The sequence below is a fragment of the Prionailurus bengalensis genome, chromosome A3, assembly GCF_016509475.1.
Source record: "Prionailurus bengalensis isolate Pbe53 chromosome A3, Fcat_Pben_1.1_paternal_pri, whole genome shotgun sequence".
Taxonomy (NCBI): Eukaryota; Metazoa; Chordata; class Mammalia; order Carnivora; family Felidae; genus Prionailurus; species Prionailurus bengalensis.
Genome location: NC_057354.1, coordinates 46,358,555 through 46,502,733, shown reverse-complemented (window position 1 = coordinate 46,502,733; position 144,179 = coordinate 46,358,555). Strand labels below are relative to the sequence as shown.

The window sequence follows — 144,179 nt, the reverse complement described above, 5'->3', positions numbered from 1 at the left end:
ACCTCCAAAATTCTCCTTCATTTGAGACCACCTCCTCCTTGAGGCCATCCCTAGCCATTCCAGCCAAGGCCTATACCCCCTATTCATGAACTCCAATAATTTTTTTAGGTTCAGAACCATATGAGTTAATATGCATACTGTGTGTAGGCCCATATTTTTATACAGACATGAAACGGAATGTTGAGTAGGAAATTTTTGTTGCCCCAGAGCTGGTGGCTAGAGAAAACAGGTTCCATATCTGAAGTTGGCCTGCACATCAGAAGCCCCCACATGTCTCACAAGCCATCAGGTCCTCACAAAGAGGTCATCCAGAGGGCTCAGCAAGACCTTCACTGGAAGATCTGGAGAGGGGAATTCAGACACCAGCAAAGTGACTTTGCATCTGGGTGACTCATCTGGTTTGGGTATAGAGTCAGGTCTTCTCAGATAACATGAAAATGTGGTCTGAGAAAGCAGGTGACCTCAAGGTGAGGAGCCAAGTCCTGGGGGACAGGACAGGGGAAGGTGGAATTCAATAAGTATGGACCCTGGGGGTTAAAAATGCTACCAGAATCCTCCCAGAGAAAAATTTCATGGTAAACTTTGGACCCAGAGGGTCATGAAGTATAGAACACAGTCATTCAGACTGCAAGTGAGTGAGACAAATAAGGGTAACCCAAGTTTCTTGGAAAGGGCAGCACTTATATCCCAAGAAATAGAATTCTCACCCATAGAATGGAAGCTTAAAGATGCCAAGGGGAATCTTGGCATCCTTGAAGGGAAAGCACCTTCCATGTCATAGGCAAGGGGCTAGGGAGTATCACAAATGGCATCTCTCGTGATCTTCATTTACTTACTTACTTATTTATAGCACATGAGCAGGGGAGGGGCAGAGGGAGAGAGAGAGAGAATCTTAAGAAGGCTCCAGACCCAGTACTAACCAGACATGGGGCTTGATCCCATGACTCTGAGATCATGACCTGAGCTAAAATCAAGAGTTGGACTGACTGAACCAGCCAGGCACCCCTCTCTTAATCGTCATATCAGTCCTTTTGCAATAAATATTAATGTTCCTATTTTTACAGCCAAAGAAATCAAGGCTCAGGAAAGTTAATTTGTTGAGGGCAGAGTTGGAATTTGAACCCAGATCTGGCCCTGTGTTCCTGAAGCACACTTCAACTCCCAGTTTCTTTTTAGGGGCCTCAAATAATTTCTATTTTAAAAAGTTAAAGTTCAAGCTTGCCTGAATGGCTCAGTCAGTTAAGTAACCCACTTTGGCTCGGGTCATAATCTCATCTTTTGTGAGTCTGAGCCCTTCATAGGGCTCTGTGCTGAAAGCTCAGAACTTGGAGCCTACTTCAGATTCTGTGTCTCCCTCTCTCTCTGCCCCTCCCCAACTCACATTCTGTGTGTGTGTTTCTCTCTCTAAAATAAACATTATTATTTTTTTTAATTTAAAGTTCCAAGTAAAGAATATCCACCGTGGTTCCCATCTTTGTCCAGTTCGCCAGGAGAAACCCTAGGGCTGTGATGCCCTGAATTTCTTAACAGTGCACACTGGTGGTGGGGAGCGTGTCACATTGTCTGCATTTAGGCATGGGAAGGGGACACGGGCCAAGAATAAAGGATACCATGAACAGGAAGATTTGACAGGTCAGCAAATATGTCCAATTGGGTGAGGCCATTATTTATGTTGCCACAGCAACCGCTGTTACCCGATTTAAAAGCAAAGTTTATTGTGAAAATTTCCAAGCATTCAAAAGAAGAATATTCAATAAGCCCCCATATAGATATGACCTAGTTTTCACAGTTACCTAGATGTTTCCACATTTGCCTCATCTGTACTTTTTTATAACCGCTTTTTTTCTTGCTGAACTGTTTTAAATCCTAAGCATGTCATTTCACCCCTCTATACCATAATACACATCTCTAAAATATATGGACATCTTGTTACATAACCATAATGCCATTATCACGTCTAGAATTATTTTTTTAATGTTGATTTATTTTTGAGAGAACCAGAACACGAGTGGGGAGGGGCAGAGAGAGAGGGAGACATAGAATCTGAAGCAGGCTCCAGGCTGCGAGCTGTCAGCACAGAGCCCGTCGCGGGGCTAGAACCCACGGACTTCGAAATCATGACCTGAACCGAAGTTGGACGTTTAACTGACTGAGTTACTGGGGCATCCCCCAAAATTATTATTTTCAAGGCCAAGACTCAGATGAGGCAAGCAAGGCACCAAGGGTGTAAAATTTAAGGAAGCATTGCTTTTGGGACCATGCCATCCATGTACAGTCAACACTTGAGAATGGGTACCCTCCTATCAGCTCTGTATTTGATACTCAGTGCAGAATCTCATTTCTCTTATTGTTTCAAACTTTCTTTTTTATAACTGGTTTGTTTATTTGGGATCCAAAAAGAACCAGAACTTCCTTTGAATTGTTACATGTGTACACCTTTTATTTAGGACAGTCCTCACCCTTTTCTGTTTCCTGCTTTTGATTTATCCAAATACTGTGTCACACTCTTCATTTGTCTGCTTATTCCTTGTTGATATCTTTAAACTTGTTTCTCTATTCCCTGCATTTTCTATAAAGACTGAGATTCATGGTGATATGAATGCATTCAACTTTACATCTATTTATAGAAAATATTTATATCATTTATGGTTTTTTATTGATTGTAATGAAATTGTCCATGATATTGTCTTAGAATTCATGTTCTCTGCATCTATAATTTTGCAATAGATCTTCTCTGTGTTTCTTTATTTTTTTTTTAAGTAAACTCTGCACCCAATGTGGGGCTCAAACTCACAACCCTGAGATCAAGAGTCACATGCTCTACCAACTGAGCCAGCCAGATGCCCCTTGTCTGTGTTTCTTGATCACTATTCTATCTTATTAATATTCCAAATAACCAGCTTTTAATTGTATTGAACCACTCTCCTGGGTTTTTGTTTTACCTATTTTATATTAAGTTATTTTCATTATTTACTTCTTTCTACTCTGCTGCTATTTTACAAACTTATCTAAATCTCAAGTCCTGCCCAGGACTCAATGCATTCAGTCATGGGTATGTCCATTCTGCAGTAGGCCTCCCCCCACCCCTTGGGATACAATGTCTTCTTTCGGTCACTTCCACTTGCCTTCCATCTTTCAAAGATTCATCATTGTTCCAGTTACTATTGCTGCATAAAAAATCATTTCAAACTTGGTTGTTTAAAACAATAACAATTATTTATTTTTCTCAGGAACCTACAATGTGTATCGAATTGAACAGGGACAGGTCATCTCTGTTCTATGTAGTACCAGCTTGGAAGGTACAACTGGGTGCTAGGGGATCTGCTTTTAGATGGCTCATTCACATGGAGGGCAACTTGGTATTGGTTATCAGAGCTGTGGACCAGGGGCCTTGGTTCCTTTGCACAGAGACTTCTCCACCAGCTGCTTGGGCTTCCTCATAACTTGGTGGCTCTGTCAAGACAGCAAAGCAGAAGTATCTGGCATTTTCATGATTTGGTCTCAGACATCACGTGACATGCCTTACACTGTCACTATTGATTGAGTCACAAAAGCCCATTCAGGTTCATCAGAATGAGACTTACACCTCACCACTGGATAGAAGGAATATAAAGATCACACTGTAACAAGAGCATATGGCAAGGAGGGAAAGAGCGTATTATGGAAAGTATATTATGGAGGGAAAGGAGAGGGAGATCTGGAGTATAGAGATCACTGACACAAACATTGTCTTTCTGCCATAAATGATCAGATGCATGGTTTGAACCTGTGCCATCAAGCAGAGAAGGAACAGTAACTGTGCTTACCTACATGGAAGAGGCAATCTTTGTCCATTTTTGGGCTGGTGATCTTCAGTCTGCCCCACACCCATTTTCCACACTTCTCTTGGCTCTGTGTCCTGGGAGGCTGACCTCTATAAGCTACATTATTTGGGCTCCTGTGCCCTCTGGCTTCCAGTTGGGAGATGAGGGAGCAGAAGGAGAAAGGAGTGGGGTATTTATCCCCCTTTCATGCCTTCTCCCATCTCTGGTTAAAGAGAAAATCCAAAGGAAGGGGAAAATAGGAAATAATACACTATTTAGGAATGGCCACAATGAGATTCTATCTACTCTTAAATATCACTATTTTTTAAAACTTCTGGTGTAATAGAGTTGGTACCTAGGTATATCTTTGTCTTTGGTTAGAAGAATTATTTTAGTCTAGATTTAAACATACATTTTACTCTTAACTGATTGAATTGAATTCAAAGAAGAGGGACACATGGAAGCTTACTTTTATTTTTTATTTTTTTAAAGATTATTTATTTTAGAGAGAGCGAGAGAGAGAACCGGAGAGAGGCAGAGAGAGAGGGAGACACAGAATCTGAAGCAGGATCCAGGTTCTGAGCTGCGAGCACAGAGCTCAACGTGAAGCTTAAACCCATGAACCATGAGATCATGACCTGAGCCAAAGTGGGATGCTTAACTGACTGAGCCACCCAGGTGCCCTGGAAACTTATTTTTAAATGTTAACTGGCACTATGCAAAAGATTGTAAAGCAGTGTTGATTTAATGAGGTTTTCAGCTTCCTATGCCTGGTAAGTCTTAAGCCAAAATTTGCAATTTCAATTTTTTTTATATTTGCTATTTGATAAAACAGATGATATGTTGTATTTGATAAAACAGATGATATGTTGTATTTCCAATGACATTTGCTGATATGACAATAATAATAATAATACTGCTGTGAACAACTCTGTATTTCTGACTGCACTTTGGATCATTTCTTAGTATGCATTCCTAGAAGAGGAATGACTGGGGCAAAGGCTATCACCATTTTTCCTGCTCTTGGGTACAGAGCAGAGCCCTTTTCCGGGCTTGTTATAGTAAGTCATACTTTCACCAGCCATTTCATAGCCCCAGTCTCAACACACCCTCAATAGCATCACTGATTCTCAATGTTTTGTAATTTCATAAGCAAAGTGGTATCGCATAGCTGTTTAAATTGGCATTTATTTCATTACAGATGAGTCTGAATCTTTTCACATATTTATTTTTAATTCATATTTATGTTGCAAAGTTATCTTATTCTTGTTCTTCACCTATGTGAATATAAGGCACCTCTTATATTTTTCTCATTGCTGAGATCTCTTGTTAAGATTACAGACTTAGGTGGTGCCTGGATGGCTCATCAGTTGAGTGTCAGACTCTTGATTTCAGCTCAGATCATGATTTCACGGTTCATGAGTCTGAGCCCTGCATAAGGCTTGGGATTCTCTCTCTCCCTCTCTCTCTGCCCCTCCCACACACATGCGCATGTACTCTCTCTCTCTCTCTCAAAAATAAATAAATATTTAAAAAAGATTAGAGATTTAGTTTTAAAATTCAGATTTTATTTTTAAATATACTAATCCTGTTACCTGCAATATTTGCAAATTAGATGTTATATGAACAGTCTTGAAACTTTCAAAGGTGATTTTTTTTCCTGGTTGGCATGTGTAGGTGTGTTTTCATATTAATTTCAATAATGCTACTTTTAATTGTCTCTTTTAGCTGTATCTATACAGGCAATATATTATGAAGAAACAAATTCAAGACCAAAGCAAAGTTTATATGGATGTTTCAGATAAAAGGAACAAAAGGAGAGTGCTGCCTGTTTCAACTGGATCATTGGTACAGGTCTTACCTTAACTTTCCATAAGTAGATATACCTTATTAAAACATCCACTACTTAACTTTGTAATGGTTTTCTAGTTTAATATCGATGCATCTGTGTAGAATGCAAGAAGTTAAATGTTCAAAGTGCTAGTTGAACATAACTCTTCTTCTGATGTCTTTGGGTTCCTGGTAATAATTCCTGTAACAAGTAGTTTCAAATGCATTTAGGATTTGCCTTATTTGGACCATCTGAGACAAGTTTGAGTTAATGTGACTCTTTGCTATAAAAGCTGCTGAAGAATACATTTCCTCCATAATGCAGGGGTCCACGTGGAAAGAGAACATTGTATGTTTGCTTTAGTATATTGCATTAGAAATTCCAAAAACTGATTTTGTTTCAGGGTGATTCATTGTCCCAAGGATTTGGTCTTCAAACTGGTGTTTCCTTCATTTCATTCTTGGAGAACTGCAAGCACACATATTTGTTAATATTGAATGCATGAGTGCCATCACTGCCTTCCTTATAGGATAGGTACATGAATGATATCCCAAAATGACACACAAAAAAGTCTTCTCAAGCATTTTTTTAACTTTAGAATATAATGGTTCTTTATATTAGAAAGCTTGCATTATCGTCACTTAGGAGAAACTAAGTCTTCCAAATGCAGAACATCTTTGCTAAAGATAACGGGAGATCTGTAAAAGAGTTTACAATCAACATGGCACATAGGAGAAGTGTTTTATGGATAACGTTTGTTTTTTACACCAAATATTTATAAATGTATATGACTCAATATATGTAGAGCTTAATTGGCACAGAGACATTCTCCCATGTGACTTTCAATCTGCGCTTGAATCTTCTACCTGGAATCTTTCTTCTTCATTAAGTACTTGATTGTGGTCAGTGATTTTTGAAGTTCCTCGGCACTTTGCTTAAGTTCCATTTCAGACACACCTTGATCAACTTCTGTATCAACTCCGCCCACTTCCCTTAAACAAATGCTTTCTGAAGAAGGCCTCAGTCACATCTCTGCTACAGAGATTGCTGAACATCAAGTCACCTGATATTGGCTCAAGGCTGGACACTACTTGATATATTTTTTATCCAGAAGACTAAGCAATTCTTTTAAGAATTTTAAAGAGGCCAGGCCAGACCAGGCTTCTTATGAAAGCCTAATTGACAGGCAGCTCTCTAATCAGAATGAAATTCCAAATCATCTTTCAACATTTGCCATATGGATAAATACCATTTGGAGTATCTGTGGCTATTTTCTGAATTTCACCTTAATATTCTGTCCATGAGCAGTTTTTTTTTTCCTTTCATTGCACCTTCAACCTACAGCCTACAGCCCCCACCCCTTCTAGTGATCTTTTCCCCCCCCACATTAATAGCAGTGTTTTAGTGATTGATGGTTTTTAAAAAGGACACATAATAGATAGAGGGATAGAGTATAGATGTTATTTTAAGGTCAGGAATCATCTATTACCATGGCTTGAAGAACGCTGACAGATTTTTGTTTTACCCCTGCATAATTTTTTAGGAGAAACCAGGGATAGTAAATATGTAAAGACATGAAAATGATAAACTTCCCTGCAATGACCTTATAACTACAAGTCAATCTATAGACAATTCCAGAATTAAAACATCTTTTGGAGATCTCTATTTCACTCACTACCATCATCATCAAAATCATCAAGATTTGCAAACATGTATGGTGTATTTCCTATGTGTCAGGCCCCGTGATTAGTATTTACATGGATTAAACTACATTCGTGTCCTTTCGGGAAGGTGCTATTACTATGTTCATTTACAGGTAAGTAGAAAGTTAGGCTGTTTGGTGCACTTCTCACAGCTAGGAAGTGGGAGCTGGGGTATAAGGTCAGGCAAATGGATACCTGAGCCCTCGAACTTCATCACTTATACACCATCCTGCTTTCTGTCATGCAGGTTCAGCCAGGAGCCAACCTTTCAATCTCCCGTTCCTCCACTCCTTCTATTCAATTACTCCAGTCCCAGTGATTTGGAGTTGGCTCCTGAGACTTCCCATTCTTGGCTCTCAAGTCTTCATTCTCCCCATGGCTGGGCTTGAACCAGCTTTCATTGACTCTCTCCTCCGTGACTGTGGTCTCTCTGCCTCAGTCTCCTCTCTGCCCAATCAATTCTCTGCATTGGCACAAAGCAAGAAACCAGTAAGTTCAGGTTCCACTAAACAAAAGTAGAGACATGACCATGTTACTGCCCACTGATGGTAAAGTTTCAAAACCTGAGAACAGTGTTCAAAGTTCTTGGTGTTCAGGTTCCTAGCTTGGTCTGCCATGCCCTCCTGAGAGCCTATGGTATAGTAACCTGAGATTCAGCCTGAGATTATAAAATTACCCAGACAAGCTGGGACTTCCCTACTGTGTGCCTTTGCTCAAATTCTTTCCTCTATTTGGAATATCCTTTCCTTTACCCTACTTCTAATCCTTATTTTCTGCCTATGCTTTCTTCAAGGCCCTGCTCAAGCACCATCTCCTTTGCAAAGGCTTCCTGACACCTTGAGTTAGAATACTCACTTTCATTGGACTGTTCATACAAGTCCACACTCCTTTATTCACAGTTCAGAAACTTAAAATGCTCTGAAGACTAAAATTTATTTCTGTGATTTTGAATCAAACTTTTTTGGTGGCCTAACATAATCCAAACTGACATGAGACTATTTATAGTCAGCGTGAAAATTCACATTTCACTTTAGAAATTTAAAAAAATTGAGTATGATTACTGTGTGGCTCCCAAGATCCCAGTGGAGGTGTTATGTAAAATGTGGTATGTGTATTATATTGCCTTAAATTCTGAATTCCATAGTGCCTCTGGTCTCAGAGTTTTGGATAGAGGATTATGGACCTATACCTAGTGCTCACCACAGTATTTGGCGTTAAAGGTACTTGTCACCACCCATCTCACCAGCCACCTAAGGGCAGAGATTATGAATAGGACCAGACACTTATGTGGCTGACATTCACACTCTTCATGTAAGCCATGAGAGACATCAGATATGAGGTCCCTAAACTTTCCAGTATAGTCCCTACATTTCTTCCTTTCTGTTTTTAGGTTGCATAGTTCCCACACCTGTCCAGCACCAGCTCCTTCAATCTGCAGTCTTAATCCCACCCTTTCTTTAGACTTCGTTGCTTTAATTATCCCCTATATTCTCTATATTACCTGTTGACTCTTTTTATTCAATCTACAAGAAAATTCAAGTCTTCCCACTGTTTAAAAACCTTCAGTATCCACCCTGATTAAATAAACAAATAGAGAGCACTTCTTTATAGTAATAAGCAAACTAATAAAGGCAGAAGGAATAAATTTTTTAGAAAAATATCACATTTTGTAATCATCGGAGTAATAATTGATTCAGGCAAAAATCATCAATGGATACTGAAACTAGAAGGTGATTATTAATGAGCAGGATATTTACATAGTCTCAAAGTAACTTTCCACGAACTACAAATTATAGAAGGGAAATAGTTACTTTACAGTGGAGAAATGTAGCAGACAAGTGATCAAAGTTCATATCCCCAACATGGTGACAAAATGGCATCATATGCCTCCTGATATAATGCTCTATGATATTCCTGCAATAAGTAGTAATCTTGATCAAATTTTGAGGAAGCATCATCAAACCCACATTGAGGGACATCCTATAAAATAATCAGTCTGTACTCCTCAAAAAATGTTAATGCCAGGGCGCCTGGGTGGCTCAGTCAGTTGAGCAACCAACTTGATTTCAGCTCAGGTCATGATCCTGGAGTCATGGGATGGTGCCCCGGGTTGGGCTCTTTTCTGAGTGTGGAGTCTGCTTAAGATTCTCAATCTCTCTCTCTTTCTTTCTTACTCTGGCCCTCTTCCCCAACTCATGCTCTCTCTCTCTCTTAAAAAAAAAATTAAATGTTAATGCCATGAAAGACAAAGAAAGTCTTGGAAACTGTTTCAGATTTAAGGAGATCAAAGAGACATAACAACAAAATGAAATATACTATCGTGGTTTGGACCCAGAATGGGGAAAGAATAGCTGTAAAGGATATTTTGGGGACAATTACTGAAATTTGAAAATAGAATGTAGATTAGATAGTGATATTATATCCATGTGAAATTTCTTAATCTGATAACTGTACTGTTTGTAATGGAAAATAATGTCCTTGTTTCTAGAAAATACACAGCGAAGAGCGCCTGGATGGCTCAGTTTAAGTATCCAACTTCGGCTCAGGTCATGATTTCACGGTTCATAAGTTTAAGCCCTAAGTCTGGCTCTGTGCTGACAGCTTGGAGCCTGTAGCCTGCTTCAGATTCTGTGTCTCCCTCTCTCTCTGTCCCTCCTCTGCTTGCACTCTGTCTCTCTCAAAAATAAATAAACATTAAAAGAAACATAAAATTCTCTTTAAAAAAAGAAAATACACAGTGGAATATTTAGATGCAAAGGGGGCATGATATCTGCAACTCACATCATTCATAAACAGAAACTAAGTGAGAGGATGATAAAGCAAAGAGGCAAGATGTTCACAGATGGTGAATGGTGAATCTGAGTGTATGGGAGATCTTAGTATTATTTTTGCAATTTTCATGCAAGTTTGAAATTATATCTGAATATAAAGTCACCAAACTTTTCCTAGATTCTATCTTAACCTAAAGCTAACATCTTATTTCTTCCTCCTGTGATCTCAGCCTTCTCATACCGACTCTAAGTTCTCATTTTGTGTTCACTTAAGTTCCAGTTCCAATTACAGGAAAACGTTGGTTTGTGAGCATAATTAATTCCAGAAACATGCTTGTAATCCAAAGTACTTTTACATCAAAGCAAACTTCAAGAACCGTTGGCACAGTTGGGATCATGTGACATTCAGCATTACATACTACTTGTATTGCGAGACATCGCTCATTTATCAAGTTAAAATTTATTAGAAATGTTTGCTCATCTTGTAGAACACTTGCAGAACAAATTACTTACAATCCAAGGTTTTACTGTACTTCTTTTTACTTCTCATCCATCTTTACCTTCATTGAGCTTTTTAAAAATCCCCCAACTCTTCTGTAAAATTTTAACTTCCTGTGGGTTCCACAATAAAACTCTCTTGTTTTTACTCCACTTTTCTCATCTTTCTGATAATGTTCACTGACTCCTCATCAGGTGGTTTTCCTCCAAAAAATCTTCACCTTTTTTTCCTTCCACTCACCATTCTCTAAGCATCTCATCCATTCCCACTGCTGTCTCCCAAGCAGTTAAATCCAGCCCTGGCTCTCTCCCAAATGCTATAACCACAGTATCAATAGCCTAAGGAAGAGCTTCTCATGTAGGTTCCCAATTTTGCCAAAATTTATCATCTCTCTTCCCTCAAACCTCTTTGGTTTGTCCACATCTCGATCTCTAAAATCCTTAACCACTCAGTCTAGCTTGGAAATGCAAGATTGCTTTAACTCTTCTTCCCCATCTGTACTCTGCCACTCTATTCTCTCCTCTACTCTTGGCCTTTAACAGGGGTTGGGTCCAGCTGCCTAGAAACCTGCTAGGGTGGCTGATATTAATGATACCATCCAGCCTCTTACTAGGCTATGGCCCAAATCCCTTAACATGAGAGTCAAAACCCTTCTCAGTCCAGGGAAACTACCTCTTGGCTCCACCTCTTACCACTCTATGGTGCTCCTCAGGCCCCAGTTACACTCGGCTTCTAGCTGGACACCAAGCACATTGTATCATCTCATTCCTGTATCCATCTTCACATGCTGTTCCTTCCACCCTTTCCTAATCTTCCACCTGATGATCCCACTCATCTCTCAAGACCCAGTTTAAATATCACTCCCCTTACAAAGCCTTTTGTTATCCTTCTTGCCAGATTTAATTGAACCAGATAATTATCTGGGCTCCCATGGCACTTGATTTATCTCCTGTTTTAGTGATATCTACAACTAAAGTATAGCCTAGTTAGAGGTATATATACTTGTCCCCCAAAATGATTCATTTTTTATTTCTAGTAACTCCTAAGCACATGGTAGGCTTTCAACAAATGTTTTTAATGAACTTTCATTTCTGCATGCTGCAATTATGCTAGTTGCCCTGAGACATGTCTAACAAAGTCTGCCAATCTTACTTTGAAAGGCCTTTGTGGTTGCTCAGTTATGGCTCTTCACTCCTTTCTCTATTGCTTGTTTTTGGCTCCATGCATAAGGCCTTGGCTTCTGCTTTGGTCCTCATTTCTGTGCCTCCCTGCTCTGAGAGCTAGTCAGGCATCCTGCACTACCCTAATGTCCCATCTACCTCTTGCCTGTCCTCTTCTCTGGAACCTGAGCTTCTGGGAGAGATAGAATTACACCTTGACTTAGAAGAATGGGTAAAGGTAACCATTCAATCGTCTCAAAGATTTTCACTCTATTCTTTTGTCCCATTCTCAATTCCCTGTCACATGAGCTGTGCTCTGTATTGGGTGACTGTGGGCCAGAAAGACATTGATGTTAAGCTCCTTGTGAGACCTTACAGAGCATCTAATAGCAACCCTTTAACTTACAGATGAGAAAATTAAGACTCAGAGGTGAACAGACTTGTCTAAAGTCTTCTAGGCAGTAGGCAGAAGCCTTCTGAGTTCACTGCTCTTTCCACTCATATTACCTCTGTGAAGAGCAGTTCACATGTCATCACTCATGACTGTGAAACAGTCTCCCTGTAAAAGTTCATTTCATAACCCTAGCTCATCTTATTTAGTACCTGGCAGTCATGTTCCAATTTTTGATTGCTGAATGAATTATAGTTCTCTATGTTTGCCAAGTAGGTTTTTTGTGTATTGTAAATAACGCAGAAGGACAATGTCTCGCATATGGACATTGACTAAATATTGGCCCTTATTTTGTCAGATAATTGTAAAATAATAAGCACCTGGGAAAAAATCAGATATAGTTTTCTATGCCATATTGTCTTCAACAACATTGGATTTGGTTAACAAGGAGGAAAAAAACAAAGTTGAAATGAGAAAAATAAAGAGAGTTGTTTACATCCTGCTTTGTGTGTATGTCCTCAAAGAAGCTGTAATGCAGCACAATTTCAATGATTGTCACAAAATTGGTAGTTCTTAGCAGCACCTATGATTCTCCATTGATCTGATTGTTCCTGAAATTCATTATAAAAGAAAGATAAGGATAATTTTCCTGGGACTATTGTCAACCATTTGTTTGTATAAGCAACAACCATTTTCAGGTTTTTTCTGAGTATAAAAGGACGACAAAGAGAAAGCAATGATTAAGAAAAAAATCCACAGAACATGTTATATTCAAACCTCCCTGTATGTATCTGTATTTGTTCTGTCTTTAGAATTCAAAAATCAAAGAAGGCAAAAAAGTATTTACTTATGATTTCACTTTAATGTAATACTTCTGTAGCTCATGTAAATGTTTTTTCTTCTTCTTATATTTGGCAACAATTAAGTGCTTTTATTTTTTAAAAATCTGAATCTTGTAAACAATACCTGAGCCATTCCCAAAACAAAATGTCTTCCCCAGAATTTAAAAGTATATCCAGTTACAAATAGAAGTTTAATGACACCTAATATGAGTATAATTATATGGCCATTTGTGTGATGATTTGTCTCCCTTTCTCACTCATCAGTAAGTGCCATTAAGCACAGATGTTCTGGTTTGGGGTTCCTCCAGAAATAGGTCCTGAGATGAAGATTTTACTACAAGTGGTTTATTGAAAGGTGAGCCCAGGAAGCACACACTAAGAATGGAGCAGTGAGAGACAAAAGAAGGAAGTCAACAAAGGGTGCACTATTAGGCAGGTAACTTCTGGATGCTTCAGATTTGTCCCCTCCTTGGAGATTTATATACCAACTAACACCCATCTGGCATAACTTGAGGGCTGCTGGGTTAGGAAGGTATTAACCCTCAATATTTCTGTCCTGAGGATAAATAAATCTTCAGCACCAGGACACCAACAATTTTGCTGTAATAGTTTATGGCCATTTTTGATCACCACTGCATCACCTAGCAGAGAATGTGCCCTACAGTGGATGCTCAGTGTTGGAAGGAAGGAAGGAAGGAAGGAAGGAAGGAAGGAAGGAGGGAGGGAGGGAGGGAGGGAAAGGAAGCTGGGAGGGAGCGAGGGAGGGATAAATTGTCCTTCTAAATCCATATCCAGTCTAAGCATCACACTCACTGAAAAGAAAGAAAAGAACACAAAAAAAGAAAAGAACACACAAAAGAAAAATTTTGTTCTTCAGATGATAAGAAAAAATGGGCAAGGTTGCCATTGTGACCAGCAGATCCTCAAAGAAGAATTAAATCAATTCTCAGAACTGATATATCAGTGATGGAAGAAAAAGAGTCATTCTGATGAGAGGGATGATGACCAAGCAAAACCATGAAACCTGAGCTATTAATCTTTGGTGCATCCTTTTCTTCCATTCTACTCCTGATTCCCATACTCTCAAACTGACCAAAGTCCCTGCTTCCACACAGACTCAGCAGCAATCTCTTTCCCACCATGAAAGCTACTCCCATGTTCTGGTCATTCCTCATTCCTCCTCCCATCAAAGCATGCCTATTCTTTTTCTTTTTTTTTTTAACATTTATTTATTTTGAGAAACAGAGAAAGACAGAGCATGAGTGGGGGAGGAGCAGAGAGGGAAACAGAGAATCTGAAGCAGGCCTCAGGCTCTGAGTTCTCAGAACAGAGCCTGACACGGGGCTTGAACCCACAAACCATAAGATCATGGCCTGAGCCAAAGTCGGACGCTCATCTGACTGAGCCACTCAGGCACCCCAAACATGCCTGTTCTATATCCTATAGAATCCCAGCCCCTATCTGAGTTTGGTCATGCCAAATGACACTAATGTGAATGGGTGAGAGAATGTGTATGACCTCTTTCAGAACTACACAGTGCATTGCAACAACCACTTTTGAGAATAAGGCCTTACTCCAAAGTGGTTTCTTTAAATACCACAAACTTATAAAGAAAATTCTTCAAAATAAGACACAAACATTTCATTTGGGAATCATTTTAAACTTATAAAAAGTAGCAAAAATAAAAACAGCACAAGGCATCTCTGTACCCAGATTATTAACTACTATTAACATTTTACCTGATTTGCATTATCATTTCTCTTCTCTTTCTCACTTGCTCTCTCCACATACCTTTTGCTGAACCATGAAGGTTAACATACATCATGGCCTTTTATCCCTAAATAATACATGTGTATTTCCTAAAATTAGGAAATACATGCACACAGGACAGGTGTCAACTTCATGAATTTCATTAGCATAGCACTTTTATCTCATCCGTGTGTAAATTGATTTAATGATTTCTTTCATAGCATTTTTTCCCCTTGTAGTATAGAATCCAGTCTAAGGTTTGGTACTGCATTTAGTTGTCATGTCTCTTTAGCCTCCTTCTATCGGGACATTTCCACACACTTCCTTTGGGCTTTATGACATTGGCATTTTTGAAGAACACAGTGCCCCCTCCAAACTTTAAATAGACCCATGATCCAGCAATCTACCCTAAAGATACAATGGTTAAAGCATGAAATGATGCATGCTATTCACTGCAGCACCATTTGTAATAACAAAATACTGGAAACAACTTAAATTTCCATCAATAGAGGATCAATTGATACATGTACATCCATACAGTGGGGAATCATGCAGTTGTAAAAAAGAATATGAAATGTATCTCTATGTCTACAGAGTAACCTCCAGGATATACTGTTAGGTGATAAAAGCAAAGGAATAATAAGTGTGTATTATATACTCCCATTTATATAGAGAGAATATAAAATGACTATCTTTCATATATAAAATATATATATATGTTATGTGTATATATATATTATATATATACATATGTCTTCATATATAAACACTGGATCTTTTTAATATTATGGAATTATTGCTTACCTTTATGTCTGATTATAATATTGTGGTTATTTTAAAAAATATACCTTAAAAAGGAAGCATTAAAAGATATACTCCTACTAGTAGACCAAGAAATAGGGGGAAAATCTCAGAGATCAAAAATAGAGAAATGGAACATAGATGCAAAACTCCATAAAAATGTATGAAATCAACCATGTTATAAAAAGGAAAATATATTATAATTAAGTAAGATTTATCCCAGTAAAGCAAGACTGACTAAATATTTTTTTAAAAATTATCAATGTAACTTACTACATTCACAGAATAAAGGAGAAAAACAAATATCATTCCAGACATGCCTGGGTAGCTCAATCAGATTTGGGCTCAGGTCATGATCTCATAGTTCATAAGTTTGAGCCCCATATAAAGCTATGTACTGACAGCTCAGAGCCTGAAGCCTGATTCAGATTCTGTCTCCCCCTCTCTCTACTCCACCCCTGCTTGTGCTCTGTTTCTCTCTCTCTCTCTCTCAAAAATGAATAAACATTAAAAAAACAAACATCATTTCAACATATGCAGAAAAAAGCATATGATGAAATTCAACATTTACTTAGGATAAAAATTCTCAGGAACCTAGAAATAGAAGAAAATTTCTTCAAATTGATAAAGGGCATCAGCAAAAATATGTACAACTAATATAATACTTAACAGTGAAAGACTGAGTGCTTTCCCCCTAAGATTGGAAACAAGGCCAGGATGTCTGCTTTCAGCACTTCTATTCAATATTGGGCTAGAGGTCCTAATCTTTGCTGTAAGACAAGAAAAAGAAATAAACTCACAAAGATTGAACAGAATAAGTAAAACTGTCTGCACTTGCAAATGTGAGCATATATGTAAAAATTTCAAACATGTCTACAAAATACTACTAGAACTAGAACTAACTCATGAATTTCACAAAGTCACAGGATACAAGGTTAATATGCAAGTCAACTGTATTTCTATACACTGATGACACTCTAAAAATTAAATGAAAATATATCATTTACAATAGTAAGAAGCTCGTAAAATACTAAGAGATCAATTTAGTTAAGTGTATGTAATATGTATACACTAAAAATCCTCGAAATTAAAGAAGATCTAAATAGTGTTCATAATTGTAAAATTCAGTATTGTCGGGATGACAGTTCTCCACAAATAAATATATAGGTTCAATACAATTCCAATCAAAATTCCAGTTAATTGTTTTGTTGAAATTGAGCATATCTCTTAAATAGCCGCAGTCTCCTTGGAATTTTACACAATCCATCCTGGACTTGTTTCCTCTCATCAGTGATGTGAAATGAAAATTACCACAGTCCAACAAGAATGTGTAATATTTATAATCTGACAATGAAACATCTCAATTCAGATTATTGCTTTATTTTGCATATTTTTAATTTTATAACTTACCTTTAAGTTTTTGCCCATACAGACCTACTGAACTCATACCTGAATTCATCTTGAATAAGGAAAAGAAAATAAGAAAGAAATGATGGTAAAGTTTATAAGAAATGCTGGTTTGCACCCCAAAAAGTTGAAATAGAATTCAAAATATTTGGCTATAAAACCAAAGTTAAATGTAAAAAATATTATATCTTGCCACAATAAAAAAAATGAGATAGAAAAAATTCTACTTGAAATTTCAAAGGCCAATAAATGAAAATAAAGTTATGCCATCACTAGTCTTCCAAACAAATTATTGTAAAATATAATGTAAAAATGTACCAGTTACTTAGATCTAAAACTTAGTAATATAAGAACATAAAAATGGGGATGAGGAGAAAGGAATAAAATCATACCAAATCTTTTACTTAACACAACAGAGTAATATATGGTGTTTCCCTCTTATCTCTGAAGATTATAGAAATAAAGTTTAAAAACGGCTTCTGGAAAACTCAAAGGTAATTATTAGCAGAATTTAAAACAGTATATATGCCTTTTTGATCACTGAAGATGAACAGAAAACACATACTGTGCACATCGAGAACCATCTACAAGAGACCAAAAAAAAGGATAAAAACAAGAAAACACAAGATGACAGAAGCAAGATCAGATATAACAACGATAATTACAGTTAATTATAATAATAGTTAAAATACATTAAAAGACAAATTCTCTGATTCAGTAACAACAGTGTGACACCAAAAGTCTAAAAGGTCGGGTCAGCATCTGTCAGACAGATTCAAAAAATAAAAAAGCAAGAGTACAATATTAATATTAAACAGATTAGAATTTAAGGCAAAACATTAAAATGGGCAAAGAGTATTAGAACAGATAAAAGAGCACAACTCAAAGTGAATTTGTTTCATGAACTGGTACTTTCTAAATACAGTTGCAGCCAAACATACAAAAGTTATATATTTGTATCTTGCACTTGCAAGAATAAATTTATCAAATTTACATGTGAACAGGGGCAGCAAGAAATAGGGTAGGAACAGGGAAGAATCTTTTAGTGAATCTCTTTGTCTTTAGTTGACAAAAGATAATTCTCATAGATCACGTGGTTTGGAAACAGACCCTAAGACAGAGGTTGCATGCAAGAGGTTTACTGGAGTGTCTTCTCAGGAATACCATCGTAAGGGAATGGTGGAAACCAGACTGGCACAAGGAGAACTTGAACTATGTTGCAGTCACAACAAAGGCCTCAGCAGATCTTGGGAAAAGCTCTGGAGCTGTCATGGTCCTTCAAAATATTTCCCCATTGAGGCAAGCGGAGCATAACTTTGTACTCCTGTATCTATCAACCAGTCATTGGCTGCCCCCAGGGAGGGGACTTAATTTGGGACAAGAGAGCTCCCTTCAGCTGAAGACAATTTCTTCAGGTTAGAAATCACCACTCCATCCTAACAAGTTAAAAGCTGCACAGACTGAAAAATCAACTTTTCTTGGATCAATAAGAGAAGGAAGAACACAGGGCAAACTATTGCCCCCAAGGTTGGAAATACAGGTGAATAGACAAAGTTAAGGCTTCCTGGTGCACACATTCATGAGTGGAAGCCACTGTCAGGGCAAAAACACCAGAACTACAATTGGAGAATTGCTGGAGGCCCAATGCAGACAACTCTAAGAGTTAAAAGCTAGAGGTGGGTCCTGTCATAGAGGCTCACAACACTGAGATTTGCCACTGGCAAGTCAACCACATTCCTACAGTAAATATCAGAGAAAAATCCCCTCCTTCTTCCAGGAGGAGCAGGGGGAAAAGAACCATTTTGAAATACACTAGACCATTCTGTTCTTAACAAGGCCTGCCCTCAGGGGAAACTAGTTAACCAGAGTGTAACCTGCTGGGGTATTATCAGAAATGAACTGACCCAAGGAAGGGAAATATTGAACTCAACTCTAGCTGGTTCTAGCCATCCTATCCCAACAAAGTGGGGGGAAAATAAACTCAGAAAACTGAGAAACACCTGTGAAGTTCACAGACAAGAGGCACAGACTCACTAACGGATTGAGACCTAATCATAGGATTATAGAACAATTCTGTCCCCCACACCTCACTACCACATCACTAGGGGCCTATTTACCACAGTTTATTTTAACTAGTACATCATGTCAGGCTATTAAGAATAAATGATAATACACACCAAAAGGCAAAAAAGTACAATTTGAAGAGACAAAGCAGAACTTTACATGGCAGATGTTGGAATGATCAGAGTAGGGATTTAAAACAACTATGATTGGGGTACCAGGGTGGCTCGGTTGCGTAAGTGTCCAACTCTTGATTTTGGCTCAGGTCATGATCTCATGGTTCATAAGATTGAGCCCTGTGTCAGGGTCTGTGCTGACAGCATGGAGCCTGCTTGCGATTCTATTTCCCTCTCTCTCTGCCCCTCCACTGCTTGTATTCTCTCTCTCAATCTCTCTCTCTCTCTCTCTCTCTCTCTCTCTCTCTGACTCTCAAAATAAATAAATAAATCAAATTAAAACAACTGTGATTAAAATGCTAAGGGTTCTAATGGGTACAGCATGCAAGAACAGATGGGCAATGTAAGTAAAGAGATGAAAGGCCTAAAAAAAAAAGGTGCTGAAGATTAAAAAGGAAAACAGTAACAGAAATGAAGAATGTGTTTGATGGCCACAACTGAGGAAAGAATCTCTGAGCCAGAGGATATATCTGTAGAATCCTCAAAAACAAAAATCAAAGAGAACAAAAACTGAAAAAATACAGGACAGAATATGCAAGAACTGTGCGACAACTGCAAAAGGTGCAACATACGCATAATGGGAACACTGGAAGGATAAGAGAGAAAGGAACAGAAGAAATAGTTAAAAGAATAATGACTAAGAATTTCCCCAAATTACTGAAACACTAAAACATAGATCCAGGAAGCTCAGAGAACTGAATAAATGTCAACAAACAAACAAACAAACAAAACAAAACAAACAAAAAACAACCTATAACTTTATCTTTGACTTTCTGCAGTTGATAATCCAGATGAAATGAACCAACTGCTTAAAAGACATAACATGCCAAAACTCACACAGGAAGAAATAAATGATCTGAATGGGCCTATATCTATTAAACAAAATGAATCAATAGTAATCTTCTGAAACAGAAAGTACGAGGCCCAAATGAGCTTAGTGATGCAATATACCAAACATTTATGGAAGAAATTATACCAATTCTCTACAATCTCTTTCAGAGGATAGAAACAGATGGAAAACTTCCTAACTCATTGCATAAGACCAGCATTACCATAACACCAAAAGTAAACAATGCCATTACAAGACAAGAAAAGTACCAGACTAGTATCTCATGGACATGAATGGAAAGATCCTCAACAAAATATTAGCAAACTGAATCCTAAAAAGTATTAAAAGAATTAAAAGAATACATCATGACCAAAAGTGGATTTTTTCCCCAAGTATGCAAGGCTGGTTTAACATTCAATAATCAATTAATGTTTGATTCCATCACATAGACAGACTAAAGAAAGAAAAAAATCACATGAATGTATCAGTAGACGCAGGAAAACCATTTGACAAAATCCAACATCCATTCATGATAAAAACTCTCAGGAAACTAGAAATACAGGGGAATTTTCTCAACTTGATAAAGACTATCTTCCAAAATTCTACAGCCAACATTATACTTAATGATGAAAAACTCAAAGATTTCCCACAAAGATCAGGCACAAGGCAAGGATGTCCCCTCACACCAATCCTTTTCAGCACAATACTGGAGTCCTTGCTAGTGCAACAAGGCAAGAAATGGAAATGACAGATATACCTATTGGAAGGAAGACATAAAACTGTCTTTGTCCACAGACAACATGATTGATTGTCTAGGCAGAAAATTTAAAAAAAAATTTTTATTAAAAAAAAAACTGGAACTAATGGGGACGCCTGAGTGGCTCAGTCAGTAAAGTGTCTGACTTTGGCTCAGGCCATGATCCCACGGTTCGTGAGTTTGAGCCCCATGTTGGGCTCTCTGCTGACAGCTCAGAGCCTGAAGCTTGCTTCAGATTCCATGTCTCCCTCTCTCTGCCCTTCACCTGCTTGCACTCTGTCTCTCTCTCCCTCAAAATAAATAAACATTAGAAAAACATTTTTAAAGAAAAAAACTGGAACTAATAAGTGATTACAGCAAGGTTACAGGATACAAGGTTAATATACAAAAGTCAATTGCTTTCCTATATACCAACAATAAAAAAGTAGACTTGAAATTAAAAACACAATACCATTTACATTAACATCCCCAAAATTGAAATACTTAGATATAAATCTAACAAAACATGTACAAGAGCTATATGAGGAAAACTACAAAACTCTGATGAATGAAATCAAAGAAGAACTAAATAAATGGAGAGATAGTCCATGTTCACAGATAGGAAGACTCAATATTATCAAGACATTAGTTCTTCCCAATTTGATCTATAGATTCAATGCAATCACAATAAAAATTCCAGAACACTATTTTACTTATATCAACAAAGTGATTCTAAGGTTCATATGGAGAGGTAAAAGACACAGAGTACACAAAGTTGGAGGACCAATGATATGCAACTTCAAGATTTACTGTAAAGCTAGTAATCAAGATAGTGTGGCATTTATGTAATAATGGGAAGTTAATAGATTAATGGACGAAATAGAAAGCCAAGAAATAGGCCACCATAGATATAACCAACTGATCTCTGACAAGGGAGCAAAGGCCATAAAATGGAGCAAAAATAGTCTGTTCAACAAATGGTGGCAGAACAACTGGACATCCGTTTGCAAACAAAACAGAAGAATCTAGACACAGACCCCCCACCTTTCACAACAATGAACTCAAGATGGATCACAGACCTAAGTACAAAACACAAAACTATAAAACTCCTAGAGAATAACAAAGGAAAAAACCCAGATGACCTTGGGTATCGTGATGCCTTTTTAGGTCAAAGATATGACCCATAAAAGAAATATTTTATAATCTGGACTTAAATAAAATTGAAAACTTATGCTCCACAAAAGACAATACCAAGACCTCACCAAAGAAGATATGAAAAGATATCATACATCCTATGTCATCAAGGAATGCAAATGAAAACAACAACAAGAGGAGCACCTGGGTGGCTCAGTTGGTTAAGCATCCAACTCTTGATTTCAGCTCAAGTCATGATCTCACAGATTCGAACTCAATCTCACGAGATCGAACCCTGTGTCAAACTCTGTATTGACAGCATAGAGCCTGCTTGGGAGTCTCTCTCTCCCTCTCTCTGCTTCTCTCTCTCTCTCTCTCTTCCCTCTTCTCTCTCTTTCTCTCTACTCAAAACAAAAAATAAAATAAAATAAAATAAAATAAAATAAATAATAGATACACACCTATCAGAATAACTAAAATCCAGAGTACTGAAAACACCAAATACTGGTGAGGATGTGGAGCAATAGGAACTCTCATACATTGCTGGTGAGAATGCAAAATGGCACAACCACTTTGGAAGACAGTTTGGCAGTTTCTTACTTTAAGATCCAGCAACTGTGCTCAAAGGAATACTTACCCAAAGGAGTTGAAAATTATGTCCACACAAGAAACTCCACATGGATGTTAATAAAAGCTTTACTTATAATTGCTCAAACTTGGAAGCAACCAAGATGTCTCTCAGTAGGTGAAAAGATAATAATCCTTTATTTATCCAGACCATGGAATGCTATTCAACACTAAAAAGAAATGAGCTAACAAGCCACAAAAAGACAGAGAGGAAACTTAAATGCATATTACTAAATGAATGAAGTCAACCTGAAAAACCTACATAATGTATTATTCCAACTATACAGCACTTTGGAAAAGGCAAAACTATGAAGACAACAAAAAGGTCAGTGGTTGCCAGGGATGGGAACAAAGGGAGATAAATAGGTAGTGCATAGAGGATTTTTAGGGAAGTAAAAATATTCTGTATGAAAACTTGTCATTTTACATTTGGCCAAAACCATAGAATTTACCACTCAAAGAATGAACCTTAAAGTAAACAATGGACTTTGGATAGCTATGATGTACCAAATGTAGGTTCATCCTCAGTTTAAAAAATGTACTTTTCTGGGGGTGCCTGGCTGGCTCAGCTGGTAGAGCATGCAACTCTTGATCTCTGGGTTGTAAGTTACAGCGCCACATTGGGTGTGGAGATTACTTAAAAATAAAATCTTTTTTAAAAAAAGTACCATTCTGGTGAATAATGTTGATGATGGGGAAGGCTATGTATATGTAGGATCAGGAGGTAGGTGTATGGTAAATCTCCATACCTTTCTCTTAATTTTGTTGTAAACCTAATAAAACTGCTCTTTAAAAAAAAAAGTCTTGGGGCGCCTGGGTGGCGCAGTCGGTTAAGCGTCCGACTTCAGCCAGGTCACGATCTCACGGTCCGTGAGTTTGAGCCCCGCGTCGGGCTCTGGGCTGATGGCTCGGAGCCTGGAGCCTGTTTCCGATTCTGTGTCTCCCTCTCTCTCTCTGCCCCTCCCCCGTTCATGCTCTGTCTCTCTCTGTCCCAAAAATAAATAAACGTTGAAATAAAAAAAAAGTCTTAAAAATTTTTTCAAATAACAAAGCTTACCTTCTTATCTAGCATCCAGGAAACATCTACAAAGTTGATTGAATATTAGGTTACGGAAAACACATAAGTACATTAAAAGCATATTCTTTGGTGATGTTACACTACAAGAAATAATCACAAAAGTTATAAAATAATACAATAGTCAGTAGAAATTTTAAAGTAAAATCCAAAATAATAAAGCTAAAGTCAAATGACAAAAAAAGTTACTATTCTAGCAAACAAAAGATACTTATAAATAAAAAATGGAAGAATGTCTTAACAAAAAAGTGAACAAAAGACATGAACAGGTAACTCAGAAAAATAGACTATTTATGACTAATAAACTTGGGAAATATGTTTGGTTTCACTTAAAATTTTAAATATGAGGGGTGCCTGGGTGGCTCAGTCGGTTGAGCATCCGACTTCAGCTCAGGTCATGATCTCATGGTTTGTGAGTTCGAGCCCCGCGTCGGTCTCTGTGCTGACAGCTCAGAGCCTGGAGCCTGCTTCTGATTCTGCGTCTCCCTCTCTCTCTGTGCCTCCCCTGCTCTCACTCTTTCTCTGTCTCTCAAAATATAAAATAAACCATAAAAAAATATGCATACCAGATGACACAGCAATTCTACTTTTATGAATTTGTCCCATTGTAGAAGTTTATTTTTCCCTTAATAAAACTTACTTGTAGTAAAATTCACCCTTTTTCATGTAGAGTTTTGACAAATGTATACAGTCATACAGAATAGGTCCATTACACCTCACCAAAAAATTCCCTTATTCTATCTCTTTGTAGTCAAACCATTCCCCTAAAATTACTACTGATCTGTTTTCTTTCACTATGGTGTTGCCTTTCCCAGAATGTCATATAATTGAATTATACAGGATATAGCCTTTTGAGGCTGGCTTCTTTCACTTAGTACAGTGCATTTGATATGCATCCATTGTGTTGCATGTGGTATGACTGTACCACAGTTTGTTTATACATTCCCCAGGTGAGAACTGTTTCCAGTTTTTTACAACTTAGTGGGTTTTTTTTTCTTTTATGGATCATGTATACCTAAGAAATCTTTGCCTAACCCAAAGTCACAAAAATTTTCTGTTTTCTTCTTTATACTTTTAGGTATTACATTTATTTACCTTTATTATGTGTTTGATTTTGGTATGAATCAAAGTTCAGGGGCGCCTGTGTGGCGCAGTCGGCTAAGCGTCCGACTTCAGCCAGGTCACGATCTCGCGGTCCGTGAGTTCGAGCCCTGCGTCGGGCTCTGGGCTGAGGGCTCAGAGCCTGGAGCCTGTTTCTGATTCTGTGTCTCCCTCTCTCTCTGCCCCTCCCCCGTTCATGCTCTGTCTCTCTCTGTCCCAAAAATAAATAAACGTTGAAAAAAAAATTAAAAAAAAACAAAAAAAAAAACAAAGTTCACTTTATTACACATGGTTGTTCACTTATTCCATCACCATTTGTTAAAAAGACTAGCCTTTTTACATTCCATCACCTTTGTATTTTTTTTTTAATTAATTGACAGGATATGTGTGGGTTTATGTATGGACTCTATACTGTTCTACTGATCTATGTGTCTGTCTTTTCATGTCGTGATGACTTGTAGCTTTATAGTATGTCTTGAAAACAGGTAATGTTAATTCTTCCAACTTCGGTCTTTTTGCTCTTTTTTTTTTTCAAAATCATCTTGGCTATTCTAGGTCTTTTGCCTTTCCTTATGAAATTTTAGAATCAGCTTCTCAATTTCTATAAAAATTTCTGCTGGTATTTTTATTGAAATTGTGTTGAATCAATTTGGGGAGAAGTAACATCTTACTAGTAACAGTCTTCCAATGAACATGATATATATCTCTCCACTTATTTAGAAATTTGATTTCTTTCATCAATGTTTTATAGTTTTAAGCACACAGATCCTGAGCATATTTTGTTGGATTTCCATTTAACTATTTCTTTTCTGGTTCTATTATAAATGGTACCTTTAAAAATTTTCAATTTCTAATTGCTCATTACAAATATATAGAAATATAATTAATATTTGAACATTGGTCTTGTATCCTATGATCTTGATAAACTCAGTAGTTCTAGTAGCTTTTTTAAAAAACTGAGATAAAATTAACATATACAATTGTATTAGTTTTAGGCGTACAACATGATGATATGTACAAATTGCAAAGTGGTTATCATTAAGTTTAGTTACCATCCATCACCACACATAGTTTCCAGCTTTTTTCCTTGTGATAAGAAATTTTAAGATCTACTCTCTTAGCAACTTTCAAATACGCAACATAGTACACATTAACTGTAGTCATTATGCTGTACATTACCTAGCCCGGACTTATTTATTTTATAACTGGAAGTTTGTACTTTTAGGCCACCTTTACTCATTTCACCCACTCCCACACCCCACTTCTGGTAACCACAAATCTCTTCTCTAAGAGTTTGAGTCTTTTTTTTTTTTTATTCCACACATAAGTGAGATCATATAGTATTTGCCTTTGTCTGACTTATTTCACTTAACACAATGTCCTCAAGATCCATCCATATTGTCATAATGGCAAGAATTCCTTCTATTCATATAGCTGAATTATATATATATATATATATATATATATAGGCAAAAGACATATATATGTGTATATATATGTGTATGTATATATATGTGTGTGTGTGTATATATATATGTATATGTGTGGGTACACACATATACATATATATACACACACATATATATACATACACGTATATATACATATACATATGTGTACATATACATATACATACATATACATATGTGTATATATGTGTGTGTATATATGTGTGTGTATATATATGTATATGTGTGTACCCACACATATACATATATATACACACACACATATATATATACATACACACATATATATATATATATATAGCTAGTGTAAATAGTGCTGCAGTGAACATAGGGCTCCAGATATTTTTTCAAGATAGTGATTTTGTTTCCTTTGGATAAATACCCAGAAGTAGAATACTGGATCATATAATAGCTATATTTTTAATTGTTTGAAGAATATAATGTTTTCCATAGTGATTGTACCAATGTACTTTACCACCAATAGTGTATGAAGGTTCCCTTTTCTCCACATCCTTGTCAACATTTGTTATTTATTGTCTTTTTGATAATATCCATTCTGACAAGTGTGAGGTGATATCTCATGGTGATTTTTTTAATTTGCATTTCCCTGATGATTAATGATGTTGAGCACATTTGAATACAACAGTAGGCCATCTATATCTCTTCTCTGGAAAAATGTCTACCCAGATCCTCTGCCCATTTTTAAATCATATTGTTTGGGATTTTTTTCTGTTGAATTGTATGAGCTCCAGTCCTACTTTTCTGAGAATTTTTATCATGAATGGATATTGAATTTTGTCAAATGCTCTTTCTACATCTATTAAAGAGATCACATGCTTTTTCTTCTTTCATCTGTTGATGCAGTGAATTAATTACACTGACTTATTTTTTAAAAATTGAACTAGGCTGTGTTGTCATGAGGTATTATAAGGATGGAAAAATAAAATTTAAAACTGTCCTTATTCACAGATTGTGTGTGTATAAAGTTAAAAATAGTGTACAAATAAATTAGAATTAGTGTACTTTGCAAATTTGCTGGATTTAAAAGTATTTGTATACAACTATATTTCTATATATAAGCAACAGTCAGAAAATGAAAATTTTTGGTATTCCATACATAATAACATTTAAAATCATTTTACTAGAAATAAATTTAACAAAATATGTGTAAGATCTTTACGCTGTAAGCTATAAAACATTACTGAGATACCTAAACAAATGGAGAGATATACCATGCTTATGAATTGGAAAACCAACATTATAAATGAGTCTTCTTCCAAATTGATCCATTCCAAATACTGTAAAAACCTTAATAGAAACTGACAAAGCGGGGCGCCTGGGTGGCGCAGTCGGTTAAGCATCCGACTTCAGCCAGGTCACCATCTCGCGGTCCGTGAGTTCGAGCCCCGCGTCAGGCTCTGGGCTGATGGCTCAGAGCCTAGAGCCTGCTTCCGATTCTGTGTCTCCCTCTCTCTCTGCCCCTCCCCCGTTCATGCTCTCTCTCTGTCCCAAAAATAAATAAACGTTGAAAAAAAAATTAAAAAAAAAAAGAAACTGACAAAGTGATTCTAATGTAACCATATATGGTGATGGATGGTAACTAGACTTACTGTGGTAATCATTTCACAATGTATACAAATACCAAATCATTATGTAGTACACCTGAAACTAACATAATGTAATATGCCACTTATAAACTTTTAAAAAGTCCCCAAACTATATCAACACCTTTAAACTGGCTCCCCTCTAAACTCTGCTCAGTCATTTATTTTAATCTAAAGGATATTTTTGAGGATTTTTACCTTTAATTCTGTTTCTTCCTGAATTGTTTCTATGTTTTGGGACCTATCAGGTATTCTGTTCACACTGAAGTTTAAAGATGGGTTTTGTGTGTGTGCTATGTTTGTGTGGTGATAAACCATACAATTATGGTATTAATTTCCTACCTGAGAAGATAGACTTGACTCCAGTGTAGGCCTTCCCCATGCTTTGCAACAACTTGTTTCACACTCTCTTGATAAGCTACAAAATGAATGTTCCCATTGGGCTAGGACTGAGACGCAGATGAAAATACACTCTTTGTGCCCTCTTTCCTTGCTTTTCCATTCCAGCATTTCTTTTTGAAGGTAAAATCAAGGGTTTTTTCCCCCTAGAAGGGGAAAGAAGTCACAGAAGTTTTGTGTCATCTGAAGTTTGCGTGTGGTGAGAAGAGGCAGTTGTATTCTCCTTAGTGGTGGCAGTGGTAGTGCTGTTACAGGGCAAATGGCTCAGGGAGCACCAGTTGATGTGGTATCCTGCTATTTTCATTCCCATCTGTCATTGCATAGTAACCAGTTAGTGGAACAGCATAGGAACCCCTGAAACATGCAGTTTCCAGTGGTCTTTTCTTAGGGTTTTAGTCATTCATTTGTATATGCTATCAACATTTAGTAAGTGATTCTAAAATTTATATGAAATGTATAGGGCCAAGAATAGCCAAGATAATTGAAGAAGAGTGAGATAGGAGGACTTAATCAGATATCAAAATTTATTATAAAGTTACAGTAAATAATACAGGGTGGTTTAGTGCTTGGGAAGACAAATGAACTAATGGCACAGAATAGAATCCAGAAAGAGATCACATAATTTAGGCATAAATTAGAACATTAAATAGTAACGTTAGAGGATCATCATATTGTATTAAAGTTTAACCTTTTCTTGGAAGCTATGTCTAATAACATCATGATTATACCCATGTAGCATTATTTCATCATCATATTAGTAGTATGTTTATTTTTATAGGGGATAATATATAGTTATCTTTCAATAATTAATGTGTCGGTATGTTGAATACAATTTTAATAGAAGATTGTTATGTTTACCTTGGTCATGTTATAGTGTAAATTATATCAGGATTGTACAGTACTTGCTGAAACTTTTCTGAGTTCAGAGCTTAGTGATTTATTTTTTTAATGTTTATTTATTTTTGAGAGAGAGAGAGAGAGAGAGAGAGGGAGAGAGAGAGAGAGCAAGCACAAGTGGGGAAGGGGCAGACAGAGAGAGGGAGACAAAGAATCTGAAGCAGGCTCCAGGCTCCGAGCTGTCAGCACAGAGCCCAACGCAGGGCTCAAACTCAGGAACTGGGAGATCATGACCTGAGCCAAAGTCAGACACTTAACTGAGTCACCCAAGAGCCCCCAGAGCTTAGTGATTTGATTCCATTGGACTTAAGAAACAAATCTAATCCATTTTAATGCTGATAGCACAATCCCTTTGCATTTTACTAAAGAGTTTCTGATTTCAAGTACAGGGAGCCAACATCACTCTTTTTATTGGAAAATTATTGCCACTATTTTAGGTAAAATTTGTTCAGCATTTTCCAAGAAAGCTGGACCAAAACCTATTACTTTCCTGTTTTTAATTTTGAGAGTTCTATATTAACAGGTTTTATATTTGCCAAATACATCTAGTAAAGAAATCCCTCAACTCCATGAACTTGATCTCAGTGTGAAATTCATGTTGATCTCCCAGAAATCTCTGGTTTGTAATTCCAACAAGTATAATAACGGAATAAAAAGGATTTATGCAGGAGTGGCTCAGTTGGTTATGCATGTGACTCTTGATTTTGGCTCAGGTCATGATCTCATGGTTCTTGAATCGAGCCCCATGTCAGGGTCTGTGCTGAAAGTGGAGCCTGCTTGGGATTCTCTCTCTCTCCCTCTCTCTCTGCACCCCCTCCCCCGCTCACATGTGTGCACACACTCTCTCTCTCTCAAAAATAAATATGAATGTTTTTAAAAAAAGGATTTATGGCAGTGAAAGGTGTTTGAGTAATACCTTGAAAAAGAAAGAAAATTTTTGTACATACAATAAAAACCTGTGTAGAAAGCATGATCAAAGGATTAAAAACATAGTATAAAAATAAAAGGACAGAATACTAACTCTTTAAAAACAAATAACTACAGGGGCGCCTGGGTGGCTCAGTCGGTTGGGCGTCCGACTTCGGCTCAGGTCACGATCTCGCAGTCCGTGAGTTCGAGCCCCACGTCGGGCTCCATGCTGACGGCTCAGAGCCTGGAGCCTGTTTCCGATTCTGTGTCTCCCTCTCTCTCTGACCCTCCCCCGTTCATGCTCTGTCTCTCTCTGTCTCAGAAATAAATAAACGTTAAAAAAAAAAATTAAAAAAAAAAAACAAATAACTACAAGTGGAATTCATGACTCAAGATCTTGGTGTTTGACAAGCTTTTACAGAAGGCAAAAATTAATTACCTGGCATGGCATTAAGTGGTGAAAAAATAAGTAACATTTGATTCTCCAGTTTTCCCAACCAAATATTCAGGCCCTGAAAATTAGTATTGAGCATGAAACCACATTTATTTCAGAACTAAATAGATTCACAAAGATATATGTAACTAATCTAAATCAAAGAACCCACTGAAATCAAATAACCACTTACACTCTCAACAAAAGCAGGAATATCTAAGAAGTAAATGCTCCACTATGTCTGTTTGTACTATTGAAAGTGGTTACCAAGAAAGACAGAAAATCTGAAAAGCAAGCAGTCAAGGGCAGTAACTGCTGCCTAAAGAGAGAGAGTAAAATTACTGAGAATAATGGAGTGATTTCAGGAGGAAATGAGAAAATCATATATCAATGAATAGAATTTTTACAAAGAAAAATAGCCACAGTTTCTAGATATTCAGCATTCTAGAAATAAATGTATTGCTGACATCTGATTCATAGGACATTAGTAACTAAATCACCAAATAATGGAAAACTCAGGACCGAGGCATTATTAGAGGAGTATAAGATCATGTGTGTCCATGTGGCTGAGGAAATCATTTAAAATCTGTCTCAACATAAATGACTGACCTATCAAGAAGCCTAGGTTAGGTGTGGTGAACACAGACATCATGATTATCTGCAGTTCCTGACACAAATATTTTTATTTTTATTTTTATTTATTAAATTTTTTTAATGTTTATTTCTGAAAGAGTAAGTGGGGGGTGGGGTCAGAGAAAGAGGGAGACACAGAATCTGAAGTAGGCTCTAGGCTCTGAGCTGTCAGCATAGAGACTGATGCAGAACTCGAATTCATGAACTATGAGATCATGACCTGAGCTGAGATCAAGAGTCAGATGCTTAACTGACTGAGCCATCCAGGAACCCCAAATATTTTAATTTTTTGAAGGTGTTTGGTTGGTTTTGGCTATTAGCAACTCCATAAATAAATACCTTTGGTATAAACCAGCATTTTGGGGGGAGTGTAAATTCCTTAATATACTGGTGTCCCCACCTTTCAGGATATATAAATGTTACTGTTCAGTGATTGGTGGTTATACTAAGGAGTCTGACTGCTATGGGCCTGTAAGACACATCCCTGCCTTTGCCCCTCTGCTCCACATTTGGGAGAGCTGATAAAAAAAAAAAAAAAAAAAAAACAAAAAACAAAACAAAACAAAAAAAAAAAAACCTTTGACTCCAAAAGAAGATTCAAACCAAACAAGCTTCTGGCCTCACACAGAAATCCTCTCCCTAGCCCCAGGCCCAGCCCCAACCACATAAGCATGCCAGTCTCCTTTCCTTACTCTCTCAAGCCACTTTGGATCTTCTTGGATGCCTGCACTACTCTCCTCAGAGACCTGTCTTATATTTCGATTAACTTTTCCATACCCTCTTCGTGTGTGTGTGGTGTCATCAGTCTCAACATATGAAACAAATATTGAGAGGGTGTCCATACTGTTTCTCAGAGTGGCTACAACAGTAATTAATAACATATCGCTTACCCAGGTTTCTTTTCCCTTATACAGAAAAATCTAAGCCAATTGGTTAGTGGCCTAAAAATTATAAAGCTGTTATATATTTGGTCAATACTGGAAACAAAACATTTGTTCAACTTAATAACAAGAGAAACATGAGTTCTACCTTTCATTTACTTATGAAACATTTGGGGCAATTGTATTAAAACTGTGTGGATATATCCAATGTCATCAAAGTAGGCTCTTGGCTGCACTCAACTTCTATGGTGCTTATAAGATTCTATTTCACCAAACCGGTGAAGAAGTGACTTCATAGTACCCTTTTTCATTCAGCATGGGAAGTCATCCTACAATAATCCTTCCCTTAACAAAACAAATTCTCCATGTTAAGATTTTTAAAAATTGTTAGGAGCAATAAATACATTTAAATATGTTTATAATCATTGAGTGGGAAAACTGAAAAACCAGAAGCCACAAAGGAAAACACCAACACATTTGACTGCATAAAAATTTTAAATTTCATTTGGCAAAAGACACTAGAATCAAAATTAAAAGAGAAACAAACTGGAGGGAATATCTGCAATATATACACAAGAACAAAGAGTTAATATTTTTACTATATAAAGAAGTCTTACAAATCAATACAGAAAAGATGAACATTACAGTAGAAAAAAATATGAGCAGACAATTCACAGAAAAAAAATCCAAATACTATTCACTACATGAAATGATCCTCAACTCCACTGATAATCAAAGGGATGCTAATGGAAACAATAACATATTATGTTTCCCCTGGTATAGGTTTGGTGTGAGACAGATAAAAAACGATAATAATAAAGCCCAAAGCTGGTGAGAGTGTAGGGAAATGGTGATCCTTATGCTGCTGGCAACATAAATGGTGTTGCTTTCCTAAAGGGTAATGTGTATCAAAACATAAACTCTATTCAGTTCCACTTCTGATATACATATACATAAGTATACATCCTGAGTAAATCATGTTCAGGTAACAAAGATGTACATACATGGATGTTCATGGGGTTGCTATTTGTAGTACCTGAAAATTGAAGCAGCATAAGCACCTGTCAATAAAAATCTGGTGAAGTAAACCATGCTATAACAATCCAATAGAATTTCATGCAGTTGAAAACATGGACAATTCCATCAACATAGGAGTAAATAAAGAAGACTACTGTCTGTGTGGTATCACCCCATGTATGTTTTGAAAAATGCATAAAGAAAAGTGGAAAATGACATACCAAATCTTTAAATGGCTGACTCTGGGAGTTATGCCCTGGAAGAGAAGGCAGGGAAGGCATGACAAAAGGCCCTAGGATCATTTGCACAGATGCCTCCCTAGAAGACTGAAATTTGGAAAGCAAAACAGAATAATGAAGCCTTCAGGTAAAGTCACCTTCGCCTCTGGCCCCAGCTGCCTGCTGCTCCAAGTGTTCTGTCATTAAGGGTGCAGGGAGATGTCTTCCAATTACAGCAGTCCCTACAAGTAAGGCACCATGAACACAATTGGTTTCGGTAGCCAAATCAGGGGGCTTAGAATGCTTTTTCATTTAGCATCACTGAGCTAGCTATTCCTGGCTGCAATGCCCTCAAGAAAAGGGAGATGAAAGGGTCTGTTGTAACACTGGAATGGGGTAGAGTGTGGGAAGGGGGGTGTTACAAATTGCTAAGGAACTCTGGAAACCACCAGGACTGACTTAATGAGCTGTGCCCTGGCCTAGGCAGAGGAGATGGTAAAACAAATCGCTTTATCAGGGAGGGAGGGAAATGGCAATGGCTTGCCTTCTGGGAGCTGTCAGAACATGCTGGGGCAGAGTTCCTTCAGAGGCACACTCTGCAAGTTGTCAATTGAAAGACAGAAGGCCAAGCTTCTGTAAGCAGGAAACACCACAGAATAGTGGAAGCAATCTAATGAGACTCTTAGCAGGTGCAGTGAATATCCCTATCTGTAAACCCATCTGCAACTTTCTGGAATCTTGTGCTCGTCATGTGCATGACACAGAGTGGGAGGTAGGTATGGTCTGGGAGTGACCATGCTTATCCAGTGTCATGACAGAGGAACACTTCCAAGGCTATAGAAAGCCAACCCAATGATAGAGAATAAGAGTCACTGGGGCAAAGAATAGACTAGATCAGAGTTCTCTGGGTCAAGGTAAACAACAACAACAACAACAACAACAACAATAACAACTCCTCTCATTCCTCTCTCTTCCTCAGTCACGGCTATTTCCAGAGTGAGAGACTGATTTAGAGCCCCAACCCCTGGAGACGTAGGGAAGAGCAGAGATTTTAGTGGTTGATATTCCATCTCTTGCTCTCTGTACTCCCACCACCTCCAACAATAGAGACAAAACCTATCTACTGCTAAATATGGGCTTGAAGAGAGAGTACTTGAAAAACAAAATATCTGGTGGAATACAGCTTTTCTCAAAGGAACCAAAGTAGTCTTGCTTTGGATATAGGCAAGGGAGAAGTTGGGGTCCCACCAATCTTGATACACTCGTCAACTCAAACCCAGGACAGACAAGAGGAAGTTAGACAAAAACAAAGAGACTTTCTGCTAAGAGTTCAAAGAAAGAAACGTCTCTACTTTCTTAGTAATATTTTACTCTTGAATACTTTTAATATTGAAACAGATTAGACTCTTAAATACTGAGAACAAACTGAGGTTTGATGGGGGGTGGGGAAGAGGGGAAAGTGGGTGATGGGCATTGAGGAGGGCACCTGTTGGGATGAACACTGGGTGTTGTATGGAAACCAATTTGACAATAAATTATATTTAATATTTAAAAAAAAGAAATAGATTTTATCAAAATTACAAAGTAATTATGGGACCAGACAACCAGGATGGCAAAAAATGGTTTCACTGTGATATCTGAAATAGTTTCACAAGATAGATTTAAACATGTTAACATTTTCATTTCATTATACTGGCAACATAATTAGTTTCAGAATGTAAGTACCAAAGGTGTTGATTCAAATGTAATCTCAGTATTTTAGCTTGGAAATATAAATGTCAATGAGTTACAGTAAGATATTTTTAAAAGTCAAAATGTATACATATATATACATACAAATCTTTGCTTTATACTTTTTTGGCACGTCACAGCTCAGGTAGTGGGATAACAATGGCCGTAAGTGTTAGGTCTTAACCACACTAATGAATTTAAAATTTATAGAATTTTGATCAATGAAATAAAAGTGAGAGCTCAGAAATTTTATATATACACATATATGGTGAATTGATTTTCAACAACAACAAAAAAAGGCAATTCAGCAAATGGTCCTCAAATAATGGAATATCCACTTTTGAAAGGAAAAAAGGGGAAAAGAAAGGAAGGAGAGAGGGATGAAGGGAGAGAAGAAATGATGAAGGAAGGCTGAAAGGAAGAAAAATAAATACATCTGTACTTCCTCACATCCTCACAAAAATGGACTGAAAATGGATCATAGACCTAAAAGTAAAATTTAAAACTTTAAAAGGGCATGATTGAATTTTTTTGGTTAATGGAAATATTCTATATTTTGATTGTGGTGGTGATTACATGACTGTAAGCATTTGTCAAAGCTCAGAGAACTGAACATACAAAAAAGAGTGAAGTTTAATGTTTATAAATGGCAACTTAATTTAATTTTTTTTAATTATGAATGCTAGAAAGGGATCACTTTACATAAAACCTATCAACTCTATTACTAACATCAAATGTGACTTAAGTCAGGATAAAAACCTAAATTTTCTCATCTCTTTAATAAGTATACTGAAGTCAATATAAGTGGTTCCTAGAAAATAAAATGAAAAATAAAATGAGAAAATATATTCATAAATATGCCATGGGTTGATTAGTGGGAAACAAAACCCCAATGAATTGAATAGAGTTCAGAAACCATGAACTGTATACAATTCAGAAACATTGTTATTTCAAAATCATATTTCTTAGCCCTTGAAAACAACTTTTTAAAGACCTGATTTGTTTTTTAACCTCTGGAAACATGAATGTTTCTTCAAAATATAAGAGTAAGATGTAAAACAACCAACCAAGGTCTTTCCCTCTTTATCATTAACAATAAAGCTTTTAGTGCAAAAGCAATACAAAATAGCCATGCCACAAACAAGCACTATATTTTCAGCAAGCATGCTACGTACAGCAGTTTCCCAACAGTGGAGATAAAAATTTTAAGACCTTTTGAGCCCATCTCTTCCCTGAACGTAAGTTCCTGCATAAGGGGAAAGTCACTTCCGGAAACTTGTGCAAAGGCATTTTCTTTCTCCTCTGCTCTACAGGCATACTTGTGAGCAATGTCATGACAGCCCAGCACACATGCAAGTGTGCCCACTGGCATTTCATTTGGAGGCATGGCTGTCAGCAGGGCTGGTAACCCACACACAGCAGCCTGCTACAAGAGGAGTCCAAAGCCTAACCCTTAGATATACACATATTAGATACATGGAATGGGGTTCAGGACACTGTACATCAGCTTCCTCAGAGGCCATGCCATCACCATTACACATGTGTACAAATGGATTTAAACTCTATTTAGACAAAAATTAAAAAATCAGTGGAGGTTTTTCTCCTTTGGGAGGTTAACAGGATACACTGAAAATCAAAGAACCTCCACACTGGAAGCTATATAGTACCACCTCTCATCCAAGATAGTTTTTCCTTTACTGCAAGTACCTGAGGAGTTGTCCCTTAGCTTATGCTTCCATGTACTCACCCATGAAAGCAGGAAAAACTTACTGGCATTCCCAAAATAATTCACAGTTAGAAGTGAATTTTCAGGGGCGCCTTGGGGGCTCAGTCGGTTAAGTGTCCAACTCTTGATTTCAGCTCAGGTTCAGGAGATAAAGCCCCAAGTTGGGCTCTGCACTGACAGTGTGGAAGCCTTCTTGGGATTCTCTCTCTCTCTCTCTCTCTGCCCTTACCCCCTTCAAAATAAATAAACTTAAAAAAAGAAAATAAAATAATTTTTCTAGAAGTTCCTTATATTGAATTAAGACTTGACTACATGGAAATTTTAATTTCCACTAATAGACCTTTTGGTGCCATTGAGAACAAATCCAATCTCTCTTTCATATTATAACTCTCTAAATATTTGAAGGTGGCTTTAATTTTCCATTTAAAAACTTTTATGTCAGCTGGCAATTCGCAGAACAAAAAATAAGTTGTTAAAATAAATATACAAAATTCTACAGTCTAATAAAGTTTACTTTGTGGCTACTAAGTGTTTAGCACACTTCACTTCCAACATGTAAAAAGCTTGGACGTCATCACTCTCCTCTTTACAACAAGCAAAAGCTGAACAAACTGAAAACCAAAGGCTTTTCTTGGACCCATTAGAGAATTGAGGATGCAAGGCTGTCTGCCACCTTGATATCTGGCAAGATAGAAAACCTAGCATGTCACAGCTGAGCTCTGCTTACCTGAAACAGAAATGCTAGAGCCATAAACTGGTAGAGACCCTCAAATGGTAAATTTGATTAACTTCTAGAGGCTGAGGGTAGACTAGTGTAACAGTGAGAATATCTTGGGGCTCAGCCTTGAGGGCATCTACACTTCCTGAGGGGGGAGGGGGAACCAGCTTCTTATGGTAAAAAACCAAGAAAGATTCCCTCAAGACTGTGGCAGGGGAAGGGGAAAAGTGGCATTGTGAAATACACACAGAGAATTCCCCTACAAATGCCCACTCTCCAGTGGGAAGGACTTTACCAGAGACTTCTCCAACCTGGGGAAAGAACATTTCTCCAACTCTAGCCCTCTCTAGCTTTCCTGCCTCACCAAAGATTGTGGGGAGCTAAGAACATTTCTGACAGTCACACTCAGGGACAGAGGTCCACTAAAAGGCTGAGATTTAATAAGATTATAGAGAGGCACCTGGGTGGCTCTGTTGGTTAAGCATCTAACTTTGGCTCAGGTCATGATCTCACGGTTCATGAGTTCAAGCCCCACATCAGGGTCTCTGCTGTCAGCACAGAGCCCTTTTCAGATCCTCTGTCACCCTCTCTCTCTGCCCCACCCCCCTATCAAAAATAAATAAACATTAAGAAAATTAGATTTTTTTTTTACCACCACACCATCAGGGCTCCACTATAAAAGCAGTGGATTATAGCCGAAAGAGCTTCAAGACACAGACTCTATTTAAGAGAGTCCTTAGTTAAGCCCTAAAACAACAGGAGAGACAAAAGCAAGGACACTAGAGAAATTCGAAGCCCCCAGCATCTATAGTTACTGAAAATATTAAACACAGCCCAAATCTTAGCCAGATTAACATTAACATCTTACACTAAAAGCCTATTTAACAATTACTATTGCCCAACACATAATGTTTGACTTTCAACAACAAAAAAACTAAAAGCCATGTTAAAAGGCAAGAAGAAGCACAGTCTGAAGAAACAAAATGAGCATCAGAATCAAACTCAGACATGGCACAGATTTTTTATCAGACAGGGACTTTAGAATAACTGTGATAAATATGTTAAGAGATCTAAGGGAGAAAAATGCACAATAAACGAGAATGCAAGGGTAAGACAAGCATAGAGATGGAAACTCTAAGAATCAAAAGGAAATACTAGAAATCAAAACCACTCAATGGGCTTGAAGAAGTGTCAATAGAAACTTCCCAAACTGAAATATAAAAAGAAAAAAAAAAGAATGAAAAAGACAAAAGTATCTAAGAATTGTTGGACAATTTAAAAATATGTAACATACACATAATTGGAATACCAAAGGGAGAAGACATAAGAGAACACAGTAGAAGAAATACTTGAAATAATAATGGCCAAGAATGTTCCAAAATTAATGGCAGACACAAACTAAAGATCCAGGAAGCTGAAGGAACACCAAGTAAGATAAATACTGAAAAAATCTACACCTAGGCATATAATATTCAAACTGTAGAAAACCAAAGACAAACAGAAAACTGTAGAAAACCAAAGACAAACAGCCAGAAGGGAATAGGGCTAAGGTTGTTATAGAGGAGTAGGGATAAAAAATACAGCACACTACTAATCAGAAACATGTAAGCAAGAAAGAGTGGAGTCAAGTTTATATAATCAGCACTGTGGTAAGTGCTACGAGGAAGAGATGATATTATCTGGAACCAAAGAATAACTAATTGGAGAAAGAAGATTAATATATTAAAAACAGGTAATCTTAACAATTACAGCCAAGTTGGGGAGCCTGGGTGGCTCAGTCGGTTAAGCGTCCGACTTCGGCTCAGGTCATGATCTCGCGGTTCATGGGTTTAAACTCAGAGTCGGGCTCTGTGCTGACAGCTCAGAGTTTGGAGCCTGTTTAGGTTTCTGTGCCTCCCTCTTTCTCTGCCTGTCCCCTGCTTACGCTCTCTCTCTCTCTCTCACAAAAATAAATAAACATTAAAAAAAATTGCAGCCATGTTTAAAAGTGAAAATTCCTTACTCTATTTCTCCTACTTCTGCTCCCTAGGAGTAATTCTGTGTAACTGTTTGGTGTGCCTCCTTCCAAATAATGTTTCAGGCATATAAACAGATTGATGAAGTTGTTGTTTTTTTTTTAATTTTTTTTTTAACATTTATTTATTTTTGAGACAGAGAGAGACAGAGCATGAACGAGGGAGGGGCAGAGAGAGAGGGAGACACAGAATCGGAAGCAGGCTCCAGGCTCTGAGCCATCAGCCCAGAGCCTGACGCGGGGCTCGATCTCATCGACCCAAGATCGTGACCTGAGCTAAAGTCGGAAGCTCAACCGACTGAGCCACCCAGGCGCCCCACAGATTGATGAAGTTTTAAGTGTATATTTAAATACATGATTCTTTTTTTCTTATTTTCTTTCTTTCCCTCTTTTTTTTTTTTTAACAAAATGGGATTATAGTGTATGGTTTTGCAACTCGCAAAATCACGGATATCTGTTCACGGCTATGAATGCAGCTGAATGCTGCCCTCCCCACTCTTTTCAGTGACTACCTGGCATTTTCCTGTTGATGGGAATTCATATTATTTATAATACTACAAATTATGCTACCATAAGGACAGAATATGTGTGAGTGTGTGTGTGTGTGTGTGTGTGTGTGTCCTCGTCCAACATATTCTCATCAATAATGTGCCTTTGTGGTCCTATTTGGAATTCTCCAAATTCTAGATAGAATGTAAATCTTTCTGGAAGAGAGAAATGGCTTTTCATGGCCTTTTTAATTTGGAGGTTTCTAAATACTACTCGGGAATGAGCACCTTTTCAGGTGGTTATTAGTCATTTGTGTTATTTATTTTGTAAATTATCCATTCTCTATTGACTTACTTGTTTGAAGGCACTTTTATAGTGGCAATATTAATCCTTTGTGTATAAGTTGCATGAAAAGGTGCTCAACATCATCAGGAGAATGCAAATCAAACCACACTGAGATATCACCTCACACCTGTTAGAATGGCTATTATCAAAAGACAAGAAATAACAAGTGCTGGCAAGGACATGGAGAAAAGGGAAGCCTTGTGCACTGTTGGAGGAAATGCAAATGGTGCAGCCACTATGGAAAATAGTATGAGGTTCTTCAGAAAATTAAAAATATAATTATTATATGATCCAGCAATTCTACTTCTGGGTATTTACCCAAAGGAAATAAAATCACTATATTGAAAAGATAATTAGTTTTGCATGTTCACTGCCCCATTATTTACAATAGTCAAGACATGGGAACAACCTAAGTGCCCATTAACAGATGAATGGATAAAGGAAATTATATATATTTCCATATATAAACATGTATATATACAATAGAATTTTATTCAGCCATAACAAATAAGGAAATAACACCATTTGCAACAACATGGATGGATTTTGAGGGCATTATGCTAAGTGAAATACTGCATGATCTCACACATGAAGTCTAAAACAAACAAACAAAACCCAAACTCATAGATACAGAGAACAGATTGGTGGTTGCCAAGGGTGGGGGGCATGGGGGAATAAACACAGGTGGTCAAGGGTCCAGTTATAAGATACATAAGTCCTGGGGGTGTAATTTACAGAATAGTGACTATAGTTAACAATACTGTATTATATATTTGAGAGTTGATTAAGATGAGATTAAATGTTCTCATCACAAAAAAAATGTGTAACTATGTGCAGTGGTGTAGGTTAAGTAAACTTATTGTGGTAATCATTTCACAATATATACATATATCAAATCATTATGTTGTATACCCAAAACTAATACAATGTTTTGTGTCAAATATATCTAATTTTTTAAAAAAGAATCCAGCTCTTTCCACATAGTATTCTCCAACAATGACAAAATAACAACAAAGACAATAAATGTAATTGATAAATCTAATTGTGCACTAGGAACTGTAAGTTGGAGTAGGGCATCAGTACAGAGATCAAGAGGGCTGGAGTGGCCATAAGGTCTTTATGGAAGAGAGAATTTAAGCTGGGCCATGATGTGTGAATGGTTATGTGGATTGTTAGGAGGCAGGACTATCCTTGGAATAGCCACAGGATAATAAGACTGGCTGACTACATCCCAAGATGTATTCTGGAAGTAGGATGGCTAGGAAATAGTCATCTACAGAGAGATATTGCTAGTGCTATAAGAACAATGGATTTTCTGAATGTAAAGCTGGGGAATCCAGTCCTTCTTTAAAAGACTGGCTTTTTACTTCCCTTTACCCATAAGACGAACAGAGATTTGAGCTGGTGGTAAGATGTCTGGTAAACTGGAAGAGAAGTGCAGAGCTACTGTACTCTTCTTCTCCCTGCTGAATATTCAGAAAAAGTGGTGGCAGCAACCAGCTTGAGAATCCACCCATCAAAGTTTGAGATCTACTAATCAGAATATCAAGGACTGGGTTTGAACAGTTTTTCAGTTGTGAGGGGTGTGAAGAGGAGATAGAATCAGTATAGGAATCACAGAATGAGCATGAGGTCAAAGGGGAAGCAGTACCAGAAACTAAGGAAGTTTCTCCCAAAGTGACGATAGTCAGCAGCATCAGCCGTAGCACAGAAGTCGAAAAAAAGGTACTGGATAAAATCTGTTGGATTCGACATAAAGTTTTGGTGGCCAGGTTTGTTTTGCCTATTATGCCCCTTCCTCCTCTCAAACACATATTTTGAACCTGATAGTTCTTGTAGTAGCTATTAGAATTGTGGCCGAAGTGGACAAGCACTCTAAGCCAACATTAGAATTAAAGTAGAAATGACTCTGAGAAAGGAACCACAGAACAGGAGGCCCAGAACTGTTACTGGCCATTTCTTGCCACATAGAGGAAACTGATCTACAGTAGGAGAAACACCACCAACATGCAGAAAGATATCGGCAAATGAGTGTGCTAGTGACATTTAAGTTTCTGGTTCCATTTCTGACACCCAGCTGCATGCCTATCCTTCTCTGGCCTATGAAACTAACTCCAGTATCATTCAAATAAATCCCCCTCTTCACATAAGCTACTTCAAGGTAGGTTCCTATAATCTGAATCCAAAAATAGTTGTCAATAATACAATATGGGTTTAAATGCAAATTAGTGGAATGAATTTCTACATGGGGCTATGTATTTTTTTAAACTAAGTTGACAGGTCTACAACTGCTAATGGTGGATAATGGAGATGGCTTCACATGTGGTGACGTGGCAGACATTCACTAAATGTTCATTGACTTAAAATGCCTCTTCAAACATGCTCTTCTTCCTGGAATACCATTTCTACCTTCTAACTCACTGATCTATAAAGTTCATCCCATATATCACTTCAGCCAGGTAATCTTCCTTGATTTTCCACAACCCTTTTCCTCTCCTCAGACTGAGTTAGGGGCTCCTCCTTTGTAATTTCATAGCCCCTTATGCATAACTACCAAAGCACTTTAAAATAAAAAATAAATTGTAAATGTTGCTCACTTATCACTCTCTCTCCTTCACCCTTCCCTGCTCCTACCACAGGACTTCATTGAGCACAGAACCTGTCCTGTCTTCTTCTTTGTTATCTATAGCTTAGCATGTGGTGGGCAATTCTGAAATGTTTATTGGATAAGGGACTGAGTGGATAAAGCACATATTCATGAATGTGTGGAAAAGGGCTAAAAGCCATTCCGTCTCCAGACAAAGATTCTGTAGTTGTTAGTTTAGCAGCCAAACAATACTGGAATAAACTTACTTGCAAAATATTGTTCTAGTTACAGAGGTATCCTTTAGTAGTATACCATTTGTTGTACTGGAGAGTTCCCATCGAGGCTTTTTTAGACATAACCTTCCAGATGTTTCCACCTTGACATAGAACTACCCAAAGGGAAATTATCTGCATAAGAAACTTTTCAGTTTGGTTGATTCCAGGATTATCCAGATATTTTTCTGGAACAGAAAGTTATTTCTTTTGTGCCTGAAGATTCATGTTTTCCCAAAAGAGAAGATAATATTATTCAACACTTTAGCTGTAGGACGTCATGGAAAAGGAGAGATTAATAAGTGAAGGGGAGGTGCTGGAGGATGATAACACTCAGTCCTCAAAGGAATAAATCTTTCCACATGTCCAAATCCATTTCTATACTAATGTTACTTCTCAGTTATCTCCTTTGACATATTGTGGGTTTCTAACTGCTGCAATAAAACATAGTATTTTAGGAAACATGTCCTTTTCTTGTTCTCAGAAAGAAAGCAGAGCAAAAGAAAGCAATAAGGTGAATATTTTATGGAACTGAGAGGTGATTCCATCTATTACTTAAACACATTTAAGTTAACCTTCACATTTTTACACATGAGAAAATTGAGTTCGGAATGGTCAAGTAAAGTTTGCAACCACATTTTACAGTTTGGATTACAGTAGGATTCAACTGAAATCTAATTCCAAAGCATAATCATTTTGTATTATGCCATATACCCCCTCAAAGAAACATAACAAGGAGAAAAATGCAAATATATTAGAGTTGTAAGCTAAAATTTTAAGCTCGAATACTTATTTAAGAGTGGGTATCCCTGGATGTATTTCAGGGGACTTTTCCCTTCACACTTTATATATTTCTTGGCAAATTTTCTTGTTTTTTAAATAAACTGTAGTACTTTAGTAAAAATAACAATAAAGAGATACTAAATTATGTATGTAAAACTAGATTGGTAAAAAAAAATTAATGATTATCTAGTGCTGGTGAGAGATGCAGGGAGAAGGGAGTAAGTACACCATACACTGCTGATAGGTAAACTGAGATGACTTTTTGGAGGGTAATTTCTTTTCTTTAAAAAAAAAAAACTTTTTTAATGTTTACTTTTGAGAGAGAGACAGAGCACTGAGCAGGGGAGGGGCAGAGAGAGACGGAGACACAGAATCCGAATCTGAAGCAGGCTCCAGGCTCTGAGCGGTCAGCACAGAGCCTGATGCGGGGCTCGAACCCATGAACCATGAAATCGTGACCTGAGCCTAAGTTGGACGCTTAACTGACTGAGCCACCCAGGTGGGCAATTACAACACCTGCCAAAATGGTAGGTGTATTATTAGCCTTATCCCCACCTTATAAATGGGCTATATTCTAAAAAGTTCATTAATAAGTCAATTATATAATAAACTTACCTCTGATCCAATTTCACTTCTAGAAATATAGCCTGCAGAAATATTTGTACCGGTACACAAAGATCTGCATGTGTGTTCACTGCAGCACTGTTTGTAATGGAAAGGGGTGGGGAGAGAAGAGAGGAGGAAGAGAGGGAACAGAGAGAGGAGAGGCGAGAAGAGGCTAAACTCATTAACAGGGGCTGATGAAATGTATAGTAAAACCGTACCACAGAATATGATATGATCATTAGAAGGAATGAACATCTATGTGCAATGCCATAAAAGCTTATATTTGTACTGACAAAGAACATATGTATAGGTACTGATGTGGAAAGTGAAATGAAATATAATTGAATGAAGAAAGGAAATGAATATATATGATAATAACCATTATATCTTTTTAAAGTATGAACATAAGGTCTAGACACATAAAGAAATATGTATATATGTTCCATAGTGTAAAATTACAAAGATTTAGTGACTAAAAACTCAGTAATTTTTATGTTGGTTATTGAAAGGACATTTGCATATGCTGGGTTAAATAAGATGTACTTTTATTTAACCTCACCTGTTTATTTTTACTTTATTTAATGTAGTTATTAGAAAGTTTAAAATTATATGTGTGGCTCACATTGCATCTCTATTGGACAGAATTGCTCTATATACGTACATATTATTTTCAGTTTGTCTGGCAGCAAGCTTCTATTTGTTCCTTTAATAATTTTAATACTAAGCTGATATCAATAATTAATGCCTGTAATTCGCAAATCAAATATTTACAATTCACTATAATCTGAGAAATTATACTGCTAATTTTTCTAAGGAAATTACTTTATTCTGTAGTAAGTATAGGAAAGAAACACCTTTTATCACTGCTCTATTACAAACCCTACTTATAGTCACTTAAAGCTTCCAAACTTTCTGCTCTCTTTATAGAGAAAATGTATACAAAACAAACATCAAGTTGAATAGTAAGTTTGTAAACTTCTCTAGATAGCCATCAAAATAGTCTAACAATGTAAGAATAGTCTCATTAACAATAGCTACTCAAATATTGCATAAATTCTGATCCATCAACCTTGTAGAGATGCTGGAAAGCATATAAACAATTTTCTTTGATATCTCTTTTCCCACTCCTTTTCAAAATATTTTTTCATTTGAATTCACTGCCAATGTCAATCACACTTTAAGTTCTCTTCTATTGTAACTGTTACATGAAATAAACACCTAAATGTGCCTAGCACACTGGCAAAAGATTAATAAATGTTAGTGAGTTTTAATATATTAGCCTTATCCCCACCCTACAAATGGGCTATACTCTAAAAAGTTCATTAGTAAGTCAATTGTTTAGAACTTGACATGTATTTTCATACACACAGCCATCCATAAACACACATATATATTCACATGTACATAAACATACACATATGTACATATAACTTAAAATAATAAATACATAATGTACATATAATTTAAAAGTACTGTTTCAAGATCTAGATACATATGCCAAGAATAAGTTTCTGCTCTCTGGTATCAGAGGGACTCTCTTCCCAATTTTCTAAAGCACTCAGGATACTCTTCAACATATAGCAATCACTTGACAAATTATTGGCTAATACAGTTGTGTGTGTCCATTCCAGATATTTTTGTTCTGGGGGTTATTTTTGTATGAAAAGAAGAAAACATAAGATAATATCATAATAATATACCTTCTTATATTTAGAGGGCTTTACAGGAAAAGGCTAGACAGAATTTGGCATGAGAAGACTGAAGTAGGTACAATTTGTATAAATCACAGTAACTTAGCCTCAGTGTAAGAACTTTCTAATACCAAACTGTTGAGCACTGTGGTGGCTTTTAGGAGGTCTTCTTTGAAAATATGGAATTCGTTTCTGGAATATCAGAAGGCTGCATATCTGGACCATATTATTTTGCTCCCACCCTTCAGAGTTACCTTAATTAAACTGATTGGTGTTGCAGGCTCAAATTTTTAGGCATGGCCACCAAAATGAGCTAACCTTAGGGAATAACAACTCTATCTGTTATGGAACTATTAAGTACTTTATGCTCCCTATGTGAACCCCCCACCCCATGAGGAATTTCTAAGTAAAGAGTTAGAGGAAACAGGGGTTTTTTTTTCCCTAAAAATAAAAAGAGTGGAAACAGGCTTTTTAAATTGGCTGTTAGGAAGCTTAGAGACAAGTGGGAAGTTCAACTGTAGGAACATAGTAGGCTTCATGGCCTATATAGTTGTTTTTTTTCACCTAGATCTTAACTTTCTTCTCTTATAGGATCTTTATTTATGAAGTTCAGAGTCTCACTAAATGTTAAAAGTACATAAATCTATTTATTTATAAACTGCCTCATATCCTTTATGAATCAATGTAGAGGAAGAATAAATGTATAATTAAGCTTTTCTCTTTTGCATCATATAATTAATTCCTCCTCAGTCTCTGTGTCAAAATATCTATGTAAGAGCTACCACTTACTCCTTGAACACATAGAAATATGGCAATTTATATGTGGAAGAAAGCTAAGGACTATTCATGATTAGACTCTGACTATGAAAAGTGTTTGATTTTTGTATTTACATATATTCATTAATTGCCAAGAAGCGAAAGGCAACCCCACATGGAATACCGAATATACAGAATATTCTGTTTCCCCCTTTTGAAATTGGTATAGAATAGACACTCCAATTTGTTCATTTAAGATCCATGACCAAATAATCTCTTTTTCCCACATAAATATTATTTTTCATGAGCAGAGCACTTATACCACACTTATACCTACTAAACCAGGGTTTTATGTGAAAATGATTTCAGAGGGCATTGGAAACCCCAGGTTTCTTTTCGATCCTCCAGTGTCTTTAGAAAGCAATTCCTAAGCCACCATTTCCATCACCCTTTTAATCTCCGTAAATTGTTCATAAGAGCTGCATCAAGGCAGTCTGCCATCAATTATGTCCACAATGGCAGCTCAATCATATATGCACTACACCGATTATTCTAAAGAAATATTACATTTAAGAGAATTAACTATAGAAAAAAATCACTGCACATACCAGACAACTTACAGAAAAATAAAATGTCATATGTGAAAGTTTTATTCAGATCTTTCAGAATATTTTATAACAGGGCATAAACACAATGTGTTGTGCTATGCACAACATTCAGCCTTAACATACGCTTCACAGTTCAAGATTTATTTATGCCATTAAAAAGTGAACTTTAAACGATTATAAGTTCAATTTTAAACTTTCTTTCTTTATACTGTGTAATTTTTAAAAATCTTTCAGCCATTGAAGTTTGCCATTTATTCTTATGGTTAAGTTAGGGGTTTTTTAAAATTATTTTTTAACGTTTATTCATTTTTGAGAGAAAGAGAGAGAGAGCTTGAGCGGGGGAGGGGCAGAGAGGGAGACAGAATGTGAAGCAGGGTCCAGGCTCTGAGCTGTCAGCACACAGCCCGACACAGGGCTCCAACTCGTGAATTGTGAGATGACCTGAGCAGAAGTTGGACACTCAACCAACTGAGCCACCCAGGTGCCCCAAGTTAGTTTTGTTTTTTAAACTTTTTTTTTTTTGGATATTTTTGCTTTTTATTTTGGAAGAGATTTTGAGTAATCTATTTCTTCTATTAGATAATTATATATTATACCATATATCAGTAAGTTGCTTTCATTCAAACTGGTACTGATTTTCTCAAGCAATTCTTATTTGGCATTTTTCACCGAATTCCAACAGTTTGTAGCTTGTAGCACTTTTGTAAAACTTGTATTATTTCTAGTTCTGTTTGAAACCAGTCTGAATGACCTTTGCAATCTTACTTGTTGTCATTCCCTGTGTGGTAAATCAAACTACATTTTAAATTTAGTGCTGTACTTCATTTTCCAGAACTTAACAAATACTAGGTTTACTGAAGAGTCAGATTCCATTATTCGTTTACTTCACAAACTTTATCACTCAGTTCTCTTTATGGCATTCAATGTTTGGATAAAGTAGATTAATGAAATTATTTATATATATTTTAAAAGCAAATTACTGAACCAATAATTAAGTTGTTTAAAATCTACCCAAATTCATATTGATTTATGAAGCAAACACTAGCCTAGAATGCAGATACATACAACTATCTGTCAAATAGTTCATCATTAGCAGGACACAGGACAAAATTGGGCAGATTATTCTCAAATTATATTACTGTCATAGTTACTTTTTCTAAAATGTATTTTGTAAAACTCTATTAATAAATGCAACAAATAAACCATTTATTAAAATATCAAAAATTTGGAATTTCTCCTTCAAGTGATGGCAACAAATAACCTAATTACCTGACTTAAGTGTAAAGACTGATATCTTCCTTTATAATTACAATTCAATTTATAAATGTAAGGTGACATACACCTTTAATGAGATTTGCTGTAAGAGATTTTACATTAAATTCACTGAGTTCCTTAGATATGGAAGAACTGAGAGCATATGAGAGAAAAGTTATAAAAGTGCATATTTTTAAAAAAGATATATATATTCACTAATGAGGTATGTGTAGAGATAGGGTTACATCTTTATAATGACTAGCTCCTCCTACAAAATAATAAATAGAAATGTGGTTTTGCCTAAAATTCAAAGGATTCTTTTTTTCCTATTAAAAAAAGCTATTTAATGACATTCCAAAACATGTGAAAATATGTCAAAGATATTGTTCAATGGAAATGCTATTATATTCTAAAAGATCTTAAACATTCTATGTAAGCAAGATACATTCTAAGTAAGCTTGTTTTTCAGAAATAAAAAATATACTTCAATATTGCCATTGTTTCCCTGATCTAGTATTTTATTACTTACTCTAAAATATTTTTTTAAACACACAAAAATTCAAATTTCTAGCTCAAGCTCAAAATCCTAGGGTAAGAAAGTTATGACATACTAGTCAATTTTCATGTATTTACATCCCTGGGTAGCCTAATGTTATTCTCTGTTACTATAAAACCTTGTTGTACATCTTGACCCCAGGAGGGGAGGCTTCTAGTTTTTGCTTTTTAGGAATCATTTAACCGGACCTCCTTATTATGATTATTTCAACAGCAATATCTTTAACACCTACCGTTCATTCTCACATTGTATTAATAACCATCTTAAGTTAAAATATATTCATTGGGGGCGCCTGGGTGGCGCAGTCGGTTAAGCATCCGACTTCAGCCAGGTCACGATCTTGCGGTCCGTGAGTTCGAGCCCCCCGTCGGGCTCTGGGCTGATGGCTCAGAGCCTGGAGCCTGTTTCCGATTCTGTGTCTCCCTCTCTCTCTGCCCTTCCCCCGTTCATGCTCTGTCTCTCTCTGTCCCAAAAATAAATAAACGTTGAAAAAAAAATTTTTTTTAATATATTCATTGGTCAGAAAACTATCTTCAATCTAACATATCTGAATCTCGGGGCGCCTGGGTGGCTCAGTCGGTTAAGCGTCCAACTTCAGCTCAGGTCACCATCTTGCGGTCCGTGAGTTTGAGCCCCGCATCGGGCTCTGGGCTGATGGCTCAGAGCCTGGAGCCTCTTCCGATTCTGTGTCTCCCTGTCTCTCTGCCCCTCCCCTGTTCATGCTCTGTCTCTCTCTGTCTCAAAAATAAATAAACGTTAAAAAAAATTTTAAAAAAATATCTGAATATCAAAGAGTAACTCAAGGTATTTTTAATTGCAGAGTTTGCATTTGGTGAAGCAAATATGAAAGGGTGACTGTAGGGATGAGGTGAGGGGTGTCAAGTTCTCTGATTTCTTCCTCTTGTTCTCCCAGAGAGAGGTTACCATTTCTCCTCAGCCCTAGGGTCGAGCTCCCAAGCTGCATTTCTGTGTACTGTGGAGAGATGGGCTGAGGATTCGGAGAGGGAAGCATGGCAGGCAGGCACACAGGTACTGCAAAATCCTACCTCTGTGGTACCCCATTGGGAAAGGGGGAGAGAAGCAACAAAGTTGCATAAATCCAAGTGTAAAGTTATCATAAAAGATTGAAAATAATTGAAATGAACATTTAAAACAAAAGATTTTTATGATTAAAAAGAAATGAGGACCAAATTTCAGAAATTGATGAAATCAGCACTTTTCAAGATTTTATTTTTAAGTAATCTCTACACCCACTGTGGGGCTCTAACTTACAACCCTGAGATCAAGAGTCCTTTGCTTCACCGACTGAGCCAGTCAGGTACCTCAGAAAAAAATTTTAAAGTAATTTTTAAAAACTTTTATGTTTTATCTGTTTTGTTTCCTCTTTATAACCTCAAAATTTGCTACAAAGTACTATCTTGACATGTTTCTTTATTCCTTCCCAACTGCAAGGATGGCATTTTAAAGTTATCTCCACAAAATAGGCATTCTATTAACCAAATTATTTCACAATTATTTTAAACTAATCACAAATGCAAGTGTCTCATTTCTAAAAGTCACTTATCTTCTTGAATGTCAAGCAAACGTTACATTTTCAAACACAGTCTGTCTTTATAAGGAAATTTGGGATACATTAGAAATCTACTTGCTAGGCAGAAAAGCAACAACCTAGAAAAAACACATTTCCCTTTAAGTACTGGCTGGATATATCAGACGGTTTCTCAACATCTCGCAGGCCCCTTTCTCTGAGCTTCTGACAAGAGCAAATCCCAAATTTGGAAAAGGCTTCTACTTCAGATTTTTTTTTCCCAAATATCTTTGGCCCTAAGGGTAATGGACACATCAGAGATTTTCAACAAACGCCACATTTTTGTCAAGAAGCCAAGAGATCTTAAACTTTTTGTCCAGAAAATATTCTCTCTCTGCCACAACCCATTTATCAAGTTGCCAGTGTTAAATGGGATTTGTAAAATTACAAAAACCTAAACTATGAAAAAGACAAGGTACCAAACCATACAGAACATGCTACCTCTAGTGTGTAAAATGGTCGTATGCTTCAAATTGTACAGACTACCCCAGGAGAAACAGGTAACAATGCATCTGAACAGAGAAAGTGAGAGGCTAGAGCAGAGGAATGGGAGGGCCCTCTCTTTTCACTGTATTCCCTTTGGTGGTATTTGCTTCCCACCCCCTACCCCCCGTCGCTGCCCTGTGTGCCGGCATTGTTTTTAAGGAAAGAAAAATCCCCCCCCCCAAAAAAATTCCTTAAAAATACATTTCCTGTGAAATCCAATTTAGTCAATAGTATTTAAGAATCTACCGAGTATAAATTTCCATACATAACTTAGGCAGACAATAATCAGATGAAGTGAATTTGATGAAAAGCTTTAATGGAGTATCAACTGGACTGTATTAATCTGTGTCTGTATATGAATGTACATATACATCCTCCAGACTACATCTACTTTCAGAATCATCTGCATATATCCAAATAGTGTTTCCAGCATAAAAGTACATAATTTCTAAAATGAGACACAAATAATTGAGAAAGAAATGTTAAAGATTATGGATTTTTTTTACCCCACAACTACTGACTTCTAGTGAAGGAGTAATATTCAGGGCATCAAGTTCCCCAGCAGCCAGAAAGTAACTCTCAGCAGAGAGCCTCCACACAGGATAAAGTGCTTTTTTTTATTTAAAAATGGGAGCCTTCCATATGTAAATGAACCCGTGGTAGGAACAAATACAGTTGAAAAACAAAATAAGCAACAACTAGATGTGAACTGCTATCCTGTGGTTCTATAACAAACTACACAAGGTGAAGTATACAGCGTGAACAAAGAGTAAATAATAATTATCTGGAAAAAAATCTTATTAAACACTTTTTCAAGTAGGTAACTAATCAACATGAACATTATGACACTAGGTTTCATTTCTGAGACATGTTTGAACTTGAAAAATAAAATATAATGGTTCACAACAGACTTTTTAAATCCATAGATGCCCTAACACAAATATTTTTACTTACCTCGTTGTCGCTGAGAAAAGTTTGAAATGAAACTATTTTTTATTTAAGCGAATACAAGTAAACAATACTATTTGAATTAAACCAGAATTTAAAAGCAAAACTGCAGTTTTCAGGATTCCAGCAATCACAAGTACATATGTAAATGCTTCTTTGTGTGTCACTAATTTAAAAAAATGAATAGGCAATTCCAGTGCAGGTGAGGATGAAGACCTAGCCCAAGTGTTTCATGTTCAGGAAAGACCTGTAAAAGTCTGTGAAAGTAACATCATGTTAAATTGTAGCAATACTGATCTTGCCAAGTCAATTAACTGACAACTGCAAACAATTCATGTAACTTAGCCTTTCCTTCTTTTAGTATTTTAAAATACTACTCTACACACTTGCCTGGTTGACACTTTGTCCTCATAGATGACCATACCGATCCCTCCCCATACCCCTTAGCCCCACAGAGGGCAGATTCTTTGCAAAACTCACTGAAATGAACAAAACAAAGATTAAAACAATAAGAACAAAGCTATGGAAGACATTCCAACCAAAGGGCTGAAGCCAAACAGGAAAAGGAATAGGTAAATCTGTTCTTGCCTTCAAGACATGTACCTTTAGGTTAAACTGGAATCATTTTCACACATCTTTTTCTTCTTCTTAAACAATAAAATCTGGCTTAAGAAAGCATTCTCCTTGTTTTCCTTTCTCTTGCCCCACCAGTATCCAGGAAAACTTAAAAACTGTATCTTCATCTCCCCGTTTTCATTTTTTTTGTTAACTGCAAGGTTGTTTTCAAAATTTAGACAATATGCTTTACACACTTCTTTTGTCTTATTCTTTGCCATGTTCAGCATTTGGTGGAGAGAACTTAGACTAAGTTCTTTGCTCTGCAGGTAAATTTGCAAATTAAAGAGTGACAAAGTTGGTTTTTTTTCTTAAATCAGTTTATCTATGGTTTCATATTTTTCAAAAGAAACCATCATTTTTACCTGGTTTCTGTATCCACTTCATATTCCTTGAAGAGGTTATGTATTTTCTGACAACAACAAAAAGACCCCTTTGAAACAACTAGAAATATTTAGGTTTTCAAGGTGTTTTTTTTTTTCCTTTGATCATGGTAGTGATAGGAGAATAAACCCTAAGTTGGATACTTACTTGACAGCCAGAGAGGGAAGGCGGGAGGGAGGGGAGAAGGAAGAAAGCAGCAGCAACAGCAAAGGGAAAGAAAACTGTGATGAACTTCACATGTGCAAATTGAAGACGAAACAGCCCAAGAAATAAAAATGTACTCTTCCTCTTATCCAAACTCCATCCCCACAGATAAAAACAGAATACTTACAAGTTAGCATCTGTGTATTTGTGGGTGTCTCTGTGTGCATGTTTTCTCTCTTCTTTGGATTTGGCTACTTGGAGCTAATTTAGAAGTGCCTGTTTGGTTACCCGCAAAATGACGCTTAAGGGTCTAAAGATGCATAAATTAGAAGCCTTACAAAGGCAGAGGGTGGTCATTGTACCTCATCTCTTTATGCGCTCTTATGGTGGGACCCAAGAGCCTTTTTTTTTTTTTTTAACACTTTAGATGATGGCGCGAATGAGAGGCTGGTCACCGGGGAGGACCAAGAGAGCCCTGCACACCCCCCTCCAACTCAGCACCACATCGCCGCTGTCCAAATATACCGGACTTTGCTACAAAGTCCCTTTTGGAAAACTGCGGTCTGGATGGAAAGAAGCGCCGAGTCCTCGACGTCAAGCCTGGGCGCCGACCTCAGAGTTTTCTATTTCTGGTGCTCGAGGGCTGGGGTAACTGCCGGGGATCCAGGCGGGAAGGATGGAGAAAGCAAAGGGGGGTGATGTTCTCAAGAAACACCCAACTGCCCCCTTTACCTTTTTTGCCTCCATTACAGGGGGTGGAGGGTAGAGAAAAAGATGTCAATGACCATTGTTTGCTCGTTTGGGATGTTGCTCCGCCCCCCGAGTCTGTCGTAAACCTGGCGGCGGACTAAAATAAACCCCAGATCCCGCGGCTCGGGGGTTCGCCGCGCCGCCGACTCCTCGTCACAGGCGCTACCGCCGCAGCCGGGGTGGCGGCGACGAGCGGCCGCCGCGTCCCGCCCGCGCCCGCCCCGGGCACCCCTACCTGGCCGTCCGCCGAGCCATGTCGTTGAGCCCCAAGCACACGACGCCCTTCTCCGTGTCCGACATCCTGAGCCCCATCGAGGAGACCTACAAGAAGTTCGGCGGCGCCATGGACGGCGCGCCGCCCGGCCTGGGAGCGCCCCTGGGGGCCGCGGCCGCCGCCGCCTATCGCGCGCCGCCGCTCGGCCCCTCCTCGCAGGCGGCGGCGGTGGCGGGCATGCAGCCGCCGCACGCCATGGCGGGCCACAACGCGGCGGCAGCGGCGGCGGCGGCGGCGGCCGCGGCCGCGGCGGCCGCCACCTACCACATGCCGCCGGGCGTCTCGCAGTTCCCGCACGGCGCCATGGGCGGCTACTGCAACGGCGGCCTGGGCAACGTGGGCGAGCTGCCCGCCTACACCGACGGCATGCGGGGCGGCGCGGCCGCCGCGGCCACCGGCTGGTACGGCGCCAACCCGGACCCGCGCTACTCGTCAAGTGAGCGGGGCGGGCAGCGCGGGGACTGAGGGCAGGCGGACGGCGCGGGCTTTGCCTGTCACCGCCCAGGTCGCGCGCGCGTGGCTGGGGGTGCTGGGCTCCCGGCCGGGGGCGCGCGGTCCGGGGACCCGGCGCGGGGCCCTGGGCCGCCGGGCGCGCGGAGGGTGCTGGGACCCAGCCGGGGACGCGCGGGCGGGGGGTGGGGGGGTGTGTCGTGGGACCCGGCGGGGGGCGGGGGGCACTGGGCCCCTGGGCGCGCGGAGGGTGCCGGGACCCACCCGGGGTTCCGCGGGCGTCGCGGCCGGCGCGGTGTGAAGAGCGCGGAGCGGCGGCGGGAGCGGGCTCCCCGCGGGCCTGGCGCTCACAGGGCTTCCCCTCGGGCCCCTCCCCAGTCTCCAGGTTCATGGGGCCATCCGCGGGCGTGAACGTGGCCGGCATGGGGTCGCTGACGGGCATCGCGGACGCAGCCAAGACCTTGGCGCCGTTGCACGCGGCGGCGGCGGCGCCGCGAAGGAAGCGCCGCGTGCTCTTCTCGCAAGCGCAGGTCTATGAGCTGGAGCGGCGCTTCAAGCAGCAGAAGTACCTGTCGGCGCCCGAGCGCGAGCACCTGGCCAGCATGATCCACCTGACGCCCACGCAGGTCAAGATCTGGTTCCAGAACCACCGCTACAAGATGAAGCGGCAGGCCAAGGACAAGGCGGCGCAGCAGCTGCAGCAGGAGGGCGGCCTGGGGCCGCCACCGCCGCCGCCACCGTCCCCGCGCCGCGTGGCGGTGCCCGTGCTGGTCAAGGACGGCAAGCCGTGCCAGAACGGTGCCGGCACTCCGACACCCGGCCAGGCCGGACCGCAGCCGCCGGCCCCGACGCCGGCGCCCGAGCTCGAAGAGCTGTCGCCCAGCCCGCCAGCGCTGCACGGCCCGGGAGGCGGTCTGGCGGCCCTGGACGCGGCGGCAGGGGACTACGGCGGCGGCGTGCTCGGCGCCAACCTGCTCTATGGCAGGACGTGGTGACCGCGCGGGCGCCCCGGGTTGGGGTCCTGCCTGCGGCGCGGAGGTTGTGCAAGGAACTTCGAGAACGGATGGGGAAAACACACCGAAGCGGACCCTTGTGTACGCGACTATCAAAAACTAACGAATAGGTCATGGAGAGGGGCACGCTCTGGACCTCTCCGCTGGGGGTTGGGGGACCGCGACGGCCCTGGAATTGACCACGCCAGGAGACTGAAGTGGTGATTTCTTCTTTCCAGAAGTTCCTAAATTATTCGAAAGCTGGCTGTGTCTACATCCACCACGTTCCTAACCAAAGCTCTCAGAGTTTTAAAAGTAGGAAACGTTGTTGGTGTTTGTAGCTCTAAAAACCAACCCAGCTTTAACAATGAATGCTTTTTTGGAGTGGAAGTTGAGAGATTAATTTTCAAAGGCCTCCCCCTTAAGTGCAATTTCATTAATGTTTGATTGAAAGTAAATTGTAGCTCAAGGTGGATCATGCACATAGCAACATTATTGCAGGGGAATCATTGCCATTTAGGTAATACAGAAATGAAATAAAAATCAAAACATTGCTTATATGCATTGATAACAGCTTTTTAAATTTAATGCTGATTTTAGAATGTTTTAATCGTTATTTGGCGAATTAGTGTTTCTATATTACCCTGAAAGAGGATATTTCCTTCCGTAAGATTGCAGCTCATTATAAGAAAGAAGGGTTACAAACTACTTTTTATGTGAAATCTGGTTCAAGATCTGGTATCACAGATCAGCTGATAAAATAAATGCACGCTATCCTTTCATAGACAAATTATTTTCTTTAAATTATTTGCTTGTCTGAATTTGAATACCTTACCAGAATACTAGAACAAGCAAGCAAATTTGCTAAAATTCACATCAATTAATCTATATTTCAAAGCATGTCAAGGAGAATAAAGTGATTTATTGAATTGTAATCAAAACGTAAAGAATAAGAAATATTTACAATCTTCCCACATCTCGAACTTAATAGGGGTTGCACACCGATCTTGTTGGTGTTTTATTGTACAAATAATGTATTTACTCTTTAATATGCCAATTTATATTTCCTATGTTTCAAATGGATATTTAAATATAACTTAAAAGAATCCGAAGTATTTTTTTTGTAAAAGTCAAGTGGTCATTTCTTTTTCACTAAGTTGTACAGGTTTTATTTTGGTTTGGCTTTTTTTTTTTTTTTTTTTTTTTTTGCACTTTTTGGCATCACATGACAGTGCAGCTCAGTTTACTCACAATTTAAATAACTGGTATTGGAGTAAAAACACCAAAAGCAAGCTGAAGGACTTTAGTTTATATAAAATGAATGAAAATTATAACATGGATAAAGCATGATTTATAAATGATAAACAAATGGTTGCCAAAGACCCTAAAACTCCTATACATTTGAAGTTTTAGAATTAGTTTGAGGCTGAAACATTTCATTTCACTTCATTGTTCAGGTGTTTTTTCTGAATGTGCAAAGTGAATCCTATGGAAGGTGTTTTAGAAATTAAACATGCACTTTCTTTAAACTGTATTTTACATAATAAGTAATAGTAATCATAAAACTCCAGTCCCTTTGACAGAGGGGAAAAAGCAACCACTGAAGAAACAAGGGGATCAGCCTTTATCAAAAGTCTGTGAATGCATTTTTGGAAAAGAATTAATTTTTTGAAAACATTTTACATAAAAAATAATTTGAGCAGAAAATAATACTATGAAAATGGTGCAGTCACACCTACAGAAAATTCTCCCAATTTGGGCTTTTGCATATTAATTGAATTAACTTTTAAAATGTTTGCCAAGCTAACATAACTATTTTTGATGTGCCAAGTTTTGAAATGTTTGTTTATATTGATTTGGTTTCCTCACAGTAGTACCAGAATTTTGAAATTTTACTTCCAGAAAACATGTTCCAAAAGTCCACAAGATTTGCAATATGTATATATATTTTACAGCCCAGTACTTAACAATAATAGCTTATGGACTAAAGGCTCCAAGTAACAAAGAAAATAAGTCTTCATGGACAGTTTTTTCCCTTGATATACTTTATTTCTAGAGCAAAGAGTCTCTTAGACTAAGTGAACTCTGAATCGAAAAGAAAAAACAGCCTTCTTTATACAGTATTTTCTGAAAGTGTATTTGCTGTAGGCGTATCTTTTTCCTTTCAGCATTGCTCTCAATAGTAAGGGAACCACTGCCAGAACTAACTGCTGCAGATGGCTTGACGTTCTACACCCAGAAATGCACTGAGTTTATGTGTGCACATCCTGAAATTAGGATAGGGTTTGGTTCTTGAAACATTAAAATAGAAAATGTTTTTGCTAAAGAATTCCACATTCTGACTAACGCAAAGCAAGAGCTTTTTTTCCTTCTTTTGCAATTAGTGCTTTGCAGATCTTTTATAACAACACAAATGGCCAGACTAGGTGAAACTCATTAACTGAAGAGGAGGATAAGTGTCTTCACAACCAAAAGGGAGGGCCCGCGCAGGGTCTGAGTGGAACAAAGCCCCCTTAAAGTTTAGCAGAGGCCACAGCAAAACTTGGTTCCAGAAACGCTAACTGCAGATGTGGTATTTTTAAAAAATGTTTTGGGGTTGTACAACAAATTTATCTTTTCCAGTTGACACATGGAAACAAAAACCCAGAATCAAAGTTTCAGAAAGGAACAGCAGGGATTGCAGGTACTTTTTTTGTAATCTGTGTCGGGATGCAAATTGAACCACTGGGTGTGTGACAGTGCAGTGTTAAAGGACACAGGAAGGGTGTTTTGTATATGGAACTCGTGGAGGGTGTAACCCAGTTGTCTCCTATTTAAGGCTTTGTTCAGAATTAAAACCTAATGGTCAGAACAAGTAGTCAATCAGACTTTTATCAACACAGATGTTGTGTTCAAACTCCATCCTGCTATCAGTTGTTTACTTTCAATTTAAAGCAAATCAGAGAATCCTGTTCACTAAGTGCAAGCACCTTCCAAAGAGTTGCTTTGTTAGCTGCATTGAATACTGATTTAGAAAGACTTTTGGAATAAATTTGTGAACCACAATCACATAAAGACCCACGGACTGCATTGTTAGATACCAGTTTGTGCATAAAATAATGCATTATGTAGTGGCAATACAAATTTCATTTGTTCAAAGCATAAATGATGTTGCCCAACTGTTTAATGTTTAACTAACGTGTGAGGACAAACCCCTGTATGTTAACTATTTCAGTCCAGTTTTTTTAAAATGCTGCTACTTCCCATGTCCAAACCCAATGAGACAGAGAGTTAGGAAACATTTTATTAAAAAAATTTTTTTTTGGAATAGCCTTTTACTGCTAGTGAAACTGGTGAACATCTGGAGAAGATTCAGAGAAAATGGCAGATGGGAATTGCATTCACATCCCTTCAGGAATTCCCTCTCCCTAGTAAGTATTGAGATAATTTTGTAATTTCAAGATTACTTTTATTATTTTAAAGTTGGGACGTAGTGGAAGCTTCTGGGAGAGTTTTTTTGGTTTCACTGTTTTTGCTTTATATATTTATCTGCAATTGGATAAAATGTGTACCCAAAACTGAATGAAAGACTATTTTTTAAAATCCCTTGTAACCTCTATTTCAGTCATTGTTTAAGTGACTTCTAATAAAGGTTTAACCACTAATACTGCCTAACTCTAAGTTGTGCAAACTTAGAGTTATTTTGCAGTAGTGAATAGCTCTATTCCCATTTCAAATACAAAAATCATACCATGTTCTCTTTTGGCCCTCATTCCATAAATACGAAATTTGAAACAACACAAGCAGTTAACGTTACGCTGCGTGGAGGAAAAGTCCATCGAGAACGGGTGGTTGTCATTTTATTGTTGGTTGACTTTTTTCCTGGTCAGTAATAGTAGGACAGTCGATCGCCAGGAACACTGTGGCGGGATCTCAGCTCCATGATCCTCTGGGGCGGTCGGGAAGAGGTACCGGACTAGCCGGACGGAACCAGCCAGCTTTCTGCCGTCCGGAATGGGGAGTGTTGACTCATCAGACAACGTCTAAATTTTAGATTTCTAAGTTTAGCTCACTTCGGTTATGTTCAGACTTAGAACTTAAAACTGCAGCCTTCGAAGAAGATTTCCATCATCTCTTCACGGGTCCGGTATTTGCATTCGTGCACTGAGCTGAGACGGCGAAACGAGCTGGTTGGGAAAGCTTCGGCGCCGCCTCCAGGAACCGAGGGCGGCTGCTGCTGCTGCTGCAATGATCCGCTTTGGGCCAGGCGGGGGCCGCGACACACAGGCCACCCTGCGGGTCGGGGGTCTGAACTTTCCCGTGCCCGCCCTGCTTGAAACGGCGGCTTGCGGGGGAGGGGAGGCGGGCCGGAGAGTGGCGGGACGGGGGACTCCGGCGGGCGGGGCCGCGAGGGCCGAGAGGAGCGGGTGGGCGCCAGGCGCGACCCCCACGTGCGCCGAGGGCCGAGCGTTCCCCAGCCCGCCAGTGCCCCGTGGGTCTGGGGGACCTTGCCTCGGAGAAGCGGCGCGTCTGTTCCCGCCACGCCAGGTCCGCGGCTCCCGGGCGTCGCCTCTATCCCCGTCTGGCTGCGACGTCGCCGCGCCCCGGGGCCCTCGACGCTGTCGGAGGTGCGCCCGACCTCCAACGCGCCTGGGGGAACACCGGAGCTTGGAACCATCAGCCGCACCCCCGCCGGTCCAGACGCCCCGCACCCTAGCAAGAACATTAACCTCTCGCTCATTACACCCAATTTGCCTTTGTAACGCCAAATGGCTAATAGTTTGTAGACGGCTTTGTATTTTAACGTGCATCACCTCATTTGATCTTTAAAGGTTAGACAACTGCGCATTAAGGGCCCTTAGCGCCACAATAAAGTCACTCTGTTTTCATGTTCCAAGATTTTAAGCATCTTTAATATTAGACCCTGAATTACTGTGTCTTAAAGATAATATAATTAATTATTGAAATCTGGCCCATTAACTATTTTTACACCTGAATGCGGAGGGAATGTTTATAGCTTTAAATATTCGATTTGAAGTTCTAAAAAGCGTTTACACTTGTTGAATAGAATGCATTTTTTTTCTGGCAGATTCAGACGTGGGAAGGAGAGAAAGAGTAAGGGAGAAGAGGTAGCAAGGGTGAAGGAACGGAGAAGGCCCGTTAAGTGAGGGTTCAGCTGGCTGGCAGGTGTGCTGCGGGGCACCAAACCTCTAAGAGGGAATCTAGGAGGCAGGCACAGCTTTTCCATTAGGCTTTTTTGCTTAAATGTCTTCAAAATACTCTAAACGTTTGTTTTCAAACTTAACAGTTACACGTAATTGAAAGGCCAAGCAAAAACAATTACTTTATAGACAAGCTCATGATAGCTTAAAATTAAAACCTAAAAGATCTGAGAAAATACAGGTTCTGTCAAAGCGTGCGTTTGGGGTGTCTATAAAGCTACAGACAGGAAGACATTTATATGGGCTCCTTTGGAATATGCAATACTTGATTTAGATGGCTATTCATTTGTAGTATTTGGAAGATAGAGACATTTAACAGAAGGTGTTATCACTTTAATGTATTGTGAAGGTTAATATACAATAGTTGTGTTGTTAATGCCCAGCAGAGAGATGCTTTGTCTCAACAATAAAGGACCCTACTCTATTCACCCATCACCAGCAAAGAACTCAATAGCTTCAAAATAACTTCCTATTCAAGGTTAAGGTGGCCTTTTTTCCACATAGGCTAAGAGTAACAAGTGTGCCTTAGCTGAAATATTAAAGCAAAAATGTCCTAAGTCAGAAGGTCAAAGAGAAGCCTTTTTCTACAATCTTAGGCTAGAACAGGCAAATGGAAACAAAGCAGCAAGTGGACACGCGTGTGTGTGTGTGTGTGTGTGTGTGTGTGTGTAAATTTGTCCTGGCAAACAAGTGAAAACGCATGTGCAAGTGCCATGTATGAAATGCAAGCATAAATATAAGGAGTAATAACAGTGTGCTAAGTAGCAAGAAAAAAAATGAGTGAAAACAAATCTATTATAATGTAAAAAACATGCTAAGGAGTACAGACTAATTAGCTATGAATTAAACTTTTCACCTTAAAGATTTAAAACAAGTCCTTAAAACTGGAGTACAAGTCTACATAAAGTTTATAAAATGTATGTTAACTTATTCTCACAGAGAAGGTATAGTCAAATCAATAGCTGACATACTTATTAATATAGGAGATGGCTGGGTTTTCTTGCTACATTGGTTTTCTTTTGACATCTAATTATAGAAATAGTTTTCTGAAAAAAATGACTTAAAAAAAAACACATTTGGCCAAGATTTTCAATGTTTAAAAACTATAAAAGAATAAGGACACAGGAGACCAGAGGTTTTTTTTTTTTTTTTTTTTTACTAAAGTTCAGAAATTTTCATAAGACAAGTACATTAATGAAATGTTTCCAAAGAAATACTGAACAATATATACTCTAGTTGGCTGAGGGTTCCAACTCAAGAGTTCATACCTAATTCTTGTGCATTAAAAATCAGCATGGATCTCAGATGATCTAGAATACACTGTGTTTTAAAATCCACAGCTGGTTTGATTTTTAACCATAATGAAAAACCAGTATTCCTATTCCATCAAATGTGTTTTACAAGCAATAATAAATTCAGATCCACTGTATTATGCAACACACATCTTTGGAAAGCAACATAAACAGTGAGATCAGATCAGTAGAAATATACACAGTTAAAAGAAATACACAAAGTACTGTAGTTTTATTAAAAACTACTACTTGAGAAAGAAATCTTTCCACAAATAGCATAAAATTGTAGAACGATGAAAGGATTTGGGAAAGCTTTACAAAAGCCTAATTCCAACTGTATCTTCCTGAGGGTGGTGGCAAAGGGTATTTCCTTCCTTCTCTGGGATATCCCTGAAAATAAGCAAAAGCAAGAGTTTATTTTCTGGATTAACACCTCTGCAAAGAAATTAATTTTACATTGCTCTGGAAAAACACACCATAAAGAAGCTGAATAGGTCTTAAAAGTATATCATATGGAAGGTGTCTCATAAATAGGTGCTTTGGGCCCCCAGTTTTATGCAAAGCTCGTTGCAAGGTTGGACTCCAGCACAAATGCTACTGCTGAAAACTACCCAAATGAGCCATAACAGGCACTGAAGAAATTCCCTACAATGTACACAAATGAACTATAGTTAAGTGTTCTGTGGTTCTCAATCTTCCCTGCCATCCCTGGCATTAATTCAAGCCACACTGTAGTAAGATGCCTACATCATCTTTAGACATATTACACTAGAAAAGTCATTTTTGCTTAACCAAGGCAAGAGCTTGCTAAGTGAGTTGAGGCCTAATGAACTACTTATTTTAGGGATTTTTTTTTTTTTTTAGCTATAAATTGTAGAGTATTAAGTAACACATTAGATTGTTACATGAACAATTACCGGTGACATTCATAACATATCCTAGTAGACTTGCAAATAACATTCCTGCACAACATAAGATTCTATCAAAATTCCTTTCTAGGCTTCCAGGATTCTGAAACAGACTGTCCTGCCCCCATGTTGTCACAGAGTAGTTTAAATTATGAGTCATATAAACCTCACTAAAATACAGTGGGGATCATAATTAACATTGTTTTTAACAATGAACTTCTGCAATTAATAGTGTTTCAAAACCTGTGATTTAATAAAAAGTATCTCCATGAAAAGAGAGATTGAGAAAAAGAAATGTATTTCTAAAAGGTCCTAAAAGAATTACAAACTTACCAACTAGTTTATATCTTCTAAGTGAATAATTATTTTACCTGCTATAACAGCAGAGAGTCCCTTACAAGGAAGGCCTCTGAAGGAGATGGGAAACATGATGAACCAGGATCAGAAGGACAGGGCAGCCAGGCCCCAACTCTGTTGCCCAAGTGCAGGCACCACGTGGTTTCAGTTTCCAAAATGGAAGATGAGGTAGTTGGACTGAAGATTCTCCAGGGTTTTTTCTAGTTTATAAGTATGTCCCCATTTCAATAATACTCATTATTTAGACTGCCTAGTATCATCCCATCAACTCTCTAACATAAATAGTCTCAAACCATTGATGGGATTTTTAGACATCTTGGGCTGACAGTGTTCAAAGTAAAGTCTACGAACAGACTTTAATGGATTGTAACAAAATTCTCTCAAAAGATAATTAAAATGATTATTTTCTTGTGAAGTGAACACTTATAAGAACACACACAAAAAAGTCTAATTTTTTTTTCTTAGCTGTCAAAAGAGCAGTCTTACATAAAGGGATGCATGGCAAGAACCTGCATATGAAAATTAATATTCAAAGCACTGCAAAAGACCTGCTGGCAATACCAGGTAAGCAATTTTAAAACCACTTCACATCACCGCAGGTGCCAAACTCCATGAACACCACACACACTAAAACACTAAACTGCAGCATTCTGACCCTGTTCTCTGGCTAGGATTTGATTGCAGAGCATGTAAATACTGACCAGGGTGTCAAATGGCTGGGGGACAAATAGACTGAGACAAATAGACCTCTGGCTTAAATATGCTAAAACCGGATGCTTTACAGAGAAGAAAGTGAAGCTTACACCTACCAAATAAATTTGTCTAGGAATTATTATACTGAATCAAGTATGGCTATTTAAATTTGGTAAAAACAAAAAACAAAAAACGTATGATGAAGGAGAGATTTCTTTCCATGAAAAAGGGTATTTGATCAATCAAGATAGGAGACTTCTAAGATGAATAAGGTTAAAAGGTTAAAAGGTTAAAAGGATAGATTCTTACTTTCAGTTTCTAGAACATTAATATCTATCATGAGATCTAGTTTCTACTTAAAGAACAACATCCTTAAATGATAAAAAAAAAATAGGTTTTGGCAACTGGCCCTATTTGTGCTAAATACCACTGACTGCTATGATTGAAAGAGCCTTGGGGATGAAAATTCTTCATGGTGTAACAGATTTTAGTAAGGCAGATTATCACCCTATATACATTTTACAATGAGGGAGCCAAGCTTTTCCAGAAATGTTTTTAAGAAAATATGCTAAGTATAAAGTGAGCAGCAGGCTTTTTGTCCCATGGCCCATGCTGTATCACCTGTCTCCCTCCACGATCATCACGTCGGGGTGGATACCCGCCGGGTCCAGCTAGCATCTGGTACTGGTTTGGCTGGAAGGCTGCATTTTGGGTTTGGAGCATCCGGTTCCATGGCAGCAGAGGTTCAGCCCCAACGCCTCTGTGGAGAAGAATCATGTTGGCATTAGAAGTCATATCTGTTATACAGCCCATTGTCTCAAACTATCCAGCATCATCTCCAAATCTTAGGACGATCTAATTTGCCATTTGTCAAATGGGACATACAGTATTAGAGTGACATTTATGTCCCTCATATTCAACGTAGTCTAACATGTTTCATAAAGTATCACCATTTTTTAAAAAGGTACTTAAACTCCATTGAATCAGAAAGGTAGGACTTAAAATATTTTGCTCATTTTCAACTGTGAAATTTCTGTTTGGTTACCCAAAGATTTGGACTCAAGATCACTGAGGTGGCTACATTTAAGATGCTATCCGAAGTGTAAACATGTACAAGACAGGAAAATGGGCTTGATTTTTAAAAATGTCTAGACTCGTTCTTGCAGTCCATTCTTTCTAGTTAATTGCAGGTTGTAAATGAATTCTTACTGCTCAGTATTTTGAATCTAGGGTAGGGGACTTGGCTGTTTTTTCCCATCCATTATTCTGCTCAATATGTCAAAAGGTCTGATCAGGAGGAAATCTTTTCAAGTTCTATTGATGCAGCTTACAATTGACCATGGTGACCTAGCAACATGAGCACTAATTGGCATGGGCTGACTGGCATTTGGTGTACAGTTTACATGGGAACACAGATTCAACAGCTATTATAACCCAGTTTGCCGGCCCAGATTACTAGTCAAAAGAAATGTTTTAATTGTCTTCAAGTGCCTATTTTAACTTTGCAGATACAAAGCTACAGGTATGCTGTATTAAATCATAATTTAAAACCGTCACATAAACAAGGTAGCAAAGATACACCTTCTAAGAAAGGCAATCACCATTTAAGACACAACTTTCTCCTTGAGACATTTTCCTCAACTTCCATTTTATAGAACAGTCACTAAAAAGAATAAACAGAAACAAAATTCTCCAATATATTTCAACACCACATGCTTTGGGGCCATTACAGATGTTAAGAGAAATTACAGTCAAACTTTAAAATTGCTAAAGCACTGACTCGTATTAATGATAACCATACCAGCACAAGAATTTCACCTCCCAGGTCTTTGAGGATGGGAGCTCAGAGCTGGGCTTACTGGGTAGTCCAATTTTCTCACAGCTACTCAAGCCTCAGTCCATCTTCTCCACCCTCCTACTCTCCTTGCCTTCACTTGGAACTTGCTTTTTTTTTTTTTTTTTAAACACCAAAGATAATTCTTTTTGTGTGATGGCTCAAAGAACGACTCTGAAGAACTCCAGAGAAGCCAGCCAATACTGTTTTCTAGTTAGTGGTGAAACCAGAGCTCTAATAAATATAAAATTTGCTGTAAGTGAATCAAAATTAAATAAAAAAAAAATCTGTAGCTCAGAAAGAATATCCATATATTCAGGCTTTTAATTATTTTTCAGGTTTGTTATTAATACAAATATATTTTAGCAAGAACAGCTCTACAGAGATAGGAATGGTTTCTTCTGGTCTCTGCATGAGGGAGGGGTTAATGTTTTGTACTATAACCAAGGAGGCTCATCAAAACTGGGCCATTCACACAAAACCCACATACCAAAAATGCAACTCACACATTGTGTTATTAACTGTAATCAATTTTTTTTTCAGTTCTGCAATGATCAAACTCACTCAATTGAGCTTCTGGAAAATCTGCTTGCATGGATGGAATATATTATAAATGCATTTTTACATTATTTTATGTTCTAAAAATAGGTTAGAAACAAAGCCAAAATTTAAAAACACAAAGTCCTCTCTTTGTTCATAATAATTACTTAAAACATTTTTCAGTAATTTTTTAATAAAAATAATTTAGTTGAAATTAAACAGAAAAAACAGTAAAAGGGACAGGAATTACCCTCTTTTCCTTTTTACTGGCAGAGAATCCCTTACTTTCCACAAGTTTACCGTATTTCTATATTAATTATATTAATTTGCAAATAGTTACAAGTATAATTTGCCTTCTATTTAAATCTGGGACAGAAGCATTGAGGTTGACAGATTTCAACTATTTTAAATTAGTAGCTATTTATTGAGGCAACCTATCTGAGGCATTTGGCATCATGGATGGCAACACTTTTTTTTTTTTTAACATTACTGTCAACGTTCTATTTTTTTTAATATTTATTTAAAAATATTTTAATTCCAGTATAGTTAATATACAGTGTTATATTAGTTTCAGGTATACAATATAGTGATTCAACACTTCCATACATTACCCTGTGCTCATCAGGACAAGCGCACTCCTTAATCCCCATCACCTATTTCCCCCCTTACCTCGTACCCTCTGGTAACCACCAGATTGTTCTCTATAGTTAGGAGTCTCTTTCTTAGTTTTTTTGTCTATGGCAACAATATTCTTAAGTTTCCAAATTTCTGTTTTGGAAAGTAGCTGGCAATGCGAAGTAACTACTACCAATTTGGATATTTTTAATTTATATATATGGCGAAATTTTTAAAGATTTTCAAAGACTAACTAAACTTAATGGCCATATGTTAAAAATTAAATGGCCACCTTGATTATGGCCAGAAAAGAGAAGGCCTCCACTAGCAAGAATTACAGACAATAGGGCAGAACTCGAATGCTCTGTTTACCATTAACTCAAAGTTAGCACTGGCTTGTCTGTGTGTGCATGTGTGTGTGTGGGGGGGGGGGGGGGGGTGCGGTGGGGGGGGAGAAGCAGTGTTCCTATTGCATTTTTAAATGAACATATGGATTACAGATACTATCTCAAAGTAAGAAAAAATTCAAGAAACCATGTATTTCATAAAAAAAGGTACACTCAACATTTTCTTTTCTAGTAGGGCTCTCAACCAAACACTCAAAATCATGTGGCAGGCAACTACTGAACTAATAAGGATCAGTAAAACTGGTTCCAGTAAGAATTCTATTACTTACTAGTTGTGACATCTCAGCAAAGTCAAAGTGACTGCCAGTGTGTATCTTCTCCTCTACATCTTGTGAAGTCAGAATGGTTAGACTGGCAAGTGCTCCAGAAGTGAGCGATGTACTCACTGCATTTGCTAACAGGCTAACGCACAAGTTTAGGAATGCCAAATTCAAACTCTGTTTTCTTTAGGAATAAATGGTATGTTTCTTAAAAGACCACAGTCTAAGACATAAGACAGACTTCTATTAAGCTCACATTCAACATTTGCTTAAGGTATGATTTCCAGTTTCAGGCTAAAACTAAACCAAAAATGAATGCCCCACAAAACTTGCTCCTAATCTGCAGGGTTCACAAAGGCAGTCAGGATAATACCAGTACTTGGCTAGACCAGAAGAACAAAAACCCGATGGATATCAGGACAATGGTGATGATCTTAGAGAATCTTTTAGTGTACACAGGGAAGGAGAGCCGCTGGGAATGAAAAATGAGCACCTCCTCAGAAGTGGAAGGAGACCCTTTACTTCCTCTAAGTCCCGGCGGCTTTACTATAACATTATGCTCAAGTCAGTGTTCTGAAGAACTCTGCTCATTCAAGTGAAAGTTTCTTAGTAAGAATGCTACAGAAGAGAAACCTTAGGTAAGCTGTCAGATTTGTGGGCCTAGGTTTCCTCATCTGTAAAAACAAGCAAGTTCTACTTCAAAGGGTTGCTAGGAGGAATAAATGAAGTCGTATTTCTAAAGGTATATTTACACAGTGCAAACACATGATAGGCAGACAATAAATGTCAGTGATTATTAACAATATGGGAAAGAAGTAGAGAAACTGCCTGAAAATCAAACTCAACAAACGTAATGCAGAAGGATGGTTATTTAAAATGAGATCAGTTCTAATGTGGTCATTTGTAATTTAGGAAAGATTTACCCCTTACTCATTTAATTTGTTTGAAAATGGTCCTATCCTGAGGATGCTGAAGTAGTGCATATGGTGTTCTCTGAGCACTTATACTGAACAAAACATAAATACAGGCATTGTATCAGTCATCTGAAAATGAAAAAGCAGCTTGCACTAAGTAGTTGATACTATTAAAGCAACCGAGTAACATGATTTCTTTTATCTTCTTGAAAAAAATAATGAAATGATGTCTGAGAGTGTTTAAAGAAAGTTTTCTTAAAAGGGGAGCATCATTTATAACCCTGTTCCTAACACATTTTATTCATTTCAGATATGAACACATCAGAATGCTAAAACGGTAAAGGTGAGAAAAACAAAACAGATTAGAACTGGGAAGGCAAAGAGGGAAGCCTTAGTATGGGCTTCATTGGTTTCTGCATTTACTGATGCTGGCAAAACCAGCATAAAATGATAGATCTTAAAAACGCCCTCTAAAAAATTATTCTACAGATGTTACTATAATTATTCATAACATGCCTAGCGGTCTTGTTGTGCAGAGACCACCTGACTTAGGAGCACACAACTTATCAATGAAAGAACACAAGTCAAACATCCCTCGTTATTAAACCATGTCACACTCTTCCTAGTCCACGGTACTTATTAGACTGCAGATCCCATAATCCTCTTCTGAGTCCCTTCTGCGTTTAATTCAGTTCAGTCTTAAGTAGTTAAAGAAACTGTTTTCAGTGGCAACTAATAACTACTGACCTACAGTGACACTGCCCTACAATAGGCTTGTCAGCCCTGAAAAAGTTGTACCAAAGAAGCTGATTAGGACTTCAAGAGGTTTGTAGCAAGAATCAATGGTCGGTCTGTACTAATGCTGTGTTGCCTGCACAGAAATGATAAAAGTGGAACACCATTAGTTATGCCTCATTAAGCTGCGCAACCCTTCTAAAAAGAAATTTGTTTAGCCTGACCAAAATCTAATACAATTTTAAGCTCTCTGTGTTGCATTTTTCAGGGCACCTTAAAACATTCAATAAAATAAAAGGCCAAGGACCAAGAAAAGTAGGAAAGTATATAAACAGGAGTCTTTTACTTCAACGTGTTAGCCATCTGTGTCTAAAGAACAGACACAACAGAAACTGTTTGGAGGGAACAAAGTACATTTCAAACCATGGAGAAAGCCCAAACCTCAATGTGGAAAAATACTTAAAAGTCATGTCTGCTTTAGTATTACCTGTCAAATCTTTGCTGCTGGAAAAGGGGAGGAGGACCTCGCCAGGAATCCTGGGGCCTCATATCTGGAAAATAAACAGGGAAGGGTTAACAGAAAAATTTAAGATGTAATCAAAACCATAAAAACCCTAGAAGAGAACACAGGCAGTAATTCCTCTGACAAAGGACACAGGACCTTTTTCTAGATATGACTCCTGAGGCAAGGGAAACAAAAACAAAAACAAAAACTATTGGGACTACATCAAAATAAAAAGCTTCTGCACAGCAAAGGAAACAATCAACAAAACAAAAAAGACAACCTAGTGATATTCGCAAATCATATATCCAATAAGGGGTTAAAATATATAAAGAACTTCTACAACTCAACACCAAAAAAAGAAAACAAAACAACAAAAACAACAAACACAATCCAATTAAGAAGTAATCATGATTCAGCTACCTATATATTTTTGTGATTAAAAATTCTTGAAAAAAATCTAAGATTGAATATAAACCAAATAAACTAGCATAATTATACACAATGCAAATGTACAAAGATATAAAATCAACTGGGTCAGTAAATGTTTTGCTTTATTATTTTTCCTTTGATAATGAAACATAGTTTTAGGAACCCTGGTCATTATACTCTCATTTCTCTCTCACTGCCTATGTATGTGTGCATGTGTATGTTAAGGTATATATTTTTCACATTTTTTATTTTAAATACTGTGCAAAAGAAAGGTAAAGATTTAGGTTCTTTTCCATAAATACAAACTGAAAGAATAGTAACTTCAATAGAAATCCTGAAATGTTCCCCCTAAGCATGGCAACTGGAAGGAATCCTGCCCTCACCTAGCTATTATAAAGTGTAGCCCACACATCTCTCCCAACACAGGCCAGAGAGATGCTAATAAAGGGACCACCCACTTTCCTATTGTTTTCTGAGTCAAACCTCTTCCCCTAACACAAAGCTGAATTGGCAATATCTAACTCCAAGAAACAATTACATGGCTCCTGGTTCTGCATGTAAAGGAGCTGAAAGGAGCAGCCCCAAACACTGGTCAGGAAGGCACTCAGTGGCTCAGAAGGTCAGTGTTAACCAACTGCCACTCCATTCCCGTCTCCAGTCTCACAGTCACCTTGGCCACCCTTCTTTAGTGGGGTCTGTGTGTGACCTAATTAAAACAGCTGGTTCCAGGAGTTGTCTAATGAGTTCACTGTGTGAGGACAGTAACCTCCTCCAGACTCCCAAGACCCAAGGACAACAAGGCTTACCATAATGTATTCAGGCTCACATTTTAATGGAAACACAAACTAGAAACATGCTTTTCAAAATTACTTTCTTAAAGGAAAGAAGAAATGAAAGCTCATCTCTGGTTAGGAACCAAAAAAACACAATCTAGGTTTACTTTAAAAAAAAAAAACAAAAAACGGAGAAAAAGAAAAGTAAAATTGTGCTTAAAAGCCCCACAAAGGAGAATACAGAACAAGTACAAGTAGAGGACCTGGCTGTTCACATGATTCCAGTGTGAACAACCCACTACTACTGCCTTGGACTCCCCTGGCCTCGACAAGGTTGACTATGCCACCTGAAGGAAGTTTCCTACGTGGAGAGGCGACCCTTGGCCAGGGCAGGGGTGCAACCATAGCCTACTGCTCCTCGGCCAGCCTGAGTGGCCAGCAGCCAAACCCAGAAGAGATGCTTCTCTTACAAAGGAGCAGGAAACTTTCACCACCATTACTTTCATGCAGAAACCCATTTTGAATGAAAATGTGGTATCTCTAGTCAATTTCAATTAAGTCTCTTTTCTTCTCTTAAAACCAGACTAGTAATGGTCAAATTGAGGAACACTGCTGAGGAGTTTTCACAGTGGTCATTAGAAATTCCAAACCTGAATGGGAACTCACGAGGCTTACCACACAACCCACAGAAAACAGGGCAAAAAGGATCTCTACAGGCCCAGAATAACTTCTGAATCACTACTACAGACCAAACACAATCAGAAAAAAATCATAATCCTAAGAGGTAAAACCAGAAATTTTTACAAAAACAGCAATCATCATTTGTATGGTTTATTCCTATGGAAAAACATAAGACACACTTACCTCAAAACATACATGACTTTCAACACATTACCATTTATGAGAAAGTGATCTACTGAAAGTAAAATCAACTTTTGCGCCACTTTCTCTGATCATTACCTTGTTAAACTTGAAGTGCCTTGGTCTATTCATATATTGCACACAAATTAGTTTAGTGAGAATTAGTTTAAATGTTTCCAGAAGTATTTTAAGTGTCTCACATATAGAAAATTAGCTTAACAAAAGTCAAAGGAAATACAGTGAATTTCATTTGATCCCTGTCTAGCTCTGTACTTCATATGTCCATGTCCCAGGATCACAGTGGTAATTAACCCTGGAAACATGCCCTTTTTTTTTACCATGAAGACTGAATTCTGTGATTCTGGTTCCACAGAATACAAACTCTGCATGGTACTTAACAGAAGCTTCCAAACGGGATCCCTAATAAATTTAAAATCAAGTGAAGGTAACAGAAAGATACATCTACATTAACAAAAACCTTCAGAAATGCTTATCCTAATGTTTCATGACCAATAAAGACAGAAAAAAAGCTTGTATATCTTCTCCTAGAAACAGTACCAATGGAGGGAAAGTCACCATGATCAAGAACACATGTTGATTAGGTTCAAATACGCTACTGGTTAGATTAAGCGCAACAAGATCTGTAAGTAGAACTGGAATATAAAGTTCATTAGCTATGAATACTTTCTTTGGGAAGAAGGAACACTCTCAATAGTCTACTCATATAACTCTAAGTGCCTAGACAAATGGCTAAAGTCCCTATTCCATCACTTTTAGTATTACAGGTACTTCCCACTCTACTTTGCTTTTACTATTTCTCACTTCCAGAACAAGTGTTTTTACATAAGCAAACTCAGCACATGCAAAAACTATAGTTTTTTGTTAAAATCTAAGCAAATTTCCTATGACGTAAAAATTCTAACACAATTATTAAAACATCTCTTGCTTTCAACCCATAAAAGAAAAAAAAAAGGATCAAAGAAAACCTTTAAGGCTACTTTTAAACAGATCTCTTCGTGTGGCTCTGAGAAATATATATAGCCCTTAAGTATTCATAAAGCAGAAATATTTCCTGGCTGATAAGTAATGAAGTAGAAGGTAAAACAAACTTATTATCATTCATTTGTATGGCTCTAACAGAAGATCCATTTGAGAGGGAGAAAAAAAAATTCTGAAGCAGTGAATTGCACTTCAGAAAGGCACAGGCGAGAGAGGAAAAATGACAGTTAATTTTTTCCTTTGGTCTTTAAAAACTTATCTCTTTTCTAAAGCTCTAAGGCCATATAAACCAAGGCTTCACCAATAGCTCCTCAAGTGACAATTTACCTAACCAGCATGGCAATCACAGGAAAGATTCCATGTTTACTGATTGCACTAATCAAAAATCACTTTTCAAATGAGGCTAATTGACAAGTTTACCAACTGAAATGAAGTGAAGTGACATACTGGGTTCTCTGGGTTGCAGAAATGAAATGCTTCATTCACATGGAATGCTCAAGACTGCACTTGACTCCAACAAGTTTTCAGTACCCGGGCCAATTACTCATCAGCCAAAAACTGACACATCAAAGACAAATCACAAACCAACAGTAAGAAACACCTACAGCAGATAGAGTTTGACCAAATGGTCTGTCTTGTTATTTTGCACCACATGAAGAAAACAGCTATGACAGTACGAACATTAAAAAAAATTAAATGGCTTATTAGATCTCCATTTTACTAAAACTGTTTCTGATCAAATTTTACAGCTCAAGATTCTATAAAAAAGAAGGCTGATCTATCATTTATTATTTTTAAATATTCATTCATTCATTCATTCATTCATTCATTTATTTATTGTGTGAGAGAGAGAGTGAGCACACCATGTGTGAGCGGGAGGGGCAGAGAGAGGGATAGGGAGAATGTCAAGCAGGTTCTGCGCTAACCTAAGACACGGGACTCAATCCCACAACTCATGAGACCATGACCTGGGCCAAAATCAAGAGTCAGTCACTTAACTGACTGAGACACTCGAGGGCCCCGGGATTTCCTTTCTTGATAGTGGGCACCATTTCTCTGGGCTCATCATATTAACTGTGACCAATTTACTATCTTGCAGTGACCATTCTAGATTAGGACAATTATTATCAGGGAATAACTTGTGAAATGACATGGCTGCCTTCAAGGAAGTCTACTCTCAGAACCCCAAGCTTTTCTAGGTTCTCTTATAACCAAGGGCAATTAAAATTCATTTACTTATCCAAATCCTTCTAAAGCTTTTACAGTTCTGGCTTGATTCCCAATTTTCTCTCTCCAAACCCTCTCCTTTCTGCTGAGCAAGAATCAGACCATATTACTAACTACCAGCAGATGACTTCAATGTCTTCAGGTACTTCAATGTGCACTAAAATCAGACTCAGCATATTCTTCCATATTCCTTTACCCTCCTGGATTTCCAAATTCTCATTAGTCACCCAGGTGTCCACAGTGAAAAGTGAGCCTCATCTTCTCTCCCTCGTGTAACATATTCAATTATCCAGCCCTTCAGCTGTTCCTCTCCTATCTTCTCCACTTTGAATCCACTTTGCCACAGATCAGTTCAGATCTTCATCATCCTTCCCTAACTAAAACAACCACCAAGTCTTTTCCATAACCAACAGAGCTGTGGTTTTAGAAAGGAGATATAACTGTGCACTCTTCTACTTTAAAAAGGGCTTTAAGAAGCTCTTATACATGAATAGGAAATTTATTAAGGAAAAACTGGTTAGTAAAAATTAGGATCAAAGTACCAATTTTAAAAATTATCCCTTAAAACAAAGATATATTATTCCTTGCTTATCAAATTAGCAACGACTTTTAAAAAGTGATAATACCTGGTATTGGTATATCATTACCAATGGTTAATGCCAAGTTGCTTTAACCACAGAACAGAAGGAAAGACAAACAACATCATTACCATCTCAACATGGAGGAAAAGCATTTGATAAAATTCAATACCCACTAGAAACAAGAAACAGAAAAAAACTTGTTCAATATTTCTTATCTAAAAGAAAAAAAAACTACAGTAAACGTATTTGCTTATTTTTTTAAAATTTATTTAGAGAGAGAGAGAACAAGCAGGGTAGGGGGAGGGAGAGAGGGAGAGGGAGAGGGAGAGGGAGAGGGAGAGGGAGAGGGGGAGAGAGAGAGAGAGAGAGAGAGAGAGAGAGAGAGAGAGAGAGAGAGAGAGAGAGAGAGACCGTCCAAGCAGGCTCCACACTGTAGTGCAGAGCCCAATGAGGGGCTCAATCCCCCAAACTGTGAGATCATGACCTAAGACAAAATCAAGAGTCAGACACAACTGACTGATCCACCCAGGCACCCCAGCAAACATCACTATTTAATGGTGAAATATTACAAGTTTTCCCTTTAAGGCTAGGAATGAAACAAGGATGTCTACCATTACCCAATTACACCAGAGGTCCTAGACAGTGCAATAAAGCAAAAAAGACCAAAAGGCATGAAGATTAGAAAGTCAATGAACAAAACTGTCACCACTTACAGATCACATGATTATGTAGGCATAAAGTCCAGAATATACAAACTTTCAGAATAAATGATTTTAGTAAGGTTGTTGGATACAAAGTCAAATTCAAAAATCAACTACATTTTGGGGTGCCTACATGGCTCAACTGGTTAAGCGTCTGACTTCAGCTCAGGTTATGATCTCATGGCTTGTGGGTTTGAGCCCCATGCCTGCTTCAGATTCTGTGTCTCCCTCTCCTCTGCCCTTCCCCTCCTCTCTCTCTCAAAAACAAATATACATTTGGGGCGCCTGGGTGGCGCAGTCGGTTAAGCGTCCGACTTCAGCCAGGTCACGATCTCGCGGTCCGTGAGTTCGAGCCCCGCGTCGGGCTCTGGGCTGATGGCTCAGAGCCTGGAACCTGTTTCCGATTCTGTGTCTCCCTCTCTCTCTGCCCCTCCCCCGTTCATGCTCTGTCTCTCTCTGTCCCAAAAATAAATAAACATTAAAAAAAAAAATGTTTAAAAAAAAAACAAAAAACAAATATACATTTAAAAAATTAAAAAAATTTTAAAAACCAACTACATTTCTACATACAAGCAACTGGAAAATGACATTTAAAATATTACTTCTAAAAACACCAACACACATCAAACATCTATGAATATTTTTGTCCTCAATTTTTATTGTGATTTCAACACTTACAGAAAAGCTACAAGAATACAAAGAATTCCCACTGCTCTTCACCCAGAGTTCCCAAATGTTGGCATAAACCTATTCCTCACCTGATGCCAGTTAAAGTGAGAAGGAAAACTAACAGTGATAGTGGAAAACGGTATTCCCAATATAAAAATAATCTCATAACCAGAATATAAAAGAACTCCTAATAAAGCAAAAGGAACAGGTTACCCAGTAGAAAAATGGACAAAAGGCTCAAACAGGCATATTACACACACACACACACACACACACACACACACACACACACACAAATGTTCAAGGGTCAATAAATATGAAAAAAGCTCAACTATAGTAAGCATCAAGAAGATGCTAATTCAAATCTGAGTGGGAGACCACTACCCATCCAGTAGAATGGCTAAAAGTGAAAAGCCTAATAATATTTAGGGTTGATTAGAATGTGGAGTAACTGGATCTTCCCTGCACTGATAAAGGAATGCAAACTGGTATAAACTGAATGTAATTTGGGAAACTTATTCACTACAGGTGAATGTGTGCAGAACCCTGACCTTGCAATTCTACTACTAGTCCATACTAATCAGAGATGTTTATATTATGTGTGCTGAGTAAGAATTTCACAGCAGTGCTACTCCAGCAGCCCCAAACTGACCGACCCAAACACAACCCCAACTGGAGAGGGAAATGGTGATGTAGTCACTGATGGAACAGTGTAAGCGATGAAATTTGCAGCAACAATATGGATAAATCTCAGAACAAAATGTCAAACAGAAGAGGGCAAATTTTTTAAAAGGTTAATGGAGTAAGAGTCCCATTATATAAAGTTAAAACAAACAAACAGATGAAACAAATCTATGACACCTATGTCAAGATAGTAATTACCTTTGATGGGCTAGAGTGGCACCTGGGAAAGCACATGTGGCGGGGGGGGGGGGGGGCTTCTGGAGACTGGTCCCTGTCTACATTTTGTTTTGTTTTGTTTTGTTTTGTTTTGTTGAGAGAGAGAGAGAGAGAGAGAGAGAGAGAGAGAGAGAGAGAGAGAGAGACAGAGCACATGTAGGGGAGGAGCAGAGGGTGGGAGGGAGAGAATCTCAAGTAGGCTCCATATGCAGCACAGACCCCACACAGGGCTGGATCTCACAACTGTGAGATCACGAGCTGAGCTGAAATCAAGAGTCAGGCACTCAATTAACCGAACTACCCAGGCACCCCTCTACTTCTTGACCAGGGTAGTGATTACATGAGTGTGTTCATTTCATAAAAATTAATCAAACTGTACACTTGTGACTCAGAACTTTATATGTTACATTTTAATTAAAAAAATATGTGAAAATACATGTATGATTATCCAATTTTCAAAAATTACACATAAGAAGAATATAATGAAAAAAATTACTGCTTTAAAATTGCAGGATCATGGGATTATGGGAGTCTGTTTTATTACCTGCCACATTTTAATTAACAAGAACTACAGTTAAAATTCATTTAAAATGCCACTACAAATATGGAGGAAAAAACCAGCCTCTCCACCCTTGTAATCTGTCCCCATTATGCTCCTGGAATTTTGTACCAGTTATTCTAAGCTTAATACCACCTGACTTTTTGCTGTGTATTTCTAAGCCCAAATTCCCCACTGTAGGCTCAATTTAAATAGCGTATTCTTCCTGATTTTTTTCCCATAAACGTTTTCATTCCTACCATTCCCATCCCCTTTGAAAAGATGTTAAGTATGGAGTTCCAGCACTAATCCTCAGGTAGCTCAATGTTACAAGTCACCACGCAGAGAGGGCCACTTGTGTCTTGCTCTAAGTCAATCCCTACTTTATAAAACTTATTTCCCATTTTTAATGATGTAATTAAAATAGAGACTAACTGGAATAGATTCTAATTAAAGTCTCTAAGTATAAACAAATTAGATCTCATAAGAACTGTAACAATGGCAAATGAGGAGTTACTCAAAGTAGTAAAAAGGGAGAGGTGACCCCACTATTTGAAGTAAAATGCACAGATGCTGGTAAGAGGTAACTGTTCCTAAAGAAGGCAAACTAAGAACTATAAACTTGCAGGCCCCAAAAGACATGAAATTCTCTACCTCTGGTGTGACCCTGATAAATAAAAGAACTTTCTGACTTCCTTCTTTCTCTTACTGTTGGAGAAGAATTCTGCAGACTGATAGGGGACCTGAGAATGAAGCACTCAGATTTATACAAACTACACACTGAGTGAGTGATTTTCTGTGAAGGGAATCCATGTTTTGTTTACAGATTCTCATGTGGGCCTAGGATTCCCTAAAAGATCTAGGCAACATTTCCCAAAGTATATACCATGAGTGATACACACAATCAATTTCTGGGGGTCTGTGAACAAGCTTTTTGTCTTTACAGTTATGTATTTATTTTGACATATATTTGAAAAAAATACAACTAGCACATCAAACTCATGCACACGGTATTGATATACAGTAAAACCTTGGATTGCGAGTAACTTGTTCTGCAACTGTTCTGCAAGACAAGCAAACATTTCCAATAAATTTTAACTTGATAAAATGAGTAGTTGATATGAGTAGTACGTGATGCTGAATGTCATATGATCACAACTGAGCCAATGGTTCTTGAAATTCGCTTTGATATACAAAGTGCTTTGGATTACAAGCATGTTTCTGGAATGAATTATACTTGCAAACTAAGGTTTTACTGTAATTTATGTATTCAAAATAAATCAAGTTAAAAAAAAAAAAAGACTTTAAAAGGTGTTAAGTAAGTAGCTGGGTGATTATGGTGGCAGCAATCCCAGTGACTGGGCCTTAGGAAACATGAAATGGAAGGAAGCTGCATAATGGAGAACACATGCTTTTTACCTTTGCTACTCAAACCTCTTTCCAAATCTCTCAAAGTTTACTAGACACAACAACCTCAGGAATGCCACATAACCATCATCTTGAGAAATAACCTACGGAGATTATACTTGGCTCTAGCATTCTGTGTCTCAATTTTTTTCCCCACCTGGAAGCTGTGATACCATTATGGATAGAAGTGCATGGTGAAGAGCCATTAGATAAAAGGTACTGGCAAGGAATGTGTCAATAAACAGCTGGCTTTAACTGCGGAGGGGTGCCTAGGTGGCTGAGTCAGTTAAGCATCCGACTTATGCTCAGGTCATGATCTCAAGGTATGTGAGTTCAGTCCCCATCAAGCCCTGCATTGGGATTAGTACTGACAACTTGGAGCCTGCTTTGGACTCTCTGTTTCCCTCTCTCTGCCCCTCTCCTGCTCCCAAATGAGCATGCACATGCACTCTCTCTCTCTCAAAAATAAACATTAAAAAAAAACCAATAAGATGGATGTGCTTTCAGCATTTACTAGTAAAATTTCAGGGCATAGATAGCTCTTTCAAAGGGACGAGACTCTTGTTGTATGTGGCATGGCTTGATAATATATATATGGAAATATACAGAAATGTTATTTGCTGAATCTTGGGGGGAAAGGAATTAAGTAAATTACTGCACCAAGCAGATCCCCACAAGACCCATTAAGAATATTCTGTACCCCTTCTGTGTTCATTAAATAGAATAAAACCGCTGAACTCCATGGTTTTCATGGAGTCTAATAATGCTCCATTCAATGTCAAGCCACACAGCATACAGAGAAAGAGAGACAGAGAGAATACACTGAACACAGAGGGCTCTGAGAGAGACACCTTTAGAACCTATTTCTTCCTGGATACTAGATTAGGAAAATCTGGGTGGGCTTTAGGTTAAAATATGGGTTTATAACTTAATTAGCATGCAAACAGTGGTAGGCACATATCATAAATACTTTGCAACAATCTTCACATTAATCTGGTATTTCTTTGACAACTCCAAGATTGATTTTTTTTTTTATTTAAAAAAAATTTTTTTTAATGTTTATTTTTGAAGGAGAGGGAGACCCCGAATGTGAGCGGGGGAGGAGCAGAGAGAGAGCAAGACACAGAATCCAAGGCAACTTTAGGCTCTGAGCTGTCAGCACAGAGCCCAACGCAGGATTTTATCTCATGAACCATGAGATCATAACCTGAGCAGAAGTTGGACGCTTAACCACCTGAGCCACCCAGGTGCGCCCCCCCACTTTTTTTTAAACATTTAAAAAAAAAAATTTTTTTTTCCCAATGTTTATTTATTTTTGGGACAGAGAGAGACAGAGCATGAACGGGGGAGGGGCAGAGAGAGAGGGAGACACAGAATCGGAAACAGGCTCCAGGCTCTGAGCCGTCAGCCCAGAGCCTGACGCGGGGCTCGAACTCACGGACCGCGAGATCGTGACCTGGCTGAAGTCGGACGCTTAACCGACTGTGCCACCCAGGCGCCCCTAAACATTTTTTAAATGTTTATTTATTTTTGAGAGAGAGAGAGAGAGAGAAAGACGGAGAGACAGAGAGAGAGAGAGAGAGAGAGAGAGAGACAGAGAGAGAGCGAGCACGCACATGGGACAGTGGCAGAGAAAGAGGGAGACAGAGAATCCCAAGGAGGCTCCATCCGTGCTGTCAGTGCAGACCCTGATCTGGGCTTGAACTCCTGAACCCATGAGATCATGACCTGAGCCGAAACCAAGAGTCGGGTGCTCAACCACTTAACCAACTGAACCACCCAGGCACCCCTACAACTTCGGTTGAAAAAGATTTCTTACAGCAGCTCCCTCTATTTTTGTTAATTAATTTTCATGAAATATTTCAAGCATTCAGAAAGAAACTTAAATAAATGACACTTAGATTTAACAAATGTTAGCATCTTGCTACAGTCAAATCCTCCTGCTGCCATGCTGCCATTGTTTGGTTGGGTAGCAACCAGACAACTAGGAATGACCTTACAAATAAAATGGTTTTGAGAACCTGGTACATGACTTCTACTTTCTTGGTAAACGAGCACAACCACAGAACTCAAAAATAACAATATGGGGATACAGTTTAAAATTAATACAGAATCTATGAAAAGTCTAACCTTTAACTCTTTCTTCCCTCTGTCCACTGCAATTCAAATGCGATGTAACTATTTTCAATGGGTAACATTTCCGGACCACTTCTGTGCACAAAACTGGTTACCAGGGGTTAGGGAAAGGCCAAGATTTTCATAGAACCAGAGTTAAAGGAGTATTACTACCTAAAGCAATGCCTGGCTTTATCCTAAGGAATCCTGAGATACAATATGCATCGTGAGAAAGGGATACTGTCATTTTTCAATCAATTAAGAGGTTGCAATTCCATATCTAGCATCTGATTTAACTGCCCAATACTTGTATTAATGAAGTAAGTAGCCAATCTCTCCACATATTTCTTTCTGCATACGTTCACTCTAGTAGATGAAAATAAGAAATCCAGTTCATATTATTCAATTAGCTATACACAGCCAAGATAAAAGTATCTTCAAAATTTACATGAAGCATTCTCTTACAGTTCTCCTAAATTATGTTTTTTAAGTCCACTATCTCTGCCCTGATAAATCTTTTTAGCAATGAGATTAGGGTGGTTTACCTTTGTTGTAATATTTAACTTAGCATGTAAAATAATCAACTAATAAAAACTTACTTGACATGAGTTTTGGAATCTGGGCTTGTCCTCTCAACAGTGGCCTGTATAAGTTTCCCTGATAGGTCGCAGGTGGTGGTGCAGCATTGCCGTAAACGCCAGCCCCTGAGCCCCTTGGCATAACATGGCTGTAAAAGGACCCCACCAACCAGAAAACAAATTACAGATCTAGCCACCACATCATAGCTGACACAAATTAAATAAATGCTAGTAGTGGTCTCTTTATACTAGATGTGATTAAGAGAACACAACCTTAAAAGGTTTATAATTAACAAAGTTCAAAACAGTACCACGGATAGTAATGGTGACAGAATATGTTCATTTGCCACACCAAGATTCTTAATTGGTAATTATTTATGTATTTATTAATTACTTAATTACTAATTACTAAATTAATTAATATATTAATTACTTCATGCAAAAAGTCTACTTTTCTTTTTTGTATCATATTTCAGTTTTGTCCTTAAGGACCCATGCTGTTGCTATCACTGTATACATTGCTGCTCTGTATCTTGCTATTTTCAATTATATCAAACATTACCCTATAGTTGTCATAGTCTGCAAAATTATAATATGTACACCTACAGAATACCATGGTGACATCTTCTAGTTTACTAAACCATTCCTCTCATTGAGTATTACTATTATTGATAACAATTCATTAGAGATTTGGGCATATAACTTTATACTTCTCTAAAATTATTTTCTCAGGACAAATTCCAAGGAGTAGGAATTTGGATCAAAGTTAAGAGTTATTGTATTGATCATGTATCATACTACGTACTTGTTATGTATTATGCATTACATATATGGTAATATATTGAGTAACACTTTAAACAGATTCTGCCGCATATTAATTCAGTTAAAACTTTCTTGAGGGTAAAGAGAATGTTTTATTCCTTTGAAATAACTGTCAGAAAGACAGCAAAACCTCTTAAGGGAAAATAACAGAATTCTCAAGCAATACATAAAGCATAATACATATGCCAAAGAAACGGAAGTGAATTTTAAAAAATGAAGAAGAGCATAAAAGCATAAAAGTATCAAAATCATTAAAATATTTGCCAACTAGGCTTAAGTATTTATGACATAAACATTGACCTAATGCCTGTGAATGATTCCAAAAAAGCAAAATATACAAAGGATAGCAACCTACCACTCACCCCAAAGTCCTGAATGCAGCCTGATCTAGATGGACAGGCCGCCGGTCCCGACTGAAGCCAAGCTGGGGCTTCCACTGCCGTCCATTGCTGGACTTTTCCCAGTCACTTGGTTTCAGTACTGGTGCTGGTTTTCTGACCATTTGAAAATACAATATTCAGTACTGGGATAAACATTGTTCATACAAAATAAAACTAGATAGTTTATATTTAATGGCCACATCGCTGTTACCTTGCTCCTGGAAGCATTACAGCTTTAAAAATGTAGTCTTCAGCAAACTGTGGGTCTTTAAAATTAATACTAGAAGAGAGCAAAACACAATTTAGTGATTTTAATATTACCTTGGCTTAACTATTTTAAACTGAGGTACTTTTCATGTTTAAAAAAAGAGTAATTAAAATTCCAAAGTCTTCTCCAAAAATTCTTTTAACTGATAGTTTCATCAAATGGCTGAATATCTCCTTCCCCAAACTAATTGCTAGTACACAGCCTTCATGTAATTTTCTGTGTGGGAAGAGCCATGCTCTCACTAACTGTGGGTGACCACAGACAAAGGACAGACCCTGCCTCAACTCTCGAGAAATACCAACAGGATACTGGAGATAGATGGAAGAGGTTTGCAACAACAAAAAATTTCAAAAAACGCCTTTCATTCTGTTTAGTGTAGGACGAAGACTTTCCCTCTAGCATCTTAGGGAAGATTAGCTCTTGTCACAAAAATAAGATGCAAATGCCACCAGAAACACTTGCAAACTCAGAAAGTGAACACAAATAATCTACAGAGAAAAAAACATTAAATTTCCCAGTTGAAACCCTGTATCATGCTCTATTAGGATGTTTCTCTTCCTTCAGGAATGGTCACACTTTGAAAACTACAGAGTGACTTATTTTATAAGTCTGTACTCTTGGACTGTGAATATAAGCTTAATCAAGCTTCCTTTCTGGTGGGGTGAGTGTGTCCCAAAGCCTGGTAAGTACACAAGTTTTCCTTTTGACACAGCAGTTAAGACTCTGGATACATACAAGGTTTATACCTAAGGATATTCACAACATTAGTATTCATGTTGAAAAACTACAACTGAAATGTATGAGTAATAGTGGAGTGGTTAAAGAAACTAAGGTTCTCCCTAAAAACGGAATCCTCAATTGACATTACAAAAAATTTAGTAAGAGAACACCCACTGACATGGGGAAAATACATATACAACAGACCAGACATATATTCACCAAAAAGTTATCAGTGATGTTCACTGTATTATCATCGCCTTTCCTTCTCGGTGTTTTTTTAGTATTTCCAAAATTCCTCCATGACTGCAATCAGTTGAAAAAGGTTTTATTCAAAAAGGTTTTATTGAACTGGTTGACATTTCAGACAGCTAACTTTTTTTTCTTCAAATACTGCCACTTTATATTATTAGGGTCTATTTTCGTTGCACTGGGATTTAACTGTATATTTTAAGTACAGAAAAATAACTTCATTTATAATAAAAATGCGGAGTTCAAGAGCAGCTGAACAATACTTCATTTACTCAATCCATTCCTCTTACAACTCACTCTTCACTGGCAACCGCCTTTATCTCAAATGTTCTCTACTGGGCAAGGTGGCTTAGGGCAGTGTTACAGTTTTAAAAGGGTGGCAGAGAAAATGGTAGTTAAGTACAGGAGTTCATTAGGGCCTTCTAGGTACAAAGTAAAGACAGAAAATCGGTAATAAAGCAACACTTGCACCTAAGTGTCTCAAAGCAGGTATCTTTGTGTCAGCAGGGCTTTTCGGCAGTTTACCAAACAAGCTTTAAGAGTTCCCACAGCACACGTGGTCTCAGAGTAGTGTGGGGGCACAAATGATGGCCAGGGAGCAACCCTGCTTCCCCTTCTGTTAAAGGAAATAAGAAATGTTTAATAATATTTTCATAAGGAATAAAAGTGGAAAAGGCAACAACAGGTGCAGAAAAGATGCTGAGTCAAAGCATGTGTATGCACATGCCTTCCATACATGTCTTTGTGTGGGATCAAAGCATGTGTGTATGGAGAAGAGGGAAGAGCATTCTTTCACAGGGGACCAAGGAAAACATCATCCAAGAGGCCTTGGTATAAGGTGGGACAGGACTGGTTACCAAATGAGAGAGGAAATAAATGTAAGCAAGATGTGGAAAGGGGTCCCAGGACCAAGGAATAGCTCAGTTGAATTGGAACAGCAGCTGTATGAAAGTGATCTGAGTGATTACATCCTCAATTCTCCCAAGAAAGATTCATAACTAGTTCCATTCTAAAGGATGCAGGATGACACAAACCAACTTGTTACACGCAATGAATGCTTTAAGTTCTCAAGCCTTAACTCCCAGGTGGAATCTCAATTGGAAAGAGCTAGACTGGAGCAAAAAAGTTTGTGAACAGAAGTGGGCAGGAAGACAGGCTGCCTGAACTGGGTTAATGTCCTCAGGAGGCTGTCCTGAACACAACATGAAGCTGCTTCAGGCAGTGAGGGAGTAAATATAATCAAGGAGGCAATTCAAACAGAACCTCCTGGCAACAGTGTGTCAGAGAGCAGAGGGAGAGAACCAAAAGAAGGTCTTCAACAGAGTCTAGGCAAGGGCCTTCAATGTGTGCTTGAGATGAGAATGCTGGGCAGACAAAAGAAATGGCAGGGCTGCAAGTGGAAACACATTGAGGTGAGGGCTTGAGATGAAGATCTGCAAGTCATGTGCAGAAAGACTGGAAGCTAAGTGAAGGAAACAGCAAAGGTAAGGAGATAACCCCAGGGTCACAGGGATAATCTCTCCTGAAGGACAATGGTTACAATCAGAGATTTAGTAAGACAGCTGAAATCAGTGTTTGAGAAAACAAATCCATTTATTTATGAAAGATGCAGTTTACTGTATGTCAACTGTTCCTCAATAAAACTGCTTTAAAAATCCCATCCTTGGGGTACCTGGGTGACTCAGTCAGTTAAGCACCTGACTCTTGATTTCAGCTCAGGTCATGATCTCGAGGTTCATGAGTTTGAGCCTGTCACTGGGCTCTGTGCTGACAGTGCAGAGCTTGCTTGTGATTCTCTCTCTCCCTCTGTGTCTGCCCCTTCCTTGCTTGCACCCTCTCTCAAAATAAATAAATCAACATTAAAAAAAAATTCCATCCTTCATGCTCATGCTCTAAAAGGGAAAACATTTCCAAGGTAATAGGAAAAAAATCTCCAACATCTCCCCTACTTCCTCTCAGAACCAAACTCCACAAAGTGATCTATATACTTAATAGGGAGGGAACAAACCATTAGGAGACAGAAAGGGCGCATCTAAAAATAAGTTTGGAGGTCCCTATTGAAGGGACAAGGGATACTATTTTTGACCTCAAAGATTAAAGCATTCTTTTCCCTTGGACCTTTGAGTACAATTTGAAGACTTACTCTCTCCTAAATGAATTAAGCTTTCACTGGTTGAGATATTTTTTTAGTAATTTGTTCCCAAAAATATACACTAAGAACTATTACACTTTTAGAAATTAAAGAACAAAAGAAGCTAAAGCACAACTCAACTGTATTTTTCCAATGTGATAACATCAGCCGCAACTTAAACATCTCCAAAAAGAAAAACACGTAAAGAGGCAGGAACTCATTAGGCAAAGTCCCAAAGGGGAACTGTATTGAGATCCAAGCTTTTAAAGTTCCTTCATTTTTTTCAGGTTTATTTATGTAAGTAATTAAAATTCTTATAGACAGAGAAACTAAAATAATAGAAATTATTTTATTATAATAAAATATATAAGTAAAAATAATAGAAATAATAAAGAAAAAATGCAGATTACTCTGACAAATTTCTACCACCAGAAACAAAAGAGCTTAACTGTAGAGAGCACCAGGGGAAGGAAAGCAGTATCAGGGAGATACAGAAGCAGCTTCAGGGAGGAAATGAGTTAACAGAACAGTTTATACATTCAACAGACTGCCCAGCTAAGGTAAGATAACTGTGTTTAGACGTACACTGCTTCATCCAGCTTCATCTAATTCTGTAAACAGGACTATTTTTCACCACTTCTAGGTGGCACCGTGCTGATTCATCTAGCACAAACTTCTACCCACTGAGAAGCCCTGCCCCAGGAGAAGTATGATGGACCCTTCCCTTGGTAGGGAACTTCCCTATTATTTCATATAATCACCTAATTGTTATCAGAAACATACTAAGGACAAAAATATAAAAATTGTAAACTTAAGCATGGTTGAAAATAACAAAACTGAGCAGGGCTTTCATCTGTATCACAAGTAGCACTTTAGACACTATTAGAAGAAAATACTACAGCAAAGTCTCAACAGGAAAGGAAAGGAATGTACAACACCCCTTTCCAACTCAATTCACTTTAAGAATTACCCTTAGAAATGCTATTTTAAGTACTATTACTGTTTGAGAGTGCTAGTACACTTCACAAAGATAGCAGAAAACTCTAAATATCAAGTTACTCCCTGCACTCCCCATTTTTACCCCACCTTTCCCTGATACCTTCTGTAATTAACGCTAAATCAGCATACCAATGCAAACTGTTCTTGTAGGGAAAACTTCATGATTCATATACTTGACATTTTAAAGCACTTAAAGAGTTTATAGGACTTAAGATGTCTTTTCTGACACTCTGTCAGAAGTAGCTAACCAGGTAGTGGAAGATAAACCCTTCCAAGAGTTTTCACCATCAAGTCTGTGACTAACTGTATATACTCCTCTTCCTCTAGGTTTCTGATTTCAAATCACCTGCTTGCCAGCCGTGAGCATTATAGGCACTGCAGTAACAGTTACATTAAAAAACTCACATTTTTAAAAAACCTCCTTGAAGAGATAAAACACTCTATCCCTTGCCTGATTCATCCAAAGGTGACTACAGAAAGTTTGAGAAACACTTCTCTGAAGAAATAAGGGCTCCTGGAAGGCTCTGTAAAACACTGGGCTTTGACACTATGAACACTATGAACAACTGGGCTTTTACACAGGTTCAGAACTATGCTAGATGCTATGAGAAAAAAAGAAAACTAAATGCTGCTAATGAAAATAACACACAAGAAGATTATATAAATTACAGATCACCTTGTAGAACAGAAGAAAAGCTATGAAGGATAGGCTATAAAGGAACGGGCATTCCAAACAATGAGAGGAAGATACAGAGGTTAGTGTGATAGTGATGGGAAGAGCATGGTTACAAGGAGGAGGGAGGTGTCTGTGAGCAATTGCGTGGATTTAAGCACACAGCGATGGCTCTGCCAAACTGTGACAGACCTCGACAAAGCAAAGTTTAATTCCACTGGCACTCTAAAGCAAAGATTTCTGAGGACTGGTAGTGCTTTTAAGAGAGAAAAGACTTATAGCATATGCCAACAGAGTCAGTGGGAAGGTGGAATCAAATAAACCAGCTGGGAAGTCACTATAGTAATTCAGGAGAAGAAACTATAAAATAAAGGAAAAAAAAAACCCTACAAAATAGGCCCATTGGGAAGAGCCAGGGATAAAAAATAACAGGGGAAAAAAATTCCAGAACAGTGGTGTAGATACAGGGATTATTGTAGAATGAGAGGCTAAGCACATGGTATGTAATATAGAACTAGAGGCTCCTGAGTCTGGGCAACTGCTCAGAGACAGAAAAGAGAGATCAGCCAGGAGAACAAGTGACAGGCACTGGACAAAGAAGTATGGAACACTGAATGTGAGGTAAAACAAAGGTGTGTGTGTGTGTGTGTGTGTGTGTGTGTGTGTGTGTCTACTCCAGAAGAACAGAAAATTGTGCCGCTGCAGTGGAAGAGAACTTCCCTTTAATTTTAAAATCATATGAGGTTGTATATACTTATGAGGTTTTATATATTTAAAGTTAACAAACAATATTCTAAAGATATTACAGCTAAGCAAATTACAATGGTGAAATGTAGGATGAGGAAAATTAAAGGGGATAGCTCAGTTCTATTCAAAGTTAAGCTACTAACATACTGACTGATTTATGGGATCAGAATTAGAAAAGAATAAAAGATTTCCTAGGTCACAGCCGCCTCTATTTTCGAAGGGTCCTTCTAGGAACTTAAACACTTCAACAACCTCTCTCATACACTTTCCTACTACACTTTCCTACTCATACACTTTCCTACTACAAGACCAATGCGATGGGAAGAACCCACCTACACTCAATGTTTTCTCTGATGTGGAATGGAATACCAGATGCACCCAAAGAGAGAAGGGAAAATATGCCAGGAGTCAAAACAGAGAGAAATAACTGCAATTGGCACCGGAGGCTGCATTCATAGATTTTCCCTTATAGAGCAAACACAACACTGGGATGAACAACAAGCCCCCAAACACACACACAAAAATATGCAGTAAACTGGATCAACCTCATTACCCCTCAGGGGAAACAATGAAAATTACCTCATAAGGTAAAAATTAATGTGGTCTTTCACAAATCTCTAGGAAATTAACTCAAATCAATTTTATTATGACGCTTTTTTCAACATGTACCTGAATACACACATAGGGATTTATCTTATACATCAGATAATCTTGTGAACATAATGGATACCAAATAATACCAAAGGCCCCTCAGGCTCATAACCAACCAACACTAACAACACCATACAAACAGAAGCTAAAGGATTTGTCAATTTGTAATTCTTCCCTTGGACAAGTTTCTCTATCCTAATTAGAAAGGTAAGTAAAGTTAACTACTTCTAGAGGGCTGGGCAGAAAGGCTCTTGAAAACATGCAGAAAGGGGCGCCTGGGTGGCGCAGTCGGTTAAGCGTCCGACTTCAGCCAGGTCACGATCTCGCGGTCTGTGAGTTCGAGCCCCGTGTCAGGCTCTGGGCTGATGGCTCAGAGCCTGGAGCCTGTTTCCGATTCTGTGTCTCTCTCTCTCTCTGCCCCTCCCCCGTTCATGCTCTGTCTCTCTCTGTCCCAAAAAAAAATAAATAAACGTTGGAAAAAAAAAAAAAAAAAGAAAACATGCAGAAAAACGGAGGAAGCAAACATGTGACAATCCGAAGACGGATCCAGTGGGATTAAATGACCTGAAGCACCACTGCAAGGCAGAGACCCCAAGGGTGAACACAGAGCATCCTCAATGGATCTGCCCAAACCAGACTATTCGTGAAGGGCTCAAGAGCTTGGCTCACAATTCTAACTCCACCCATAACAGAAGAGCTCAAAGACAAAGAGCTAGAACAAATTATGTGTAAAGATAAACAAAACATGTGCGTAAAGATAAATAAAAGCAACTAATCTAGAAAGATTTTCCAAATTCATGACAGTTTTTTTTTTAAATAAAACTCCTTCTCACTTGTTGGGATGAGCACTGGGCGTTGTATGGAAACCGATTTGATAACAAATTATATTATAAAAAAGAAAAAAGAAAAAGAAAACATCACATTCAGTCTATCACCACAATAAATACATACATGCATACCTCCTAAAATTGCAGGTGCTACCTAAATCCATTAAGGATAGGAAAATGAACATGCTTTCACTTTATAATGATAAATCTAAAATGTTTCCCAAGAATCAGAGAAATAGTATGAGTGGGAAATAGTCTTCCCACACAGCCTTTTACAAAATCCTCGAATCACTAAGATGTGTTTGCCTTAGTCTTGCCTGAAGACTGCAGAAAATGATAGTAACAAAAACCCTGTTGTCAAGATTAGTAATTACATATACTAATTAAGCAAATAGTAATTTGTTGGTTTTTAATTCTAAACAATCATGTTATATTTTACACACAGAAAATGCTGTCATCATGCAAGAAATGAAATATAAGTAAGTTTTCCAGGTAGCAGAAATTAGCCCTTTACGTTTATATATTAATTGTTGGTAAAAATTTCCATAAAATCATTCTACCTCAACCAAAGTAAAGGATGTAATAGTTTTGTTTTTAAACTCTGCAGAGCCACAACTGTAAATATAATTAAAATAATCTGTTGTAACACAGTGAAGCTGTGTGGGCCTCTGGGGTGTAGAGGTCTGTTTGCTCCTACATACAACTACTCCTAGAAACTCCTACTTTCTACCTCCCACTTACTAATCCGGGAAGAATTAGAGGTTGTCAAGGGAAACCAGAAAGCCGAGAAGCAAGCTTGTTCAATAAGTAACTTTAACAATATACATAATTTAAAGTCAAGAGGCTCTGTTCCAAGGTTTGCAACACAGGGACTCTCGAATCTCAAAGCATTGGTAGATTAATAGCTGCCATTTCCTTGTGATTCAGAGGTCTTTTTAGACTTATTTGCAAGTTACAGAGCTGTGTTTTGGTCAAATGATGTGAATTTTGGAAGACTTACCTGATTGCAGTGTTCTGTGCCAGATCTCGTAACATGGGGACAGGAGAACATACTATTCTAAAGACAAGGAAGACAGTTAAGTTGTAGCCTTCTGGATACGTGGAAGTAAGATATTACTTTAGGAAAGAGAACTCATTAAAATGTACCAACAAAAACAACATAACCAATTATAGCTTTCAAAAGGACCCTGTCTTCCCTGTTTGTAAAACAGAGAACTATTTTCTGCAAAAGGCTCCTATCAGAATTTGTAAAGGATACAAACAAATCAAAAAAAGGGGCGTCAGGGGAACAAATAACCAAACAGAAGAATAGAACAGGCACTTTTTAAATGAGGAAAACCAACTGGTTAATAAATATACCCTATGGCATTTGATTTCATTAGTAATCAGAGAAAGGCAACTGTAAGCCAACAGGCATCCACTAAATTGACAAAAATTAAGGTGATGACAATTCCAAAGGTTTGCAGGAATGCAGAGCAACACCTCTCACAAACTGCCACTGAGATTATAAAATAGTGTAATCACTTTGGAAAACCATCCAATATTATGTAGAAAAGAAGATACACATACTCTGTGACCAAGAATTCCCAAACTCTGATCTCAGAACCCCTTTAAAACATTCCTAAAAATCAAGGACCTCAAAAAGCTTTTGCTTACATTGGTTATGTCTATCAATATATACCTTTTAAAAATTAAAACTACAAAATTTCTAAAATACTAATTTAAAGATAACAATAAACCTATAACACAAGTAACATTTTTAATGAAAAACTATATTTTACAAAATGAAAAAAAAAATAATGAGAAGTGTCATTGTCTTACATTTCTGAAAAATTTCTTTAATATCTGGTTTAATATCTATCTTAATAGCTGGATTCTCTTATCTGCTTCTGATTTAATCTCCTAAGATATCTATATCACACTACATTCAGTTTCTGGAAAACTCCATTGTACACTCAAGAGAGAAAGAAAGTGAGAAAAGCAAATATATCACAGCATCTTAGTATTATATGAAAATAATTTTGACCTCATGGATCTCCTGAAAGGGCTTTAGGAACCCCCAGGGCTCCCTATACGCAGTGACACAGCCACTGGGTTGAAGAGCTGGGCTCTCACCCCAAGTCTTTTTCATAGTGCAGCAGGTTTTCTGTTGTTTTGTTTTCTCACTATTACTAGAAAATAAAACATGTAGGCAACAAAGACAAAATGCTAACTAAACTTCTTCCCAGTTGTACCAATTTACACAAATGAATGCTTACTGATCTGGAAGAACGGCTTCTTCATCCAAAGAAAATTTTCCTTGCATTCCATGACATAGTTCAGGAGGTACATCCACTGGCTGTGGAAAAATGCATTCTTGATCATATATCCAGAAGAATGGAAAGCAGGGACTCACACGTCTACTTGTACATCAATGCCCATAGAAGCACTATTCTTAAAGCCAGAAGGAGGAAACAACCCAAGTTCCCATCAACAGATGAATGGATAAACAAAATGTGGTATATACACACAATGGCCATTAAAGGAATGAAATTCTGACACCTGCTACAACATGGATGAACCCAGAAAACATTAAGCTAAGTAAAGTAAGTCAGACACAAGAGGACAAATACTGCATGATTCCATTTATGTGAGTTACCAAGAACAGGTGAATTCTTAGACAGAAAGTAGAAGAGAAGTTACCAAAAGTAAGAGGAGAGGAGAATGGAGATGTATCATTTAATATTGTTTAATGGATACCCAGTTCTGGAACTGGACAGTGGTGATGGCTGCACAACACTGTACACAGACTTAATGCCAAAAAACCACACACTTTTTAAGGGTTTTTAAAAAGTTAAAATGGTACACTTGTTTCTGTTTTATCAAAATTTAAAAAATGCATTTCTGATTAATCAAATAATTACACTGTCTAAAAACACCTCATGATGGAAAAAGAGACCATACCTCTGTGGAACCTGTCTGATAGAGCTCCAAAATGAAGTCGTGAAGTGGGTGATGTTTCCCCACAAATAAGACATCGCCTCCAAGACTGTTTCTTTTAGCTGGGAGGAAAGTAAGGAAAGAATAAAGATCAAACAATTACATCTGCAAGCACAACTTTTATGAGAAAATGAAACATCTAAATTTTATTTTATTTTTTAAAGTTTATTTATTTTGAGAGAGAATCCCAAGCAGGCTCAGTGCTGTCAGTGCAAAGGCTGACACAGAGCTCAATCTCACAAACCGTGGGATCAAGACCTGAGCTGAGATCAAGAGTCAGATGCTTAACCGACTGGGCCTTTCAGGTACCCCAAGAAATCACCTAAATTTTTAAAACTTAAGTATAAAGTTTACAAAAAATAATGTAAAAGTTATAGGCCAAAATGTGTGAAGCCTCTATAAAAGAAAAATAATTTTTGACAATAAGGTTTCAAAGATCAATGACTATCGGAAAAAATTATCACTAAAAGATATCTGAATATAGTATTGTAAGATAAGGTACAAAGTTATCTGTACAGAACTCATTTGCTTTCTTTAAGAAATATAAAACCATTTCATGAGGAAACCCAAACAAATTATACCATCTGATAACAAAGACTATTCTAAGGATGGCTGACACAGAAATTATTTCTATAGGTTTATCATACTGGTGTTAAATAAATTTCCCAATAGAATCTAGCTTCCCAATTTCCCAATACTTTTAACTATCAGTATTAATGACAAAATGCCACTGTTTGTAATAAAATAACATTTTAGGTTAGCAATCTGAGAGAAAATGCCTGTGTTTGAATCTAACTTTTCAAGCAAACTGTTATTGAGGGGAGATGAAGGGAAGGAGGATGGAGGAAACTAATACAACCCAGTATGGAAAAATACTTTTGTGTGTACGTATCATACAAGAACCAAAAAGTCAAAGGATATTCTTGAAGTGCTGCTTTTTAATAAATCTAACAAACACTTGTGAGTTAAAAAAATTATAATTACTATTCAATTTATGGATAATAAATTCTAAGAAGCTGACTTTTCTTATAAAGAAAACATCAAAGGTTTAGGCCTTTATGTGAAATTTGACAAGTGGAAGAAGAGTCTAATTTCATAGGGAAATGTAAAGTCTGTATGATATAGACTCAATGTTGAGATCAAGTGAAAGTACAATTCTTACTCTCTTCTGGAGTGAGGTCTGGGTACACCTCTTCTAGAGCAGCTCGCAGCCTTCGCTCATCCACAAAAGGCAACAGAGCAACACCTGGGGGAAAAAATGCACACCAACCACCCAGCTATTAGGATCATCCAAATTCCATTTACCATTGGTCCAAATAAACATTTCTAGTAGAATATCATTGCTGATGTAAAAACACTTTGAAACTGAACTCTATTTGGTCAAATCGCAGATGCAAATACTTCCCATGTGGTGAGAGAAGACAAAAGTTCTATATATTTTACATCCTTAAAATGGCTCATAAGAGCCATGTTTGCAGAATCTTAAGTCTATGATGATAAAATTTTTAAATTAATTGAACAAGTAGCCACCTGGACACGAGTCTTTGTTCTCGCCTTACTTACGAGGATGCCCTTGGGCAAGCCAGTTAATCTGCCAAGGGCTTGAGTTTGTCCTTTCATCGTTCTGACTTGGTTTTCAACTAAAATACTCAACTAGAATAATACATGGAATGTCTTCCAGCTCTAAAACTTCACAGTATTTTGTTTACATTTTAAAACCTAATAACTAATTTATATGCAAGAAGTTTTTAGAGACTTGCTTAAATAACTGTGGGGAGTATTCAGGCTGAAAACTGTTCTCTGGAATGTGCCAGAATTAAGGTAATTGTTTTATTTCAATCTAAATTCATAATTTTCAAAGAAGCACACCAGTAGTACAATGTCTATTACTAGAAAAATATATGAAGTTATTCAACCAAATGTGTATGTTGTACTGTATACAATATAAATAGTCTTTTGGCTAAAAAATTTAAAACAAATGGCAAAGAGTAATGCTAAATAGAGCTAAATAATTTTGAAACTACTGACAGTCAAAACTGCTCTACTTATGATTGTTCCCTTCAGAATGAGAAATGAAAGGCTCCCCAAGTTTTCATTAATTACTTAGCTACCATATTTTCAAAGTTTAGAAACAAGTTCAATTTCATTACCTAGTAGGGAAACATGTATTTTTTTTAAAGTTAAAAAGAAACTAACTTCTAGTGTGAAAAGTGATTTCAATATTAACATCTATCATCTGAGTTAGGCTATTTCATTTACTGGTAAACATCTACACAGAAAAAAAAATGTAGGGAGCTTTTCAAGTTTTGTTTAGTCATACACTTAAAACCCAAATTATCAAGCAGACATTCCATCAACTCCAAAAGCCAACTCCAACTGGTCAGCAGCTAATGACAACAATAAGGTTATTAAGCAAAAAATCAGCCCTAATGGCCAGGGTGGGAAGAAATGCATTATACCCAGATGTGATAAAGTTAGTGCCTGAGTAAGCTGATAGTAAAAATGACATTACAACCTAAAATTTTCCAGAGTGCTTATTTACAGGTAACCTAAGTAGCAGTAAAACTTAGGTAAACATAGTGCTCATACTCTCTGTGTTCAGATCTTAGTTCTATTGCTCTGTGACTTTGATCAAAATACTTAAATTCTCTGTTCATATATAAAATACACAAGATTCGAAATGACAATGCTATATTTCTCTTATATAAATTAACTAAATATAAAAACACAACATTGAAAGTACACATGTTCAACAAATGTGTTTTTTTTTTTTTTTTTTTAAAGCATGTGTATTTATTTTGAGAGAGAGCTCAGCAGGGAAGGGGCAGAGACAGAATCCCAAGCAGGCTCCGCGCTGTCAGTACGGAGCCTGAAGCAGGGCTTGATTTCAAGAATCATGAGATCATGACCTGAGCCAAAATCAAGAGTCAGATACTTAACTGACTGAGCCACACAGGTGCTGGAATATTACATGAATACTATAAAAGAACAACAATGCACGTTCAATAAATGTTGAAAATGTACCCAGATATATTTTATCTTCTATCATTTTAAGATGCACTCAAGTTAGGCAAGAACTTAAATGTTACCAATACTTTCGATAAATTTTAAAGACATATGAGAAAAACTGTAATAGTACTAAATTTTACCTTAAAAAAATTTTTTTATGTTTATTCATTTTTGAAAGACAGAGAGAGATACAGCACAAGCAGGGGTGGGGTGGAGACAGAAGAGGGGAACACAGAATCTGAAGCAGACTCCAGGCTCTGAGCTGTCAGCATAGAGCCCGATGTGGGGCTCAAACTCATGAACGGTGAGATCATGACCTGAGCCAAAGCAGGACGCTCAACCGACTGAGCCACCCAGGCACCCCTACTAAATTTTACCTTAAAATATGTTGTGTTCTTGCTACAGTCTAATAAATGAAAATACTTACACAAAATATAAAAATATTAAAGGCCTGAATTTCAACCCACCCTAAAATTCATTTAGAATCTCAAGGGACCCCAAATACCCAAAACAACCTTGAAAAAAATAAATAAAGTTGAAGGACTCCCACCACTTGATTCCAAAACTTTCTAAAGCTACAGGAATTAAAACAGTTTGGTACTGGCATAAGATTAGGAATAACAGGCAGCGAAACAGAGAGCCTATCAACAGGCACTTGGATACATGGTCAAATGACCATCAATAAGGGTGCCAGGACCATTTGATGGGAAAAGAGCAGTCTTTTCAACAAATGGTGCTGGGAAATGGATATCTACAGCAGAAGAATGAAATTGGACCCTAACTTTACACCGTATACAAAAATTGCCTCAAAATGGATCAAACCTAAATGTTAAGACCTAACACTATAAAACTCTCAAAAGAAAACAAGGAGGAAGCTTCATGACACTGGATACAGCAATGATTTCTTGGATATGACAACAAAAGCACAGGCAATGACAAAACAGTCCAACAAAAATTGGACTTCATCAAAATTTAAAGCTTTTGTGCATCAAAGGACACTATCAAACAAAGTAAAAAGACAATCACAAAATGGAAGAAAATAAATGCAAAATCTTATATGAGAGTAGTGTCCAAAATATAGAAGTACTCCTACAACAAAAGCACAATTCAAACATGAGCAAAAAACTTGAATAGATATTTCTCCAAAGATGTAGCTAAGCACAAGAAAAGATGCTCAATATGACTAATCATTAGGGAAATGCAAATAAAAAATATAGTAAGATCCCACTTCATAACCATTAGGATGGCTATTACCAAAAAAACAGAAATAGACACAAATAAATGGAAAAGATAATCCATGCTTATGGATTGGAAGAATACTGTTAAAATGCCCATACTATCCTAACCAATCTACAGATTTAATGCAATCCCTTATCAAAATATCACTGGCATTTTTCACAAACTAGTTAACAAGGAATCCTACAATTTGCATGGAACCACATAAAACCCAAATAGCCAAAGCAATCCTGAGAAAGAACAAAGCCAGAGGTATCACACGCCCTGATTTCAAACTATACTACAAAGCTACTGTAATCAAAACAGTATGGTACTGACATGAAAACAGACATATAGACCAACAGAATAAAACAGAGAGCCCAGAAAACCCCCACACGTATACGGTCAATTAATTTATGACACAGGAGGCAAGAATATACAATGGAAAAGAAGAGTCTCTTCAACAGATGGTGTGGGGAAAACTGTAAAGCTACATGCAAAGAGTGACCATTTTCTTGCACCATACACACAAATAAACTCAAATGAATTGCAGACTTGAAGGTAAGACCTTAAAGCATAACACTCCTAAAAGACGGTTCTAAAACCAGACAAAGACCCCATAAAAAGGAGAACTACAGAGCAATTTCCCTAACGAACATGGATGCAAAAATTCTCAACAAGATACTAGCCAACTGGATCCAACAATACATTAAAAGAATTATCCATCACAACCAAGTGGGATTTATACCTGGGATATAGGGCTGATTCAATCAATGTGATACATCATACATCAATAAAAGAAAGAACAAGAACCACGTGATCTTCTCAATAGATGCAGAGAAAGCATCTGACAAAATACAGCATCCTTTCTTGATAAAAACCCTCAAGAAAGTAGGCATAGAAGGATCATACCTCATTATCATAAAAGCCATATACAAAAGACCCACTGTTATTATCATCCTTAATGAAGAAAAACTGAGAGCTTTCACCCTAAGTTCAGGAACATGACAGGGATGTCCACTCTCACCACTGTTATTCAACACAGTATTGGAAGTCTTAGCCTCAGCAATCAGACAACACAAAGAAATAAAAGGCATCCAAATCGGCAAGGAGGGAGTCAAAAGTTCACTCTTCACAGACGACATGATACTCTATGTGGAAGATCCAAAAGATTCCACCAAAAAACTGCTAGAACTGATTTATGAATTCACCAATACTGCAAGATATAAAATCAATGCAGAGAAATCGGTTGCATTTCTATACACCAATAATTAAGCGGCAGAAAGAGAAACCAAGGAATCAATCCCATTTACAATTGCACCAAAAACCTATAAAAATAAACCTAACCAAAGAGGTGAAAAATCTATACACTGAAAACTATAGAAAGCTTATGAAAGAAATTGAAGAAGACACACAATAAAGGAAAAATATTCCATGCTCATCAATTGGAGGTAAAATATTGTTAAAATGTCGATACTACCCAAAGCAATCTACATGTTCAATGCAATCCCTATCAAAGTAACACCAGCATTCTTCACAGAGCTAGAAGAAATAATCCTAAAATTTGTATGGAACCAGAAAAGACCCCAAATAGCCAAAGAAATACTGAAAAACAAAGTCCATCACAATTCTGCACTTCAAGCTGTACTACAAAGCTGTAATCATCAAGATAGTATGGTATTGGCACAAAAACAGACACAAGATCAATGGAACACAATAGGGAACCCTGAAATGGACCCACAAATATACAGCCAACTAATCTTTGACAAAGCAGGAAAGACTATCCAATGGAATAAAGATAGTCTCTTCAGCAGATGGTGTTGGGAAAACTGGACAGTGACATATAGAAGGATGAACCTGGACCACTTTCTTATACCATACACAAAAGTACACTCGAAATGGATGAAAGACCTAAATGTCAAGACAGGAAGCCATCAAAATCCTAGTGGAGAAAGCAGGCAAAAAACTCTTTGACCTCAGCTGCAGCAACTTCTTACTCAGCATGTCTTCAGAGGGAAGGGAAACAAAAGCAAAAATGAACTACTGGGACCTCATCAAAATAAAAAGCTTCTGCACAGTGAAGGAAACAATCAGTAAAACTAAAACACAACCGACGCAATGGGAGAAGATATTTGCAAACGACATATCAGATAAAGGGTTAGTATCAAAATCTGTAAAGAACTTATCAAACTCAACACCCAAAAAACAAATAATCCAGTGAAGAAATGGGCAAAAGACATGAACAGACGCTTCTCCAAAGAAGACATCAGATGAAAAAATGCCAACCGACACATGAAAAAATGTTCAACATCACTCATCATCAGGGAAACAAACTAAAACCACAAGGAGATACCACCTTACACCTGTCAGAATGGCTAACATTAACAACTCAGGCAACAACAGATGTTGACAAGGATGCAGAGAAAGAGGATCTCTTTTGCACTGCTGGTGGGAATGCAAGCTGGTGCAGCCACTCTGGAAAACAGTGTGGAGGTTCCTCAAAAAATTAAAAATAGAACTACCCTACGACCCAGCAATTGCACTAGTAGGTACTTACCCAAGGGATACAGGTATGCTGTTTTGAAGGGTCACATGCACCCCAATGTTTACAGCAGCACTATCAACAACAGCCAAAGTATGGAAAGAGCCCAAATATCCATCGATAGATGAATGGATAAAGAAGATGTGATATATATATATACAATGGAGTATCACTCGGCAATCAAAATGAATTAAATCTTGCCATTTGCAACTACATGGATGGAACTAGAGGGTATTATGCTAAGCAAAATTAGAGAAAGACAAGTATCATATGACTTCACTCATATGAGGACTTTAAAGATACAACACAGATAAACATAAGGGAAGGGAAGCAAAAATAATAATATAAAAACAGGGAGGGAGACAAAACATAAGAGACTCTTAAACACAGAGAACAAACTGAGGGTTGCTGGAAGGGTTGTGGGAGGGGGGATGGGCTAAATGGGCAAGGGGCCTTAAGGAGGATGCTTGTTGGAATAAACACTGGATGCTATATGTAGGGGATGAATCACTGGATTCTACTCCTGAGATCATTATTGTACTATATGCTAACTAACTTGGATGTAAGTTAAAAAAAAAAAAAAAATTCTAGAAGAAACCGTAAGCTCCTTGACTTCAGTCTTAGTAATAATTTTTTTTTTTTTTGGCGAGTGCCCTCAGGCAAGGGCAACAAAAGCCAAAATAAACAAAGGGGACCACATTAAACTAAAAAGCTTGTGTTTCAGCGAAGGATACCACCTACAAAATGAAAAGGCAACCTACTGAATGGGAGAAGGTATTTGCATATCATACATCCAGTAAGGGGTTGATATCTAAAATATATAAAGAACTTGTACAACTTAATACCAAAAAAACGAACTCAATTAAAAAATGAGCAGATGTGAACAGATATTTTTCCAAAGACATGCAGATGGCGAACAGACACATAAAAAGGTGTTCAGTATCACTAATCATCAGGGAAATTCAAGTCAAAACCACAATGAGATATCACTTCACATCTTTAAGAATGGCTATTATCAAAAAGACAAGAAAATAACAAGTGTTTGTGAGAATGTGGAGAAAAGGGAACCCTCATACACTGTCGGTGGAAATGGACACTGGTGCAGACACTATGGGAAACAGTATGAAGGTTTCTCAAAAATTAAAAATAGAATGAATGTATGGTCCAGCAATTCCCACTTCTGGCTATTGATCCAAAGAAAACAAAAACACCAATCTGAAGAGATATATGCACCCCTTTGTTTACTGCAGCATTATTTACAACAGCCAAGATACGGAAGCAACCCAAGTGTCCTTAGACGAATGGGTAAAGAAGATGTATACAATGAAATATTAGTCACAAAAACGAATGAAAGCTTACCATTTCCAAAAACATCAATGTGCCTACAAGGTATAATGCTAAATGAAACAAGTCCCAACACAGAAAGACAAATACTGTATGATTTCACTTATATGTGTAATCTAAAAAAAAAAAAAAAAAAAACCCAAACAAATGAGCAAAGAAAACAAAACAGCAAGAGACTCATAGATATAGGAAACAAACTGTTGGTTACCAGAGGGGAAAGCAGGTGAGGGGGCAGGCAAACTAGATGAAGTGGATTGAGAGGTATATGCTTCTAGTTATGTCAGTCATGGGTATGTTATACTGCATAGGAATACACTCAATAGTACTGTAATAACTTTGTATGGTGACAGACGGTAATGAGACTTAATCATGGGAATTATTTCATAATGTATAAAAATAGCAAATCACCATGATGTACACCTGAAAGAGGGTATTATATGTCAATTATACTTCAATAAAAAATACCTAAATACGTAAAAGCCATTTACCGAATAAAGAAAAGAAAATAACAAATGTTAGCAGGGATGTGAAGAAATTGTAGCCATTGTGCATTGCCTCACTTTTCCTCCGGATGATTTATACTACAATGGTATATACAGAAAGCAAGACATCTGCACACTTATATACTTACTTACTTGACATTTACATAAGTATACTTATATACTTATATTTTTACTTCACTCCCTTTTATTCTCCTATGCCTCCACTCCCTGTAATCAAAGCATTCTCCACAAAGCACCTTCAAAAACCATTTACATATAACAATCCATTTACATATAACAAAATATGACCACAGAGCATACTTGCTAACCTCAATCAATGGGTTACATTTCCCATTATCATTCCATTAAAAAATAATGAAATGTCTTTCACTACATAAACCAAAAGTCAACCCTAAAAATCTCATAAAATGATTTTCAAATGAATACCCCTTTGTCTCACAATTCTGAGTCATGTTATTGGTCATCTGCACCAGAGGAAATAACCAAGGAAAAAGTAAACACATAACTTTACCAAATTGATTATCTTAGAAAAATATATGGGGGAAGAAAAGATTAAAATGATTGCTGAAAAGGGCTTTGGCATGAAATAATAGTTGACTTACTGTGTGACAGAATTCTTTATTGTGTTTTACATTCAGTCATCATCACACATTTGCTGAGTGGTAAACAGCACCTTAAATTTAGTAGTACTAATTTAAAATTGACATTCTTATAAAAACTGTAAACAGAAGGAATGAGAAAATAGCAGCTAACTAAACAAACAGGAAATGATTACTGTCAAGTATTTAAAACTAAATTTCTTATACATTTTTCATCTTCAAATTTCCATGGGGTATAAGTGAATCTCCACATGGACACAACCATGTTTTTTTATTTGTCAGCAATCTTATAAGGTGCCAATGAGCTACAGACTAGGAGCAAGTCCCAAGTCCCATTAATCAATCACAAAAGAGACAAAAGACAGAATGATTAATCTCTTTCAGTCTAATTTACTGTTTATCAGAATGTTACTAATTACTACTAATCACTGATAATCCCAGGTCGGATGGAAAAAAATGAAATTTTCACATGTAATTCTAAAATATTTACTTTTTTAAATTATTTTTTATTATGTTTCTTTATTTTTGAGAGGCAGAGAGAGACAGATAATGAGCATGGAATGGGTAGAGAGAGACAGAGACACAGAACCCGAAGCAGGCTCCAGACTCTGAGCTGTCAGCACAGAGGCTGACACGGGGCTTGAACTCATGAACCGTGAGATCATGACCTGAACTGAAGTTGGACACTCAACCAACTGAGCCACCCAGGTGCCCTAAAATATTTATCTTTTTAAAAAAACTTTATTATTTTGAGAGACAGAGAAAGCGTGAATAGGGGAGGGGCAGAGAGGAAGACAGACAGAATCCCAAGCAGGCTTCAAACTGTCAGTGCAGAGCCTCATACGGGACTCGAACCCATGAGTGAGTTTATGACCTGAGCCAAAGTTGGACGCTTAACTGACTAAGCCACCCAGGTGTCCCAAAATATTTCTCTTTCACAGAAATTCTTTCATCCCATAAATCATGTTTTCTTACAGTTTACCAAAAAGAGAAAATTATTTTAACAAAAAGGAATAACGTCTAAATTTTACCTTGCCATGCATATTTCTTCCCATTCAAATCAATAGCAAAATCTTCAGGGTAGAAGTCAATTATACTAGAATCCTGTATCCGGGAGAAAAATAAAGATTCAAAACAAAAGTCACACATGCACGAGTTATAAAGAATTTGACATTTCTTTCATTCATGTTATCAGGCCCGATGAGAAAATGAGGTTTTATTCCTTCAAAAACTCTTGTTACTAAGATATCAAGTCATTAACCCCAGTAGTAAAACAAAATTAACAATTTTATTTAAAAAATGGGGGGCAGGAAGGCATTATTATAGAAAAATTTTAGAACTGACAACTGTGAACCCAAGACAGTCAATGAAGAGTTTACAGACTCTAATAATTCCTACTTCATGCCAGGGTCTCCCCTACTTTCTATCTGGCACATAAAACAAGCGCAGAGATGATCTGAGGTAGCCCAGTCTGAACTCTGGAAGCCACTACACATGGTGGAAATAAATAAAAATAATAACTTACAGGTAGGCTGAGAACAAAGTAACTGTTACAAGAATTTCTCCCAGGGGCCTCTGGGTGGCTCAGTCATTTAAGTGTCCGACTGCAGCTCAGGTCATGATCTCGCAGTTTGTGAGTTCGAGCCCCACATTGGGCTCTCTGCAGTCAGCATGGAACCTGCTTCAGATCCTTTGTTCCCCTCTCTCTCTGTCCCTCCCCCACTCACGTGTGCTTGCTCTCAAAAATAAAAATACACATTAAAAAAAAAGAATTTCTCCCCAACACAAATTAATTTTATTTGCTGGGTAAGGGTTCTGATGACCAAGGAAAGTAGAAAATAAAAAGGTGAAAAGTATAGAGAACTCAGTACGAAGACACTTACGGGATCACTCATGAGCTTCCGCCATGATGGAGGTAGAAAGTTACCACTTGCAGCTGGAAAAACTCCCATAAGTTGTTCCAGTGGTTTAAACTGCAAGAAAGAAAAAAAGTTTAAGATAAAATACACAATTTTTATCTAAGCCAAAATTCTATGAATTTTATGACTCTAAATAACTAGGCTTACCGGTTTAGTGCCCTTCTCAAAATCAGATGGCATGTCTGCAATTCCTTCAAAGTCTGAAGCAAATGGTGCATAATGGAATGGATAATACCATTTCCAGGAAGCACAGCCCTAGAATCATCACCAAAAAACAAAACAAAAACAAAAAAACAAAAAACAAGAAAAAAACCCAAACCCAAAAACCTATGTTCAGTATGGACACAGTAAAGCAAACAAAACTTAGAGTATTATTAACCTATAATATTCTATTTGTAAAACACGACTTCCAGTGCACATTCCATGTATTAATTTTTTCCTATAAGTCCTAAAAGTTGTTTTGATTAACTGAACTTTTACTTTATATCAATGGCTCCTTGACTTAGAAACTACTGCATGGGGTGCGTTGGTGGTTCAGTTGGTTGAGCATCTGACACTTGATTCTGACTCAGGTCATGATCCCAGGGTCCTGGGATTGAGCTCCACATGGGGCTCCATGCTGAGTGTGGAGCCTCCCTAAGATCTACCCCCCCCCCCCACACACTCTTTCTTTCCCCTCCTCCCTCCCTCTGGCCCCTTCCCCCCTTGTGCTTTCTCTAAAAATAAAAATCTTTTTTTCTTTTTAAAGTTTATTTGAGAGACAGCACGTGTGCATGCACACGAGCTGGGGAGGGGCAGGGAGAGAAGAGAGAATCCCAAGCAAGCTCCGCACTATCAGCACAGAGCCTGATGAGGGACTCAATCTCACGAACCATGAGATCATAACCTGAGCCAAGATCAAGTCAGACACTTAACTGACTGAGGCACCCAGGCATCCCCCGTCAGAAACAAAACAAACAAAACAAAACAAAAAAAACCCCACAAACTACTGCAAAGCATTTTTAATAATTAGTAGTTAACACCAAACTTTATATTTACAAACAAATTTGGTGAAGATTTTTATCCTTAAAATGTGCTTGGTGGTATTTCTTTCAAATTCTACAGCTGCCATCACCAAACAGAATGAAGAGTTGTGGTAGCTGGCACTTACCTATAGCATATAGATGGTAAGGCACATCACTGAAACAGTGACTGAGTAAAACTGCCAACAAAAGTTTCATTTTACAATTCCCTATTACATTTTCATTGTGACAACTTTCTCTTTACTATAAAAATATTTAAGTAAACCTATCAAAAACAAAACAGTAAGTTTTACTGATAGAAAAGTCCTCCTAATATGTTTTGATTCTACGCCTAGGGAATTAAAATCTTGAGGACGAAAGTAAAACATGAATTTGCAGTATTTTACAACCTAATTTAATGCATCCAAATTACACTTTCCACTTAATGACAAACTCCATCTTTTCTCAGATCACACCAAACCTAACTTGTTTTGCTCTCCAAGAACGAAACCAGGTATTAACTACTAGTGTTACAATCCTCTCTATGTCTACCTAATCTCTCACACTCTGACATCTCAATTATCAAAAGCTTAAAGTCAGATACAGATTACTCCAATTATCATGCATTTCATGTAACATCACTACATTACACGGAGGAAATGGTATCATTCAAATGTCTTTCGAATTCTTACCAGTATTTTCTAGGCTTTGTCCTTTGTTCAGTCATTTAGTGACTGTCTATTAATTACTTAGTTATTTTTAATTTCCAATTAAAAAACCATTATACTTTAATCACGTTAAAGACAAAGTACACTCAACCATACTACGTGACGCCGAAATCTTTAATAAGCAAAACAAAAATTATCTTTGTTTATATATTAACACTTGAGAAGCTTCAAAGGGTTTACAAACAAATATTATTTAAGGTAATGAATTTCTGAACAAGAAGCTTTTAAAAAAATGAATCTGGATTTAATTTCATAACACAGCTCAATAATACACATTATTATAGAAATTACTATCTTCCTTAAATGATTAGGTAGGTTTAGAGGAAAATATTCTCTGTACCTGGTAATAATATCGAAGAACCCAGCAGAGCCCCTCAACGTAAGACTGTACAACTTTGCGACGGAATTTCTCATCAGCTGCATCAACATCAAATTTGTTCTTGTAGTACCGCTGTTTCCAACCAGCTTCCCATAGCCTAAAATCCAGGCAAAACCGGTTCATGTCGAATTAATACTTTCAGTAATTGTTTACCGATTTATCACCCAAACCATTTTATATTTAATATCCAGGTGAAATGTTAATGAGTTAAGCAGTAATGCTAACACAGCTTCATTTAATTATTTAATCATTTCTAAAAGCCCACTTACACAGGACTTATTATCAACTTAAGAGATAAACATCAAAAACCCAAATGATGATTCTAGTAAGACCATTAGAAAGCGACATTTTGGAAAAAGAATAACTATTTATTAAAGTAGATACTGAGTATTTGTTTGCTCAAATGTTAATACTGTTTTACATGTTTTTTGATTGTGGACCAATTCTAAAACTACATTTTAAGATTCAAATACTGAAGATATTTCAAGGTCCTCTGTTTGTAAAATACATTTAAACTAAATAAAGGAAGCCGATCAAATTACTTAAAAAAAAAAAAAAGAGTTGCATGTGTAATTTTTTAAAAGGTAAAAATGGTTTATAAGATAATCTAGGAACCAGGCAGAAAATTATGTTTATATCTACTTTCCCCATCCGTGGGCCTTATTCTTCTTTCAGCTAAGAGCTGTTGGCTTAAGGGAAGGACACATAAACACATATATGCATGTTCTGGTAAAACTTAGAAGTAGGTTCACTTCTAATTCACTACATTCTCATTTGTCACTGACAATACATGTGAACTATACGTTTTTCACTCAAAAGTATATATATATTTTTAAATACTCATTTTTCATTCTCTGATTTAAACATTTTATCGAAGGACACAAAGAAGCCAAAGAACACTAAAAAAACAAATCAAGACAGATCAAGAACATCAAGATGATTCTCATTTAAGGGCTATTTTCTACCATGTGCCACATCTTACAAATTGCAGTCATGTTCCAGAATACACCACATCAATTTTAATTTCCTCCCACCTGCCCCAAGGATTCACAGGACATCACTTAGGAGAAATATCCTCTATGATGCAGACTGTAATTGTTTTACAGAAAATATTAATGAAATACATGTTAAGGGTCCCAAGCATTTCTTAATAGAAGCATTTCTACCTTGACTATTCTCAGCACCGGGATTACACAATAAAGTACTAATAAATCAAGTTAACTATTAAGCTGGTATTGATCAAGATGGCTACACAATAAAACAGAAAACATACTCTAAGAGGAAAATCCAGAGTTGCAGAAACAGAGGATCAGGTAAATGTTCAATCACAAGTCACCAAAGATCTCAGAATCTGACATCAAAGGACGTTAGGAAAATACAGAACCATATATGACACTTGAGAAGTTTCTCATCATAAATGCAAACATACCATCCACGTCCTATAAAAGAAGCATGAGTTGTGGACCACTATTGTTTAACTTTGAAATATATCATTTTGCTAAATTCTTAATTAGTTATAATTATTCAGATTGTTGGCCTTTTGCACTTGGAACACAGGGTTCAAATACGGATTTAATTACATGAGAGGCTGTTAATCTTACATAATGATCTCAAATCTCGGGATAAAGAATCAAAATTTCTCATTACAAATTTCAAGTATGCAGCTAAAGGGAAACTTCCCTGTCATGAAATATAATTGTACAGATCCAAGTCTGTGGTTTTAAAAAATATACATGTTTATCTCTTTTGCATATTTCATTTGAGGAAGAACCTTTCCAACTGAGATTAAAGCAAACTATATTAAGTATCCAAATGTAACTGAACTTTCTGTGTTAAACAGCCTGAAGATTTAATCTCAAAACAGTAACATTCAGATCACATAGAGCTAAACACCTCATGTCTAGCCGATCTAGTGCCTGGTCTCAGAGGGAAAAGTGGCTTGGAGGACAAAAACCTGCACGCATACTAATCTAGATACTTAGGTTTAACAGCTATAGCTTACACATCTCACTGGAATTTACTGACTATTCTAACCCTCCACATTAATTACTGGTGGATAAAAAGATCACAGGCAAGCATCTGAAGGCAATGCTGCTCTAAGCTAAATAGCATTAATTAGACAGCATCTATTTCAGCAATTTGATAACAAAGTGTTACCAAAAAATGGTTTCACCTGACATTATCCTCTGGCTCAGGTTCACTGTCACTGTCTTCTGCTTTTCGCTTAATTCCTCCTATCGGAGATGGGGAGCCATCAGAAGTGAAACTTGTATTAGGAGACACTGAAGGACTCTGCAAACAATTATAACATTACACAGAAAGGATTTAATTATTCATTTCACACAAGAAGTTACATCCAACTGCTGTTACAATCATGCTTCATGATAATACATTTTTTAAAGCTATTAGATATGGTAAACATATTTAGAAAATACAAAGACTGATCTTGGCCTACACCACTTCTTCAAAAAAGAATAATATAGTTTCAAGCTTCCTATGCTTAAACTCAAAAGAATCTGAACATTATCAGAATAAAAATTATTTCAGAAGAAAAAAGAATTTAATCTTATAAATTTTTAAAAATTATAGGGCTTGATTATTTTTTCTTTGGTGGTTCCTCACATTATGAATTCACAACCACTTTATACCAAACAAATAGCAAAGTTGGGAGGGGGAAAATATAAATACATAAATTCATAATATACAATGTAATCAATGCTGGAGACAACGAAGTTAAGTGGTAAGTGCTCAACCTCACGCAACCATCAGGAAATCAACAGTTTAAAGACACTCTGCCAGGTAAGTGATAAAATTATTGATAATGTTTTAAAATTCAATGTACTAGTAAAAATCTATCCGTAACTTAGAAAAATGCAGATTTAGTATTTCAAAGACTTAGATACCACTTTAAATTCAGTATTATCTTACCTTTGTAACTAAATCAGGAAACACAGTGAACACTCTAAAGTATTTCAGTATTTCATTAAAAAATTAAAATTTCCTGCAACTTTAGTTTTTCATGTTATGACCAAAAACACAAGTGGCAGAAAAGGTTTTAATGATAAGGTTTTTCTTCTGTTATACAGAGTATATTAGATGTTGTGAGTAAACTGAATTATTTTTAAACTACTTTATGAATGTAGTTTACACCATAGGTCAAAAAAAGTTACAACAAAGCAGAGCTTATAACTTTCTTTTAGAAATGTATAATTTCCATTTTTTTCATGATACTATATGGCCAATACGTTAAAAAAAACACACAAAACTATAAAAATAAATTCAGGAAGGTGCGGTTGTACTTGAAACTGAGATGGGTATTTTCAGTCAGACAGATCTGAGTTTGAAATACCAAGTCCAACCCTTATAGGTTATACAGCCTTAGACAATTTACCTCTGTTAGCCTCAACCTGAAATGGGATAATGTTCTCTTTGGAGGTTATTGCGAGGATTAAAGGAAAATGATATGAACGATACGTATGAAAGATCAACAACACAGGCTGCCTACATGGAGTAAGGTGGGTCACCTTTCAAGAAGTCATCACTTTTATTTTTCAAACCCAACACTAAATCCATTTGGATTAAATAATGAGATGATATTCATAGCAATCATCTAAGTACAAAGAAGTTGGATAAAAAGCAAACTTTCCCAAACTGACAAACAACATAAAAAAAAAACCAAACAGAAAACTATCTTTAGATAACAAATACAACTGCAACAGAAAACAAAAAGAAGTAGCTTGTTCTTTAATACCAAATCTCTACTGCTCTTTTTTTGTTCTCTCTCTACCAACAAAAATAGTCTTTCCTGAACATACCAGATTTATACCAATTTATTCAAATTCCTTTTTAAAAAACTCTTTTTTGCAATCAAATTTTATCAAGTGGCTGCAGATATAGTCAAACCATACTTTTCAGAATGCAAAACTTAAAAACACAGATTTATGAGGAAACAGAAGCCAGCTAGTAAAACATTAACAACGTTGACCATCAAGTAGACACTACTCAATACTGGACATGTCCAACAGCTTTAAAAAAAAAAAAAAAAGCACAAACTCTGTAACTCAAAAGGCACCCTTTAAATGAACTGGTAATTCAGCCTTGTGATTTCCTTAAATTTATAACATTCTAGATGAAAAACCCTCTACGCCAAGACTACAACAGAAATAACTGTGTCAAGGGGAATTAAGATAGGATCAAATAAGCAACCTAATCACCCATCTCCCTATTCCTACTCCCATGGCAGACATTATTAATCAACGGTGGGTCTAGTCCTGTGGAGCTTTAATATGATACTGGAATCTCTCTCAAAGCAATCACAGCTGGCCAAGTTTAACTCTGCCATACTCCCTGGGATTAAAGCATTGTATCATCAACATGGTGTCTGACAATACAAGTCACTTAGTTCCACTCTGTGGAGAAGGCAGTCACTATTAAATGATGGACATCAGCCTTTTCTGTTCTATTCAAGTGTCTCATCGCAATCCTTCACTGACCCTCCATATCCCACTGTTAATGGTGAAAGGAATAAGACAAGAACACAAAAATCAAACAGAACAAAAAACAGAACAGAAACCCAGGCTGCTTCTCTCAGGAGATGCAAAATCTCAGTTCCCGAATTCCAAATCTAAGGTTCTAAAACTTCAAAATGGAAACTGGCGAGAATATAAATCAGTCTCCTAGTATGGCAAAGATTCCACAAATAGGACTGCCCTGTAATAAAGGATTTGAGCATAAATAGGATAACAGAATAATGAAACTTAAATATCAAAACTTATACAATTTCCTTGAATATATAACAAAAATTTACACTAGATCTCAAGCCTTACAAAACATATTTCCTCTCTTTATAGTACACATTTTCTCTCTTATGCCTACCAACCTGAAATAAGCAATCGTTTTGATTATTTGCTGTCCTTCAATTCGTGGTCTGTTCCCTCACCCCTGCTGCTGCCCTGTCATGTGCTCTGTGCTCAGTGTTGCCACTGAACAACAGGAAGCTACTGGACAGAGTACAGCCTTGCTGGCTGAGATGATCTGCTTCTTCAGTTTGGATCACCAAGTTTAAACAAGGAAGGACTGCAGGTGGCAAATCCATTCAGTTCCTGAGTTTCTAAGTACAGAACAACCAGAATTTGGATAGCGAGAGCTACCTTAAAATATATATTCAAATCTATTCCATTCCTGAGTTGGAGGGTAAGGGTTTGGGCAGTGAGAAGTGCTTATTTTTGACAGACTGGGATTATTCTGTAAAATGTCCATAACTGATCCCTGGAAAGAAAGGGGAAAACCATTTTTCTCTTGTCCCCTTCAAGCTTCTAGCACCCAGTACCTTTGGTTGCATTACAGAAACCCTACAGCCTCTTAGCTATCTATATTTGCATGCATTTTCTTTTCTTTCATGTTATTTAGATATTTACATATTGATAATCATGGATTCAGCAAAGTTAAAAATATCTCAAGGCAAAAGAAATTGAGAAAACTACAAAACAACTCCAGGCTGAGTAACAAAATTCACACACAACTGCAAGAGACCTCTGATGGTCACCACTTTTCAATGCCACATGAAAGTAAGTCACTTACAGAGTTATTCTGCATCCTCATTTCATAGGCTGCTTGTCTTGGATTACTGGCTACTTGAGAACCTGGTGAATTTCTTGAACCCAAGGCATGTGGGGTTAATATTCCACCAGGAGAGAAAGCTGGTTGATCTCTCTAACATAAGTGGAAACAAATGTAGAAATTAAAATTACATCACAACACAGATGACAGGAAGAAAAGAAGGCAATGGAACAGGATTCTCATTGTAAGCACTTAAAGGAGGAACTGGATTTCTGTTAGCATTTACAAACTGTTAGCACAATTTGATCTGATGGTAACTCACCCTGTAAACAATATCCTGTAACATTTAATAACTGTTTTAAAAGTACATAATACATTGTTCTGATACACAGAATCTACTCATGTCTCATTAAGCTATTCTATGATTCCTGACAATTTCAAAACACATTCAAGAAACAATTTCAGGCACATGAAAATAATAGAACTATTAAGGTTAAAAAAACTAATCAAGAGTTTAATCTATACTTAGGAAAAACCATTTTTATTTACCCTTCACCTAGCTAGAATTTAACTCTTCACTTCCAATTAGAGCTGTAATTAGTGACAGTTGTGGCTGACTGATACAACACACTTGTTACACAGGTACTGACTGAAAGAAAATAGCAATATATAAGGTAGAAATCAAATATGCCCCTCTGAATCTAGTGGTTTTGAACATACCTGTAACAATAAGGAACTCTACTTTTCTCCCTTCCAGAGTCCCCAACTTTCTTACTTCTAATAAAATATAAAAATAAATGGGGTGCCTGGGTGGCTCGGTCGGTTAAGCATCTGTTTCTCGATCTCAGCTCAGGTTATGATCTCAGTTCGTGGGTTCAAGCCCCGCATCAGGCTCTACGCTGTCAGCACAGATTGTGGGATTGTGTCCTTCTCTCTCTGCTTCTCCCCGACTTGCTCTCTATCTCTCTCTCAAAATAAATAAAAATAAACTTAAAAAATATAATAATAATAGTAATAATAATAAAAGGCAGTCCTTAAACTCCGTGAGTTTAAAATCTAGTAAAGAAGCAAGAAAAATAAGAACTAAAGAAGTAACTACAGAGCATTATGCAAGAAGTAAGAAAACAAATATCACAAGCAAAAGCAGCAGAGTTCAGAGAAAGGACTGCTAATCCTGGATGAGGGTGGAGGCCTTGAGAGAGGCCCTGGTGGAAAAGTTAAGATGTGAGGGAGTCGTGAAGTCAGAAATCCACTCGGAGCAAGTGCAGGCAATGCTCTGAGTCAGGAGGGACGTGATACATTCAGAAGACAGGAGGGAAAAGCCGGGCGGCTACAATCAGACCGGATCAGAGTACATTCTGCATGCCAGACTGAGACAGAAGTGGGTTCTGAGGGAACTACAAAAATCACGGGTCACTTCCAAGCAGAGAAACAACAGTTTCAGGAAGATTAACCTGACAGATGTAGACAGAATGCAGTAACTTTTAAGAGGATATAAAGGGTTGACTGCTTTTATTACAGAAACAATACCTGATAATGACAAAAAAATTCAAATAGCTAAGTGCCCCATGCCCATCAAGTGCATCCTTTCAGACTCCAGAGCTTAGAAAAAACACCAGCATTCTTTCTCTAGGCAAGACAGCAGCTGGGTAGACATTATGTCCCTAACCAACTCCTATTAGAGAAGAAATAAAGCAACTGCAATGAACATCTTTCTCCCAAACTGTAAACTTAGGCTATTGCCCATCTTACGAAATTAATTAAAACTCACCTTCATTCTCTTTCTTTTTTCTTTCTGTCGTCTTCTAAAACTGTCCTAAAAGTATAAAATCCACATATTCTGTCAAATAATTACACAAAAATGTCAGAGTTAAACATTACCAGGAATGATTTGGGAAACAATTTAAGTTTTAAAGGAAGACCCCAGAAACCTAGACATATATAATTAAACTAGGCAATGGACCATATGTTCAAAGTGCTATTTATCAGAACCTTTGACGGACACAGATCATTCCAAATGGAGTTTAGATATAATTTGTTCCTCTTAATTTTTTTCACTTAAGCTTTTGACATCATTTCAGGAAAGAATGCAAGTCATGACAAAGACTCTTGGTTTCACCCTGGAGCAAATAGGCTGTCAATATGGAGAAGATGCAAGTAAGTAAGAAAACAAATAATTCTAAGTTTTAGCTGTATACAGTTAATAACCAAGATGTCCATTTAAAAACAAACTGACAATTTAATAATGAGCTTGTGTTACCTAAAAAGGGCTTGACAGTTCCTAATTCTGTAGCATGCATGGTACAGAGTGGGTAAAGAGAGAAGTGGGGCTCTATACAAACATCTCCCCCCTGCCCCACACACCAGGTTCTAAGAAGTCAATCTAATGAAAGAAAGGAAGGAAATTCAGATGTCTGCCCTGCTCATTCTGAGCCAATTTAATCCACAAGAAAGGGTCCACTCTGCATGGATTCTTCCCCTCCGCTCATTTTCAAAATGTAGTCACGGTTTCAATTAAACAGGATTTGGGGTTGATCTTGTTTCCCACTAACTGTTTGGCCATTCAAAGGCCTCCCTGGCCCCAGCATTCCTCCCATGCCCAAGATGAGAATCAAGGCACTGGAATGTCAACTGAGGTCCTATGACAGCCCAAAACAGGGGCTAGAATTACTGTACTGACCGCCACCTTACTAGCTGCACTTCTCTGCTCTTCCAGATCAGTAATGCCAACTGTAAAATAACATCCTTAAATGAGATCTTTAATTTGTACTTTCTGTCAAAAGAGAAGCTGAATGTTGGATATATGGTGAATGACTACCTTAAAACCTCCGAAGATATGAAATGCACCAACTTCTTTAAACAAGATTTCCTCTCCATCTTTAATGAAATGTCTCTTATCTAGGGCACCAATGAGCTACAGACTGTAAAATTCACTAGTCAGTTTTCAGTCCACATCTGACCATGACTCTCCATCTTGAATCATGCTCTTTACTTGGGTTCCCAGCCACTACACTCACCAGGTTCTCCTCTTTCACTCTTGCTGCATGCCTTTGCTCCTTGACTCCCCAACCTCTAATGTTAGTGTTCCTCTGTGCCTAATACTTGGACTTTTCTACTCTCATGAGAATAGTCATCTGGTCTCATGGCTTTAAACACCATCTAAATGGTGATGAGTCTCCAACCAGGGCCTCTCCACCACCTCCTAGTCTTATCAGTTACTCAGACCATTTTTCAACTGCTCAGACAAAAATGCCTTGGAGTCATTCTTTATAACTTTGCTTCTCTCAGCCTAACATCAGCCAATCCAGTGGCTCTACCATCAAAACATATTCAAATTTCAACTACCTCTTATCATCTCCACTGCCACCATGCTGGCTCCCTTGGATTGCTGCAAAAGAGCCTCCTACCTAGGCTCACTACTTCCATATAGTCTCAATACAGCAGCTAGAGTGATCAATCCTTTCACATGTGCCAGATCTTGTTACTTCTATACTCAAAGCCCTCCACTGATGTAGAATGAAAGCTAAGTCCTCATAATGACCTACAGGGATCTTCCCAGAATGGGCCCTGAATCATTGTTCTGATCTCTTCTCCTGTCACTTCCCTCTTGTTTCCTCTGCTCTTGACATACTGGGTCCTTACTGTTCTGTCAACATCCTAGGTACACTCCCTACAGCCTCTGCACAGCCTATTCCCCCCAGCTTGAAATGCTCTTCTTACAAACACCTGTATAGTTTACTTCTTCACATTCTTAAAGTCTTTATTCAAAGTCATCTGTCAGTGAGGCCTTCTCTAATCACCTTTTCTAGAACTGCAATGACCTCATATCCACCTTCCCAGATATTTTCTCACCTGCTTTAATTTTCTTCATGGCACTCATCACTAACATATTACATACTTTACTTAGTTTTTGTGCTTATTGTCCACTTCTGGAAGAATGTAAGCTCCATAAGATCAGGAATTTTTGTCAGCTTTTTTGTATTTTTTTTGTTATATCAATGACACTCAGAATACTATCTGGCACATGATAAATACTTAATAAATATTTGCTGAATATTTGCTGAATAAATGAGCATTTGTGAGATAAGACAAACATAAAAGTTTATAAAACAAAAAGCATCACCTTCAACTGCTCAATTTTAGTAACAAATATTGATGCATCACTTTTCTACCATCTATTTTGTGCTATGAACTCCTCTGGAAATCAGTCAAAAGCCACAGACACACTTTCTAGGAAAAAACATATACCCGGATACTTTTACATTGAATTTCTCAGGGTTCATAAATTTCCCTCAAAGACCAACCTTGCTGATGAACACTGTATGATGTCAAGGAACACCAAAAAAGATCCAAAGCTGTAAAATACCCTCTCTGCTAGTCCAGATGGAAACCATATTAAGTATTTTGGTATCTATCAAATCCCATAATCCTGCTCTAATGCCAAATATCACCAATATTTATTAGTACAAAGTCTGCTGAAGCCATGTAAGAGCGCTGTTCTAATAAAAGTTTTTATATCAAGTAGTACACAGTACATACGTTTTTTTTCTTAAGCGTAAATGGAAGTGGGTCAAGTGGAGCCACTGTAATTGTTGATGATTTAATTAAAAATGGCTATTCTGGTAGACATTTGATACCCCAAAGTTAGTTCTGTTATTTGAACCTTACATGTGAAAATTTCTTGCCACCACAGTGGATTACCAAGTACTAAAGGCTTCAGAAGGAATGCTTACAGTCCACTCACTTTGCTACATAAAATGGTACCCAAAGTTCTAAGAAAGAGATCACCAGCTACAGTAAAGAAAGTTGAATAAAATATTGTCAGATATAATGACATGTTTGAATCTGACAGGAGGTCACAAAGCAACGTAGCAATATTACTATATTGCTATTTGCTCAAAATAGGCCTATGAATTCGCTTAAGATCTGAAAGGACTTCCTTCATTCTCTAAGAAGCTATTATCTGCTCATTTTACCCACTGTTTGCCTTGCCCCCCTTAACCCTCCCCCACAACCATCCTCCAAGCCCCTCTGCCTTCAGGCTGCTGCCCTTCCTCCTCACTGACTCTGAGGGCCTCCAAACCCCTGGCCACAGACTAGGGGCCTGTCCATCTTTTTTTTTTTTTTTTAATTAACTTGTTTTATTTTCAACTTTTTAAAATTTACATCCAAATTAGTTAGCATATAGTGCAACAATGATTTCAGGAGTAGATTCCTTAGTGAGGGGTCTGTCCATCTTGCTTGGATACCTCAGACAACACAAATGGCTTCTCTTCTCTTTAGGGATTTCCTCCCCTTTCTCTAGAACTGGTCCCTCCCCCTCCTTAAATGTCCATGTTTCTCAAGGTTTCTGTTGGAGGCACTTTCACTCCACACAGGCTCCCAGGGACTTCAAGTTCACACCCATAGCTTGAAGTACCCCCCCACCTGCTAATAGTTCTCCAATCTCCTTTCAGAAGACTTCTGCCCTGAGCTTTACACAAATCCATCTAATTGCTTAATGGACTTTTTCCTCTCCAGTATCCTATGGCCTCTCAAACTTAGTATCTCCAAAATCAATTCAATTTCCATCTTGTCCCCACCCTAACCTGCTCTACCCCAAGTGCTTGCTATCTCAGTGAATGGCACCAGGAATCTCCCAACTGCCTGAGCCAGAAACCCAGACTTCTCACCTAAGCATTTACCCTATCACATGTAATCAATTTCCAAGTGCTTCCAAGTGCTTCTGCCTTGGCTGATGCAGTCCAACCCTGATTCCCTACACTCTACTACCAGAGTACAAAGTTCCTTGGTCTTAACCTGTCTTCCAGGGCATAAGTATTTCCTATAAAACATGGCAGCCACAAGTTCAATCCCAGCATTCTTCTAGTGTTGGCATCCTCATTTCATAGCCTACTGATCAGACAGGTGTTTAGATTTATATCTTAAGATCACGAAGAGAGAAAAAATTACAATGCAACTCACACAGTATATAATACATAGTTCCACACAGCAAGCATCACAACCTTTATAAAATAAAGCACTGACCACTCATGATTATGTTGGTGTTTGATACACTAATAATATAAGAACGCACTCAAAGAGGTTAAAAGTACAATCACAGGATCATCATAGCCTATTAGAGACAGGAGCAATTTAGCTACTGCAATAGAAACACTTTACCTCATCATCTTTTCTCTTTTTAAAAATGCTATCCTCAACTTCACCAACTGCTAACATGATCATCTGTACTCTTTGCAGATTGACATAACCACTTTCTGTAAGGTAACCCTGTAAGTGATAAAATACATGTAAAATGATCTTCTTATAAAAGCAAATACTTCTGTTTTGAAATTATTCAAGAGTGAACTTACCCCAGTTTTGTGTACCACATTTTTGTATATGTTAACCAAACGGTCAATTGCACCTTCCCTGCCACCAGGAAACAAACATTACGCATTAGGACCAGTGTGCACTGTAAAGGCAAGACGGCTAAAACACTAGTGTGAAAACTTACACAAACACACATACCTAATTTCTAATGATGGCAGGTGAGGAAGGAAGTCATTTCCCACAAAGAAGCACATGAAGACCCAGTCATCAATGCTCCTCTCGACATCAAATGTGAATGGTAGGCTGGCCATGGTGAGCTCTCTTTCCAAATACTACAACGAGAAAGAAATGCTGCCATTAAAGCTATCAAAAGCCACCCTGCTTCAGAGCACCGATCCCAGTGTTTACTGCTACATACCTCACGAAGAACATTAAGACGAAGGAAGATAAATTCTCCTTCTGCACAAGGAAGACTATCTGCAAGTTCATCATGCTGCAGGAAAGTGAATCAAGATTAAACAAGTATACTCTAAACCTTCCCATTTTTCCCAACTCAATAAATATTGTGACTTTCTCTAAAGAGAAATTTTACAAGTATTAAAAAAAATGGAACTCACCAAACCATCTTAAAAAATTAACCATAATCCCAATCACACCTAGACCAGGGATCAGCAAACGCTTTTGCAAAAGACCAGATAGTAAACATTTTAGCCCACAGGACACACATATGGTCTCTGTTGCATATTCTTTCATGTTTTTCCTTTTACAACTCTTTAAAAATGTAAATACCATTCTTAGATCATTTGTCAAATCTGGAGGGCTGTAGCTTATCAACCCCGACCTAGAGCCAGCCAATATTAACATTTCAAGGTATATGCCTCTAGACCCTCCTCTGTGAATATACAGTATATTTTTTACCTCCTTTTTTCACTCAGCATGTCTTTTAAAGAGGCACCATATTCTTAAATCAGATAAAAATCCATTCAAAGGGGACTGAATATAATCAAGTGAACCCAAAATATGTAGGAACTAGGGGTAACTTAAAAGTATCAAGATTAATATATTTGATTTATACTTCTTTTTAAGAAAAATAACCATCTGAAACAAATACTTCTACAAACAAATCATGTACAAGAAGCGTTATTAACTAGGAGACCTAAGACTCGTGTAGATATAATAAGCTATGTTAGAAAAAACGGAGAGAGTAGAAAGAATGAATGCATGAATGCTTTTCAAACCGTGTTTCCTTTAAAGAGTTCCGAAAGACACATTTCTGTGAGGGGTAACAGAGCACGTAGGTAAAAACTGAATCAACTAGTCGGTGCTCTTTAAAGTCTTTTTTTTATCCATTTTAAAAATGAAGCAACCTGAATATACTTAATGCCATTGAACTGTAAACTTAAAAATGGTTAAAATAGTATATTTTATGTTACATAGACTTTATTACAACAAAAAATAAAACAGAAAAATTTTAAATGACAGAACTACCATCTCAAAGTTCTTACCTTTCCCTTCTTTTCTCTTGGCAAACCTTCACAGTCCTTGACCTCATGTCCAAACTGATTACAAAGACCACATGGTTTGGGTTTGTTTGGTTTGAATTCTTCTCTAATGATGGTAAAGTTGGGTTCGTGTGTAGCAAGGCCGAGCATAATGAGATCAGCTATCAATCAACAATGACAAAACACTGAACAGTAAGCACTTCGAGAAGACCCTACCACAAACAACGATAGAGGACACCACCATGACAGAAGACACCAACACAAAGAAAAGCCCAAACACATAAATAGAAGTGGCAAAGCCAAAAAGCCAAAACTTCTTAGTAGTTCTCAGCTAACAAGTTGTCCTCCAGACACATGGGCACAGAATGTGGACTACCATTCAAGAGTCAACACTTGGGGAAACCTTCCATTTGAATAGCATGTGCAGCAGTATCAAAAGATTGAAAAATATATAAATAAACATTAATCACAGATTAAACAATACCAGTTCCTTCTCAAACATAAAATAAGCAAGGCATTTTAGAATTTCCAGGCAATCATGAATAATCCATTACTACACACAAACCCATCAGCTTGTTTTGCTTGAATCGAAGAGAATCAAACCCAAAGAATAAACTTACCATCTGCTCCACATAAGCAATGATGAGTGTTTGGGTCATGGTTAGGCTGGGCTAAAGAGGGGGGAGAAAGATGTATTATATTTTTATAAATGTATTTTATACCACAGGAATATATTTTCTATACAGTGGCTTATCTTTTTAATAGAACATATAACAAAATATTTATAAGGAAGTTTTACCTCTTTGTCGTCTAATATAATCCATGATTTTGTGTTCTCCTTCACCAGGAGCACTAGCATCAGATAAAATAACCTATAAAAAACAGTTTTTAACACTTTCAGTTCATCCCCAATTTTCGAGCACAAAAAAATCAAAATTGAATACCTTAAAATAAATTGGGATAATTCTACTAAGATAGTGTCATTAACTGGGAAATTTTCATAATGTGTGTGTGTGTGTTAAACACCAAAACTGTTTCATTGGTAAACTTATTACATGGACTAGAAAAATGAAATGTTTTGGTCAAATTTAGCTAAGGAAGAACTGATCAGCTTACAAGTTTCTAGTATTCTCACTGCTACCCAAGGATACAGCCACAAAGTATATAAGCCCTGGGAGTAATCAATAAAAGATACCCATTAAATATAATTTACTATGTCTAGTTTATAGTGAAACCATCTTTCTACTTAAAATTACATAAAAGTTCTTCATTTAAATTTTACTTAAACACTTAGGAGAACACAGCTCTTCTTTAAAGGCAGTCCCATAACTTTAATCTTGCTGCATTTCAATTTATAACAACAGAAATTTTAACTTAAAAATTGCTTTCCTGTATATATATATATATATATATATACACACACACACACACACATCCATCCATCTATCTATCTATCTATCTATCTATCTATCTATCTACCTATCACGGGTCCCATTTTAAAGCTTCACAGTGATGGTAAGAGAACAAAATTGGAATTGAGAGAAAATTCAGCAGTCTAAAACTTGACCATGCAGGGCACCCCATCTCTAATAACCCTGGAAGCTTCTCTTTCCTCCGACAGTCAACAGCATTTTACGGGGGGGGGGGGGGGGGGGGGGAGACAATATCAGTCAAATCAAAGTACAGCCTAAAATGATCACTCTTATCTTTCTCAAGTACCAAAATGTGAAACTTACTGTCAAGTTTTTCCACCCAGGGTCATTATTTAAACGATCAGCTATGTAATAGCGAAGGCATTTAGCAAGATTGTCCATGAACTCAGTTCCCTAAAATGATAGAAGGAAATAAATTAACCTACCATTTAAGAGTTAGCAATAGCTGGCAAAGTATGAGACTACTTACTGGTGTAATACAGTTGCTGTCAAATCTTTCTTTTATTTCTTCTGGAGGAAGAAAGCCACCTAGGGAAAAAAGAGGCAATGTTTTGTTCTCCCCATAAAAAGTGAGGTAAATTACCCAGTATTAGACCAGAACAAGAAAAACAACGAGTTCAAATACAAAAGAAAGGGAAGTGTTGTCACCTGAGGAATAAATGTTCCCCATTTTGGGAAGAAAGTAAGATTCATCCCTTCAAATTTAATACAACATTTAACATGACCATCAAACAATATACGGTATAAAAAAAGATACTATAATATAGAAATATGAAAATTATGGTATTCTTCATGATGCCCTCAACAGCAGAACACACACACACACACACACACACACCACAAACACACACAGGTTAGGAGTTCTCATTTTGGCGATAATTCCTGAGATAAAGGCACCTTAGAAAAACAAAATTAAAGTGCTGAGTTTATACAGCTTTATATGATAAGACATAAAATTATCACTTGGGATATAAAAGTCCTATTTGTCGTATTACTTTTTTCAAGACAAATATATTTCAAAACATCTTCAAGAAAGAAGACATCTTTAAAATCAAAGACTACCTTTCATAAATACAAACACGTTTTAGCATAGTAATCACAAGCTGCAGCTATAGTTACTATGCAGCTGCACACGTCTAGCAAATTCAAACAGAAAATGTATCATAATTGCAGGCCTGAGCTGACCATACTAGCGTATCCTTTTTCACTGGCAAAGTACACTATCCTCACCCAATGAATCATAGCTTTCTTGGTCTATCAGATTGCCTTACCTAACAAAACACCAAACAAATCATCCTGCTAAAGCCACACCCAACTCACAGGTAAGTGTCTCAGTAGAGAACCAGTCCCACTAAGTATCAGGACTCCCTGACCTTCCTCCCCTCCAAGACTGTGGCAACTTCTACCCATTAGTACCCACTTCTCTCCCTTATGTACCCACTAGGAATTCCAAGGCTCTAGAGGAACTACAAAAATCACCCCCCAAACCTCCCCCAAATAAAGGGAACCCTGGGTACTTCACTGCCTCAATGCCTGTTGCATCCACCTATACTGAAGTGTGAAAGCGTGTAAATATGGATCACATCATCCTGGGCCTCCTCTCACAGACCTCTGAGTTCCAAAAAGAAGCAATAAGCAAGCTACCAAGACTGATTTGAGGAAAATGTATACAAAACTGTAGCTTTCTACCAGCCCGCATAGAAAAAACAAATAAGAAGCACTCTTAATGTATCTCTCCTCTACAGATACATAAAAGTTAGCTGAAGAGCTGTGCTCACCTTGAAAGGTATTGACCATCTCCTTTCCCTACCAGAATTCCTTCCTTTTTATTCCCAAGTTTCCCTTTTACTACAGAGTTTGGAAAAGAAAAGTTTGTTATTGGGAGTGACGGAGTCCATTAACTATTTTTGACAGTGAACATAAATCTTCCGTGGATATTCTGGATCCTAATTAAATTAAAATCATTCCTGTTCCGAGGGAAAGTTCACACACCCTCCCCATTCTATATATATTTCATAAGAAATCCAACTTCGAGATGCATATTCTTTACCTTTTGACAGTATTTCTTCCCTGACTCGCTGCTTCTCCACTGCTGCTTCCATTCCTTCTTTTGATGCTCTGAACCTCCTGGAACGCTGCTGGTTCATTTTAGCACGCGGTGCCTGAAAACATTATTTCATAGTCACTTGATGCTATTTGAAATATGTCCAACTAAATCTGTACATTATTTTCAATCCGTGTCCTTATAAAAATAGTATACTAAAATGGAAAAGTAATATACATTATCCTTTCATGACAGATAACTCCTAAGAACTTAAATTTTGGACCAAGATCCTAAAAGCTGACCTCAGTCAGGTGAGTGACATGTCAAACAGACAAACATCCTAAGAAGCCACTTAATACTGCAGAGCCCACAACCCAATGCCACTTCCACTGGGTTATAGTCCTTCAAGGCACCCAAGAACAGCAGCTCACTTTATTCAAAGACCCAGCCAGCATATGATGAGTAGTTACTAGTACATACAGGACTGGGAAGACCTTACATCCATGCCTGCCTAAAAGGAAGGATGGTCTCCACATGGGATTCACCATGCCCCATGAAAGCAACAGAAAACTACTTCTTAATCTGTAGGACCTCAAGGCACTTCTATTTTTAAAAAAAAATTTTTTTTAACGTTTATTTATTTTTGAGACAGAGAGAGACACAGCACGAACAGGGGAGGGTCAGAGAGAGAGGGAGACGCAGAATCTGAAACAGGCTCCAGGCTCTGAGCTGTCAGCACAGAACCCGACGCGGGGTTCGAACTCACGGACCGCGAGATCATGACCTGAGCCAAAGTCGGACATGTAACCGACTAAGCCACCCAGGCGCCCCAAGGCACACTTCTATTTTGTATTTCCCACAATAAGGTAGGAATGATTACCACTCCGTCTCTACAAAGCAGGTAGAGAGGGAACAAGGTTTTAACAGGAAATACTTTTAAATCACTCTTACCAAATGTAATTTAAAATCACTGTGTAAGTTTGAATGAAGTGAACTGGACTCTAAAGTTTTTAAATTCCTGAACTTCGTTTTGGGGTTGGAAGGAACTCTTGAGTATCCTGTCTACATAAAATAAATTATTTTAAATTCTCTTTAAATAGTTCCCTTTCCTACAAAATAGTTCTATTTTGTATTAAAACTATTAAATTCTCTTTAAATAGTTCCCTTTCCTACATCTAATCTAAGTACCAAGTTCTTTGATCTACATTTATATTTAAACAAACCCATGTTATAGACACGAGTGAACAAACATGCAGACAGACATACAGACACTCATACAGATATGCACATAGTTTATACTTGACCTAGCAGTTAAGGATACACTGGATGTAAACTGACAGATTTTCTTCAAGAAATTTCACCAATGTGAGTCAGAATATGCTCCAAATAAGATATGCTTATCTCCTCTATTCTTTATTGCACTTTAACAGAAACTTAATAAGTTATCAAGTAGCTAAGATTTTTCATTGAATAAAAAGAACCTTACAGAAAAGTTCATCTTCTTGTACCCCAAGTTTTCTAGATTTTCAAAATCATTCTATTATCTACTAGGATTACTAAATCTAAAAGAAAGAGAGTCTATTTGTATAAAGCTAAATAAATTTTAGGGTTATAATTTACTTTAATTTTCCTTGAACTCTGATATATAGTGTGCTGGTCATTTAGAAGCTAAGATAGCTGGTTTATCATCCTAGGTCAGTAAGTAAGTTACTGCCCTCTTAAAGCATTCTGATGACTGCTCACTGCCTATAAGATAAAACCCAAATTCCTGAAGTAAGGCCTTCTCAAGTCATTGCTCTATTTCCCTTTCTGATCTAAAACACCTATGATTTCCCAAATTTGTCAGTGTGATTAAAGGCATGGCTTTGAGAAATCTGGAAGGCCTTCTTTCTTCCCATTTATTCCAGCAATTCCACTCCCCTCCCCACCTGTTATTCTTTATGCTTCAAGAAATGGGACAAAAGTGGAGCACCTGGGTGGCTCAGTCGGTTAAGCATCAGACTCTTGATTTCAGCTCAGGTCATGATCTCATGGCTGTGAGATTTGGGTTCTGCACCAAGTGTGGAACCTGCTTAGGATTCTCTCTCTCTCTCCCTCTACCTCTCCCTCAAAATAAATTTGAAAAGGAAAAGGAAAAGGAAAAGGAAAAGGAAAAGGAAAAGGAAAAGGAAAAGGAAAAGGAAAAGGAAGGGGAGGAGACAAAAATTACTCCTCTTTCCTAATTCCCTTAGTAGCACTGATTTCCTCTTCCCTCAGCACCCTGCAGGTGTTATCTAGTACCTAAAGCCCACAAGTAAGTAACCTTGCTCATTTATCTCTGTCCTGTTAGTGGTAAGTCCTTCAAAAGCAAGGGCAGTCACCACTAATCCCCAGCATCTCACAATCTGGCACAAAACGCTGACAGAACGATCAGGCTGTCTCAAATTCACCACAGTCAACCTTTACTGTTATTTAGCTGACTTTCCTTCTACACACTCAAAACCCAGCAAAAACAAAAACAGGATTCTAGGTGAACTTACCACTCCATCTATTGCCATATAAAGAAGTCGTCTTGGTCTCACAATATTGAAAAGCCTGTCAATGTACTCAAAAATCGCAACCATCATTTCATCCTCATTTTTCGGGGCTGGCCTAGAAGGACAAGCAGACGGTGTCATTTAATACAGTACTCCTCTGTAACTTTTAGTACCAGTGACAAAAATGGGTTACGTACTTGTCTTCAGGATGAGTACAGGGATGGATGATTCCATTCATATCCAAATAGAGATTATCAAACTCCACATCATTTGGATTTGGTTTACTGGCATCAACAGGAATCTTGACACCATTGCATTCTTTTGGCTATGAGGAAGTGATAATAGTAGTTTGATTGTTCAAGTCTAAAATTAACACATCCTAGGCTCCGTATGAACCCATGTTTCACCTCTGAATTGGAAACAAAACACTTTAAGTCATCTTTACATTGTAAGATGTTATTTTACTCCTTAAAGCAAATTGAAGCGGATATTTTGTCTGTGGAAAGTGGACAGCTATCAAACTCTCAAATCATTCAAGTGTCCAAGTGAGAAACCCTGGGAGTCATCTTAGAATTCTCTTCCCTTCCCACCCATTATCAGAAAGTCCTATCAATTTAACCCAAAAGATGCCTCTCCACTTCATTTCCTCTCAGCCCCACTGCCATGGCTGTCACTGCATCACTCACCTCAAAGATCTGAATGGCCTTCATATGGACTGCTTCACCCTTAGACTCTCCTATCTCCAGGCAACCCCACAAGCGGTCAGAGTTTTCATTCTAAAGTACAAATGTGGCTGCATCTTCATCTTGCCTGAGGTTTTCAATGATTCCCAAGTACAGACCAATGAGCCTGGACTCTTATTAGCTTTCTGTCCTACCAAAGTACCATTCAGACCAACCCTATCTCTAAGTTCCTGGAAAACCCTCATGCATCCCTTAGTGCCTCTGCACACTGCTTCTCCTTCTGCCTCCATACCAACACCCACTTCCTGAAACCTTATTAATTTTCCACGGTCTAGACTGCGATTGAATGTCACTTACTTTATAACTCTTTGGACAGATCTCTCAGAAAACTGCTCCTCCTTCTGTATTTCCTCAGAATTTTGCTTATTCACTTGTAGCACTTCCATGGTTTTACAATTAGGCATTCTAACTCAACTACACTGTGAGTTCTTAAAAAGATAAGCACTACATCTTACTCACTCCTGGAGGCACTCAATTGTATCTTTGTAATTAATACTACCTTTATTTTTTTTCTAACAGTTTCAGCAAATGATAAAAATGAGATCATAGGATATCACTGTTAATAAAATCATTTTTTAAAAAGTTCCGTAACACACATAAAACATCATTTGTAATAGCAAAAAACCGTGAACTTAAAAGCCCATCATGTACATGCTACATCATGAATGAACCTCAAAAACATTCTAAGTGGAAGTCAGTCAGTCACAAAAGACCACAGAAGATTCCATTTATATGAAAAATCCAGAATAGATAAATCTATAGAGACAGAAATAGAGGAGTTTCAATCTGAGGGTGGGGCAAGGTTGAGGGAGATAAGAAATGAATGCAAATGGGGACAGCATTTCTTTGGAGAGTGATACAAATGTTCTAAAATAGATAATGCTGACTGTTACACAATTCTGTATATAAACCAAACCACTGGACCGTACACTTTAAATAGGTAAACGTTATGGTATATAAATTACATCTCAAAACTATTAAAAAAAAAGAAATAAAAATGAAAGGTCAACTTAATTAGGGGGAAAAAAGAGCCCACAGAATGGATTATGTAGATGTCCATATACTAAATGCCAGACACAAGTGAGATTCAAAAAATAGGGCAGGATGGTCACAAGTATATTGCTGGGCCAAAAACAGACAAAAAACAAAATCAAAAACACCAAGCTTCAGAAGAATATATATATAGTACCATTTATAGAAAGGTATAAAACAGACTAATTATTGGTATTGTTCAGGGTGGACAGCCTGAAAAATGCAGGGAGGAGCTCTTGCCAAGAAGTGGGAGAACACAAGGGGCTCCAAGCCCAGAGGGGAGCTCAAGGGATAGCCTCTAGATGATCCATTAGCACCAGCAGCAGTAACAGCCAGGAGGCTCACTCAGACCCTTCACTACCCCCTCGCTTACACTCAGGCTCCACAAGGACCAGGCAAGATGGGTGCTTGAGAGGAAGGGCAGTGCAGTACCCTGGCTGATCAGTGGGTCCCTGGAGGAACAAGGGGCACACCCACCCAGAGGGCTGGCAGTCTAGGCAGTTGTGCCTAGCAGGATGCCCACTCCTCCTCCACTTCATGGAGAAAGGAGTATATACATTCTAAACAGGCAGTTGATAAATTATCCTATATTTGATAAAAATGCCAAGGAATCAAGATAAAGATACTTTAAAAAGTAAAGATGATACAAATACACAAATAGTGAGTCTGTATAAAAATACATTCCATAAGCTTTAACGTAAACCCGTCAAAAAAATTTTTATACCAACCTTACAAGGCTTTCTGGCTCCTCAAATGTGAGGCAGAAACCACTACTGTTAGTCATAGTTAAGTAGATGTATTTTTGTTTAAGCCTGCATAGCATTTAACAGCAACATCAGAAAAATCGTGAATTATGCCTTAGGTTCCCCTGTATTGAAAGTTCCCACTGTTGAAGTCAAATACCAAACTACAGAACTGAGTTTTAGACTCCACTAGTTAGATTTCCCAAACCAGCTAGTTTGCAGGAGAGAACCAGGGAATAAGATGGCTGAGACAAATACCCAATTTCATCTCAAAAACTAATCCCTGGGAGGATCCAGTGTGACTGCATTAGTTTGTAGAGAAATTTATGACCCAGGGCACTGCTGAAACTGACAGAGTAATGGGCCATAATTAGTAACGTTTAACTGTTGGGTGTGATCAGATAGATGGGAGAGAGCCCTACCTGTACCACGGTCAGCTCAGGGTGGTTATGGGCGTGCCCCAAACTGCACCTCCCCAAGGAGCAATATTAGATGCATAATGCCATGAGAAAGAAACATAGCTCACTACAATAAGCTAGCTAGTAAATAAACAAGGAACACACAACAAGCCCTGGCATGGGGAAGGGAGGAGGCACCAGTACCTAGAAAGTGCTATATTATCTAAAATGTCCTGTTTGCAGCAAAAAATTACTAGGCATGTAGAAAAATAGACCAAGTATGAGCCATACACCAGGAAAAAGGCAGGCAGCAAAAACTGCCTGTGAAAGTGTCCACATGTCATATTTAACAGAAAAGATTTTAAAATAGCTATCATAAATATGTTTGTAGAACTTGAGAGGAGTATGCCAATAATGTTAAAATGTCCACACCATCCAAAGCAATCTACAGATTTAATGCAATCCCTGTCAAAATGCCAACATTTTTTACAGAGCTAGATAGGAATCACAGAAGATCCCAAATAGCCAAAGCAATTTTGAGATAGACTAAGAAAGCTTCAGGTATCACAATCCCAGATTTCAAGATATACTTACAAAGTGATAGTAATCAAAACAATATGGTACTGTCACAAAAAGACATATAAATCAGTGGAACAGAAGAAAGTCCAGAAATAAACCTATGCATATACAGTCAATATATGACATAGAAGGCAAGAATATACAATTGATAAAAGACAGTCTCTTCAACAAATGGTGTTAGGAAAACTGGCAGCTACATGCAAAAAATGAAATTGGACCACTTTCTTACACCTCACACTAAAATAAACTCAAAATGGATTAAGGACCTAAATGTGAGATCTGAAACCATAAAACTCCTGGAAGAAAACACTGGCAGTAATTCTTTGACATTGGTTGCAAAAACAGTTTTTTAGATATGTCTCCTCAGGCAAAGGGCAACAAAAGCAAGATTAAACTACTGGGCGGGGGTTGGGGGTAGCTGGGCATTGCCTGGATGGCTCAGATGGTTAAGCATCTGACTCTTGGTTTCAGCTCAGTTCATGATCTCAGTTTGTGAAAAAGTGAAAGTCAATGGATGGGGAAAGATACCATGCAACAGCAACCACAAGAAAACTAGAATGGTTGTTATACTAGTTATCAGACAAAATAAACTTTAAAACAAAAGAAGTTAACAGAAATAGTGCTATTTTATGGTGATAAGATGGTCAATCCATCAAGAAAATGTAATAATTAAAAACATACACGCATAGGGGTGCCTGAGTGGGTTAAGTGCCCAACTCTAGATTTTGGCTCAGATCATGATCTCCTGGTTTGTGAGATCAAGTCCCTCGTGGGGCACTGACAGCATGGACCTGCTTGGGATTCTCTCTGTCCTTCTCTCTCTGCCTCTCCCCCACTTGCACACACTCTGCACATGCTCTCTTTCAAACTAATAAAAATTAAAAAAAAAAAAGTGTGCAACTAATAACAGAGCATCAAAATACATGAAGCTTTCCAAACCCAATGCAAGAAAGGAATAAAGATTACAGCTGGAATAAGTGAAATAAAGACTAAAAAATCAATAGAACAGAACAATGAATGAATCCCTCTCCTCTGCACCTCCCCTGCTCACTATCTCTTTCTCAAAATAAATAAATAATAAACATTTAAAAACAAAAAACTACTGGGACTATACCGAAGTGCCTGCACAGTGAAGCAAACCATCAACAAAACAAAAAGGCAACCTACTTTATAGAAGACATTTACAAGTGATACATCCTATAAGGCATTAATATCCAAAATATATGAAGAACTTATGCAACTCAGCACCAAAAAAACCCAAATAGTCCAATTTAAAAATAGGCAGAGGACCTGAATAGACATTTTCCAAAGAAAGAATACAAACGGCCAACAGACACGTGAAAAGATGCTCGACACCACTAATTATCAGAGAAATGCAAATCAAAATCACAATGAGATATCATTTCATACCAGTCAGAATGACTAAAACCAACAACACAAGAGATAAACAAGTGCTGGTGAGGATGTGGAGAAAAAGGAACCTTGTGTACTGTTAGTGAGAATGCAAATTGGTATAGCCACTGTGGAAAACAGTATGGAGGTGCCTCAAAAAATTAAAAAAACAGAATTACCATATGATCCAATTAATCCCACTAGTGGGTATTTACCAAAGAAAACAGAAACACTAATTCAAAAAGATATATGTACCCCTACATTTACTGCAGCATTATTTACAATAGCCAAAGTATGGAAGTGAACTGACTGTCCATCCATAGATGAACGGATAAAGAAGTTGTGGTATACATACACAATGAGATATTACCTGGCCATTAAAAAAACAAGATCTTGTCATTTGTAACAACATGATGGACCTAGAGGGTAAAATGCCAAGTGAAATGAGTCAGACAGCACAAGACAAATACCACGGGATTTCACTCATTTGTGGAATTTAAGAAACAAATGAACAAAGACAAAAAGACAAAAAACCCCACTCAAATACAGGAACAAACTGGTGGTTGCCAGAGAGAGGTGGATGAGGGGATGAGTAAAACATATAAAGGGGGTTAAGAATGCTCTTATCCTAATGAGCACTGAGTAATGTATACAATTGTTGAATCACACTGTACACGTGAAACTAATACAACACTGTATGTTACCTATACTTCCATTAAAAAATAAGAGGGGCGCCTGGATGGCTCAGTCAGTTAAGTATTTGACTACTGATCTCAAGTCAGGCCCTGATATCAGGATCCTGAGTTCAAGCCCCACATTGGGTTCCACATTAAGTGTAAAGCCTACTTAAAACATAAATAAATAGAATAGAATAAAATAAAACAAAATAAAAAGCTATTGTAAAAAATACTTTTTAAATACATGAAGCTTTTTAAAAAAATTTTGAGAGACAATTCAAAATATGTTCTCCAACCACAATGAAATGAAAATAACAGAGGGAAACTTGGCAAATTCATAAACATGTGGAAATTACACAACACACTCGTGAACAACCAATGAGTTGAAGAAATTAAAAGAGAAATCAGAAGATAATTTGAGATGAATGCAAATGAAGATACAACATACCAAAACTTATGCTATAGAGCCAAAGCAATGTTCAGAGGAAAATTTATAGCCGTAAATGTCTATATTAAGACAGACCTCAAATCCATAACCTAAACTTCCACTGTAAGACACTAGAAAAACAATTGCAAATTAAACCCAAAGCCAGCCAGAAAAAATTACATTATAGCAGACATTAATAAAACAGAAAATAAAGAGGAAAAAAAAAATCTATGAGACCAAAGTTGGTTTTTTCAAAAGATCAACAAAATTGACATATGTTTAACCAGTTTGACCTAGAAAAAGAGATTCAAATTACTAGAATCAGAAACAAAAGAGGACATTACTGACAACTTTACAGAAACAAAAACTATCATAAATGGTACACCAACAAATTAAATAACTTAGATGAAATGCACAAGTTAACAGAAAAACTACAAAAATGACACAAGAAATAATCTCAATAAACCTACAATATGAGATAAAACCAGTAATAAAAATATACCCACAAAGAAAAGTCCAAGTCTGGATGGTTTCTTCACCGAATCCTACCAAACATTCAAAGAATTAACCTCAATTCTTCACGAATTCTTCCAAAAAACAAAAAAGGAAGAATCACTTTCCAACACATTTTATGAGGCCAATATTATCCTGATACCAAAACTAGACAAAGACACCACAAGAAAACAAAACTACTAGTTTTATAAGAGACTAGTATCTCTTACGATGTAAAAGTCAACAAAATATCAGCAAACTGAATCTAGCAATACATAAAAATAATTACACACCATTACCAAATGGGATTTATCCTAGCAATGCAAAGTTGGTTTAACAACAAAAAATCAATTAGAGCAATACGTCACAAGAGTGGAATGAAAGACAAAAATGACATGACCATCTCATTACATACAGAAAAAGCATTTGAGAAAATCCAATACCCTTTCATGATAAAAACAAAAATCAAATGACCACTCAACAAACTAGAAAGTAATAGAAAGTAAGTTCCTTCTATAAAGGGCATCTATAAAAAAGCTGTTAACACATTAAATGGTGATGAAGTAGTTGGTTTCCCTTTAAGGTCAAGAACAAGGCAAGGATGTCCTTTGTCATTTGTATTCTAAATTGTCATGGAGGTTTCACTCAGGGCAACTAAGCAAGAAAAATAAAAAGAGCATCTATATTGGAAAGGAGGAAATAAAACTATCTGTTTGCATGATGTGACCTTGTATATAGGAAATCCTAAGGACTTTGCTAAAAAACTATTAGAACATATGAGTTCAGCAAGGTTACAGGATATGATATTTAAAAAAATATTTTCTTTTTTTTTTTTTTTAATTTTTTTTTCAACGTTTTTATTTATTTTTGGGACAGAGAGAGACAGAGCATGAACGGGGGAGGGGCAGAGAGACAGGGAGACACAGAATTGGAAACAGGCTCCAGGCTCCGAGCCATCAGCCCAGAGCCTGACGCGGGGCTCGAACTCACGGACCGCGAGATCGTGACCTGGCTGAAGTCGGACGTTTAACCGACTGCGCCACCCAGGCGCCCCTAAAAAAATATTTTCTGCACACTTGTAATGAACAACTCAGAAACAAGAACACAATTCTATTCATAACAGTATCCAAAAGCTAGAACTAAAATTAACCAAAGAAATATAAAGTCTATAAAGAATCCACTCTGGGGGCGCCTGGGTGGCGCAGTCGGTTAAGCGTCCGACTTCAGCCAGGTCATGATCTCGCGGTCTGTGAGTTCAAGCCCCGCGTCAGGCTCTGGGCTGATGGCTCAGAGCCTGGAGCCTGTTTCCGATTCTGTGTCTCCCTCTCTCTGACCCTCCCCCGTTCATGCTCTGTCTCTTTCTGTCCCAAAAATAAATAAACGTTGAAAAAAAATTTTTTTTTTAAAAATAAAAAAAAAAAAAGAATCCACTCTGATGTGGATTCTAAAATTCATATGGAATTACGAGGAAGCCAGAATATACAAAATAATCCTCAAAAAGAATAAATTGGCTCAACAATAGCCAAATTATGGAAAGAGCATAAATGTCCATCAACTGATCAACTGATGAATGGATAAATAAATTGTGGTTTATATACACAATGGAATATTACGTGGCAATGAGAAAAAATGAAATATGGCCTTTTGTAGCAACGTGGATGGAACTGGAGAGTGTGATGCTAAGTGAAATAAGCCATACAGAGAAAGACAGATACCATATGGTCTCACTCTTATGTGGATCCTGAGAAACTTAACAGGAACCCATGGGGGAGGGGAAGGAAAAAAAAAAAAAAGAGAGGTTGGAAGGGGAGAGAGCCAAAGCATAAGAGACTGTTAAAAACTGAGAGCAAACTGAGGGTTGATGGGGGGTGGGAGGGAGGAGAGGGTGGGTGATGGGTATTGAGGAGGGCACCTTTTGGGATGAGCACTGGGTGTTGTATGGAAACCAATTTGTCAATAAATTTCAGAAAAAAAAAAAAAAAAAAAAAAAAAAAAAAAAGTACAGTATCAAGTTAAAAAAAAAAATAAATAAAAATAAAAAAAATAAAAAAATTAAAACAAAAAAAAAAAAAAAAAAAAAAAAAAAAAAAAAAAAAAAAGAATAAATTGGAGGACTTATACTTCCTGATTTTAAAATTTACTACAAAGCAACGGTAACAAAGACAGCATGGTACTGGTACAAGGATATACATAGAGATCAACATAATAGAAATGAAAGACCAGAAATAAACCCATACACTTATGGTCAACTGATTTTTAAAAAGGGTATCAAGACCATTCAATTAGGAAAGAATAGTTCTCAACCAATGGTGCTGTAACTATTGGATAGTTTATTCATGCAAAAGAATGAAGTTAGACCATGCAAAAGTTTACTCAAAATGGATGATACACCTAAATTTAAGGGCTAAAACTTAAAACTATAAAACTCTCAGGAGAAAACACAGACATAAATCTTCATGACCTTGGATTTGGCAATGGATTCTTTGATATGACACCAAAAGTGCAAGCAACTAGACTTCATCAAAATTAACAACTTCATGCTTCAAAGGGCACTGTCAAGAGAGTGGAAAGACAATCCAAAATGGGGAAAAAGATTTGCAAGTCATATATCTATTAAGGGGCTTGTGTTCAGAACATGTATTCTAAAAACTCTTATAATTCAGTCAAAAGACAACCCAATTTAAAAACAGGCAAAGAACAGGAATAGACTTTTCTCCAAAGAAGATATACAAATGGCCAATATGCACATGAAAAGATGCTCAGTATCATTCAGTCCTAATGGAAACACAAATCAAAACTACAGTGAGATACCACTTCATACCCACTAGAATGGCCAAAATAAAAAAGCCAGATAAGAAATGTTAGCCACAATGTGGAGAAACTAAAACCCTGAAACACTGCTGGTGGTAATTAAAATGTTGCAGCCACTTTGGAAAATAGTCTGGCAGTTCCTCAAATAACCAAACACAGAGTTACCACGTAGCCCAGGAATTCTACTTTTAAGTATATACCTGTGAAAACATGTCCACACAGAAACCTGTATACAAACGTAGCACATTAGTCACAAAAGTCAAAAGGTGGAAACAAACCAAATGTCCATCAACACACAAATGGATAAATAAAATGTGGCATATGTATATATCCACGCAATGAAGCATTATTTACTCATAAAAAAGAATGAAGTACTGATACATGATACAACATGGATGTACCTTGAAAACATAGTAAATGAAAGAAGTCAGCCAGAAAAAACACATACTGTATGATTCCATCCACATGAAAGGCATAGTAGAGAAATCTAGAGACAGAAAATAGCTTAGTGGTTGCTTAGGGATAGGAGTAGTAGGGGCAGGGAATAGTGGGTTGGTAGCTATAGGGTACGGGTTTCTTTCTGAAGTGATGAAAATGTTCTAACAATGTGGCGACGGTTGCCCACATCCGTGAATATATACAAAAAAATCCACCAAATTCTAAATTTTAAATGGGTGAATTGTATGATATGTGAATCGTATCTAAATAAAGCTGCCTAAAAACGTAGTCATCTCCCCCCAAAATATTACACTGACGAAAAGTGAATGCAGAGTCAGGGACCAATAGCCTCCTTAATTGTTGTCCTTCCTGCCCTTAGAGTAGTGCCTGTCATAAAAAAAGTATTCACTCAATCATACAGAAGAGAAAAAAAGCAGGGTAGGAAACCTGAATTTCACTACGTGAAAACAGAGCACAATTTTACACTACACAAGAGTTAGACACAAAAATATCCCCACTTTTACCTGGGCATACAAACTCCTGAAACTTAATTTAGCAATAAAATTTTGAAATATCAAGTGTTTCTGTACAAAGCAATGTTTGAAGCACTTAACTTATATTAAAGTGATTTAATTCACACAACCACCCTGTGTGATATACATACCACTGATCTTCATTATTCATGAATTCCGTATTTGCAAATTCACCTCCTTACTACACATTTTTTGGTAACCCCCAAATCAGTATTTGCAGCACTCCCACATTCATTCACAAACATTAGCAGAGCGGTAAAAAATGTGAGTCCACCAACATGCACATTCCCAACTGAGGTCAAACAAGGCAACACTCTGCCTGGTTTCAGCTCTCACACAGAAATGACCAGACTGTAGGGAGCAGTGCAGTGGAATGCAAGAAGCACTAATTCTTTAGACTTTAGGAGAGTTTAAGGCACTTTCTCAAGATGAGAAATCTAATGAACAGAGGACTGTATAAGCCAAGGATGCAAAGTGAAGAAACTGATGGCCGAATGAATAGTTAAAAAGTCAAAAGAAGAGAAAAAATGAAATCATAAAAGATACTCAATCCAAAAGAACCAGAGGAATTGGAAGATGGAAACAAGAACCAGATGAGTCAGAAAACATGACAAATTTAAATCTAACCACACACGTAAATATCCTAAATGCCTCGCTTACAAGGTAGAGACTAGAAAAAGCAGTTCCTCAAAAAGGTAAAAGGAATTACCAAAAGATCCAGCAATTCCACTCATAAGTATACACCCCAAAGAACTGATAGTAGGGACCACTTACGGACATCTACCCTAAGCCCTGATATGTATACAGATCACTGTACACCAATGTTCACAGCAGCATTATTCACAGTAGTTAAAAGGTAAAAATAACCCAAGCGTCCAAACAAAATGTGATATATACATACAATGGGTATTAGCCTGAAAAAGGAACGAAATTCTGATACATGCAAACATGTATAAATCTTGAAAACACTATGCTAAGTGATAACCAGACACAAAATGAAAAGTGTATGATTCCACTTACATTAGGTACGTGAAGTAGGCAAATTCTTAAGACAGGAAGTAGGGGAGGAGGAAGTACAGAGAATTACTGTTTAATGGGTACAGAGTTTCTGTTTGGGATGATGCAAAAGTTCTAGAAATTAATAATGGCAATACTTTCATAATATTGTGAATATACTTAATGCCACTGAATTCTACACTTAAAAATGGTTAAAATGGCAAGTTTTATGTTATGTGTATTTTGCCACAATAAAAAAGGGGCAGATATCATCAAATAGCATTAAAAAACACAACCCAACTGTACATTGCCTATAAACACAAACACTTTAAATATAAAGACACAAAGAGACTAAAAAAGAGTGGAAATAGACCATGCTACCCTAGTCTGAAGATCTGGCTATCTTAATATTGAACAAAGATTTCAGACCAAAGAATATTACCAGGGATAAAAAAGATAATTTTATGATGATAAAGGAGCATATTCATTGAATACATAACAATGTTAAGCATTTATGCACCTTATAAAAAAGCTACAAAATGCAAGGAGCAAAAACCAACAGAACTGAAACAAGAACAGACAAATCCAAATAATTATATATACCAGGAGATTTCCATGCTCCTATCAAGTAATTGAAAGGACAAAATCAGTAAATGTTATTCAAGTCTTCCATGTCCCATCAACCAGCATGATAACATTTATAGAACACTCCATTCAACAATAGCAGAATCTGTATCTCTTTTAAGGCAAAATGACATTTGCCAAGACCATACTCTGGGCCATAAAACAAAGCAAATAAACTTTAAAAGGACTAAAATTATGCAAAGTATGTTCTCTGACAGTGAACTAAATTAGAAATCAAGAACAGAAAAAAATGTCTGGAAACCCCCAATATTTGAAAACTAAGTAACACTGTTATAAATAACCAATGGGCCAAAGAAGCTGAAGAGTCTATTAGAATGTTACTGAATGAAAATGAAAAACACAATATCTCAATATTTGTGGTATGTAAGGTAGCAGGCACTCCATACCTGCATGAGAAGAAACAATGTATCAATGCAATGATATACAATTGCAGAAAAGGAAAACTTAGAGACACCAGGGTTGATTAAAGATTCACAAGGCAGGGGCACCTGGGTGGCTCAGGCTGTTAAGCATCTTACTTTAGCTCAGGTCATGATCTCCAGGTCCGTGAGTTTGAGCCCTGCGTCGGGCTCTGTGCTGACAGTTCAGAGCCTGGAGCCTGCTTCAGATTCTGTGCCTCCCTCTCTCTTGGCCTCTTCCCCACTCGTGCTGTCTCTCTCACTCTCAAAAATGAATAAATGTTTTAAACAGGGAGGGGTTTTAAGGAGAAAAAACAAAGGGGCAGATGGAATGTCTTAAAGTTATGTTTACTTATGGTGATGGTTTCATAGACGTACACATTTGTCAATCTATTAAACTGTATACTTTAAATATGCACAGTTTGCCGTAGGTCAATTACACCTCAATAAAGCTGCAAAAGGGAGAGGGGAAGTGGAGAACAGAGAGAAAAGAAAAATCAATCGGAGGACCAGTATCCAGAATTCAGAGGGCTGAGGAAAAGGCCAAGAAAAAAAAATCAAAGAGCATTCTCTAGAACTGAAGAACACAAGTGTCCAGACTCAAAGTCAACCAAGTACTGCTCAAAATGAATTTAATTTAAAAAAAAAAACCTGTACACAATCATGGAAGTTTACACTACCAAAGATAAAGATTTTTTAAAAATCCAGAAAGAAAAATAGATCAACTACAAAAGAATAAAAGCAGAACAGAGATAAAGAATGTGGTCTAGGGGCGCCTGGGTGGCCCAGTCGGTTAAGCGTCCGACTTCAGCCAGGTCACGATCTCGCGGTCCGTGAGTTCGAGCCCCGCGTCAGGCTCTGGGCTGATGGCTCGGAGCCTGGAGCCTGTTTCCAATTCTGTGTCTCCCTCTCTCTCTGCCCCTCCCCCGTTCATGCTCTGTCTCTCTCTGTCCCCCAAAAAATAAATAAACTTTGAAAAAAAAATTAAAAAAAAAAAAAGAATGTGGTCTTTCCCAGTTGACACTGGCTTTAAACACCCATTAGCCAAGTGACCTTGAGTGCTCTGTGCTTCAGTTTTCTCACCGGTAGTAATAATAATAAGCAGTAGCAGTCATATGGTTATTATGAAGATTTAATAAACTTCTCTGTATAGTGCCTTGAACAGCACTTAGTACATGTAAAACACTATATAAGTATTGGTTAAATAAATAAATCACATTAACATTGAATTTCTCATCAACAACAATGAATGACAGAAGTCAAAAGAACAATGCTTTCAAGGTTTTGAGGGAAACAAATTTTCAAACTCAAACTATGCTTAGCTAATGATGTGTACAAGGATAGAATGGACTCAGAAAACTCACATCTCATAACATTTCTTTTTAAAAAAAATTTTTTTTTTTCAACGTTTATTTATTTTTGGGACAGAGAGAGACAGAGCATGAACAGGGCAGGGGCAGAGAGAGAGGGAGACATAGAATCGGAAACAGGCTCCAGGCTCTGAGCCATCAGCCCAGAGCCTGATGCGGGGCTCGAACTCACGAACCGTGAGATCGTGACCTGGCTGAAGTCGGACGCTTAACCGACTGCGCCACCCAGGCGCCCCGCATCTCATAACATTTCTTAAGAATTCAACTAAAAATAAAAACCAAGGAAGGATTTAAGCCAACAAAAATGATGATCAGGAAACTACCTCCAACAGAAGAAAGGAATTTTTAAAAACCTCAAGAAGCAGTTTTCCAGCAAGCCTAAATAAATAACCAGGTGTGACAGCACAGAAATAAAAGACCTCAAAAAGCAGTCTCCAAGAAGAAAGAGGACTTGATAGAATACCTGAGACAACCGGCAGTTTGGATGAGGAACCATATAAACAGGAAAAGAGAAAAGCAACACTAAGACAAAAGTAGCACATAACCTAAATCAGCATCGTGACAATAATCGACAATACTTTTTGATTTTTTCAGCTTTTAAAAGAAACCAGTATAAGCCAATGCCCTGACAATTTAATTTTGGATGCCAATAAGGGGAAAATGTAGCTGACAGGCTTGGGGTAAAGAATAAGGGCAGTAGGGGTAGAAAAGCTAATACTTAAGCTTAGATAATAAAAACTCAAGGTATACTTTATATAGGAGAGCCAATAAAAAAAAAAGGCATATTAAAGTTATCAAGTTTACCCACAGAAGAAACATGGTGACGTACTAATATTAGAAGGGGGGGCAGGGGGGGTGCTGCATGAGCGCCTAAACCCTCATCTATCACAGCTGGAATTCCACAGCTAGATCCAAAACAAATAAATCAGGTATAAACATGATACTTGGAACGAAAACAGTTAAAAGTGGTTATCACTGAAGAGTAGAAACGAAGTAAGATCCAAGTGAGTAAAGCTTGATGAAAGTTTTAAAAACAAAGGAAATGAGCATTCAGTTTAACAGTTTCTCTGACAAAAACACAAGGAATATCATCAAAACAAAGCTTTCGATTCCTCCTTGGATAGAAAATCAGCAAAAATCAAGACCTCAACAGCTTTAGCAAAATAAATGTTTTCAGTGACGGATGCGTACTTCCTTCAAAAACGAAGGGGTGAGAGGCATGATGATGTGTCCCTGAATCTTCCCAATCCAGAAATTCTAATTCAGAGTACAAAACCAAACTTGGACTGGAAACACGGAAACAGTAAACACAAAACTAAAAAATGAGCACAAGTCTACATGTATATTAACAAAGTAACAACAAAAAGTGTATTGTTGGAGTGCATTCAGGAATTCCGAAAATTTTTACAAGCATACTGCCTAGAGAAGGGGGCACTTATCAGACTTCTATCTTGTCCTAGACGTTTCTAAGGTGCTGCTTTCGACGTAGGGTTGAACAGCAACAAATAGCCTCTCACACTAGGAGAAAACCTTTCTGTCACAAACAGTAAACAACAAAAGTCCGCCGCCAGGGATTACTTTACAAGGCTGTTAAAGGCCGGGATCAGCATCCGTGCAACCCTAACCAGCTAATTCAACGGACCCGCCATAAGTGGCCTAAAAGACTTTGAGTCTCTCCAGAAACGACAACGCCTGGTGCCGGAGGAAACAAAGCCATGGGCGGGGCCTTCCGGTCCGGGGGGAGAAAGCGGGCGAGGGAGTAACAGCCCTCCAGCGAGTTCGTATCCCTCTCGGCCCTCGCCCCGCCCCTCCCGCTGGCCCGGGTCCAGACTCTGGGTGCCGGCGCCCAACCGCGTGTCGGGCCACCGCAGTCCGCAGGGCTGAAAGAGCCGCGCGGGACCGAGCACCGTGCCCCAGGGGCAGGCGGCGGGCGCCAAAGGCCGCGGCCTAGACGTGCCGGAGCGCCAGGCTTTAGCGGGGTGGCCGTCAGGAGCCTCCTCACCTTTTCTTCCACGCAGTTGACAATGATGGACGGGTACTTGCGGCTGAGCCAGCGAAAGAAAGCCGGGACTCCCATAGCAGCTGCCCAGCTCAGAGGCGGCCGCCCGACCCGCGGACGAACGTAACCAGAGACACAAGCAGCAGCGGCAACCGCGGGCACTAGCACTTCCTCCCACGTGCGCGCCGGCGACAGGAAGTGACGTCACGGCTGCGCCGTTTGGTGCGTATACTGGCCTGTTGTTGGGGGTGGGGTTCGGCCGCCGGCCGGAAGGTGAAGGAGGTGGCCCTGCCGGGTTCCAAGCCCTAGCGGTCGTTGGGGCCAGGCCCAGAGCTGTGACGCGTCTGAGTCTTGGGAGGGGCCCAGGCGGTGACTTCACCGCGGCTCCCGCTGAGCTATCCCCGGCTCCCGGGATAGCTGAGTCCTGGGGCTCCGCAGATCCCAGGGGAGCTCTTTGCGGGTTTGATCACCTCTTTCAAACCTATCTCAAGTCACAGTAGAACTACAGCATGTAAATCCACTCGTTATTTCTGCTTCCTGGTTTTTCTCGGTTTTGTGATACTGTACATACCTGGACTATTAAAAGGAGTACTTTTAAATATTTTGCCGTCATGATGGCTGGTTTGCATAAGTTCACTCTAAATACTTAAAAAATGGAATCTAACCGGAGTTCAGCATTTAATTCAACTTTCCAGGTACATTTATGAGTGCAATTGCTGATATCTAGTCGGGTTTGTTTTTGTTTTTGTTTTTGTTTTTTTTGAGCGTTTACGTTGTGTTAAAGCATTGGCTAAGGGATTATCTCATCTAATCGTAACTCGAGCCTTAAGGTACTATTATCATCTTTATGTAACATGAGAAAGTCAATTTGTAGGGGGATTTAGTCACCTGTTTATTCACACAGTTTTTGTTTCAGTCCAACTAAAGATCATGTAATCCTCTATCCTTGCTCTAATAGGATACTTTTATCCTTTGTTTTGTGGTGGCTTCAAATACATTTTTCCAGCATATAAAAAGAGAGGTCTGGAAGAGGAGGTATTTATGTCCATTTGCTCAAGCTTGGAAGTCTCTCTCCCTGGAATCCCCTCTTGGCTCCACAAATCACACTCAATCCTAAAGGCTCACCTCAAGAGGCCACTGAAAGTATTTCTCCTTGCTACCTGGCATGCAATATTCATTGCCCCCTCCTCCTCTGTGATCTGATGCCACTTTGTTTAAACCGTTGGTGTGGACATTAGAGAAATTGTTATCCCATGTTTTACTTAAGAACAGCTGGAACTATTCCAGAGTATTAATGTCTATGGTGAAATCTCTTATGTCTCCTGGAAATAGCTCCTCCTCCTCAAGTATTTGGTTTCCTAGGGAGGTGCTATGTTCTTAGAACTCACACATCATATGGGGGTATGGACAGCTAGGCAAGTTGGGCCATTGGGAGTCATTGCTGAGCATTTTTGTACTTCGAACCATAAGGAAGGTAAGGCACCCCTCCCATATGGTTGAAAGCTGAAAGATAAGAATGGGATTTATTGCCAGTCTGCAACCAAAGAAGCAGATTTAAGTCTCTGTTTCCGGTGGCTTTTGAATACAGCTAAATCCGTCTTCCTGCAGTTCGGTTGCTAAACCTCTCCTTTAATTCCATGAACCAATAAATTCTTTTGCCCTAAACTGGTTTGGGCTAAGTTCCTATCCCTTGCCAAGGAAATAGTACAAACAACCCAGTAACAACATTTGAGGAGTACACAACTAATTCACTGGGTGCTAAAATTGCTTTGCATAAATTAGGTACAAAAATTGAAATTTTGGGCAGAAAAGGGGAGAGTGAAAGGTAGAGAAGAGAGGGAACCTGAAAGTGGCAGGAAGATATAGGCTGTGTTGTGAGATACCTTTCTCAGCCTAGTGTTTCCAGTAAAATCTACTAAACTCAGGATGGGTGTCAGTTTTGTTTTGTTTTTGTTTTGTTTTGTTTTGAAATCAAAAAAGAGGATGAGTCTCATGTTGGGGTCACTGTTGTCTAAACCCACAGAGCTATGCAACATAGCAGATTTCGAGAAGCAGAAGAGGTGAGGAGAATTTATAAGTATTGGAAATTAGAAGGAATATTTAACCAGGTTGTAAACTTCTAAAGGCTGGGAACTATTAAGTTTTGAAACATTAGGTTTTTTGCCTAAGCCTGAAGGGGGCAGAGAAAGGCCCCCAGCTGACATCTGGATTACATTAATATGAAGATAATATGAAATATATAGAAACCAGTATTTTTAAACATTCATAAATTTATTTTAAAGCCCTATTAACATTGTAATTATAGAAAAGAGTCTTTGTGGGGCGCCTGGGTGGGTCAGGTAGTTAAGTGTCTGACTTCAGGTCATGATCTTGTGGTTCACGGTTGCAAGGCCCACGTCAGGCTCTGTGCTGATGGTTCAGAGCCTGGATCCTGCTTCAGATTCTGTGTCTCCCTCTTTCTCTGCACCTCCCCCACTTGAACTCTGTCTCTCT

At 37.8% G+C, this 144,179-nt stretch overlaps 2 protein-coding genes across 3 annotated transcripts; one reads left to right on the top strand and one right to left on the bottom strand.

Annotated features, from left to right (window-relative positions):
* The first annotated feature begins 54,448 nt into the window (after nt 1-54,448).
* Nucleotides 54,449-55,926, top strand: NKX2-4 (NK2 homeobox 4). The gene is made up of 2 exons (XM_043602998.1): nt 54,449-54,917; nt 55,310-55,926. The coding sequence occupies exons 1-2, from the start codon at nt 54,461-54,463 to the stop codon at nt 55,924-55,926; spliced, it is 1,074 nt and encodes a 357-aa protein (XP_043458933.1). The 5' UTR covers nt 54,449-54,460.
* Nucleotides 55,927-62,260: 6,334 nt separating this feature from the next.
* XRN2 (5'-3' exoribonuclease 2) lies at nt 62,261-141,907 on the bottom strand. 2 transcript variants are annotated; one of them, XM_043602996.1, is made up of 30 exons: nt 141,690-141,907; nt 126,211-126,338; nt 126,017-126,128; nt 123,504-123,615; nt 121,923-121,981; nt 121,757-121,846; nt 120,820-120,892; nt 120,641-120,691; nt 120,024-120,181; nt 118,937-119,011; nt 118,717-118,850; nt 118,560-118,617; nt 118,369-118,476; nt 113,978-114,022; nt 112,228-112,359; nt 108,821-108,939; nt 106,609-106,744; nt 104,687-104,794; nt 104,504-104,593; nt 103,652-103,724; nt 94,571-94,654; nt 93,373-93,470; nt 92,688-92,767; nt 91,430-91,486; nt 83,376-83,444; nt 83,147-83,278; nt 81,984-82,111; nt 70,167-70,230; nt 64,996-65,134; nt 62,261-62,806 (listed from the first exon to the last, which is right to left on the bottom strand). In XM_043602996.1, exons 1-30 carry the CDS (start codon nt 141,762-141,764, stop codon nt 62,741-62,743), a joined length of 2,853 nt encoding a protein of 950 aa, XP_043458931.1. In that variant the 5' UTR covers nt 141,765-141,907; the 3' UTR covers nt 62,261-62,740. The 2 variants fall into 2 exon arrangements, with proteins under 2 accessions (XP_043458931.1, XP_043458932.1); XM_043602997.1 differs by lacking the exons at nt 126,017-126,128; nt 126,211-126,338 and having other exon boundaries at nt 141,690-141,868.
* Between the last annotated feature and the right edge of the window lie 2,272 nt (nt 141,908-144,179).

What these genes read in the sequence shown, in the direction of transcription:
- NKX2-4 (XM_043602998.1), top strand. Translation starts at nt 54,461, where the DNA reads ATGTCGTTGAGCCCCAAGCACACGACGCCCTTCTCCGTGTCCGACATC. An exon ending in GGACCCGCGCTACTCGTCAA is followed by an intron (nt 54,918 to 55,309) that starts GTGAGCGGGGCG and finishes GCCCCTCCCCAG; the next exon opens with TCTCCAGGTTCATGGGGCCA.
- XRN2 (XM_043602996.1), bottom strand. Translation starts at nt 141,764, where the DNA reads ATGGGAGTCCCGGCTTTCTTTCGCTGGCTCAGCCGCAAGTACCCGTCC. An exon ending in TGTACTCATCCTGAAGACAA is followed by an intron (nt 126,129 to 126,210) that starts GTACGTAACCCA and finishes TTGTCCTTCTAG; the next exon opens with GCCAGCCCCGAAAAATGAGG. An exon ending in TGAGGATGCAGAATAACTCT is followed by an intron (nt 108,940 to 112,227) that starts GTAAGTGACTTA and finishes AATTGTTTGCAG; the next exon opens with AGTCCTTCAGTGTCTCCTAA.